Genomic DNA, 123,079 nt, shown 5'->3' with positions numbered 1-123,079 from the left:
AGACAAATGCCCGAAATCATAGGCGAATCGGTGCTTGTGCACGTGAGTGACAACCACACAGTGTGAATTATCAAAGATGCGATCAGAGAGAATCGCAGACGAGCATGAGTTATAAAAAAATTCACCCCCCTCACAGTTGTCATGAAGGGCAAAATTTGCCGTATAGACCAAAAACACAATTTGTTCCAGACTGTAAACATGTTTTTTTCTGCTGTAAAGTTGGGCATTTTAACATGGGGCTCAATGAGATTCAGCTCCCTTTTGGAGCCTACCCTAGCGGCCAGTCTGTGAATTGCAGTTTAAGTCACTTACATATTGGCTTCAAGAGAAACTGAGGGAGGTTGCCACTTGGTTCTCTCCCAGAAAAATTTTACTGGAGTAGATGCCATTTACATTAAGTACAAATATATCGCCTTGTCTACTAAACGTCTGGTTGGGCCAGACAAAATTACAAAAAACACAGAATCCTTTACAAGTGTAATAGTGTAGGGGTAAGACGCATGGCATCAAGTTTTGACGCAAATCAACCCGAGGTTCGAATCCGACTTTTGCCGAACTCGCTCAACTCCCTTTTCCCATCACATATCAGATCGCAAAGGCACTTTTTTTCAATAAAAAATGAAGAAAATATTAGAAAAGTGAAAATAAAGCGTCTAATGTGTTTAATAATAAATGTTTATCAGTTAAGGGTAGTAAACAGACTGAATTAGAGACGATAAAAGTGAGGGGTCCAATATCATTGGTCGTAAAAAGTGGGTGGGTCTTGTCCCAAGGTTCCGACGCCCATGCCGACGAGTCAAAATCCTGCCTTGTGAAATGTGTTCTGACTGAAAATTACATCGGCGATGACCTACAGCCAATGAGAGCGCAAGATACAGGGCAGCGGGATGTTCGGGGAGGAGTTATAGACCAGAATACCAGTATTTTAATAGATATATTTACAATTCTATCAAACAGTAACAAAGCACAAACATTTGCTTGACCAGCCGCAACAGCAGCACTTTGCAAAATTATTTATTTACCTCAAACTCTCTTTGCAGAACACAATCCTTGCTCCCTGTGTCTCCCCAACCATTTGCCATAATCGTTTTTCTTTTTCTCCTTTTCGCTGCAAATCAGCACACAGGATCGCAAGCTTTCTGCAGTCTATCATTTTTAATAACAATTCAAGTCTCGCGCGTGATCTCGCATTGTTTACTTGTGTTTGGTTGTGAAACGTAGTTTGCGAACTGGAGAAAGTTGTCGGCGATTCTTCCTATTGTAAAGACATGCAGTGTGAAACCTCCTGTCGCCGATCCATCGTGCAGTGTGAACACAGCAGCAACTGAATACTGGCACAGACAGTCATGCAGTGTGAAAAGAGCAGTGAACTCAGCATTTCGGCAGCCGTCTTTATCTGAGCTGGCAAACGGGAACACTGTTTGTGTAACATTAGCAACACATTATTAGCTGTTTGATAACATAGTCAAGTAAAAGGCTAATCATATTAATTACCGTTATGTGCCAGACGTTGTATATAGCAGCAATACCATTGTGCAGGGTTTACTACAGTACAGTTGAGCGAGTGGATCTCTGAGCTCATCTGAGTGAGTGGAGGCGGGGCTAATTAGCATATTCATGGTTCCGCAAATGAAGCATTCAAGCTTTTTTAAGGCATGAAGATTTTTTTTTCACAGGAAAAAAACGTTTAAATATGCACTTTTGTTGGGATTAGGGATCAAATTCTTGACTACAAGGTGACAAGAAATTCTTGAGAAGCAAATCAGCATATTACAATGAATTCTGAAGAATCATGTGACACTGAAGAATGGAGTAGCCAAATGATGCTGAAAATCTGCCATCACATAAGATACTTTTTAGAATAGAAAACAATTATTTTAAATAGTAATAATGTTTTTTTTTTTAAAAATGGTTTAACTGTTGTTGCTGAAATAAACTTATTTTAAAAACATTATAAATATGGGCCTACTAATGCATCACAATATCATACGGTTTCGAACGCGGCTTATCCAATCAGGATTGAGATTTAGATTTTGTCTCCATTTCCAAATGTTAGCCCCCAAAACCCCAGTCTTATTGACTTATATAGGTGCTGGATGTTGCTGAAACATCCAAATGAGATGTTTTCATGAATATGTATGAACGAAGAGAAATGCTCTTTAAATACTAATACAGCTGCCTGTACTTACAGACACGGGCAGATGGTGAACAGCGGCGCCCTGAAAAAAGCGCAATTGTTCTTTCAATGGGTCTCATTGTCTTTTATCCCCGTTGTGAGGCGACAGTGAGGGGTGAAACAAAAGACCTTGAACCCGAAGCACCTGCTCATGGACACGAGATTAAACCCAAGGCTGATTGTATTGGGATCCCAGGGGCGCGTCACGCCTGATCAAATGATGCGGCAAGCGTGAGGCCGTGAACGCGCACCAATAGAGCCAATGCACATGGAAATGAGTCCTAACGACTAATATGAGATTCCGCGAAGAAAAAAAAGGCAGCATGTAAGATTAAGGAACTAGCGTGGGGGGAGGGGAACATTTGAACAGGGCCAGATGGAGAGCCATGAATTAGAGATGAAAGAGGTTTTTTTAAATGGCGAAGATCATGGATTGAGAAAACGCTATATGTGATGTGCAACGCCTGATGTTAAAGTGGCACATTATCAAGTGTTGAGCCAAAATATCTGGCCCATTGCCTGAGACGAGAGTGACTGATGGTCTTCTGCATTCCCATCGGCTGAACTCAGAATTCCTTGTGTAACTTGCAAAATATCTTACTCATGTAATTCTTATTTAAAAACAGAAACTGGCTTTACACATTTAACATTTTTCTGACCAGGAGAAAAAAAGTTTGCTGGAGAGAAAATAAATGTATATATTTGGTCTAAACTAATAAATAAAATCTGATATTAATAAATATCTAGGCGTAACTAAAAATACTGCATTATGTTTAGAAATGTCCATGCCTAAAAATCTCAAACTCAATGATATTTCTTGGTTTTCCATGACTGCAGGAAAGCTGTAAAACAAGGTACATTTGCTTCTTTTTCCATGAATCCGAATGTCGAATTGTTGATTACCTATTTGCTTTATTGGATGTTTTCTATATATGTGGCCCTGGGCCACAAAACCAGTCATAATTCATAAGGGTCAATTTTTTTTTTAAATAAAAAAATAACTTGAAAATCTGGAATTTGTGGGTGCAAAAAAGTCTAAATATTGTGGAAAATCACATTTCAAGTTGTCCAAATGTCCTTAGCAATGCATAGTACTACGATAATTTTGACCCATACAATGTATTGTTGTCTATTGCCACAAATATACCGTGCGACTTATGACTGGTTTTGTAGTCCAGGGTCACATTTGTGCATTAACTTTCATTATGTTAGAAAAACTAAAAACAATGTTGGTCACAAAAAAACAAAACAAGGTACATATGTGTAACAAGGCCAAAAAACTTTTAACATGAGGTATCGGTTTTATCATGCAGACAAAAATCTAGGTGGATCGTTATCAATTTTACGTAATAAATTTCATAATCGACAATAAACACTGATAGATCTCTCTTAAATGCACATACAGCAATCATGTTTTACAGTTTTTTATTTAGACAACCCAAATAAAAGGCACATAAAACATTGCGCATGTTTACATAATTATTTCTGACAAACTTACATTAAAAAAAAATGTAGGAATGTTTTTCTTTCTGCTACTCAGAAAGCCTAGTCTTCATATATACAAAATTACCGTTGTTAATGTACTAATACAAAAGTTTTATAAAAGGTTATTTTGCTTTTCTTCGCTCACTTGTCTATCTGTACTCTAAGATCTTCCGAGCTAAACACTTCTGTACAAACATATACATTCAACCGCTTTCACAGGGGCTCCAAAAATCATCCAGTTCATCAACTGAATCAAAACAACATTAGACTCAATTCAAAAATCTTCACTTCATTGGATTTCATAATTGGTTTAAATTTGGCAAATAAAAGGCAATTATAATGCATCTACTAATGAAATGCATAAACGCTCATTCTGACTCTCCCACAAACTAAACTATGGAAACATGCTTTTGTTTGTTCTAGAGTGACGGGAGAATCAAACGGCTCACACACACACGCACACACACACACGGATCAGGGATTCATTGTGTCTGATCAGGATAAAGCATCCCCTTCCTGAGACTCAGTGCTGGGGTGGACGGCATCCATTCAGACACTCCAGATCATCACATCACAGGCTGTGGCGGGAAAACTACCCACAAAAATTGCATACAAGTCGAATAATTAGTGTTTTCACTACAGCAGTCTCTTCTCTCTGGCATCTGCTTCATCCACAGGAAGCATATCGAGGAAGTGGCCGACATAATGTACCTAAATTTCCATCACATTTGCGGCAGATCCGTGTAGTGAGTGGCAGCTCACTCTTCCTACTTACTCCGTTAAGTGTGTTCTCATCAACACAAAATTATAAAACTCTTTAGTCCGAACAGATCGGCATGTAACCACCCACCACAGTGTAGAAATTTCCAGAAGCAGTCTGTAAACATTCTTCATTATTTCAGACCGAAGACGTGCTTTTACGCTAAATGGTGCTTCTGGGCTTTAGCTATAGCAAAATACTACCAACCTACTGAGTCCAAACCACTGGAGAAGATTCAACATTAAATCACTGGAAGAAAAGAAAATGAGCAAGATGGTGCCACTGTCGAAATAACAGGTAAAATATACAAAAAAACAAAACTAAAACATTAAAAAACTAAATAAAACTCAAAACATAAACAAAAAGATCAAACAAATGAATCTAAAAACAAACAAAAAGCAAAATAAAACCTAAAACACAAAATACAGAAAAAAAGACCTATATTTACAAACAAACATGAATAATTCAAAATTCAATTTCCTGGAATTATTCATGTTAATTTCCTATTCTCAGCCTATTTCTTTTGCAGAACATTTTTTAAGAACAGGGATCTTGCAAAAAAATCATAAAAATACGAAAAACGAGGTTATAAAATACTTTTAACGACAAACTCAGGCAAATTAAAGGCCGTCAATGCTGGACTCCAACCTCTAGATGGCCCCGTTGTAAATGAGCTAGCTATCTACAGCTCATATACCCTGCCCCAAAGGGCGCACTTGGCCCTTATGCTCCTCCTCAGAATCCACACTTTGGTGAAGCAATGCTTCACAGACTTTTAAGCAGTGGTATGCTTGGAAGTCAGCACCTGTGTGCAAAGGGGGCGCTCTTGAGCTCAACCATAAAATGACAAATGGGACACCCTATGGTCTTGTGCTCAAACAAGCCCGCAGCGACCACATCAAGTGCGCAATTTTGGACAGGGCCATACTATAATGATATTTATATTTAGATAATACTGCCTCTTTAGACTAGGGATATGCGTTCAGTGCAAGACTCTCTCTTTCCTTCCTCCAAACGTTTCCTTTGTATGCAAAAGCTAACTGGCGACGTAAACAATAAGAAAAGGAAGCTGCCCTCCCCTCAGATAAACTAAAAAGTCGTAAACAGTGTCCTGCCGAACACTATTAATAAAGAAAACAAAAATTGTTCTCAACTGTACCTCTTCAAATTTTCTACACTTACGTACGCACTCACACCCTGGCGCAAAATCAAAATAATACAAAAAATATTTTAAAAATCCTCCCTCCCAATGGAAGCAAAAGTCTCTTTTTCAAATGAATTTTCTTAAATACTGATTAGCAGGTTACACCTCATCATTGAAGAACCCATCGGCACTCTGTTTATTAAAAAAAGTGTTTCGAAATGCACATCAATTATTGCATTTGTCCTTAAAAACATCCGTCGGGGTTTGAAGTGCTCAGAGGATCTTGCGTAATGCCCCGCTACCGAGCTGCTCACCTTGCGCGCGAAATGCAAACGTATCCAAAGGCCAGAGAGAGTTGGATCAACCCGTGCAAATCTTCCGCCAGAGTTGCCACAGGATGGGTTTGTTCACGCCACACAGGTGTCAGTCGCACAGAGGTCAGGGCAAAAAGGCTGGTCAGGGGGCCGGTTCTACCAGGGAGAAGACGGCAAGACTTGGGACAGGAAGGACATGCTGTCCATTGATCTCATGGCGATGTTGAGCGGGCCGCCGAGGTTCATGGGCATTGGTGTTGTGATGGCCACCGGGTGGGCGATGTTCATGGACGCTGAGGCTGGGATGTTGACGGAGGCGATGTTCACAGGGCCGGTGATGGTAACCGGGTGCTGCAGGCTGACGGGAGATGTGATATTGACCGTGTTGGTGGAGATGTTCATCTGGGCTGCTATGGTAACAGGGTTGCTGATGTTGCAACGGTTCATTGCAGTGGTGATGGGGGCTGAGGCCGTGACTGGCGTGGAGGAGGCAGAGTGGCAGACTTCAGTGTTGTCTGTGGAGCACAGAGAAAGAGACAGGAGAAGCGTTAACGCGTGTGTTGAGAGTTTGTGTGTATTCTGCTCCCAAACTCTCTGGGTGTCAAATGACCTAAATGAACCTGTAGACACGTGAGCATTTGTGATTGAACTTCCTGTTATCGTTTGGTAACAGCGGAGACAGAAGAGAGCAAACTGTTACTGTGTGTGTATCTGCTTTTCCACCTTCTTTTGTTTTGTTTCATTTTTACCTTTTCGGAGCCCTGAGTGGTTCCACTGCCAGTCTCCTATTTAGAAACAGACAAAGTGTTATGATGGGCAGGCAGCTGCCTGCAGTGATGCATTATGGGACTTTTAGCAACGCAGGGCTGCATTTATGCTCAGGGTGAATTCAGACATTAATATTTTATAATCCGAGATATTTGTTCATTATCATCATAAACAGATTCAAGGCTTTTTATCAAATTCAACAGAAAGAAACAGAAATTAAATTTTATGTGAATGTTGCAGGTTCAAAACAGGTTAAACTTTGACAGCATGTTGACATTTGCTCCTCAGATGTTGTAAGGGCATTACAAACAATTATTTGCGATTTTAAATGGTGTAAATAATAATATAATTAATATTATTTAATTAACATAATATAATAAATAATTAATATAACATTACATTTTTTAAACTGAGGCAAGATATCACTTATATAATATATAAATTAATATAATAATCTAAATCTAAATATCATATTCAAAAAATTGATTATAAAAAATATATATATTTATGTGTGTGTATGCGCATGCATGCATGCATGCATGTATGTGTTATATATATACATATACATATACATACATATATATATATATATATATATATATATATATATATATATGTATATGTATATGTATATGTATATGTATATGTATATGTATATACATATACATATACATATACATATACATATACATATACATATACATATATATATATATATATATATATATATATATATATGATGCACTATTATATTATATTATAATATATATAAATAATATAACTATATCAAGTTTTGTATCAATTATTAATATAATAATGTAATAAAAAATATTGTAGAAAAAAATAAATAAAAATAAATAAATAAAAAATAAATAAATAAATATAAATATATATATATATATATTCTGCATTATTTAATACTAAATTTTTTTATATTAAAAGAAATTTAAATATAAATATGTTTTTAATAGAATTACAAAATACTCACAGATGCTGTCAATAAAAGTTGTTAATTTGTTTTGAAACCTGAACAAATACTTTTGGCTATTAAAATATACAATTAAAAAAACATTATAATAAAATAAAATAAATGATTAAATTCACAATCAACAAGAATCACAGTCAACAATAAACAAAAAAAAAAAAGTTAATCACTTTCAAAGCAGACATAAATGTAAAAAAAAAAAAAAAAAACTAAACTACATGACAGAGATAGATCATGGAATGGGGATCAGCGGGTTAATTCATGAAAATATCCAAACAAACATATAAAGGCACCTAGTACCGCTAAATAGCACAACAGCTCTGAGACAAACAGACCACAAGTATGAATTTGAGGGAACTCCACTCATTAAATACTAATTAAAGTAAATGACAGTACACATTTCCATAGTACTGCTAACCGCTTTACATCCTTGCATTTGATTAAACCCTTGACCCTTTCCTGACCCTGTTGTCCTGAGAGAGGATCCGGTTCAGTCAGAGCAGTTTCTGCCTAAAGCAAAGCATTGGCCTCCTCCAATGCTATGCTTGACTAATTTAATCTCTGAGCACACAAATCAAATGCCATGACTAATGAAATATGATGGAATGCACAACTAAAGTTCAAACCAATTCACAGAAATAAACACAATATTACTGGGAAAGGGGTTCTGGCTAAAGAATCACAGCAGCCATGTTCAAGTATCATTCCAAACAGAAGTGCTCAAAAATAACTGCTTTAAAAATGGCCCTAATGCCCACTTTACAGAGACTTCACTCCCAAGATTCTTTGTGCTTCAGCAGAAGACCATTTTCCAAACCTGAACCATTCCTCCATCTTAGAAAAAGCTCTGGGCTTAAAAAGGGCCCTAGCCCCTAAAACACGTTCTCAAAACAAACTCAAAAGTTAAAGGCTGGGGATGGGACCAAGTAAAAAAGTTTTCAGAATAACTGAATTAAATATACTTTGGATGTTAAAAAAAATTTCTGGAGAAAAAAAAAAAGTAGGACAATGGGGTATAATTTATTGTAGGCACTATTGTAACAAATTGTTTTGTTGTCAATCTGGCTGGTTCTCAGAGAGGTTTTTAAAAAATCTCCCAACTTAGCAGGACAAAGTCACCTCTTATAAACTAGTCCATTCGAGTATGTGGAAGAGAGTTTGGGAGCTGAAGGGACAGCAAGGAGCTCGGAGAAGAGAAGAAAGGATGGAACAGTATTAATAGAAGGATGTTGGTGCTAGAACTACATGAGTCACCCAGAGAAGCTGGAAAGGTTTTCGTACAGACTACAGGCTGATTGGCTGTTGGGGCAGCCAATCATGTTGCACTTACCTTTGTTACAGGCATTGTTAAAGTTGCTCTGGCCGTGTGTTTTTAAGTGGCTGGTGATGTAGGCAGCGCTCAGCATCTTTCCGCACACGTTGCACGTGACTTTCCCCTCGTGCCGAATCATATGTGACCGAAGTCTGTCTTTGGTGGCAAAGGCTGATGTACAGGCCTATTACGGACATAAGACATGTAGATTTACATCATTTACAGACAAAATTCTTAAAGTTAATTAAAGTTTTCCTTTAATTACTTATTACTAATTATCCAAACTGACATACGCTATGAAGTCCCCTTTATGGAGTTTAAAGGGTTAGTTCACCTAAAAATGAAAATTCTGTTATTAATTACTCACCCTCATGTCATTCCAAACCCGTAAGACCTTCGTTCATCTTCGGAACACAAATTAAGATATTTTTGATGAAATCCGATCGCTCTCTGACCCCTCCATAGAGAGCTATTTAATTAACACTTTCAAGGCCCAGAAAGGTAGTTAAAATAGTCCATGTGACTCCAGTGATTCAACCTTAATTTTATGAAGCGTTGAGAATACTTTGTGCGCAAAAAATAAAACAAATATAACGACTTTATTCAACAATTTCTTCTCGTCTGTGTCAGTCTCCTACACAGTTTACGTTGGCCAGCTCCTGCATCAGCATCACACGCATGCGTCGTGCTGCTCACGTGAACAGAAGGACTGCACTGTATTTACTACGTCAACAGCGTAGGAGAATGACACAGACGTGAAGAAATTGTTGAATAAAGTAGTTATTTTTGTTCGTTTTTTTGCGCACAAAAAGTATTCTCGACACTTCATAAAATTAAGGTTGAATTAAAAATATCTTAATTAGGTTTGGAACGACATGAGGGTGATTAATAATGACTAATAATCATTTCATATTTGGGTGAACTAACCCTTTTAAGCATACCATCTTTGGGTACCAGCAACTAGAGGTGCTGTATTGTCATGAGGCGCAACTGCATAAATGGGATGAATGGGTTCTGGTTCTTACCGTTACTTGGCATTTGAAAGGTCTCTCTGAGGAATGAACATGCTTTACATGGCAGCTGAGATGGTCAGGCCTGAGAAGAGAGGGAAAAATTAAAAATGGCGAGGAAGAAAACACCCAGAGATAACAGCTTTTTGCCTTCAGGTGCTGTACTTTGCCTCTGAGAGAAAGTTTTGACGAGTGTCTCCAAGTTGCAGAATCATCAAGTGACATGACCTAGAAAACCTACTTGCAGACGTGGCTTACAGTAAACACTGGGCTACACCAGCACTACACAAACTGACGTTGCTTTTACACTAGAGGTTATGGTTTGAATGCAGGTTTGATTGCCTATAACAGGGGTGTCCAAACTCTGTCTTGAAGGGCCACTGTCCTGCAGAGTTTAGCTCCAACTTCCCTCAAAACACCTGCCTGCAAGTTTCTAGTATGCCTAGTAATTGCCTTGATTAGTTGATTCAGATGTATTTAATTGCGGTTGACGCTAAACTCTGCAGGACAGTGACCCTCCAGAAGAAGGACTGGACACCCCTGGTCTATAATGTTTGGTTTTTTGATTAGTGTGAATTCTGTGTAAACATGTGAACTGCAGTGCGACTTGCGAATTGTTGTGAATGCGATCTGAAAAATAAAAACTAATTTGTGGGGATACACTACAACTTGAGGTCAGGAAGATTTTTTTAAAAAGAAATAATTTTGTTCAGCAAGGACGCATTAACACAGAATTTTCCGTTATTTGTGAGAAAACGCTTCCGTGCCAAACACAGAATTTTCTGGGTTTCCGCGCTTTCACTGTTAGATGCTAGGGGGCGTTATAATGCATCTTCTGAATGAGTACAGAATCTTCTGATCAAAACAAGACGCAAAAAAACAAGCGATCATATAGAAGTAGATGCATATGTAAAATAACGTAATTATCAACATTAAACAGCATACAAATCAAAACTACCTAATGTAACTGAATGAAATGTAGAACCGGAACGAGCTACAGGACTGTGCAAGCATTAGGGGTGTTGATGGACTCGATCTACTCTATCTGTGTTTGATCATTATTCTGAATCAGATCTGGATGAAGTCTTTGACAAAAACGTGATTTTCTCAGCTTTTTGTACAAAATGTTGCTTTTTTTATGAAATGTACCCATATTTAAGTGTTGATAAAAAAGGAATGCATGAAGCCAGAATACAACTTTCTTTTGTTTGTTTAAAAGCAGAGGGTCTGTATAACAAAATAACAATATTCTATGGACCATTTTATTTTCATGAAAATGATCAAAAACCCTGGTGGTGGCTGTCAACTTGTTTGTTTTAAACGCTGGCGGGGAAAGAGTTAAAGGGTCATGAAACCCTAAAACACGTTTTGAGATGACAGATATGCTGTACATCAATGAAAACAAAGATCCGTAGTTATTTTTTTCTTCCGATTTATAAAGGCAAAGTTGAACCAACGTCACAAAGTGAGATATGCATTCATTTGGAGTGGTGATTGGCTGCCGTGGCTGGAGACTATTAGCCTGGATGCCAGACTAATTTAGCACCACCCATAACATTTGAGTTTGGGAAATTCAATCTGTACTTGATCCGTTGTGGAGCAACTATGCCCGAACAGGAGCTGTTCGGACCAATGAAATTGTCAGGGCGGGCTTTATACAATGATGGACAGATGATAAATAGTAACAAACATTCACGTCACCAAAGAGCGTTTGGGTTGAATTCGTCCTAATCCTAAACAGAGAACTTGTTCGTATATGCATTCACCTTTACTATTTCTCTAAAAAATTATGATCGTGTTGGTAAGTACTCCTCAAATTCCGTGTATCCTCAAATTCTTTTACAACACCGGCAAAGATCGTTTACACTCATCTTCTTCTTCTTCTACTTCTTCCAGCGTGCGTACAGTTGAGTTCTGTTGACAACTATGCGCGCCCCATAATCACAGCCCAATGGAGCAATATCAGAGATGCATTCTGACTAGAATTGAGTATGACAACATCAGGCTAGGAGACTGTTTACGTCATAATTTTCTGAGCTTTTCTCTGCATTATTCATAAGAATGAACTTATGTATTGCGATTTGATATTGCAATGTTATTTCTGTTTTTTTACACTAGACCATGGGGAAAAGTTGAATCATACACTTATACAGACTGTACATGACGTATAAGATAAGTCACATTTACTTTAGTTTAAATCTATTTGTGGCAGTCAATATTGATATTGTGACGGTCCAACAATATGGGAAGTGCTGGGTAATCTCACATCACTTCCTTGCGTCCGGTTGAAAAGGATATTACTTCACTTAATACTCATAGATAACAACAGAGTTCACCCTTTGTTGGAACAAAAGTGGTTAACTTCTGTCCACCTCATCTATAAGACTAAAATAAAGCAATTTAATTTGAATTCATATTGATTCTGGAATTAAACCAAAAAAATTGCAATAATCTGGAGAAGCGATTTTTTTCTCCCAGCCCTACTAATAATAATATCTCGATGATACTAAAATAACACTGCTTCTGATGTTTAGATTTAAAGTTTTTAGTCACCTCACAACTTGCACATTCATAATGAAAGCATTTTTTTGCAATCACACTTTTGGAACAAAATAACAATGAAAGCAGATTAACAGGGACATCCATTTGCGTTTACAAAACACACTAAATATGGACGTGACACAACCTGCCAGAGAGACTAGGACATTTTGTTTCAGGTGGTGTTCTCAGGAACAGCTAGAGCTCTAAAAACAGCTCTTTTCATCTCTGTGCTTTGACTTGTGTCAGTGCGTGATTAATAATCCGGGGATTAATTTCAGGGATAGTGAGGCCTCTCTGATGCTTTTCTGGATATTCAGAGACATTATAGATGAGACTCCCAAAGCCGCCGTGTGTCTGCGGCCCCTGAGTGACTCAAAGGAAACCCCAGCACTGATCCTCTAAGACAGAACAAACAGGAGGGAATAACAGAGGAATAAGAGCACCCCCTCCTCCTTCTGTTCACGCAGACCCTCGGCATGCTGGGCCCTACAAAGGAAGCCAGTCAGATCCATTCACAACAACTATAAATCAGCCAGCGGCAGCCAATAGGAACGAGACAAAATTAACATCATCAGAACAGCAGATGGTGGATTCAGCTCGAGCCTTGAACACATATTTCAACAGACAGTATTAAATGCACTGACATCATCAGAATCCACAAACAGCCTCATTTTACGTGGTATGGAAATTAGCTATTACTTTTAACATTTGATATGAATGTATACATTTAAGCATTTTTTGAAAGTGAAAATATAGTGTTATTTGTAGAGATTTGAATCAAAAAACGGTTCTCATTCAGAATCAGAAAACTAAAACCAATCATGTTTGGTTTCATTATAGATTATACTGAACTACTAAATCTACCATGGAAAATTATGCATTTTAGCTCAGCTCTGAGCTTGTAGGTCTAATTTAAATACTGGTTGAAATAATTCAAAAATATTTTTCTAAGAAAGCTATAGTGTGACCAGCAGCCCAATTCGCAAACAAATGACTAATGAGCTGGATCTTTTAAATGAATTGGAAAAAGACTCAAATTTGTTTCAAACCAAACCAGTTTATGGTTTAAATCAGCATATAAAAATGTAATTTATTCCTTTGATGGCAAAGTTGTTATATAGCAGTTGTTCTGCTTAATGCTTTAGTGGAAACCGAATTAGTTTGATGAACAGAAAGATATTTTAATTAGAAATCTATTTACTTTCACTTTTGATCAATTTAATGCATCCTTGCTGAATAAAAGTATTAATTTATTTTTAAAAAATCTTACAAGACCATTAACTTTTGATTATCAAAAAAGGGAGGGGCTTCCTCAAAAGAATCATTAAAGAACCCGAATTGTACATTGGAATCTGAACCAGAATAATTCAGTTCCTTATAATTCTGATCCCTAACTTCTACATCAAACACACTGATTAAATACTAGCAGATTTACAAGAAATCCAAAAGCCACACATACCTTGAGAAGCCCTTTCCGCACACAGAACAGACGTAGGGTTTGTGGACGCCTCCGTCGTGCGAGCGCACATGGTACGTCATGCGATCTTTCCTCTTAAAGCGCTGCTGGCATATAGGACACTCGAAAGGCTTTTCGTCCGAGTGCGACAGCTTGTGGCGGTTCAGATGGTAAACGTCCCGGAAGGCTTTCCCGCACATTTCACAGCCGTGGTTCTTTTTTACGGGCTTGGGTGGCTTTTTGGGAGCGCTGTGATGGGTCACATTGGACATGGACGACATGGACGACATGGACGTCGGAGACATGACAGTGGAAGCGGAGGACGTGGAAGTGGTCGCCGTGGAGAGGATGCCAGCGACGGTTGAGATGTAGGAAGGGTCACCCGTGGTCTCACGGGGCATGGTGGAGATGAGCGGGACCATGGTGGGCGCCGCCTGCGCCGTCTTCTTGGGCCTGGACACCATTTTGATGCCGGTGTGGCAGGACTCATGGCGGCGAAGGTGGTAGCTGTCACGGAAGGCCTTGTTGCAGTAGCCACAGATGAATGGCGTCTTGCTCTTGTGCTCTTTCTTGACCACGGGCATCGGACCGCCCCCTCCAGCATTCCCACCCCCTCCTCCCCCCGTTCCGCTGGCTACATTGTCCTTGAGAAGCTCGGCTGCACTGACAGGGGGCTTGTGGTCCAGCGGAATGGGCATCACAGGCTTCTGGTCCGGTGGCTCAGAGTTCAGCAGTGGCAGCAGGCTGTTTGGGGCCACCTGGTGCTGGTGGTGAAGGGCTTCATTAGCCTGCTGGAAAGAGAAGACAGAACCGGGGAAGGGAGGTTAAAGACTGTGATGTACTGCCCAAAAAATAAATACAAATTACAGCATTGGCCAAAATTATGGCGCTTGATAAAAATAAGTGCATAAAATACTAAATAAAATAAAAATAATGAGATAAAATAAATAAACATATGATTATTTTTTTATTGCCATATCAGCATATGTTGCTATTTTCATGGTAAGATCAATATATAAACAAAATTAACACAATTGCAGCAAAAAAAACTACAACAATTGATAACCATCTCACATAAATATAACAAACATTATGTAAGATTTTTCAATTCAATATTTGATAAAAAACTTAAGATTATTCCAGGTGAAACATTAAAAAAAAAAATCCATTAAAGAACTTTCTGTGTAAAAGTGTTGCCTAGTGGCATTCAAAGCAGTACATTCCAACAAAATATGTTAGACAAAAATTACATATTGATGGTATATCACCTTTCAATAAAAACAAATGAGTAAGTCTGAAATGACCAATTCGGCATCTTGAGTAAACGGTCTGATCATGTCTATTCTCAAAAATTAAATTTGCAAAAAACTTTTCATTTATGATTGGATTAACTTCATAAAACTTATTAACACAGCTATTAATAATCATATGATAAAACATAATAAAAATGTCATAAAATATAATAAAGAAAAAAAATGTCAGATAAACAAAGCAGATAGAGCAACTATTGACTACCATAGTAGGACAAAAAATACTATGGTATTCAATGGTTGCTCTATCTGCTTTGTTACAAACATTCTTCAAAATATCTTCTTTTGCGATCAGCAGAACAAAGAAACTCATACAGGTTTGGAACAACTTGAGGGTGAGTAAATGATGACAATTTTCATTTTTGGGTGAACTATCCCTTTAGTTCAATTAGGACATTTTAGTAGCTTTTTAATTGTGCCTTAGAAAGAAAATTCTGGTGTGCACCTTGAAACAAAACAAACATATATTTTAGTCTAAAGGCCTGTACACACCGGGACGAATAGCTTCAGAAGAGCCGATCTCATTGGTCGGCTAGTTTTTAACGCGCCGCGTCAAAATAAAAAAAACTAACCTGAGGCATTGTTTTTTTTAAATGACGCTTTTACGCCTGGCATTTTGCGCATCGGTGTGCACACTCACATTGGCACCCTTTGTTTAGTCACAAGGCGTTAAAAACGTTGGCGTTAAACGCGCGCGAAAACTCGTCTCGTCTCGCTCGTCTCGGTGTGAACAGGCCTTAAGACTAGCTTAAAGGGTTAGTTCACCCAAAATGAAAATTCTGTCATTAATTACTTACCTTAATGTCGTTCGACACACAAAAACTAATTCTCGTCGCTTCATAAAGTTATGAACTGTATTGAGATGGACTTTGTAACGACGTCTTTAGGACCTTTTATGGGTCTTGAGAGTGTAAAGTACATTGTGCCAATGGAGGCCTTTCTGAGCCATTGGATTTCAACTAAAATATCTTAATTTGTGTTCCGAAGATGAACGGAGGTCTTACGGGTGTCGAACGACATGAGGGTAACTAATTAATGACAGAATTTTCATTTTTGTGTGAACTAACCCTTTAAGCCTTGTTTGTGAAGCCAGAGGAAAGAATTTGACATGCTTTAAGTGAAGTCAGCCAGCAAACATGGCATAATTTTTAAATTAGAAATACATACATACATACCACACATACTAGGATACACAATATTACATAATAGGATACGCACACAACCACACACAACCACACACATCCACAATACAGATGCACAGATGTGAACGCTTAGTCTCACACACCGGTCTTCACATTTATTTTTCCTCAGATAAAAAAAAAAAAAGGTAATTCTCATGAGAATTTAACTCTGGGGCTTCAGTACGTTTGAACAGAGATGAAAAACTCGGATACAGATCATATAGCCTGAGCACATCCGGCACAGAGTTGCTGTGTGTGTGTGTGTTCTGTGTTCCCATTAGCACTTCCAGCAGCCTGTGGGGTGACTAACGATGAGCAGAAGTTCAGGAATGAACACACACGCTCACGTTACATACATACAAACACACACTGGACACGACAGCTGGCAGGAGGAAGAGACACTCCATTGAGAAACATCTCATTAAATCAAATGAGTCAAGTTTCCCCTCTTCAAACACAGAAATTCATGCTGGGCTAATGACTGGATTCAGAATTCCTGATTCAGAATGATTCACAGTGTTATCAAAAGTGTCATCTGGCCCCAAACTAATGACACAGATTACGCTGCAGTCGTGATAGAGCACATGCTGGCATGAACGCAGGGTACAGGACAGAGCCTGTGTGCTCTGATTAACTGAACTCAAAAACAACGTCGGGCCGCTGAGGAATCTAAATCTGTCCGGCGTAAACCGATCTGCCGAGATGCTCCCGGTTCATCATGTGACTGCTAAATTAACCGTAACGCAAGAGAGATGGAAGAGCGGGTCAGGAACAAACCAACTAAACCTGTGAATAAGATGACATGGACTTCACAGAGAAAACCAGAGACATACAGCACTTAAACAGCTCTGATTGACCGACAGGAATATGAAACATTTATATTTAGAAATTGATAAGTGGCTGATATTAGAAATCAAACTCGTTTTGCATGACTGAAAGTCCAGATCTCTATGCAGTTTTTAAACGACACCAAGCTTCATGTAAAGTGGAAAACTGCTTTTTAGAAAAAAATATTCTATTAATTTACAGCAGCACTATAATAAAGAAATTTTGCAAACGCTATTGTTCAAAAGTTTGGGGCCAGCACGATTTTGAAAACTTGCGGTAAATCCTGTCCAGCCAGCATCAGTCTGGTGTGCAACGTTGTTTTTTGAATGAGAAGAAATGGCAGAAGGCATTGACAGTGCTCGGGAGATTTTTTTAGCCTTCTAAAAGGACCAAATCTGAGGTGTGGTCATATTTTTTTTCTTTTACAAAAGTCCTGAGAGAAACTTAATTGAGGATGCTCACCCTGTCTGCAGAACATGCAGAAAGAAAGTCCTTAGTCATCAATAGGGGGAAACACTTCAAATCTGCTGAGTCGTCTTCATGACCATCACACACTGTTGTATAGCGAACGCAAGGCAAGTTAACTTTGACCTCAATACCAAAACTACGGCTGCGTCCGAAACCTGGAAAGTGCTGCCTTCGGAGGACACATTTCAAGGCAGGAAGGCACCAAGGCCAGTCCGACTCTAATGTTAGCTTCACTTCCTGTCTCCTGAGATACTTTCATCTGATCGATTTTTGAAGGCAGCATATTTGTATCCTTCGCTGCCTTTGATATCCCACAATCCTGTGCTTTCCATTCTGCGGGGGAGCAGGGGGAAAAAAAGATGGCGTCCGAAAGTTGCGTTTGCCGGTCAGTTTGTGTGTAAATGTACATTTTTTACCAACATTTTCCACTTCTGATGTCATTTATAGCGAGAAATTACTATAGTAATTCAATATTTGTTTAATTCTCACCAAAGCCCTCTATTTTGCTGTAGATCATTACACTGTTACACTGCCTAAGAAGTCTGTCCGAAATTTGTTTCGTTAGGTGCCTTCATGCACAAACGCTGCCTTACAAGCCATTGTCTGATAAGGCAGCGAGGCAACGAGTCAGCTGCCTAGGTTTTCGGATGCAGCCAACGTCTGGGAAATAATTGGACACAAAATGTTGTTTTGGTTTGAAATATTTTATCTCACTCACTTGAAATTAATGTGAAGCTTCAGCAAAGAAAAGTTTGCAGTAAGTGGCTTTGAGCCAAAGACGAACAAACAAGTTCAAATCACAGTCAACACTCATCTCATTTTAACAAAACCGTGATAATATTGACAATTTTGGTCACTATAATCGTGATATGAAATTTTCATACCGTCCCATCCCTAGTCTAAATCTGTGCATTTTGGCAAATATTACCCTTAAAGACGTATTAAAAACAACAAGGAATGCAATCCAGAGTAGTTTATAAACAAACAAATGATGAAATTATGACGTGCCATACTGATGTACTACACACTCAAAGTGCATACTTTCCCATTATGAGCAAATTATTTACTTTCACAGAGCAGAAGTATGTGAATTGGGATGCAGCCAACATGAACAACACACAGGGAAACCCACCTCGCAGGCCTGGAAACAGAGGTGGATGTTTGTTTGTTTACTGAGGCTTCTGGGAGGCTGGACACACTCCTTTAGTTCTCCCTTACACATACACACAGCAGCATGAGGGATTTGTTTACACGGCCCAGGGCAAAAGCTTACAGACACTTGCTGCTAACCTACATCACAACCACCTGCCCCAGCAGACACTGATCTCTGAGCCAAACGAGAGGGAAAAGAATACAGCAAATCACAAACACATAAATTGCCATGCCGGGACTTTGTGAACACCCAAACTAATCTATGAACAGTCCTAACGAACTGATTCGCTAAAATGATTCAGACTTTTCTACGCTACCACAGCCTGAGGCCCTTAAAAGACCCAATAAAGTGCGGCAAACGCCCTGTTCACCCACTATTGATGTTCAATGGAGCATCTAAAACAGGCACAGCCCCCAAGAACTAAGAAACAGCCCCAAACCAGCTCTGTTGAAAAAAACCCTCACTGACCGCACACAACTAATGAGCGAAAACCGTATGTAGATTTTAAACAGGAACAAAGTCAGCAAAAGGTCAAAGGTGACATTATTAGGGCTCGGCCCCTGAGGGCACGTCTTCCCCTGTCTTGATAAAACAACAAGGCCTGTCAGGCCAAGGAAACACACACATAGCCTGAGGGCATCAGGAAAGAGAATGGGTTGATTAGTCGTCCTACAAGCTAATTGATTAGTGAGGCAGACTAGTTAATTCATAAAAAAAAGTCATTGCCCAAATGCTAAAACCTGTGCAGAGATGATGTCTCAAATTTAAAAATCTTTATAATATTTCTGTGCAGAAGATATTTTGATATTTAGCATGTTTATTTGTTGAATATCTCTCTTTCAAAGCATTGCATGTTTTTGCATTTAGTACATGACATGTCCACGTCAAGTAAAATATGTTAAAAAAAACATCCGAATAATGTAATTATTTTGCCATGCTGTATGAATACCCCTAAGAAACTAATTTAATCACCCTTATGAAGCCTTTTGACATATCCGAGGTTCTTAGAAGCGGAAGTCATCATAGTCATACTTCTATGACTTCTGTAGAATGGAAACTACAACAAAATTTGTTTGCATTCCCATTTGCTCCAATAGCAAAAAGATAAAACATCCACAATAACATTTCTTTGACTTTACAAAAGAGGTAAAAAAGTAAAGAGTAGGGCTGCATGATGCATCAGAATTATCGAAATATGCATTAATACTCCAAAAGATTACAAAAAGTCCAAGTTTTAGGTTGCAGAGGGCAAGGACAGCAGAGAGTAGACTCGACACATCATGACAGTTACATACGTCTGACATGCTAAATGTTATTAAACACAATAAACAAAAAGTAATCTCGGACAGAGCGTGATCCCAAATTAATTTCTCTTCGGTAGCTTATATGGCCGAATACACACAAAATTGTGTCAAAATGCCCGTCTTGGTGAGTATTCATGTAAACACAGTCAGTTATGTCTTAAGTGGACTAAACAGTTGAGAAAGAAAGCACGCATGCAACAATATATTGGATCCATGCAGCTCTTAAAGTGACAGCAGCCTAATAAACCTGCTTCCGTCTGTGTACTTAATCATCATCAAGCAAACAACAAAAGACAAAGAGGAAATCACTCACTGCTCTTGACTGAATAACTTTTGTGGCTTTAATGGATGAATGCACTTTTTTGAGCTTCAAACTCAATGGTCCCCGTCATTGCCAATATAAAGCTTGGAAGTATCAGGATATTTATTAATATAACTTTGATTGTGTTCATCAGAAAGAAGAAAGTCACATACACCTAGGATGGCTTGAGGGTGAGTAAATCATGGAGTAAAGTGAACTACTCCTTTAAAATGACACTTAATCTGTATATAATGCTACAGTAATACACTGCTGTTCACTTTTAGAAGTTGAAGGGATGCTTTCCTTTCACAAAAATATTGTGAAACATGTATGTTGGTTATATAATTTTTAAATATATTTTAAATTGTTTGGGCCTAGTAGAGACTGATTGCAAAAATGTCAAAATTGCCATCCACCGTAGTGCAGTTTAGTGTAATTTAATGGCAAGGTAATATAATACAAAGTATAGTGTTATAAATGTACACAACATTTTATAAAAATGAAAAAATAGAGCTAGATTTAAGATAACAGTCCGTGAGTAGGATCCATTAGTCGATTTTAAAATTATTTCATTTTGCATGTGCTTAATCAGGAGAATGAGATGCTGTTGGTCTCTGCAGACACGGCGGAAAGAGGACACCTCAATTAAGATGCGTGCTTTCCTGCAATCACGAAGAGGGCAGGGTTAAATACCTGACCTCTCGCATTCAGCGTCATCCATCCATCTCGCAAGGCTGACCGCGACGCAGGCAGACGCAGGACAAGAAAAATGAACGCTTCTTTCTGCTCCTTATTTCATCTGCTCTATTGTGATGGACACAAATCGGAGCGGGGATGCCCTCACGGATCCGCAGGGGGTCTTTGTGCGGGAGTCTTCTCCGATTTGGTTCCTCTATTCATGAGGAGAACTGCATATCTCTACGCGCACACAAACACACACACACACACATGCGCGCGCACGCACACACACACACACACCTGCTCGCTCACTTCCTATAGCATCCCAGTCATCATTTTACTGGCTACGTCTGGGGATGCGAGTCTAGACTAGGCCGCTACGTGTGTGTGTGTGTGTGTGTGTGTGTGTGTGTGTGTGAACTTCACGAGTGTGTGACGCAGAATGACTGTAGCCCTGCTGCGTCTTCACGCCACTCTGACAATTTTGATACAAATCGGCTCTGAAGGCTGAGGTCAGTGTAACGTAAATAACAGAGAAAACGAGTTCAGCGAGAGAATAAGGAGTTTTGAAAAGCCAGCGGCTGCACAATGGAGATCCGCAACGGGCCAGGGCTGGATGCTGAAACACATGGTAATTCATTTTTGAGTAAAGCTTTCTTAAATTTGAATTTGAAAAGAAACAGCAAAGAAGAAAGGGTGATTAAACGGGGAAAAAAAACAGTACAAAAGGAACAGGGTGCTTGTGGGAAGGCAAACAGCTCATAACACCACACAACCCAGCTGTTTACAACTATTAGACCCTAAAGGACAAATCCCAATGCATAATCTCCCTGCAGTTCACACATTTTCACAGACACATGAAGGTTGCGTTTTACTGGGACTAGGGATGGGCAGTATGACCACAACCTTACATCATGCTATGAGTAATTATCACGCTGTATACATTAAAAAATGTCTGCTAGAAATTCAACCCCATAATATCGACTACATGACATAATCATAGCATATTGCTGTTTTGTATAATATTTTACATATTATGATGCAATATATTAAAATTTACAGGGTTGAATTTTTAAAATAACTATGATGTGTATATATATATATATATATATATATATATATATATATATATATATATATATATGCACACACATACATACACACACACACACACACACACATATATACACACACATATATACACACACATATATACACACACACACACACACGTATATTAAAGTAGTGCTGTCAAAACGATTAATCGCATGTAAAATAAGTTTATATGTGTGTGTACTGTGTGTAATTATATACAAGTATATATAAATACACAAACATGCATTTATATTTAAGAAAATTTTTATATTAATATATATACAATTTTATATATTTAAAAAACTTTATATAAAAAATAACAAATAAAATATATATATACAATTTTATATATTAATTGTATATAAATATATATACAGTATATACATGTAAATAATTAAATGTATACGTGCATATGTGTATTTATAAATAATTTTACACAACACAGTACACATGCATATATTATGAAAACACAAACTTTTATTTTGAATGTGATTAAATCGCAATTAATTGATTTGACAGCACTAATATTAAGTCAATAGACTATAAAAAATATATAAATCATTTTTATTAAAGGGGGAAAAATTTGTATAAATAATAATGGTAAATCTTTAGTTTAGGGACCAATTCTCACTATTACCTACTATAACTATTTGCTTATTAGCAATGCATATTACTAGAATATTGGCTGTTTATTAGTATTTATAAAGCACACATTAATGTTATCCTGCATGATCATATACTACATCCCTTTATCCAAATACCTAAATTTAACAACTACCTTACGAACTATTGATAAGCAGTAATTAGAAGTTTATTGAGGCAAAAGTTGTAGTTAATAGCTAAATGATAGTGAGAATTGCACCCTAATCTAAAGTGTGACCAGTATAATATGATTATTAGAGTTTTTTTTTTCAGATTTCGTTTTTTTTTGTATCGTAAGTGTGACATGCCAATACTGATTTTTACTGATTACGATTTTCTTTCTAAAGACCTATAATTGACAGCATATACAAACAATATATACATATACTTTACCTTAATGCAAAATTTTATTTTCGTAAAAAATAAAATAAGAACAGATAAACAAATTGCAAACAACAGCACAAATAAACGCAATATAATATTAAAGAGAGATATGAAATAAACACGGCTTTGAGGTTTTCAGGTGGGTCTAAAAGTAGGTTAGTATTCAGGTAAGAAATTCTACAAAAATTAAAGAAATTAGATTAGAATATAAATTATAATACTGGATAATCTTCATTGTGAAAATTAAACACAGATTAATGTTTACATGACAGACAGCTGCAGGTTTATTAGGCTGCTGTCAGAGTTTATGCACCGATCCAGTTTACTGTTGCACAACATGTGTTACCTTTCTCAACTATTTACGTTCCAAATCTGACTATACTTAAAGGGATAGTTAAATGAAAATTCTGTCATCATTTACTCACCCTCACGTTGTTTCAAACCTGTATGAGTTTCTTTGTTCTGCTGAACACAAAAGATGATATTTTGTAGAATGTTTGTAACCAAGCAGATAGAGCAACCATTTACTACCATAATAGGGAAAAAAATACTATGGTGGTCAATGGTTGCTCTATCTGCTTTGTTACAAACATTCTTCAAAATATCTTCTCAAGGGGACCCGTGGTGTATGTAGATAGAAAATAAGTGTTTACATCAATACATTATTGATTATATATAATATATATATATAGCATCCAAAATAAGTGTGTCCAATATATGTGTGTGCACTGTGTATAATTACGTATACAAACTCCATGTATATATTTAAGAAATATTTACATGTATATATTAAATAAATGAATGAATGAATTTATATATATATATATTAGTGCTGTCAGTTAAACGCGTTATTAACGACGTTAACGCAAACCTATTTTAACGGCGTCAATTTTTTTATCGCGAGATTAACGTTCTTTTTGGTCTAACAAACTTTGTAGTTTTTTCACATGCTGTTGCAGCAACTAGTAACGTTAGAAAAACTACAACACCACTCCGGATGTAGCTAGACCGGAAACAAAACATCAGGCACGCTGCGGCTGCCCACACTTGTTTGGGCCATTAAAAGAGTAGACGTGGATGGCAAGCGTGAGACGCCGAAATGAGAAACGTATTATGCCATGGTTTAACTCAGGGGTCTTCAACTAAAAGTGCTTGTCTTGAGCGCTGCTTTCTGCTCTGATGGTGCATTCACACCGGACGCGAATGAAGCGTTTTGCGCGAGTGATTTAAGTCAATGCAAAGACGCAAATAGACATTCTGCGGCGCGAATTAAGCGGCGTGCATGTCGCGTCATTCGCGTCCGGTGCACCTGCATGCTTGACCGCGCGTCTGGGTCTGAACGCAACAGTGAGCATTGCAACGTTAACTGTTTCATTAGCCTACGTCAAAAGGCTTCGCGGTCCGGATTTGGACCGGAGTCCGCTAGTTGGCGACCCCTGGTTTAACTGCACTATAGGCGGAGTCCTAGTTTACCTTGCATGTGCACTTTGTAATTTTATTTTGTATCACCCTGTTTTGATCCCTTAGAAAGGGCTGTTGAAGGGGCTGTTTGTGCAACAAAGTATTTTTTTCACCCTTTTATTGATGGACAGTGTTACATTGTGTGAGCGATTATTTGCTCCAAGTGTGAATGACTGCTTCAAGTGAGAATGTTGGTGTGAAATCGAACACTACAGTATGCCAATGTTGTTTTCAATAAAACAAACATTTGAACAAAGCAAGCCGATCCACTTTTCTATGTTGATAAGAGCATTAAAATAAGAAAAAATAATGGGACAAAAAGAAATCAAGGGACATTTAGAATAAATAAAAATGTGCGATTAATTGTGAGTTAACTATGGCATTAATGCGATTAATCGCGATTAAATATTTTAATCGTTTGACAGCACTAATATATATATATATATATATATAATTCATTTATTTAATATATACATGTAAATACTTACATGGAGTTTGTATACGTAATTATACACAGTGCAGACACATATTGGACACACTTATTTTGGATGCTGGATATATGTATTATATATATTGGATATATATATATAATACGTGTGTGATATCTATGTGAAACTTTTTTTGTACTGACGGCAAATTTATCATTCATCTTTTGATATTGAAGTCTATTGAAGGGTTAAAAGTGTGTGTGAGTGTGTGTATATACATATATATCATATACATGTGTATACTACACACACACACATTCCTTTTACCCTTCAATAAACTTCAACATCAAAAGATGAATGATAAATTTGCCATCAGTGCAAAAGCAGTTTCACATCATGTTTCATAATTAAAAACAGAAGACTGTAATACACTGTAAATATGAGCCACATTTAAAGTCTGATGCTGGTTTTTAAAACCATGCCTTTGATTAAATACTCATATGAACAATATAACAGATTGGCGAGTTGACACATTTAAACCATTTGACGCTATATAGCAGCATCATACCACCCAGCCCTAACTGTGACGCTGAATGAAACACATCCTGCCATTTGAGAGAGAGTCCCAGCAAACATTTCCACTCTGGTGAGTCGATGGAGAAACTGACTCCAAAAACATTGCTGGATGAGCAACACTCACATCCCAGATGGTCGGACGTCAGCACTTTCATTCATCATGAAAAGTTTATCTTCTGTACAAGTAAGAATTAAAGTCTAAAGCTATTCTGAACACCAAAGGCAAGGTGCTGACGGGGCCCGGAGATGATGGAGCAGGTCCGATGCACATTCTAGTCTGTGCTGTGTGTCTGATCTACAAATGTGAGTCACTCATGAGTCACAAACCAACATCAGCTCGGTGATAAAGGGATTACAGGAATTCTACTTTCTCTACGCCACACTAAGTTTTATGTGTCACAACGACTACAACCGATTAGTGAGGTCAAATAGTTTATCAACAGTCATGTTAAAGGCCAATCTCATGTTAATCTTGAGTACCTATAGAGTAGTATCGCATCCTCATATCTCCGAAGAGTGTTTAGTTTTATCATATTTATAAAAGACAGACACACTGTACCGATTTTTTCAGAAAACAGCCGAACTCGTGGAGGAGTGCAGTGGGCGGAGCTAAAGAGAGCATGTGCGCACACAATACATTCTTGGCATTATCCCTCCCTGGATAACCTTTTCTATTCAATATACGTTCGTGTTGTTTCATTATATGCACTAACATGCCAATTGCTAACAAAACACTACATTTGATGCAGTTTCACTCACCGCCTGCGGTTTTGACTCGTGACCGGGAACAAACAAACCCATTTGCAGAACTCGTTGATGGACGCACTTCCACATGCGCTCATACGGGAGAAATGCCCATACAAGCAATTCCGCTTCTTATGACGTCACACAGGCCCATACTAGGGTTGTGCCGATGGACGATGACATCACGATGGAGCGCCACCATCGTGATGCCACGCCCCCGTTGCGAGTGCGACACACACTAATCCGCTTCTATAGTATTAGTTAAACTAAAAACTTAGCAGGGATTGCTCTGTAAATTAAATTGAGAATGTAACTAATGCATATATGCTATTTTAAATACTGTAGTCTATGTCAGATATATATATAGCCAACATTTTGAAATCATTTGAGGCTGAAACATCCATAAGCATGCGTGTTTATTTGAGCACTTCCGTCAGTGAAACAACACAGCCTATAAAACATTTAAACGATTTTCAGTAAATATATAAGAATATAAGAAAATTAAATATTAGTTAGAAAAATATTTGATTCATACTATTTCCCCGCAAAGATGCGTCATATACCGCTCTGCGCTTTGAGAGGAATGTGGGACACGAGCTGGATAGACACCTTCTCGAATATCTTCATCTTCATGTTTTCTCCTGATGTCGCAAGGCAACACTGTTTGTAAAATGTCTGAAGAGCGGATTTTATCTTCCACAAGGTCAAGACATTTAGGCAATGTTTGATTATTCACTGGCAGAGAAAACGAAACTAAAATCACCGGCGTGTGTGTGAAATGCGCTATTCAAATAAACCAAACTTGACGCGCCTTACTAAGTTTAATAACAAGAACAAACTGTGTTAAATAAAATTTTAAGTAAAAAAGTTATACTTTCCCACAGTAAAGGATGTGAATAGTTATAATAGACTTAATTATAAGCAAACGAAAGGAAGAAACGTTTATAATCCCCTGCGAAAATGGGTGCGACGTGAGTGAAGATTTGGGAAAAGAAACGAGATGTCCATGTCCATTGGGATAAAATGGACTAGGCCTATTGTTAAAATTCCTATTTACCTAATTCCCCCCCCCCACAAAAAAGACGATATCATCGACCATCACGATGTTTTACTGTAAACATCGTCAACTGCCAATTTAGGGGACATCGCCCAACCCTAGCCCATACTCTGAGAAAACTTTCCAAAACTTGTTAGAATGCAGAAGGAGTGTATTTGGCACAGAAATACTGTCATACGCCCAACTAATTTTTTGAAATTTTGGCCATGTTTAGCATGAGAATCCCAACTTTTTAACAGTATAAATAAGTCAGAATGCATGAAACAGCATTAGATCCCCCCTTTCATTTAAAAAAAGGGCATCTTGAGACAGCTGAATGATTTGGTCTGTCACTAAACTCCCACTAAAGTGTTTCACCCTCAAACTAAAGTTTACTATCAGATCCGCTTCTGCAATCTCATGGCTAAACCTAGCCTAGAAATCTAATTTGCAGCCAGGGTAGTCTAGCAACTCTCGGTTGGCGTGCGAGCTGGAAAAACCAAACTCTGGTCAGGCCAATCACATCGTGTATAGAGTCGGTGGGTGGGCTTAACATAATGACAGCGGAGTTGACGTGGTTCCGCGTGCTACTCGTAAACAAAGAAGTTGGCGAACAGCGGTCTTTCGAACCGGCTTTGGAAGACTTGGAGTTAAGCTTTTCTTTGAGAAAAGAACAAAGAATGGCACTGAAGTCATTCTTAAGAAAGGAAGATGTGCTTGGAGTTTTGCCGACCGGATACGGCGAAAGTTTAATCTATCAACTAGCTCCGCTTCACCTTCTTCGTTGCTCTGGTTGGTTGTAGCGCTATCCTATTGCGTGCAGAGGGAATTTGAAAGACAACCGTTTATCCCGCCCCTCGGATTGAGCCCTGCCAAAGGTGAGCGAGTTCCCAGACTCAACATCTTGATGTGGGTCTGGCTTGTCAGGCTAGGCTAAACCTTGAAGTCACCATATTCACAGTGATGCTCTACCAAACACACAAGTCGTCCGACCAATCAGAGCGAAACAGCTGCCACAGGTTTTAGCATGATCTATATTAAATCACAACCTCTTTTCAATGAGAAGGGAGAAATAGACTTTGAAAGAAACAGGCTTTGCAAAACTGTGTGGTGGCATGTGTCACATCAGAAGGATTGAACTTGTCTAATCTCACTTTCCAAGTACTGACTGTGAAATGACTCAGTCGTGCAGCAAAACAGGATCCCAAACATCCTTAGCTTATGGAAACATGATATCTTAAATCAATATCAGGTTTATTGGAGCAAAGATTATTATATATCAAAAATGTTTACCAGGATCTTTTCAGAAGAGTCATTATATTAAAGCATGTTTCACACTTACATACATAAGGAATTATAAAGAAGACCTGCAGAACTAAACTCATCCACCAGGCAGCCCACATATGGCTCAACATGTGCTGAACACAAAGCATGTAATCAAACACACAACTCATTCACTGACAAGTTTCCCCTACAGTCATTTATAGAAGTAGAACATACAGTGATACAGTGAAACTATGATTTTCAACAATATCACACAGGAGAACCAGGTGCAATACCAGACAATGCATATTGTAAAAGGTATAATGAAAAGCAGAAAGTTAAACTAAAGCCTGGAGGATACAAGTGACTAAGAAAGCAACCCAACTGAACACCTCATAAAGTGAGTTTACATGTGAAAACTAGTCCTCAGCATCTGAGTCACCAGAGCAGCTCATTTTACTGTCTGATTTCTTACTGGCCCAATTTTGTATACATTGTCACTCACAACAAAATATTTTTTTACCAAATGAAATATTTAAAATAGTTTTATTTAAAAAATGAATAACATCTTGATTATAGATATCGGCATAACTTTTTAAAGTATTAATTTCTGTAACTTTTACAGAAAATGATAGAGAGAGAATTGATAATGGAGAGATGATGGACTGATCTAGAGAGGGAGAGTTAATGGAGAGATGGATGGAGGTAGAGACAGAGGAAAGAACAGAGAGTGACAGAAATAGGAGCAAACAAAGATCTATAAAGGAATGAATAGAGAGAGGGATGAACAGACAGAGAGACATATAGCGGGATGGATGGAGTAAAGACAGATAGAAGAGTACATGGGGCAGAAAGAGAGATAGACTAACAAACTGATTGATAGAAGGCTACATATAAAGAGATAAGAGGAGTAAACAGGGATGTGGTGTTAGATCTACAGAGATAGAGGGGTAAACACAGATTGAGTGTTACTACTACATCTATAGAGGGAGCGCAGCTGGGCGCCCGGGACTCATCTACTATTGTTTTGCTCCAACTGCTCTGTTTCAAATATCTCTGTTCGTAAAGCAGACTGGAGCAGGCAGACCGGCAGCATGAGTGAGCGTCGAGCGGACTGCGTGTGAGAGTGAATGTGCGTGTGTGCTTAAGAGAAAGAGTTTCTCACCTGGAATAAGAAAGAGCTCCAGCTCTGCTCCATCATCGCGTCTCACTCACAGAAACAAAGCGCTCAACATGGCAGAGCGAGACTTCCGCCACCCCGCGGACCGTACCACTCACGGGGCGGGGGAATGTATTTACAGACAGAATTATTCAATGAATAAAACTCCATTCAGTTCTACAGTATGGCAATATATAAACATATATATACATACTTTTTGGTAGAAGGCACTCGGTTCATGCTTTCGGGGGCGAATGTCAAGAAGTTCTGAATTTAGTGTTTTTTAGAACACCCCTGTTTTTCACCTCCAGCTCGATAAACTCTCGGGACGCTCCAAAAAACAGGATTGAAGTTGATGAATAGCGCGGAACTGTCGCGAGACTCGTCATAACTCACTGCGCGAGACTGGCTGCAGGATTTATCTGCATGTATACGATTGGACATGCTCTATCTGCATCTGTACATTTAATATACATTTTTGTACTTTTACTTTGGCTGTTTAATTATCTTAATGCGTAGTTTATCGGCCTAGTGTTTGTCGTGATTTTGATGAATCTAAGAGACTTAACTCTTTTGAAACTTTTCACTAAAAAGATTTGTTCATAGATTCGTTCAGTGTCTCTGGCTGTGTTCGAAATCGCCCCCTATATCCTCATTTACTATTCCCTACATTAGTCCACAAATATAGTCCACTTGAGTGAATGAAAACGAGTGAGCCGCTTTTGCATAGTTTGAGCTTGCTGTTTAATTAGTTGAAACTTAGAAAACTGGCAGCTCCAGTAGAAATGAAAACATTTAATTAAAAAAACTTAATTAAACAATTTAATAATAAATTAAAAAGTAATGTATAGCCCTACCTGTATGATATTACTCATACCCAACCGGACACTCTCTGCAGACGCAGGAATTAATTCGGTGCGACTATCACAGTTCATTATGGGTATTCTCTAGCCTTTGAGTGTACATCAGTTGAACACTCGTTATTTGGTGCATTGTGGGATTGAACGAGTCCACTCGATAACGTCCACTATGGTTTCGAACACCATTACAAATGGTTTTCCTCTCAAATAGTGCCCTATTTAAGGATATAAGTGGGTGATGTCAGACACAGCCCCTGTATGAGTTGGCGGCAAGTGAATAGGTGAACACAGCTAATGATTCATTGAATCATTCACTTAACTGAATTGTCCAAAACAAGACCCCCGGAGGATAAACTTTTTTTCGTTCAGTTAATTCATGAACGAGTGCTGTGTTCGAAATCGCCCCCTATACACTCGTTCACTATTCTCTACTCCACTAATATAGGCTTAGTTCACTTGAGGGAGTGAATGAAAACAAATGAGTGAATTCGGACACTGAGTGCGCCATATAGGGCAACCGCTTTTGTCGCTTGCTGTTTAATTATCATTTGAAACATAGATGCCTCATAAGCGGCCTTTTCAATGGACCGCTTAGCCGTCCACCATATTGGAGCGGTCTGTGAACAAACCAACACATTCTCACCTGTGAAAAGTTATCCCATTTCTTCAGGAATTTAAATCTCTGCGGTTTCACAACCAGAATTTTGTGGCATCGTTGATCCTTACTGTGAGTGACGACACACTGACCGTTGCAAGATGGCGGGTGTGCCGACATGTCTGGAGCGGTGGAATGTGGCATCTACGTATACATATCTATGGTGGAGCGTACATCAGTTGTACACTCGTTATTGCAGGCAGGGCAGTTTTTAGGCATAGGCGAACAAGGCGGTCGCCTAGGGCGCCATCAGCTGAAGGGGCGCCAATGAACGCAAATCAGGGGTGTTTGTAAATATGATTGCCGCCCCCACTGGTTCCCCTAACACTATCAGAGTACTGTCAATTACTGTCTAAATGTTGCATGTAAAGTTTGCATTTGGAGCACTCAACACCATTAGATCAAAGAGCTCGGTCAAAGCTTTGGCAAGGTAACGCTTTTTTTTAACCACACAATGAAGCTAAATTCAAAGGCCAATTAAAAAAACAGGAACAATAAAAAGTGCACAAATCTGTATTTTGTTAGGGCCATATTTGTGGCAGTCGAGAAATCACGCTGTGAAATGGGCAGATAGTGTAATATTGCTCGCTGTGTATTATAGAGGCAAGATGTAGGCTAACCACACTCACTTTAGCATTTCATGATATCATTATATTTAGACTCTATGAAGCTTTCTTCTCTTACTTGCACCTCCAAAAGGTGTGTGTTTTTGCGCTAATGCATTGTTAAAGGATCAGTGTGTAATTGTCCCATATAAAACTTCAACGGCCAATTTAAAAATAGTATAATAAAATGTGCTAATTCACAATATTTATTATCCTTTATTAAACCGCTTTGTCGAATTTAATGCATCTTTACGGATGGTGTTGAAAGCTGAATCGATTCATTGAGGGCTGCGTTCAGCCCCGACAAAACGTTGTAAAACGTTTTTTAAACGGAAACGGTGCTGCGTTGAACACCCTGTTCTGATGACACAAGAGTTGCAGCTACGGAAGCTGAGAAGGCCATTCTTTGTGTTCTTTTCGAGGAATTTTCGGAGCCTGATGAAATCGATATAAATACGTGTTTAATACTGCAAAATACATGCAATCACTGCCCTTGCCGTCCAGAATAAAAGACAACATCCCAATTTACTTGGACCCATTGTGTGAGCTGTCTCTTTAAAACCGCGTGGTTTATATACATGTTGCTGCTGATTGGGCTGACATTTTTGACACACCCACCAAACGAGATAAAACGCATCTCAAACCTGTTGCACACCGTTTCCAGGAAACATGACGTTCAACCGGAAACCATAGCAAAACGTTGCGCACCGGTTTGAGCTTTGAACGTGCCCCAGTTCTAAGGGAAGGGCAGCACACACAGGCACAATAGATTATTCAAAGAAATATTTATAAAATATATATATATTAATCTGAAAAATAGTATAGTCATTCGTTCACATTCACTCTGTTGTACAGGGTATAGCGTTGCGTTATTTAAAGGGGAAGTTCAAGCGTCAATGAGAAACAAAGACCGCACTGAATCAATATTTATTCTTGTTACTTTCATGTGACTGGAACAGCTTTTATACGTAGTTTCCAAATTATTTGTATATATTTGTTAATAAGGATTACAGTTCCAAAATGATATGTATGTATGTATTTGTTAATAAGGATTCAAATTAATACCAGTAATACCATGTTGCTTTTTAAGATTTGGCTGGGGGGTGCCAATAAGGATTTGGGTGCCAATAAGGATCAAAATGGCTAGAAACGGCCCTGATTGCAGTGCATTGTGGGATTGAATAAGTGCAATCAATAACATCCACTATGGTTTCTGACATCACTACAAATGGCTGTCCCCTCAAATATAGGGTATAGGGGGCGATTTAGGACACAGCCGAGATGTCCTAACTCAGTTAGTTCACAAACAAGATTCGCTTTCACTTAAAAGATTCATTCAAAACACCAAAACACCACTAGATATAAGTTGTATGCGTATTGTTTTACCTGATACAGGGGTTGTACAATGAAACTGAAACACTGACCAATATGGAGGTTTCACACCAGGGATGGGCAACTTTGGTCCTGGAGGGCTTGTCTTGCAGAGTTTAGATCCAACCCCAATCAAACAGACCTGAACTAGCTTATCAAGGTCAAGAAAGCTACAGTTAGATTTTTTATTTTCAGGGTTTCAGTCTCTGGTGGCCAATCTTCACTGATTTAACATTTCATCAGTAAGAGCAAAATGTGAAGGTTAAATTAGCAGAGCAATAGTAGAGCTGTACATAAAATATTGCAATCCACACATCATAATAGGAGACAAATAAGAGTTCAAAAGAGGACAAGTTGTTGGTGTGCGTCTCGCATGGCTCATCTGTGACCCAGTCTTTGTGGTAAATTGAGAGCTGTGGTATCCAGACTGCATCCAAACAGGAGTAACTGTCGACGCAAGAGGAAGCTGATTGAAAGGGATGTCCAGCAGGTACTAACCAGGATTATCTAAAAACATAAAAGCACAGCTGCCCAACTCACTGCAAAGTTAAATACGCATCTTGATTCTCCTGTTTCCACCAAAACATTTCGCCAGGAGCTCCAATAGCTCCAAAGTCTATATTCATGGTTGGGCTGCTATACTAGTGCTAATGCTAAATGTTGGTTTCAGTGGTGCCAACAGGGCAAATTTTGGGCTGTGGACAATGTGAAACATGTATTGTTCTCTGATGAGTCCACCACCTTCACTATCTTTCCCACATGGGAGTTACTGTGTGGAAAAGCCCCAAAGAGTCTTAACACCCAGACTGTTGTTGCCCAGAGTGAAGCATGGGGGTGGATCAGTGATGTTTAGGATGTGATATCATGGGCTTCCTTAGGCCCACCACTTGTTCTGGATGGGCACGTCACTTGCTAAGAACTACCAAACTATTCTGGAGGACCATGTGCACCCAATGGTTCAAATATTGTACCCTGAAGGGGGTTCTGTGTATCAGCATAATGCACCAATACACAAAGCAAGACTGATTTTATGAACATGAAAGTGGAGTTGAACATCTCCCATGGCCTGCACAGTCAACAGATCTGAATATTATTGAGCCACTTTTAGGTGTTTTGGAGAAGCGAGTCAGAAAACATTTTCCTCCACCAGCATAGTGACCTGGCCACTTGTCCAACCCCTGTATTAAAATCACCCAGCAGACACACAAAAATGATTTACTGAAGACTCAGAGACAGCTCGGTCTACTTTAGGATTGTTTTATAATGAAGAGTGACATACAGAACGAGTCCTGAACTGAATTAACCTAATAACCCGATTTATTATCAGCAGGGTTCCCTTCTAATAGGTCACAAAGAGATTAAAAGGCCAGGCTTTATAAGGATGTTTTTCCAGAAGCAGTTTAACAGTTATTTTTGTGTGGCTGTCAAACATTATCCCCTGTTTTCACAGACAAGGCTTAAGCCTAGTCCCGGACTAAAATGCATGTTTGAGCGGTTTTAACTGAAAGCAACTTGCACTGCCTTTGTTTTGTCTCCAGATGCACATCAGTAATGTTTTTTTTTTCATTACTTCTTCCAGGCACGTTTATAAAAGCTACTTAAATGTCCTGATTGAACTAAGGCCTAATCCTGGCTTAATCTAAGCCCTGTCTGTGAAACCAGGCTATGTTATAAATTAATTTAATTTAATTAGGATTTCAGTAAAGATTACAATCTATCAATCTATAATGTAGGCTACAATAAGTTATATATATAAAAAACATTAATTAAACAAATATTATATTACATGTTTTACTTTTAATAAAGTACACTTTTGCTGGTATTTTCTGTTTTGAAGGAAATGACTCTAGCTTTTACAGAAAGGATCTGTTATATTTTGGTTGTATCGGGATCATCTGATTTGTACAGTATGTTCAGTGAACATATGACATTGTCACGCTCTTGTCCAATTAAGAAGGTTAGATTCACAAGAAAAAGTAGATATTTCTTAAACATAACTCAGGTAGCTTCCAAACAGCACGAGACACGAAAAATACAGGACAACAACTGAAGCAAACTGAGGGACTTAAATACAAAGAGATAATGAACTAAATAAAGACAGCTATGCTCATTAAATGAATCCCCATGACAACAGATAATGACTGGAAACTAGAACAAAGGAAACACAGGAAACTGAGGAAATACAAACTAAAAGCCCATGAAAATAAAACGACCAACATAATTGTGACAGAAATGTGAACTGAATGTACCCCTCTTATAGGCATTTTAGTTTGAAAATCTTATTCTTCCATGATGACCCTAGTGGGAGGACCTTTTAAACTGCTTATGTTTGGCACAAAATTGTGTAATGACCTGAGGATTGAAGGAATAACAGTGAGGTCAGGTGTGAAGAAACTGGCAAAGTTGATTTAGACTCAAAAAACACTCTACAGTGTAGAGTCTACACTAAAAATGATCATGATTTTAACGGTAAAAAACTAAAAATGCAACAGTAAAAACCTGTTAAAGCCACAATATGTAATTTTCGCTGCCAGAGGTAGCATATTCGAACCAAAGGTGTAGCTTGATGACGACTTGATTTCGCTGAGCTTTTATTATGCCGCAGATGACTGCTTCTGCTTCTCCTGGTCCTGGTCATGTGTATGTGGGGTAACGGGGTAACGCAGAGCTGTTTTATCATATTAGATACATTATTTGGGTGAGTTGAAAGTTATGTTATAATGCTACTGTGTGCGTTCGCTCGGCGGCTACTTTGAGACACTTTGCACACTGCAGTAAGCTAGATCGATATTAGACATGGAAAAAATTTGACTAAATCAAGAAAACAATATACGTATATATGGTTGTTGGATATTGTAATCCAAAAATCTTACATATTGTGCCTTTAATTACATTTCTTCATATATACACTGAATAACTGTAATAGATCTAACCTTACATTTAATGTAATTTAACAGTTAAATATTGTTAAATTTAAGTGAAAAAAAAGAACAAGTCATTGAATAATTTACAGTTAAAAAGGTAAATTGACATTCTCGGATTTCCCTGCGTTACACTTCACATTTGATGTGTTTTTGTTTCTTCTTAGTTTGTTTTCTAATCATACATTAAAGTTTTATGTTACATCTAATGTTAAATGAATGTTTATTGCATTACTTGTCATGTGTGTTACCATGATGGTGTTTAGTATCTGTGTGAATTACACTAAAGTGCACTGTGCCTTTATATATTTTTTTGTGCTGTCAAATCAATTAATCGCGATTAATTGCATCCCAAATAGGTTTGTGTTTACACAATCTATGTATGTGTAATGTGTATAATTATTATGTACATTTGAGTGCACACACATACATGTATATATTTAAATTCATTTATCATTTATATAAATATAAATATTTTATATATAAATATATAAAAAAATTCTATATGCATGCATGTGTGTGTATTTATAATAATTATACACAGTAAACACACATATAAACACAAACTTTTATATGTGATTAATTGCGATTAATTGATTTGACAGCATTCATCATGTGACTTTCTCATCACCACCTGTTTGGTGGTTGTCAGTGCACTACAAAAGTACATTAATATAAGCTGGTATATTAACATTATATCAGGTAATGAAATGTGGGGTTTTACTGTACATTAAATTAAATCTGCCATATTTTATTTATGGTAAATTTCTGGCAACCCCAGCTGCCACTTTTTTTTACTGTAAATTTCACAGAATTGTTTTTACAGTGAGACTGGTGGCCATACTCTAATTATGATAAACATCACATAAGACTATATTATATTATATTATATTATATATAGTATATACTGATGCCAGACTCTTTCCAGGTTTGACTGTGGGGTTTTCATCACTCTTTTGGCTTTTCTATCAAAATACCACAGTGGAAATCATACACTGCATGAAAACACTGAAATCCGGCACTATCCGGGCATGGTATACTCCTGTGTAATTTGATGTTTACCGGATGTATGTGGGAAAAAGCGGATCAGAGTAACACGGAACAGTATATTTCCAGAAAAACCCGGAAACCTCACGTATGCGGACGTATACAGGAATCCGTGAAATTTCACGGACATATACAGCTGAAACACTGCTGGGTGTGCTAGGACTGAAGACTGTTAGGTGTGAAGAAGACCTTTCATATGTTAATGACTGACCCTTGTGCTGGCTGTTCTCAGAGGGAGGGGGGGCAGGGGAGGACTTCAGGATTGAGAATTATCTCTGGTCTACTGTAGGCTACAGCAAACAAGCTTTTTGCACAGAAAAAATAATTCTTAAGGCCCTGAAACACTAAACTGAACTAGCAATGACTAAAGCCGACTGTGGGGTTGGTTCACGTTGCCTGGGTCTGGGCCAAACCATCAGAATGGTGTGTCAGGGCCTTAAAACCACTGCATGAAAAGAGTCTCTTAATCAAATATTTTTTATAAAAACAGTACAAAATAAAAACCCTGTCTGAACATATACGTTCACAAAAAAATCTGAATATGTAATGAAATAAACAAAGAAATGTAATGGAATTAACAAAGGATAATTAACCAAACATTTTAGACTATCCCCAAACAATTTTTGCAAAGTTTTACAAATTGTAGGCAATAATAGAATTAAATAAAGAGGAGATGAAATGTGGAAAAAGAAAAAGTTTGTTTTAAAAACACCAAAAACTGATATGCTCAAAATAAAAATATGGAATAAAAAAGAGCAGGGATTCACTTGCTCAAGAAACACAGAAACACAAGCAGATCTTTCAGCTCTGCAACTGTTAACAAAAAGTGTCACTCTAAGATTCTTAACTTTAACACGCTGCAAAAGAGGGGCGTTTTGAGGTTTGACCAATAAGGTTACCAATAAAAAAAAGGCAACCAATAAAAATAATCCTAATTTTACAGAAAAAAACTTCAGTTTATTTACAGTATTTTCTTGTAATTTTGAATTATGTTTAAAACGATGTAAAATTACAAACAATATCTAAATAAACAACTTGACTGTTATTTTAAGGATTATATCATTAATGACAAACTACAGTAATTCTCATTTTTTTATACAGGAACATAACTGTATTATTTTTCTGTTTTCATAAATAACAAATTCATGCAAAATTACAAACAATATCTGTAAATTAACAACTGTAATACAATATTTAGCTCATTATATTAAAGATTTATGTTTATGTCCATACTAACAATTTAACATTATTCTTTGTCATTTTGAAGTAAATCTTATTAGTTTTATATTTACACTGTAAAAATAAAAACCTAAAAAAAACAGCAGCTACAGCTGCAAAACAAAAACCGTAAAATTAAAGTCAAATATCTTAAGTCAAATAAAGTTAAAAAACTTCACAGAAATTTACATTAAACGTTTTAGAGAAAACACTATTAGTTTACAGATTTTTCCTTATTTAAATTAAGATATTTTAATTTAATTTTCTGTTTTACAGTGAAGGTGTATTTTTACATTCAATTCTGGATACAAATATAACAAAATATATAGCAAACTAAATATCAAACAATAATTGTTTTTAAAGAGTACAAATCTGCACTGCTCTCCAGGTTGAAACTTCTGCCCACACCACAAAACACCATTTGACCAATTAATTAAATATAACAGCAAATAAAAATAAATATACACATTTTCTAACTGTTGTTTAAAACAAGTTTTTTCTATATTTGCAAGGCTATTTGCTGTCTTTCCGTGTTCTTTTGAGCGTGATTGGTCAATCTGAACGTCATCCAGAAATCTGGCCAATGACAGTGCGCGCCTTCAGTTTGAATTATACACCCGTTGCCGTTGATCGTGGCTCGCGGGGACGCGACGCGCTCGCGGGGACGCGACGCGATCGCGGCTTCTAATCTTCACGTCGGTCTATTAATGGCATTGCATGGACCATTTAAACATGTTAAAATCTTATTTTGGACGAATTTTGATGGTGGGATGTCGACTGAGAACGAAAAAACATGAATACGAACAGACTAAGTTTCCAATGGCGGACAGCAGACGGCAGAAGGTAACGTAAATCCCTTTATATTGTTTCTACGGCTCATCAAGATATAACGTTAGTGCATTAAAGTCATATGCTAATCGTGATTAACTTACATATTCTGTTTCTGTGTTTTGTTGTGTTGTAATATTGTTAAGATAGGGCTGGGTGTTATGGCGATCTGAACAAATTTTTGTCCCGCCAAAGCCTTATTTGATCAGTTATTGTGATTTATGATTGATGTAGTAGATGACTGCTGCGCTTGCGTTAACTGAGTGACAGAGAGAACGACCAGTGAGCTCCTCCCGCTCGCACTCTCTCTGTCTTCAAAATAAGCATTCTTAGCTTTCTAATGTTTCACATATTACGTTAATCAAAATCAAAAGGTCGGAAGACCGAATCCATGTTGCACGTGGCGCTATCAGACGTCTTCCTTTAATTACCGCTGGGTGTGAAATGCGCTCAAAAAACATTGACTGATTCTCTGACCAGCTGCATAAAGCATACTTTAAATAAACAGGAAACAAATCCTATCCGGTTATGTAGTGTTTTCTGTGTGTTGACAAATCTTTCGCGATGTTCTAAAGACGGGATTCACACACAACGCGTCTGCTAATGTCCGATTTGCCACCTAATGACTCCTTTGAACTGAATCATTTTAACGACTGGTTCGAACAACTGATCCGTCCAACACTGAACTCACGAATCAGTTTAATCATTTACTCAGAACAACACCTGAAATGAGAACACAAGTGTGCTTACCCACTTTAGCAAGAGTGGATAGTAAGAATTAGTTTTAATTATCAACAGTCTTTCAGCTTATTTATGTTCATAATGTGTAGTAAAATAAATCGCCTAAAATCATTTAGTTTAGACTGGAGTGAGGTGAACCCAGAACAAATTTGTTGTTAGCTAGCTGATTGTATATGGCAGAAAATTAGGCTATTTGTTCATTTTTTTAATATTGATATGATTACCAAAACAAACAATTATCAGTAAATAGTGTAAAAATGAGGGGAAAAAACAAACATCAAGGTATCAAAATAAGATAAGCAAAAGTTACAAACTTTCTTTGAATTTATTTCAAATTTATTGTCAGTTTTGTGCTTGCAGATCAAGTGGGTAGGGTATTTTTTTTTTTACTGTGTGTGTGTGTGTGTGTGTGTGTGTGTGTGTGTGTGTGTGTGTGTGTGTGTGTGTGTGTGTGTGTGTGTGTGTGTGTGTGTGTGTGTGTGTGTGTGTGTGTGTGTGTGTGTGTGTGTGTGTGTGTGTGTGTGTGTGTGTGTGTGTGTGTGTGTGTGGATGACCATGTCTGTCAGCCACCACCGAAGACCATTTTTGACCCAGGAAAAACCCTGAATATGTATTGTGAACAGCACTATACAAATACATTTTAATTGAATTGTTTTACTTACTTTTATTGGCATTAACTATATATTATTCATGATTTATTTGGCAGGTCGCAAGATGTATTTTATTTTGTGAGACTTTGCTGAGGAAGTATTCTTTGGCTCAGTCTGAAAAGGCCCAGAAAAGAAACACTATGAATAACATCACACAGAACCGTCAGAGAAAGAGACGGGTAAGTTAAGAAACCGGTTAAGCTTTTTCCCTCCAGAATGTTACTATACTCCTCTCTGAGTTTTAGTGGTTAATTTACTGTCATGTTTTGCAGTTGCTGGAGACCAGGTCCAGGGTTGCACAAACCAACACAGAACCTGTGGAAGACTGCAACTATAGACCTGATGAAGATGATGATGATGCTGTTGATGGAAGGCCAGTGTGGATGGTTTGGCTAGCTCAAACAACATTGTGTTAGAGTTGGTCACAATTATTTTATAATTATAATTTTAATATTCAATTGTTCCATTTTATATTTTCCTTATTCCTATGTTTATATACTTATACTTTTATTGGTTCCCATATATAGAACGTTTACATATATTTTATATACACTTTTTAATTTATAGATTTCTTTGTCTCGTTTTATATTGTATACTTTGTATGTTTGTTCCTTTTTAGATGTCCATGTTGCTTTTGATCTCCACGTTTTGTATTGTTGTTCCTTTTACGTCGCCTTCCTTTAGAAACATTTTGTTCACTTATCTTTTCCCCCATTCATTTGAATGTATGTTTATAATGCTCTTTGTTCTTTTTATTTGGTTATATTGTTTACTTGGAATATTTATGTGTATTTTATATACACTTTTTTTTGTCTTATAAATTTATTGTTCTCATTTTATATTGTTTAATTTGTATATTTATTCTTTTCCTTTTTATGTTCACTGTGTATTTTATTCCTTTACATCTGTCTTTTAAATGCATTTTGTTAATTTTTTTTCCCTTTTTGTTTCTTTACCAATTCAATTTAACGTATATTTATGTTCTTTGGACTGTTTATATTTTTACATTTGTTCCTTTACATTTTCATCCCTTTTAAATACATTTAGTTCACTTGTTTTTGTTTCACCATTGTTTTAATGTTCGTTTATAATGCTGTTAAGAATGTTTTTTTTTTATATATATATATATATATATACCTTTTTAATAAATATTTCAGACTTTCTCAAATTGTTTTGTGTGTATTTTTCTTTTGGGAGGGAGAGGGGATTATTTTTTATATATATATATTATATATTAATGAGCAAAATCTGCATAGCTGGCCTATAACCAATAAAGTCCCTATGCTACAAAACCTAGCCCACCCTTAGCCTTAGAAGTAACCAATAAAGTCACTTGACTGGGTTTTCAATGCATCCTGTCCTCCAATAGCAGTCTGGGTTTTGGGAGTGGTTTAAAAAAAAACAACCAATCCAGTTTGAGATGAAGGACCAATAGGGGGTGGAAGGCAAAGCTGTTTAGAGGTGTGAAAATGTCTCCTGGGAAAAACTTGATGGGATTATTTGCCATGGCAACAAATGGCTGTAGCATGGGAGTATACGGCCACAACATACATCCGATTTGGTACCATTTCGGATGAATACGGACATATACGGATCCATGGAATTTGACCTATCCGGCCAGTATACTCCTGGATTCTTCCGAATTTCAGCAGTGTATACAGGAGTATCCTGGTCCGGATACACCTTTTTTCATGCAGTGATATATGTGTGTGGGGTTTTCATTTTGGCTTTTCTATCAAAATACCACATACCGTAAATGGACCCCCCATTTTTTGTTTTATTGCAATTTATGCCACTAAATTCACTAACGATTTGTGCTTTCTAGATGTATTCAGGCTCCAAGACCCGAACAAGAGACGTTACATTAATATAAATTTAACATAAAATGCATAACAAATGTGCAAAAGATGGAGATTTTGTAGATTATTACATAAAAGGAGAATCATAAAAGCATGCAGAAGGAGGGATTAGTGCTGTCAGAGAGTTGGTCCAGATGAGGGCGCTATAGCCATGCAAACGAGTTGGAACCACACTATGCCATGGTTCAATATAGGAATAATGCAATACAATATTTCTACATAAATTCATGCAAGGGACAAGGGACAATAACTTGTATTAAATACATATCTTTTTTATGTTATTTACAATGTCAATAGTGTGCACTCTACTCTTGTATATGCATATTTATACATTTTATTATTTTTTTTATGGCTACTTAAAGACTATAGCCTATACGTATTAACCAAATATTAACCAATCGTATATTTCTTTAACTATTTGTTTAATTTGTATTTTATTTGTTGCCTTTTAAAGTGCGTGTACATCAGACAAATTAAACTTTTAACTTATTCTAAGCATCTCTCAAGCTAAAAGTCTCTTAGTCCCGCAGAAGGGGATCCGTTGATTTGTTCAACTCTTCTTGAAGGGATCGTATCCAGCCGGGCTCATTGAGCCGGGAGCGCGCTCAGATGGTGCGCGCGTCCCACTGACCGTCAAACTCTGTGCTAGACGCGTTTCCACAGGACCGGTGCTGCAGTTCATTGCGCACCGGGGATCGCCAGACTATTTCAGCACTGTTTCATCGGTAAGTATGTTTATCATTAGCGGCGTTTGTCTTTGGTTCACTGTACAGGTGACAGGTGAACAGTCTATTTGCTTTGATGCGGAATAAAGAGGCTTAGTAAAGCGCATTACGCGAACCAAAACATTCACCTTAAAGCCATGTGATGTGATTCACTTTATACAAAAAATTATATAAATGCTGGTATGAGTATGTGGTGTAAATACTGCATTAAGGGGTAATATATTAAAGGCACAAATAGATTTTAAAAGCCTCGTAGATTTACTTTCAGAACTGAATCAATGAGAGTTTTTTGCCGGTAGTTTATTAATAGAGCTGAATTCAACATTACACAATAGAAACGATTCTGCAGGCGAGGTCAAGTGATTTCGTACCATAAATATTGTTAGATAGTTTTGAGATTACAAAATAGAGTAATTCGAAGAGGAAGCGTTCAGGGGGAGATGAGATGAGGAGTTTCAGGAAGTGATTCATTTTACTCGTTTTGTTTGGATAATCGGGGAAACTGATCGATTTAAGATAATCACTAATTTATGGCTCTGTGTTTTATATCACGTTTATGTCATTGTTTTATAAATTGTATAACTCATGTCGATGATACAAGCTGTACTACTCTCTTACCGATTTTTGTACCTGTCAGGAAAGGTAAGAACAGCCAATGAGAGTGTGCGACGTCACACAGTGGTCTTCCGTCACATGTTCCCTTTTTTACTCTTTTGATTAATAAATTATGTGGGTTATTTTGTATTTAAATAACCACAAAAAATAACACTGTGACTGTAATATGTATGTATTACATTGTACTGTAGGCATATGTATATATATGTATATATATGTATATATACATACACATATATAATAGTATAATAATAGTTCAATTATTATTAACAACAACAACAACAAATATTATTATGATTATTATATATATTTAATTTATTTAAAGATGTTAAAATGTTAAAATTGATAGTTTCCCCAAAAATGCATAGTACCCCATGATTTACTCCCCCTCAAGCCATCCTATATGTATATGACATTCTTCTTTCAGACGAATACAATCGGCGTTATATAAAAAAATGTCCTGGCTCTTCCAAGCATTTTAATGGCAGTAAATGGCGGCCCAAAATTATAAGCCCATAAAAGTCCATTATAAAAGTAATTCACATGGCTCCGGGGGGTTAATAAAGGCCTTCTGAAGCAAATTGTTGGGTTTTTGTAAGAAAAATTTCCATATTTAACAAAAAATTTTAAATATCTAGCTTTCATTATAATGCTTGATAGCACTGCCATTATAATGCTTGGATTAGCCAGGAATTTTTTTTTATATAACTCTGATTGTATTCGTCTGAAAGAAGAATGTCATATACACCTAGGATGGCTTGGGTGAGTAAATTATGGGATATTTTTCATTTTTGGGTGAACTATACCGTTAATGTGCCTTTTAAACCACATGACTATTACAGTCACAACTCACTACTACAGGCTATTGCAAAAGGGAGGATGCCTTAAAATGTCTTCTGTTTGTCATTCTGTTGTTTTAGAGGAAGGCTTCACCTGTTGCTGAGGTGCCCTTGGTGCTGTGGAACTTGTGCTGGTCATGACTGAATGCCGTTATTGATCTGTATGGTGTGAAGAGACTGACATCTGGTAGATTCTACATTTAGGCCCAACCATGTTCAATTTGATCAAGAAAGATAAAGACAAGGAGAAGGATGGAACAAAAAAGGAGAAAAAGGAGAAGAAGGAGAAAAAAGAGCGAATGTCTCAAGCCGAGCTGAAGAGTCTAGAGGAAATGAGCGTGAGGAGAGGTTTCTTTAATCTTCATCGGAGCAGCTCTAAACGGGAGTCGAAAGGGAAACTGGAGATTTCCAGCCCCATTCCCATCACAGTGGTCCGAAACACAGAGCTCAGCCTGACAGAAGTGGACCTCAGGAAACTGTACACTCAGGGTACCATAACGCCCACTAGCTCTAGCGATGACATTAAGGTGGAGCAAGATGTCCGTCGGTCATCCGTCAAAGAACAGGTGGCCAAGATTGACTCCATGACGATGCAGAGCTCCCAGGTGGAACAGAAGCAGAACTCCCAGGTAGAACAAATCTTAAAGCGATTTTCTTTCTCACAGAAGAGCAAAGAGGAAAGCCCTGTAGGGTCGACTGCACCATCAGGCCAGAACTCCGCCATTCCCTCACCTCAGGTAGAGGTCAAGGTATTCAATCCATCGCCCCTACATATGCCCCACCAAACCAGCCCTGTGAAGAATGTCCAGGTCCCAGAGTTAGTGGACCGAACATTCCCTGCAGACTTGTGCTTGCCTGCTTTGGCGCCTCCTCAAGTTCCTGCGCCAAGGGAATTGGAACTCCAGCGCCGCAACACTGGAGACTTCGGCTTTTCCCTTCGTCGTATCACCATGGTGGACCAGCATCCCGATGGATCACCTTACCGTAAGGTGGTCCACTTTGCCGAGCCCGGCGTTGGGAATAAGGACCTGACTTTGGGGCTGGTGCCAGGTGATCGTCTGGTAGAGATCAATGGGAGGAACGTGGAAAGTAAAAACAGGGATGAGATCGTGGAGATGATCAAGCAGTCTGGAGACACGGTACGTCTGAAGGTGCAGCCCATCGTGGAATTGAGTGAGCTGAGCCGCTGCTGGCTGAGGAACACCAGAGGCCCATACTATGAGGTGAGAGACACAAGTTTGTAGCTTATAATAGTTGTGATGTGTTAAATCACACAATGACTTGCTCTAACACATTGAGCCAAGGAGCCATTGTGGAAGGCATGGGTTTGAGTCTAGTTTGCATTATGCTCTTCTTCTTCTTCACATAATTTTTTGTTGTCTCCCCACTATCCACTAGGCCAATAAAACCCAATGAAATTGTGTCAGTATAGTCTGATAAATAAAGTGTTTTTTTTTTAACTATAAGCGCAATTTAGATGGTATGTGTTTGAGGCTTGGACGTTTCTCAGGAAAACTGATACAGTTTGAAGGTATATACGGTGTTTCAGCAAATTTTCAGATGGAAGATCAGTTACAGCCTTGAGGTATTCTGTGAATTCAGAGCAATTTGAGTGTGTCTGTTGACATCTGAAAGACCGTTTTACAGAGAGCTGTTGATGATGTCAACAGTTTCAGTGCGACAGCTCGGGGGGGTTATAATAACCTGTCTCATGCATGGTTTGTCTTACCCATAATGCACTGTATATGTCTATTTGAGTCCCATCTGAGTGGAACAAAGAGCGAAATGTTAAATTAAGTTCCAAGAACGAGAGAGACTTTTATTTGTTTACTGATTTTTTTGTGATATTTTCCACTACATAACTAGAAAGCATTCCTGTAGCTCAAACAGTAGAGCATGAAACCAGCAACGCCAAGGTCATGGTAAGCCAAGGTCAAGTCAATGTAAGCATCTGACAAATGCATAAATGTAGATGGATTAGACAATATTCCTGAAGATATCTTCTGGAATGGCAAAGATCTTTGTTTCACTGTTTGCTACAGCATTAGAGACCTTTTTACTTTTGGCTTTGCTATATTCCCAAGTTGCTCTCTGACACATTTTCATCGCTGTATCCTGGCATAGCTGAGCGAACGGCCCCGTTTCAGAATGTGGCCCGGCAGCCCTTTTAGTAGATTTCAGTGTTATGTCGTAAAGCATTGATTTGGTCTTTTGATAACAGGATAGTGATCACTGAAAGTGAATATTTCTGTTAAGGTCAGGTGGTCTGGGTGAAAGCAGAAGTGATGTCAGCAGTAATCGTCTGTCATTGTGATTCCTCAAACATTTCAAAACATCAGCTGCCATCGTCTCAGACAATAAATGTCACAAGTTCAAAGTCATGTTGGAAGTCATGATTGTTACATTTCCCCAGTTATTAGATACTTGATATTTAAACATGTAAAAAACAAACCCTTGAGTGATATATACTGCATTCAGCTGCCTTAATATTTAGCATATACCCGATAAGGCATAACATTATAATTCCTAATATTGTGTTGGTCCCCCTTTTGCTGTCAAAACAGCCCTGACTAGTTGAGGCATGGAATCCACTAGACCCCTGATTCCCTGAATGTGTACTGTTTCCATGAAAGGGTGTACATGCTCTGCAACAATGCTTACGTAGGCGGTACGTGTCAAAGTAAAATCCACATCGATGGCAGGACCCAAGGTTTCCCAGCAGAATGTTGCCCAAAGCATCACACTGTCTCCGCCGGTTTGCCTTCTTCCCATAGTGCATCCTGGTGCCATGTGTTCCCCAGCCAGGTAAGCGACACACATGCATCCACGTGATGTAAAAGAAAACGTGATTCATCAGACCAGGCCACCTTCTTCCATTGCTCCGTGTTCCAGTTCTGATGCTCACATGCCCACTGTTGGTGCTTTCGGCGGTGGACAGGGTTCAGCATGGGCACCCTGACTGGTCTACAGCTATGCAGCCCCATACGCAACAACCTGAGATGCACTGTGTATTCTGACACCTTTCAATCAGAACCAGCATTAACTTCTTGAGCAATTTGAGCTACAGTAGCTCGTCTGTTTGATCGGACCACACGGGCCAGCCTTCGCTCCCCACGTGCATCAATGAGCCTTGGCCGCCCATGACCGTGTCACCGGTTCACTACTGTTCCTTCATGGAACACTTTTGATAGATACTGATAGATAAATGTATTTTAATGTATTTTTTTTTTGGGAAAGAAATATAACCACAAAATTTGTTTTAACATTATTTCCAATGTGACAGCAAATGTGTGTTGAATGAAATTCATCTTAACAAATGGAGAAAAAAATTACAAAAAACAAATACATAGTTTAGGCTGACGTCCAAAATCTGATATGTTAATTTGATCTGGCTCAGCACGAAACCAGAGCTCAGTGAAGAGATTAAAGTGCATTGAGTGATTTATTCGTGATGTAAAATAACGTGGGGGAGGTAAAAATATAGAATATTGTGTATCTGTACTGTAACGTTTGGCCTTTTGATGCGTAAGAGGTTTATCCTGGTGCAGCTGAGAGCATCTGGCCTGATCCTACAGGGCAGCTCTTCACACAAACAGCATTTCATCTAATGGTGTGAAAATAGGAAGAGACAGGTGTTTGAAGAGTACGTTTTGGTCAAGCTAATCAAATGATTGTGGCGTGGATCACATGAGTCAGCGATCACTCTTGCTAAACCTGTTGTTGTGTTTGAATAGGAGTGTGTGTGGTGAACTCAGCCCTTTATATGCTTTCTGCTAATGGATAACTAGAAAAATCTCAGTGTCAAAGTCTGAGTGTTATTTCAGAACACCATCAACAAGTATGTCAGACCATTAGGAAAATCTTATAGCCAACCCAATGTAAAAAAAAAGAAGAAAAAGAGAGGGGGAGTAAAACTTTATTAATAACTTTAATTAAAAACATTAACATGTACATCAATCAGGCAAAACATTATGAGTCCTTATATTGTGTTGGCCATTTTGCTGCCAAAACAGCCCTGACCCTGCCAGGCATGGACTCCACTAGACCCCTGAAGGTGTGCTGTGGTATCTGGCACCAAGATGTTAGCAACAGATCCTTTAAGTCCTGTAAGCTGCGAGGTGAGGCCTCCATGGATCAGACTTGTTTGCTCAGCACATCCCACAGATGCTCGATTGGATTGAGATCTGGGGAATTTGGAGGCCAAGTCCACACCTCAAACTCGTTGTTGTGCTCCTCAAACCGTTCCTGAACCATTATCCTGCTGAAAGAAGTCACAGCCACCAGGGAATACCGTTTCCATGAAAGGGTGTACATAGTCTGCAACAATGCTTAGGGTGGTAAGTGTCAAAGTAACCTCCACATGGATGGCAAAAAAAAGCCAGAGTTTCCAAGCAGAACTTTGTCCAAAGCATCACACTGCCTCCGCCGGCTTGCCTTCTTCCCATAGTGCATCCTGGTGCCATGTGTTCCCCAGGTAAGCGTCACATCAACGTGATGTAAAAGAAAACGTGATTCATCAGACCAGGCCAATTTCTTCCATTGCTCCGTGGTCCAGGTCTGATGCTCACGTGGCCACTGTTGGCGCTTTCGGTGGTGGACAGGGGTCAGCTGATCTGCGGCTATGCAGCCCCATACGCAACAAACTACGATGCACTGTGTATTCTGACACCTTTTCTTTTTTTTTTTATCAGAACCGGCATTAACTTCTTGAGCCTAGTTACCTACATGCATAGATATTTGTGCAGTAGATGCCTCAGGGCAAATTTGCCCCAAAAATACTGAAATATCGGAGTGTATCAGTCAGGCTGAGAATCTGGGGCATTCAAGTTCTCTTGACCAAGTTTTCTCCTAGTTCCTTTTACCAAATACTAATAACTCATAATATACAATTTTATAATAATGATACAAAATGCTTATCCTCATGCATGCCGTCTCAAATTAGGATGCTATCAGGGATGAAAGATGTCCGACCAGCTGCTGTAATGAACTGCACCCTTTGTAATAAAATGGCCTGTCTTACCCAACCTGTGGGGGGCAGGACTCAGGAGTCCCACCGGGTTTTTACTGGCCCACTTTAAGCCGAGTACAGAAAAAGATATGACACATTTGGGATTGGCCTAGAAGCGATTATTCTATATAAAGATTGTGATACAGAAATCTAGACTAGGAGAGCTACGTGGTGAAATGTGTTGCTTGTTGCATTTATATTGATGAAAAATATGTTAAAATGTAGATAATTGCACACACTTGTGTGCTGTATTTCAGTACTAAAAAGTTATTTCCACCTTCTTCTGACCACTTTTTATCCAGTTTAACCAGGTACTAAATGTGCTGAAATAGTTCTGATGCATTGTCATTCTCATTCTTTGCATTGCATACATTCCTTTCTATGCAAATTAGGATTTATATAATTTATTTACTAAAATTAGCTCTATTTGCCTGGTGCAGCTAACTTGAAAAAAGCAAAAGTGCATTGAGGGTCCACAAAGGGGTCATCGCAGACACCCTTCTGAACCCTAAAATGACAAATGGAACACCCTACGGTCTTAATGGACGCGCACACGGCAGTCATTGTAAGTCCACTAGACCGAAAGTGCATATGAAGTGCACCATTTGGGATAGGGCCTAAAGCCCAATTTATACTTCTGCGTTGGGTGTAGGGCCTAAGCCGTAGCCTACAACGTACCCTGACGTGTACCTCTCCAAAAATGTAACAACGCGTCAAAGCGATGTGATTGGTCTGCCAGAACCCCTCCCTCAGAGGTACACATGCTCTATCTGCATGTGTAACTGCACGGTGTTGCGGACAAGGATGCAGAAGTATAAATTAAAATCAACGTGTACCCCACAGAGTAGAGGCTACGCCAAAGGTCTGACGCAGAAGTATAAATCAGCCTTAAGCCTTAGGCTGAATGAATTGTAAACTTACTTCTCTACAGTAGAGGGCGCAACTCAAACCTTTCAGCTGTGCTGCCATTCTGGATTGCAGAAGAAAAAGGATGCAGGAGAACTAGAGATGGGCTGCGTCCCACTCCAAATTTTTATGCCCCTCACTCGTTAACTTTGCACGAGTTCCGACTACTGGTATGGCGATTAATTCTCAAAATAATTAATATATCATACACTTCGGTTAAGCGCCATCTGTTGGGATGTCACGATCAAGTTGAATTGTTGAGCTGCTTGAAGTGTACATCGGAGTAGACTCGCTTACTCTGTCAAAAATGAGGGGTGAGGGTCTGTCCATATAAACTTCCGTTGTCCACTTCACGAAGTGGAACGCACTTTAAAACGGAGGCGGGCATTCCCCCGAGATGAAGTGCTTAGGGAAGTTTGCGAGTGCGTGTCTAAAAGTGGAGTGGAACGCTGCCATTGTCTGATTATTGGGAGAGATGAGAGGCTGTGGCTCTACCATTGGAAAAAGTGTAACGGCCGACTTGAATCACGTGTGCCTTGATAACCAATCACATTACAGCCTTGATGACTTTGAATTTCATTCAGAGTTGTACAGTCATTCACTGTTTGCAGATACTATAGAAATTAATGAGAAGTGCTATTATGCAATTGTCAGTGACTTCTCTTCTAAAACAGGATTGTTTTTGGTGTAAACATGTTGAAGATTAGCCGATAGGCTGTAGATTCATTAAAAGAAAAGCCGCTTTCGCACAAATGCAGTTTATTTAACATATTGAAGGCTCTCCTCCATTGAATCCATTCAACAACAAAAAAAGGCCTCTGGTCTCCTTCCCTTTGTACGACATCATTTCGATATTTTTGGCTAACTTTGAGGCTTGTCTTAAAGCAGCTTTGGTTCAACACTCTTCCTTCAGCAATAAAAACAAAAAATTAAACCCAAATGTGATGTTTATCTAAAGTCATTTTTGCTAATCAGTATGGTTGAATTGGATCATTGAAGGTCAGCAGCAAAGACATAAATTGAGATTAAATAGTACATTTGTATTATCTGACATGTTTAATTATTGCAGGTTTGCGTAATATTCTGATAGTCTAAAAGAATGACCAGCATGTTTACACAGCGCACACACAACGCCTCTGCACTTACACCCGATTTCTCTCAGCATGGGGACAAAAGAGGCATCAGTCAATAAATTGATAAACAAAGTAACTTGCACAATTACTTATTTGAAAAAGAAACTCAGATATTTTGTAATCTGATTATGGAACTCATGTTAACTTGTAATGCGTTACCCCCAACACTGGAGATACTGTAACAATAGCAACACTGATATCAGTAGTCAATTCCCTCCATAACTGAAATGCTCAAGAAAGGCAGATACTCTTATGTCATGTAGCATGGGTGGCCTTTTGCTAATAGAATGTTTGGCATTTGTTCAGTCATAGTGCCTGTGAATGTGACAGGAAACCCTTGTGATTTTTTTTTGACAGGTTTGATTGTTTGTGCTGATAGTTACTAGATAGACAGGTTTTGGCTGCATTACTGTACTGAGAAGAACAACACTTAAACACACACTCTCACCTCACACCCTCTCCGGTCCACTTAGCTGAAGGATTGGTTTCTGAATGAATGAATGAATCAACACGCTCTTCTCAGCCTTTTGTGTGTGACTGCTTAATCTGTTGGGAAATCTGAACACACAAATGCTTTCAGGGCTTTTTTGACTTCATGAGCATGTTTTAAAAATGCATATGAAGGCAAAGTTTTTCCATGCTCTTTTTAAGTAAAAAAGACGTTTGCTAACCTAAAGCCACCCGCGCTTTATATATCGACTCCTAATCAGTAACTTGGCCTGTCCTGATGAACTATGCTGATACATTAAGGTTAGCCAATCATTACTTAGCTGATTTACATATACATGTAGTCTTAAAGTGTTAAAGGTTTTCGTTTATATTATGCTGGTTAAAATTTCATTACAGAAATGCAGTAGTAGCAACATATTTTTATTTTATTTTATTTGAAGTACTATTATGTATTTATGTAGGGGTAAACTTTTTAAATGATGAAATACAATTCAAAAACTTAGGAAATTAATACTTTTACTGAGCAAGGACACAATAAATTAATCAAAAGTGACAGTAAATACATTTACAACGCTATAAAATATCTCTATTTCAAATAAATGCTGTTCTTTTGAAAATTTCTGTCCATCAAAGAATTCTGAAAAAAATAATGTATCATGGTTTCTGCAAAAACTTCAACAGTGATCATACTAAGAAATGATTCTTGAGCATCAAATCAGCATATTATTTTATTTTATTTTAAAATTGTGCATTATAAAGACACCAACAGTCGATCAGTCTAACAGTTAATTATATTATCTGCATGGCTATGTCAGTCAGTGTTTGCATTGCTATTCTAAATAACCACCATTGAGTTTTGCAAACACTGTCCTGTATTTTTGTTTTTTGGCTCAATGGTTCTCTTTTTTCATCTGCTCTGAGAGGGTTCAACAGCCTGTGGACTATTAATGTCCTCTGACTGCTCTGAAACAATCTGTCTGTGAATGGCTTCATTAACTAGTATCAGATTAGATTATGTAATAGATTAACTTGGCTGCACATCAGGCACTGAATACAGGAAGTGTCTTTCGTCTGTCATCAGTGTCTGTGCTGTCCCTCCGTCCTCTCTGTCAAATCTCTCTTTATGTCTCCACTTTGTTTCCTGGCCGATGACCCAGAAGTCTTTCTTGAGCTGTCAGTGTCGCCCCAGTGCTGTCGTGAGATTGAGAGGGCCTTAATAGTGACGCTGGTCATTGGACAGACTTGGCCGTCCACAGGGGTCCAGGAAGTGGCTTTAGTCTGGATAATTATCCTGGTTTGGACCACTGGGTCATTGTGACGACCAGCTGTGTTTTTTGGGCTGATTTGCACTGGTATTTGGCAGTAGGATTGTGTGAAGCTGTCCAGTATTCAAGCTCTAGCTGTGAGCATTTTGGCACAAGGATGATTCCAGCTCTGCCAGTTTACCAGTCCGTTACATGTGACTTGGTTAATGGGGGGTGTAGTAAATCTCGTTTGTACGGGAAGAAGGAGGCGGGAACCGGCGAACAATCAAAAATGTTTAATCAAAATAAAGACAAAATAAAATGGCGGCGGCAGCCCCTCGCGGTCGACTGCCGCCTACATACAAACACAAATGAAAATAAAAAGCTGCAGCCCCTCACGGACGACTGCAGCGTGCACATAACAAAACGTAAATAAAACTCAACATAAAATCCAGGCCTGGTCCTCTCTCGTCCCTCACTGTTGTCGCTCCTCCTTTATAGTCCCTCACTCCTCCGCAAGGGCCGAGATCGCTGCGGCGCGCAGCTGGCGCTCATCCTCCCTGATGAGCGCCGCCTCGTCCCGCCCTCACGGTCCCTCGGCCTCGCTGCCCGCCACAGGGGGTTAACGGCAGTTACTTACCTGCCGGTTTTTCACGCCCTCAGGATCCGGCACAATGCATAGAATCAAAACAGATCCCTTTTTTTACATTCTTAAAGGATTAGTTCACTTTAAACTGAAAATTACTCCATGATTTACTCACCCTCAAGACATCCTAGGTGTGTATGACATTCTTCTTTCTGATGAACACAGAGTCATGTTAATAAATATCCTGATGTTTCCAAGCTTTATAATGGCATTGAACGGGGCTCACGAGTTTGAAGCTCAAAAAAGTGGCAGAAGGTAGATATTTTACTTTATAAAGTTTTAAATATGGATATTTTTCTTACAAAAACCCATCAATTTGCATCAGAATGCCTTTATTAACCCCCTGGAGCAGTGTGGATTACTTTTATAATAGAATGATATTCAGCCCCGTTTACTGCCATTATAAAGCTTGGAGGGTCAGGATATTTATTAATATAACTCTGACTGTGTTAATCAGAAAGAAGAATGTCATACACCTTGGCTGTCTTGAGGGTGAGTAAATCATGGGGTAATTTTCATTTTAAAGTGAACTAATCCTTTAAAGTCGGCATGACACGAAAGTTGCAATTCTTCCCCACTGTGACATATATCCAAGTGAAACAGCTTCTCGAACAAGAAAACATGTAGGGTGGAACTTGATTTAGTCCATCGGGAATTGACTGGATGATCGGATCATTGTTGTTTGCTATTGGTCGATCTCATGTGAGTGACAGGTTGTCCTGCCCTTGCGCTAGTAAACACTTCAGAAGATCAAAGAATATAATCAGAGAACATAAATGTTATGGAAATCACAGTGCAGAGATGCAGCAAGACCAGACATGCTGCTGTTATCTGTCCGCGGGGCCCGTGTCCTCAGGATGTTTCTGAATGAGAAAAACATCTGTTTTTTGCAACTTTGTGCAATATTTTATGAGTTTGTGGAGCATGTGTTTAAATCAGCCTGTAGCTTGGCCCGTAGAAGAATGTAGGTGAGCGCGGGGCACAACCTAATGCGGGGTTAGTTTTAACACGCATGGTTTAAAACTTTCCACACATGCCAGGATGATAAAACTTAGTGTATTTACTAGTTGCCATATCAACATTATTTAAAAAATTGCGGCACAATTAAAAAAATCTTTGGAAGATATTACTGAACATTTATTTAACCATAGCGAAAGTAAATTTCTTTCTTAAGTTTATTTTTCATTTCTGTTTTTTGTGTTTATTTAAAAAAAGACAAATTTGATATTATTTTAATCTTATATCTGTTATTTAACAGTTTAGATTGTTCTTTAATGCTGATCTAATCAGCAGAAGACACGAGCCGCAGATGTGCTGATGGGGTGCGTTGTAACACTGCGTTACAATAAGCCCATATTAGAACTATTATATTCAATACTTTTATGAATTATTTTTAGTAACCATGAGAAAAGGGTGAATAATAACTGAGAGTCAATGTTCAGAAAGTTTTTAACTATACTGGATAGCTGTATTTAGCGATGTGTTTATTGTTAAACTTAATTATTTAAACTTAATTATTAAAAAATGCCATTATTTTATTTTAAAAAGTTAATAATTGTATTTTATTGCCAAAATACTTTAGTTTGTCATGGATATTTTTTTGATTATATCAGATAACATTTTAAGCTGTCATTTGGTCATGTTACAATGTACCCCACCTATGGGGCATGTTGTCACATTTCACTTCCATTCTTTCGGGGTAAATCAAGAAAAAAGTATACACTGTATTAATGAAACAAACCCACATAGTTGTACTAGACGTGTGAAATTAATATGGGAAAAAAAATAATGTTCTCAACCCCAAGTGGATTTACACAAACTGAGAAAAACCGTTAGGTTGTGCCCCATTCTCCCCTATCCACCTCCTTTTGTATCGTCAACCTGTGTGTTTTCCGGTTTTTATTTGTACACTAGAGACTTATTTTCAATGGCAACTGAATGATATGACGTATTGAACATATTTTAAATATGTAATTTACTTTAACTAAGATCTATGGCTTGGATTCCCCTCAGTGATCAAATTATGCTATGCTAATCTTTTCTATACTAGTTATGCTTTAATCCTAGATTTGATCAAATCCTTCATGTATAGTCTATATATTATGTATAAAAATAAAGCATATATGTATTTAAATGCAGATGAAACGCACAGTTTTCTGCTCCATTAGCACTTGGTATTAACAAACATTGGATTAGCTAGAAGAGCTAAGAATAATCAGGCTTTGAAGGAAGGAGGTGCTACGTTTGCTAACCATAGCAACGAATAGGCGTCTAGGTGGGGCTTAAAAAGTATTTAGACCTCCCACTATATGACATTGTGTACTTGTTCGACGACCCTCCTAAACAACACACTTCATCATACTAGTAATGTAAGTTTTGATGTGTGGATGTGTTAGTGCATATGTGTGATGCCATTTAGTCCCACCCCCTGTTTATATCTCTAATCAGTTTCTTAAGAAATGAAAGAGTGTTTGATAAAGTTAACATCAGTCTTTCATTGTGTCCATTTCAAAGCATTGAAGTCCTGAACGCAGAAGAATTGCTTTCAGTGAAAAGAATTTCACTGATTCATCAGGAGTTTGTAGAAAGACCACACAGAGACAAGGGATCCATCTGCACGGGGGAGCTAATCAGATTAAGGAGCCCACCGCGTCCTCCATAGACAACTCCAGCCTGTTTGTGTCCTGTTTGGTAGTGCTGATATGATACAATATGACAGGCCTGGACTGGTCTACAACCCCATCAGAATATAAGGCCTCATGGTGGGTTTGTATTTGTGTGGTAGTCAGTAATCAATAGTATGCGTGTTAAATTTTATGCATGTTAATGCAGAATCATTTAATCAGAATTGATTAATTTTGTTGCACCACAACCAATCAGCAATCCCCCTGTTCCCAACCCTGGCCAATCACAGAGGCTCATTGCAGCTCTATAAAGTTAATCTGATACATTTTTACCAGAATTAACAATTACTTTTATTGTTTACTTTTGAGCTTAAGTGTTTTTAATCACAGTGAATCAGTTGCGCTTGCTAATGAAAATAGATCTGCACATTTTCTGAAGCAAAACTAGTCGAAAGTTATCACAAACAATGCTAGGATGTTTTGGGTGATTGCTAAAATGTCGCTAAGGTGTTTCTTAGCATGTTGCTGTGATTTTTCTTTTTGGGGTATTTTGGGTGGTTGCTTACTGGCTCAAGTAAGAAAAGCTCAGTAGCGACATTCTGGTATCTAGATAGGATGGGACAGTGTTGGATGAATTACACAGGAAAGCTTATAATATTAGGGTTGGGGGTTTATTTAAAATACTAACACATTTCACAGAACTGGTTTAGATTAAGCCAGGATTAGGCCTTAGTTCAACTACAACATAGAAGTAGCTTTTATAAACGTGCCTTAGAAAAAAACGTTACTGGTGTGCATCTGGAGACCAGAGGTGTAAAAAGTACTCAAAAATGTTACTCAAGTGAAAGTACAAGTACTGAGTGAAAATTTTACTCAATTAAAAGTAAAAGTATCTGGCCAGAATCATACTTGAGTAAAAGTAAAAAAGTACAACATTAAAATTGTACTTGAGTATTAAAAAAGTAAAAGTAACAGCGGGAATGAAAACTAGAGATGATTTTTGTTTAAGCTTTAATCTATAAAAACATTAAGTGAATGAACCACATAGGCTACAAGGTTTTATCCTGCTTTAGAACTGTTTGTATTTAATCAAACTATAAGACTACTACCTCATGCCAGTATGCAACATGGTACTCAAAGTTGTAAAACCTCGGTTTTAACTTAAGCCGGATTTATAATAGTCCTTTACGTTAGTTTCTTGTCAGACTGTACGAACATGATCCCCGCTGTAAGTCATGTCACACATTAATGTCAGACTGTACGATAGTCAAGGCGCTTTAAAAACGGACGCACGCAAAAAAACTTCTGACACTGCCAGAATTTCGTCTCAGGTCAAATTTGATCGCAACGGTCATTAAATCGGCTGTCGGTGAGCATGTCAAACTAACGATCAAAGACCAAACTAACGATCAAAGGAATCTTTTAAGATTTGCAAAATTTGTCTCAGACGGCCAAATCGGGGCCAAAATCGCAAAGTGTGCACCCATGGCTTTAAGCAGAAACTGATTTTCAAAATTGTGAGTGTCAAGCCTATAGCTCTTTTGGGGCTGAAAAGCAATCTTGCAGTGCTGAAAAGCCTCTCACTCTAATTTCCAGGTCAAGGTTCTGTGCATTGTGATAATTGATGCGACATGACTTCACTTCCAAAAGACCAATGAACATGTCTGACCAATTTCATGGAATGTGAAAACGAATCTCATTGGCAGAATAAATAACATTTAAATTAAACTGGGCACAAGCGCAATTCAATTGGTTTGGTAATAGCAAGGGAAAATAGAATGAAGTGATCTCCAAAAAAGAAGTACTTGACGGTAAATAAAATTGTAAGGAGTAAAAAGTACTTTTTTTCCTTAAAAAATGTAATTAAGTACAAGTAAAAGTATTGATTTTTAATTGTACTCAAGTGAAGTAAAAATCCCAGAAAATAATACTAATAGTACAGTAATCAAGTAAAATAACTCAAGTACTTTACACCTCTGCTGGAGACAAAACAATGGCACCGACATATTTTAAGATATGTCAGCGCAGTGCAAGTTGTTTTCAGTTAAAACAGCTCAATAATGCATTTTATTCTGGGATTAGACTTGAGCCTTGTCCGTGAAACCAGGGATAAAGCCTGGTTTCACAGACAGGGCTTAGATTAACCAGGATTAGGTCTTTGTTAAATTAGGACACTTAAGTAGCTTTTATAAATGTTATTTAGAAGAAAAAACAAACATTACTGGTGTGAATCTTGAGACAAAACAATGGCACTGACATATTTTAAGATACCTCAGTACAAGCTTTCAGTTAAAACGGCTCAAACATGCATTTTAGTCTGGGATAAATCTTAAAGGGATAGTTCACCCCCCAAATTTTTTTTTGTCATAATTCACTCACCCTCTAGTTGTTCCAAACCTGAATACGTTTCTTTCTTCTGTTGAACAGAAAATAAGATATTTTGAAGAATGTTGGTAATCAAACAGTTGATGGTAGCCATGGACTTCCTCAGTACCCCCAGTCAGGCACTCCCTGATCAGTCAGGGCACTGATCAGGGAGTGCCCTGACTACTGAACAAGGGAGCTGAGAGAGACGCACCCAATGGCTACCGTCAACTGTTTGATTACCAACATTCTTTAAAATAGCTTCTTTTGTGTTCAACAGAAGAAAGAAACTCATAGAGGTTTGGAACAACTTGAGGTTGAGTAAATGATGACAAAATGTTCATTCTTGGGTGAACCATCCCTTTAAGCCTTATCTGTGAAACCAGGTGTAACTCTAATTAAGTCAGGCTAAAAGAAATGAACTCATCAAGAATTGTGCACAACTCCTCCCTCTAGTGGATCTGTGAGGAACAGCAGCATTTTGTTTAGTCACACATGCTGTTGCCCCCTTGTGGTGGGATTTAAACATTCATCAAAAGAGTTGTCTCTGTTGATGAAGTTTGTGAATTGAATTTTGGCTGGATTTTCTGAAAGGACAGTTAAGCTGTTTGAATCCAGTTTGTTATGTGTGCGTTTATGTGTGTGTCGTCAGGGGGTACTGGGGTCTACATGGTTATTAATATCCTCTGTATCCTGCAACAGCTGTTATCCCCCCTCCCGAGCCTGAACTCCGGCTTGACGTCTCTGTCGTAACGTCCTGTCCCACGTTGAGCTCCGCTCAAGACGTCTGCCCATGGATGCCTACCTGACCAACTGGTAAACATAACAGAGGGAATCTGATGTGTCTGCTTTGTGGTTGACAGGTATAAGAATCAGGGTTTAAAGCTTGCGGGACAGCTGTGTGTGTGTTTGTGTGTGTGCCGGTCATGTCACATTGTGGCCTCTTCACATGTGCTCTATTTATAGTGACTGTTCTTGTCTGTCATGAAAGCTCCTGTTGCCTTAAACTGCACTTTCACTTTCAAACCGGTTGTTTTTGTATTACAAATGTGCTCTTCCCCAGCATGTTTTTTTTTTTTTTTTTTTTATCAACGAGAAGCTTGATTCACATGGACTTGATTTAGATCTTTGTTTGTCCATCTGTCATAATTTACTCACCCTCATGTTCTAAATAATAATAGTCACATGATTGAGTCTAGACATGAGCCGTTTGTCATTTTGGAGATTGACAGCCCCAGTCATCATTCACATTTATTATATTGAAAGGAGTGACTAAGATATTATAAAAAAAATCACGCATTGAAAGCCCAACAAGTTTTGAATATCATGAGAACTCAGCAATGGGAAGCTTCATCGTTGATCTCTTGCCTTGTTGTTTGACTAACCGAGTGTCATCCTGTAAGCCTAATGATGCTTCTTCTTTTTCTTTACTCCATCTAACAGAATTGATGTTCATCCTTTTTTTCTTCCCTTGTAGCTGTTCATTCTTCCTATTCACCGCAGGGTCCTAGTACCCCCAAAACTTCAACCGAGAAGACTGCCTCCAATTTCCCGATCCTGTATTCTGCCTCACCAAAAAAAAAGCCTTCCTTTCCTCCCCTTTCCTTTCCTCTCCTCTCCTCTGTCTGTTTCTCCATGGCCTTCTCATCTCGTTTCTCATTTTGGGAGAAAAAGGGAAGTAGAGTTTTATTCTGTTTGCTAATTTATTGTCCGTACATGTATCATTTTTTTTAATTTATTGCCCGCTCAAGACCGGTGAAATAGAACTATTTTAGACAATAGAGTTTAGACGATTTTTCTCCAGAGTAAGATATAGGATTGTTTGATCTATACTGTGGGACTGCAAAAATTATGAAATGGGAGAAAAAAATATATTTCAGTGCTTTTACATTCACTGGCAAAATGTTGGTGTTCACCCAAGAAACTTTGCATTCGCTTGCAAATCTTTTTCGTTCTCTCTCTCCCAAACGTGTTGTGCTGCCCCAAGAAACTTTGCATTTGCTCAAATCATTTGCATTCTTTGGCAAAAGTATTGCATTCCCTAAGAAACTTGTGAACGCTTGCAAAAGCCTTAAAACCATCTCATATTATTTACATCACAAAAGTCTTGCAAATCAATGCTAAAGTTTTAAGAGGTAACACAAAAGTATTTTTCCTGCTTATTTTTCACGGTTTGTAATTATTATTGTAATATGACTCAATTTATTTTAAATACTTAAACGGGATCTCTCTAAACTTCGAAGGCCACCACAACATGTCTTTTTGAGTTAAGTTGTTGTAGTGGAAAAGGAATTATACATTGTACCTTTAAGGTTTCTTCTTTGTCCATATTCAGTAACTTTCTAGTTAGGTGCATGTATTTGAAAATTTGGCTGTAGTAAAGGGTTCGTAAAGTAAAGGCAGACATTAAAATTCATTGTTATAGAGGGATTTCTCTGTAAGAATGTCTGACCTCACCTTCACCTCTAAGAGAATCCCCATTGCCTAAAATGTAGAACGAGAGAATAGAGAGATAGCATCCAGTACAATGTCTCAGGTCTGAGTGCCTGATCTTTAATACTGTCTTCATCTGCCTCCCTTCAGGTGAAAGATGAAAATGTCCCAGGTGCAAAAGCCTCGAGTGTAAGTGTATGAGCAGCGTCGTCATTACAGCATGACTCGGATTTAAGATGGGTGTCTGTTCTGAGATCAGATGAGATCACATTTCCCAGCACTTTGCATTTGTTATTGTGGCTATGGTTCACTCTAAATCACATTCTGTGTGTTTACTTCACATATATCATCAGGAGGTGCTAAAGATGGGGTTTGTTTGGAAAAATGGTGGTCTTTTTCCTGTTGGCTTCCAGCCTTACGCTTTGTCTATAATTACCGTATGAAAGCAGTTCATCTGTTTCTTCTCTTTATTCAGATGCTCAAATATGAACGGTAGTAGGAGTTGAGATAATTATTGCAGGAGGAGGTGAGAGTTTGGAACTGTACTGCTGCTGTACTCCAGTGGGTGGAGTTTGCTGACATCACACCCTGCCCTTTTTGCCCTCCAATCACTGTTGTAGTAGGAGGGGCAGCTTGAGGAAGAAAGAGAGGGAAGGAGCATGAGAAGGATGCTGAGCTAAGGATGTGTGTGTGTGCGTCTGAAGCAAATGTATGAGAGGTTTGCAAGTCATCATGGAGGTGCACAGCTGGAAGAGCACCAGCATCATCACCTTCAGGATAGACATGAAGGTCTGTCACCACATAAGAGCTCGTTATTAGTGTCTTATAACTAAATGTGCACTTTAAACTGTCATGTGATTGTGAGGTCTCTGCAATACTCCAGGTTCTGAGTTGTGTATAGTGTGCAAAAGAGACTACAAAAAGCCTGTGCGGTTGATCCTGTAGAGTTGTGTTTCAGGGCTGAAAGCCAGCGTTGCACTGCAGTGACCTTAATTATGGGGTTTGTCTGTTAACCTGCCTCACTGTGCTGAGAAAAGAACTGCAAAGTGCCTGGCCATGTGGAAAAGAGCAAACAAAGTGTTTTTCAGATTAACTTTCAATACTGCTTGGGCTGGAGAGTGTGATGACCCTCTGATATTCAGAACGGCACCCATCTGTCATCTTTCGGGAAGTTCAGGAAACTCCAAAAGGTTGTTGCTTGTTGAATTTTACTGAAGCTACTGGAAATAGTACTGTTGTAGGTTACGAGGGATGTGAACTTTTAACTTTAATCCTTGCTGCTAGAGGTTGTTTTTCATAGGTGTTTACTTTGTGGTGACCTGTACATGTGTGTTTTGGGTTGTGTGAACAGCCGGACAGTGAGAACAGCATGAGTCAGTCTCAGACGGAGGTAAGTGGCCCACCCGAGCGTCACCGAGGTGAACCATCAACAGCTGTGAATCCAGAGCGGCCACTGACTGTAGACCAGAGAAGCAGTGGCTCCATGAATGGACGTCATGGCAGCGTGGAGTCGGACATGTCGGCGAGGAGAGGAGTGAACCCGGCGCACAAAGCAGGGTCAGAGGAAAAGCCATCGACAGCCACTTCTGTTCCCAAAACAAGCCGTCCCCTGCAAGCCGGCAGCTCTGTGGATGGAGATGCCCTCTCCGTTGGATTGACCAGCCTAATGGGCCGTGCAAGGACTAAAGAGCATCGATCCCGCTCAAGAGCTGCCGAACACAAAGAAAACCAGGAGGAAAGCAAAGAAAGGATTGGGGAAAGTGAGACGCCCTCAGAGGAACCCCAACCATCCGCCCCTGCAACCAGTCCATCTCCTAAAGCTGACCCTCTTGCCCCTCCCGTTGGCTTTTTACCTCCTAAGATGAATCCTCTTAGCCTTCTTGCTGGATTTATTCCAGCTGCCAAACCCAACCCATTGGCTCCACCTGCTGGTTTCATCCCAGCTTCTAAACCAAATCCTTCCACTCAACTTACACCCAAACCTGATCCTCTAGCACCACCGGCAGGATTCATCCCAGCTCCTAAATCAAACCCTTCCACTCAAACTATGCCCAAACCTGATCCTCTGGCACCTCCAGTGGGATTTGTTCCTATCCCAAAGCGAGACCCATTTGCCCCGGTGGCAGGATTTATCCCCAAGCCCAAAGTTGACCCATTAGCACCCCCCGCAGGCTTTATTCCTGTGCCACGGACTGCTGCTGTGCGAAAGCTGGAGGTACAGACTGCATGTGTTTCTGAATGCTTTTGCAATGCATGTAATTGCTCAGCAAGCCAATGCAAAAGCTCACTGCAAAACTAATATCTCGCCAAAATGCTTTTTTTTCACTCTTGTGTGAAGACTTTGACTGCTGTCTCACTTTAACGCTCTGAAGTGGATTGCAGCTATAACTTTGAAGTCAGCTGATGCCGGCAAGAATTCGGCATGGCAAATGATGATGCTGGAAGGAACTTTTTGTGCTTTTTTTCTAAAGCACACCATCTCTTTGAACCCCCCACTGGCTTTAACAGCAAGTTGATAGGTAGAAATCCTATGGAAATATTAAAAACTTTGTTGGCTGTATAACAGGCGTAAGCTATTTATCAGACTAACATTGCATTGGCGCTGATCATGTCAGTCGCAGAGTTGTAATTCCGGATTGTGGTGGTTCCCATCTTGCTCGTTTTTGGCATGATTGTAGACCGTCTGCTTGTATACAAGCACACTGATTAGTGCTGTGTCTGTGAAGGCGAAAGGAGTGTCAAAAACGTCTGCAGCTCCTGCTGAAAAACTTCCATCTCAGATTTCTTCCGTCGCCAATCAACAGGTGTGTGTCCCGCAACTGCCAAGATGATTGTGTAATACAATGGTGTTCATCAGTGAGAGTTGTTGTTGTTTATGTCTCACTGTTGATATTCAGATTTGACTGCTGTTAACAATTGTTTAGTTACGCTATTGTGTCAGACTTGGTCTTGCAGTGAACTTGGTATGAGCAGGCCTTTAGGTTTCAATGTTGGTATAACTTTATTGAATCTAAAGCAGATTAAAATGACAGGTGGTTTGGTAATAATCACCTTGCTAAGGACCTCTCAGACACTTCACTGATCCTATTTGATTCCATCTGTAGGGGTCTCCAATGATGCCCACCCCAGAGAATCACAAACATCTGGAGCAGAACTTTACAGCAAAATCACCTCCTGTAACCGCTGCCATTCTTTCTTTCTTTTGTGTTTTTACAGTTCTTATATGAAGTGTTTTATTACGACCTGTTGATTTCTCTTCAGTTCACAATAATATGGGGGTTTGACTAATGTTCAAGTAAAAATTGAAGTCGCATTATTACCTGCCTCTTTCCCTGTTGTTTATTTATCTTTTGAGGATTTGTGTCTTTATGAATTTTGATCTCTTGGTTTTCCCGGCCCTTTGCAGACCAAGGCAGCTGAGGACCCTGTGGCTATCCTGCAGGCTGCACATGAAGCTGCCTGTCTGTCTAAGGTCTGGCCACTGCATTGCCTGTGTGAAATTCTGTGAAATGTGTAGAGCTTGGTAGAGTCTCATAGTGCCATTAGAGGAAGCTCATCACCGCAGAGCTCCTGGTTGAACTGAAGCATGTTTCCCATTTATATTTTACTTAGCTGTATGTGTGTTGATGTATGCAGTTTCTGTGTGTTATAGATTTCTTTGTGGTGTGTGAAGCAAACTTTTCTCTGAATTTTATTTCTCTGGTCGTAATGTGTGGAGTTTGACCTAGTCCAGCTCCACCGGGTGTGGTTGGGCCGTCTTGCTCCGCCCATTATGTCAAGCCCTGCCCATTGGCTCTGCATTGAGCAGCCTCTCTATAGACTTTGAATGTGTTTGTCTCCCTAGTATGCACATCTCCAGCAGTTTTGTTGTGTACAGATGCTTCACTTTTTATATATATATTTAATTTATATTTAATCTCAGATATTTGCTTGCAGTGTTCACTTCTAAAGTCAAAACTATTCATTCTTAAACAGATTGAAAAGCTGAACTGAATCACAATCAATCCATCAGTGTTACTGATCACTTGTAGGGTTCACTCTCTGTGACTGGTGTGCGTTTGTGTGCGTTCTGACTATCTCTCTCGCTCTCCACTGCAGGTGAAGACGGAGGAACAGCTTGCTGCCGAGAAGGCCTGGTACAACACTGAGAAAGTCTGGCTTGTCCATAAAGATGGCTTTTCTTTGGGTTAGTGAAGTCATAGTGTTCATTAAACACTCCTATTTTGATCGTAATCCTCAACTGTCCTGTAACAAATGTTCATTTTGTCTGTATAGCTACACAGCTCAAGACTGAGATGGGCTCTCTCCCAGAGGGGAAAGTGAAGGTCAGACTGGAGCATGATGGGACATTACTGGAAGTGGACGAGGATGATGTGGAGAAGGTGGGCGGAGTCACTAACCACATGGATGTAACCCATGGAAAACCCAATTAACCTGTTTAAATACTATCTATCTATCTATCTATCTATCTATCTATCTATCTATCTATCTATCTATCTATCTATCTATCTATCTATCTATCTATCTATCTATCTATCTATCTATCTATCTATCTATCTATCTATCTATCTATCTATCTATCTATCTATCTATCTATCTATCTATCTATCTATCTATCTATCTATCTATCTATCTATCTATCTATCTATCTATCTATCTATCTATCTATCTATCTATCTATCTATCTATCTATCTATCTATCTATCTATCTATCTATCATTAGGCGAATCCTCTATCATATGATCGAGTGGAGGATCTCTCGTCTCTTCTGTACCTCAATGAGTCCAGCATCCTTCACACCTTGCGTCAGCGCTATGGTGGAAACCTCATTCACAGCTATGCTGGGACAAACCTGCTGGTGATCAATCCCCTCAGCTCCCCTGCCATGTACTCCGAGAAGGTATGAACTTCACAAAAAGTCATAGTCACCTCAGAGTTATGGTCAAAAGAGATGGAGTGGCATGGTCTCTTTATATCAGGTGATGCAGATGTTTAAGGGCTGCCGGAGGGAGGAAACAGCCCCTCACATCTTCGCTGTTGCTCAGTCGGCATATCATCAGCTGCTGACAACACGTCAGGATCAGACCATCGCGCTACTGGGCAGGAGCGGCAGCGGAAAGACCACCAACTGCCAGCACCTGCTGCAGTACCTGGTCACCATCGCAGCCGGCAGTGGAAAGGTGTACTCGGGTGAGGAAGAAGATTAGGACCTCAAAATGCATTCAAAATTGTCTTGTTAAACATTGCTAGTGTGAATATGAAGCTGCATGGCCTGTTTTTTTTTTTTTGCTATTTGAATTGTTTGTGCTTCTTGTAACTTGGAGCCTTAAACCATGGAAGCTTGTTTCCACCATGGAATAAAAAATATAAAATATAAATATAAAAAAGGTATTTTAGACTTAGGGCTCTATCCTTCACCCGGCGCAATGCGACGCCAGGCACGACGCAAGTGTTTTTGCTAGTTTCAGCCCAACGCAGTTATCATTTTCATGTCCTGTGCCACGTTGTTTAAATAGCAAATGCACTCGCGCCCATCTGTTCGCCCATGAAAACGAGGTGTGTTCAGGCGCATTGTTGTTGTGTTGCTATTTTGAGGCAACTGAAAACGACTGCGCCATTGACCAACTGAAACCTGGTCAAAAGTCAATAGCGCAGTATTTTTTGTGTTATTTAAATGGCGCGTTAGTAATATGCGCCTATAGGCGGGTACACAACGCAACACTCTGCTTGTTACACACACAGCAGCACACAAACATTTTTAAATATTAAAATTAAAAGGATTCCTCTCTGGAGAAGCGTTCAGTCTTTCCGCTCACAAATGGCGCCATGTAAATGGCGAATCCGCCATGGTGCCAGCGCAACTGGCTTTTAAAGGGAATGGGAGATGAGACTCTGATTGGTTAATTGCACGTTACACCCAAATCACACCCATGACGCATTAAGAGACTAGGTACAACCCATTATTAACTGTTCCCTCCTTACAGCTGAGAAATGGCAGGCGGTCTATTCGGTTCTAGAGGCTTTTGGAAACTGCAGTACATCTATGAATGGGAACGCCAGCCGCTTCTCACACATAGTCTCTCTTGACTTCGACCAGGCAGGACAGGTGGCCTCTGCATCCGTTCAGGTAAGGTACAGCGAGAGGATGATTATTCATATTTCACTGGGGGATTTATCTTTGATTTGCTTTACTTTATGTCTCACAAACAGACCATGCTGCTGGAAAAGTTCAGAGTGACTAGGCGACCAGAAGCAGAATCAAGCTTTAATGTGTTTTACTATCTGATGGCTGGAGCAGATGCATCTCTAAAGTGAGTGAGAGACTATAATTATAAAGCAAAAAGCATGCATACTAAGTGCATACTTATTGCATAAATCAATCCAGCCGTCTTTAACATGCCATATTCTGCAGTAGTGTGCAAACTGAGATTCATCCAAAGCAGAAGCATGTGCAGATTAAAGTTGATCAACTAATGGAACATTGTGCCTTTCAGGACTGAACTTCATTTCAATCACTTTGCTGAGAACAGCACGTTTGGGCTCCTCCCTCACTCAAAGGTAAGAAATGCCACACATGCGATCATAAGGTAGACCTAGACACACACTTTATCTCTTTTATCTGTACACATTGTATCATATGTCATCTTTTCTGTAGCCCGAGGACAAGCAGAAAGCCACTCAGCAGTTCACTAAGCTGCAGGCTGCCATGAAAGTGCTGGGCATCTCTGCTGAAGAACAGAAAACAGTGTGGCTGATTTTAGGGGCCATATACCATCTCGGTGCCGCTGGGGCCACCAAAGGTAAAGCTACCAGCTCCTCCAGTGCCTAAACCAATAGTAATATCTAAATGCATGAGAACACTGTAGAATAAAGCATGCCTGATTGCACCCAGTGTATTTTTACATCTGTCCACTAAGAGTCAGCAGAGTCATTTCATTCATGTGACTGAGGAAATCTTTAGACTTGTGTGTGCACGCCTGATGTCTACAAAACATTTGTCAGTCATCATCAGTGTTTAATACTGTTTCATTGTGTACAACAGTTGTTGTGTTTGTGTTTTATTCGTTGTAACCATGTGTTTTATTGCATATTGATGTTGCATGCTGTTCCCGTCATAACACAGAAACAGATGCAGGTAAATGCAAGTCTCTCTCTCTCTCCATTTCTTTTTTTTTTAGACTGAAGGCAGGTGGTTTTATTATTTTTATTTTATTTATTTAGCATCTTAATAGAACTGTGCTTATCTTTCATCTGCCTATTTGCTTGTTTCTGCTCTCTAATGTCGAATGCTGGAAAATGTTTGTTCTCTTTGATCATCAATCCAGGAGATGAAAGTTTCTCCTTGTTCTTTGGACATTTGACCAAAGAGCTTTCACTGTAGCTGGAAAATCTATTGTAGTTCAGCATAATGTGACGGATGCTTTGTGGTAACAGTTTTTCTTTTTCATATGTGGCTTTCTGACCCCTCAGCGGGCCGAAAGCAGTTTGCCAGACATGAGTGGGCACAAAAAGCAGCGTATCTTCTGGGCTGCACGCTGGAAGAGTTGTCATCCGGCATCTTTAAACCCCAGGGAAAGAACACCCTGCCCCGCTCAACAAGCGTCCGGCAGAGTACGGATGATACAGACAGCTCGGGTATCTTTTTTTGGTTAACATTCTTAAATATGTCATAAATGCTTCCCTATTTTATGTTTAAAAAGAGTTTTTGTGTGCGTTTTAGTGTCTAAAGCAACAGCAGCTGAATGTTTGGAGTCCATGGCATCTGGTTTATACTCTGAGCTTTTCACGCTCATCATCTCTCTTATTAACAGGTAATCAGTGATTACAGTGCAGTATGAACTGATTTAGTAGGGTAAGAGATGCATTCAGATGTCTTTTTCTACTTTTCAGAGCGCTGAAGTCCAGTCAGCATTCTCTCTGTTCTCTGCTGATTGTGGACACACCAGGGTTCCAGAACCCTCGTCAAGTGAAGAACCAGCGCGGTGCCACGTTTGAGGAGCTTTGCCATAATTACGCTCAGGAACGTCTACAAATGCTTTTTCAGGAGCGGACATTCGTAAAGGAACTGGAGCGTTACAAAGAGGTGTGCAAAAACACATAATTCTGAGCCTATATCTCCAAGTCAACTTCTTATAAAAGCTCTACATTTATATGGATGTTCATATACTACAACTTAAATTTACATTTTTGATTTTTTTTATCTACAAATTTATTTTTTATTTATTTATTTGCCATTTGCCTGTAATGCCAGTGAAGCAGTGTACTACTACTATGACAGTTTAAAGGGATAGTTCACCCAAAAATGAAAATTCTGTCATTAATTACTCTCGCTCATGTCGTTCCAAACCCATAAGACCTTCATTCATCTTCAGAACACAAATTAAAAGTTTACAAATATTTTGATGAAATCCGAGAGCTCTCTGACCCCTCCATAGACAGCAATTTAATTAACACTTTCATGGCCCAGGAAGATCGTAAAACATCATTAAAATAGTCCATGTGACTCCAGTGGTTTGACATTAATATTATGAAGCGACGGGGATACTTTTTGTGCGCAAAAACAAACAAAAATGACAACTTTGTTCAACAATTTCCATCTAGCCTGTGTCAGTCTCCTACACTGTTTAAGATAATACAAGTTTTTATACACAACAGGACAGCATTTATTTGATCAAAAATACAGAACAAAAATTTTAATTGTGAAATATGAATAGAATTTAAACTTTCTATTTGAATATGTTTTAAAATGTAATTTATTCCTGTGATGCCAAGGCTGGATTTTCAGCACCATTACTCCAGTCTTCAGTGTCACATGATCCTGCAGAAATCATTATAATATGCTGATTTGCTGCTCAAGAAACATTTCTTCTTCATCTTATTATTACTATAATCAGTGTTGAAAACAGTTGTGCTGATTAATATTTTTGTTGAAGGATTTTTTTTTCAGGATTCTTTGATGCATAGAAAGTTCAGAAGAACAGCACTTTTTTGTAACATTATAAATGTCTTTACTGTCACTTTGATAAATTTGATGTATCCTTGATGAATAAAAGCACAAATTTCTTTAACAAAAAATCGTACTGATGATCCCAGACTTTTGAACAGTAGTGTATATTGATTTCTCAGGGCCACTTTTTGCCATGTCTATTTAATGTTTTATATATCTTCCAGAGTAATATAATGTATTTTTCATTATTTTCATTTTTCAACACAAACATTGGCATAATTATTTGCACTTGAATTAGTTTCATTAATTTGGATGTCATATAATTAAAGCAAAGCTTTATATATCAGTGTCCATCCAAACAAATGAACTGTCTCTTTGTTTCCATAGGAAAACATTGAGATCACACTGGATGACCTGGAGCCCAGCCCTTCTCGCTCAGTGGCTGTGATGGATCAGTCCTCCAGTCAGGCCCTGGTGAGACGCACTTGAACTGCCATGGCCGATTATTTACCTGATGTTTAAAGTTTGTGTGATTTATATTAAAAAAGAGCTCTGTGGATAATAATTATTTTATGTTACTTCCATCTCTGCGTTTGTGTTTAATCAAAATCACTTGAAATCACTTGAATTTGAAGATTGAAACTGGAAATGACAGACTGGAAACGACAGACAATTCAATCCTATATTAAAAGTAATGGTTTGGCTATGGTCATGGTGATATACTGCAGTCTTTTTTTAACAGTGTTTATAAGTACAAGAACACAAGAGCTTAATGAGAGCGATCTGAGGGAAAAATGGGTGTATTATTTTTACGACTGTGGTGTTTTGACTGTGTATATTCATGTTTGTGTTTCAGGTACGTACTCTGTCCCGTACAGATGAGGCCAGAGGTCTGTTTTGGCTGATGGAGGAGGAGGTTTTGCAGCCGGGAGGGTCAGAGGAAACACTCCTGCAACGACTCTTCAGTTACTACGGCCCTGCAGAGGGAGAGAGCACAGGTCACACACACAAACACGCGCAAACACAAACTCACACACTTGCATTCTGCCCTGGACCAATTTATGTATTTTTTTTCTGCAGGTCACACAGTGGTGCTTAAAAGTGAAAATGCTCATCACTTCCTGCTCGGCCACAGTCATGGGACAGATTGGGTGGAATATGACACACGTGGTTGGCTGAACCTAGCCAGGTTAAATCCCACCCCCCAGAACGCAGCCAATCTGCTGCAGAACTCCCAGAAGTAAGAGCTGCCTTCAACCTTAAGTCAAAAAATTATTATTAAATTTAAAATATTATTAAAATTAAATTATTACTATTCAATTATTCAATTATTATGCTTTTTTATTTTATCTTTCTTTTTTGTGTAATATAGTTCATGTAAACTATCAGCAAAGTTACAAAGCACAAAGTCCACGACAAAGGGCCTCCACGACTCCATCAGAAAGCACTGATGCCTTGTTTGTATTCCTGCCATTATTTCCATGACTTACCTGTGTCACCTTGTAACACATTTGCATAATCCCCGCCTGATATCGATTTCCATTCTGAAATCGGATACTTAAGGTCAGGAATCGGATACTTTTTATAAAATAAAAAATTTGATTCCTGTTATCGATTCCTTTGTGTGCATTTTAATATGACTTTAAACCATTCAAGTGCAAGAGGACCCGCGCACTGTTTTCTGTGCTGCGCACACATCCATAACGTGCGCATAGAAAAAGTGATTTTAATGGGATTTTAAACCATTCAAGCGCAAGAAGACTCGCACACTGTTTTCTGCGCTGCGCACATCCAAAGAGTACTCACAGAAAGCCGCCTCTTATACTAAATAGTATGTGAAACTTGATCTGAGTTCTTTTCTGTGTCTTTTTGCACTTGAATGGATAAATACACACAAAAATGTCAGTCGGTTATGTCTTAAGTGAGCGAAAACCGAGTTCAATGCATATTGGATCCATACAGCTCTAAAACACAAAGTATACTTCACTTTATTATGCATACGCGAGGGTCAGCGTTCAGTGCGCGTGATGCGAATTTCATCATCAGAAGAGTATCATTTAATTTTTTTGCAGTATTTACATGGGTTGTAACTTGTGGCAAGAGATTGCTCAAAATGCATGTGCATGCGTCGAATGCCTGTGTACACGTAAGAGTCAAAAGAAGTCCAAAGACAGTGGAACTAAAGAACCTTTTGCTGTGTACTCACGATTTGGACCATGAGCCAAATTTGTTTGTACCATGAGTCGGGATTCAAAATCGGTCACCTAAAGCGTAACCATTCATTGAAGCGCTGCCCACGAGGCCATCGACTCTGACCGGAAAGTGGCTTTTAAGGAAACCAAAACTAAAACAGAGCATTCAGACAGAGGTTGAAAACAAGTGCTGCAACAATGTAAATTATAAACATATTTGAAAATTAAATCATGTTATGAACAAAACAAAACAAAATTATGAACATGTAAATGAGTATAATAGGGGCCCTTTCAAATATGTTTTTCATTCAAGAACAAACTCTTTCCTACAGAAAAAGCATCAGCGGGATGTTTGTGGGCCGCTCCAGCAGTGCTGCTGTTCTGACCGGCTCAATCGCCGGACTTGAGGGCGTCTCTCGGCTCGCCATGCGTCGGGCCACCAGCATGAGGAAGACCTTCACCACAGGCATGGCGGCAGTCAAGAAGAAATCTCTCTGCCTTCAGATTAAACTCCAAGTGGTGAGTTGTCAAGAGGGCTAATGTTTCCCATCAGTTCCAAGAAATGGCTAAAATTACACATTATATATTCCTCTTTCGATCAGGATGCACTGTTGGACACCGTCCGCAGATCCAGGGTTCACTTTGTCCATTGTTTGTTACCCCGAGCGGAAGTTCTGAGGGCCGCAGGATCCTCAGAGGAGAGTTGCGACCCTGGACTCATGCAGATGGATGTGGCTTTGCTCAGGGCCCAGATCCGTGGCTTCAAACTGCTGGACAGTTTGAGGATTTACAGACAAGGTGAGAAGAGAGATTGAAAGATCCAATCAAATAGATAAAATCAAGTCCTCTCTGTTATTTCCTGCTGAATATCCGCATGCTTTGTGCAGGTTACCCTGACCACATGGTCTTCTCTGAGTTCAGAAGACGTTTTGACGTTTTGGCCCCTCACCTGACCAAGAAACTGGGCCGGAACTACATTGTGAAGGATGAGAAACGAGTGAGTAGCTATTTGAGAGAATAATGAGCATGGAAATAATAGTACAAAAGCTTTACAAATTACCAAAATGAAGTTTTGAGCTCCTCTCGCTCTTGTGTTTCGTGAGTACGACACAGAAATGAACTGGGTAATCAGGGTTATTGTGACAGCTTAATCAAGAAACCCCAGCTGGGTCTCTGACTTGAATCAATACACAGAGCAGACAGGAAAAATGTAGTAATTGCTCTGGGCTTTAGTGCTTACTAAATGCCCAAATGTACTGTAATTATCAGCTAGAAAAATGTCTCCGTCCAGGGGCCTCCTAATCTCGCTTTGGCCCTGTGATTAGCCGAGGGGAAAGGAGAGTTTTATACAAAACCTTTGCACTGTGGCCCTGGGCTTGTAAAGGACAGACAGGGTCCAGAATTAACATTTGCCAAATGCAAATGCAAATGGGCTTTGCAAAGTAAAAAAATATTCATGAGATGAAAGGAAATTTCATTAGGAAATGCAGCATAATTTAAAAATGACAACCTGAATCTCACTGATGCAAATGACATTGGAAAACATAGTGGAAACATTGTAATATAACAAATAATTGCAAATAATTACAATATCAATTGTGAGATATTAAATTATATTGTTGGATTTAAAATCACAATAATGAGATATAAAACAGAAATTATGAGAAATGAATTGACAATTATGAGATATAGTCGCAATTGTGATAATGACATGTTGCAATTGTGAAATAGTCATTTTGGGAAATATAAAGTCATATTGTGATACATGACGTCATATTGGAGGATATAACATTCAGATTTTGAAATCTAGTCACTTTTGTGAGAAATCAAGTCGCAAGTGTGAGAAAAAAAGTCATATTGTGAGATATAACATCGTATATATTAGGATAAACGCAATTGTGAGAGTCATATTGTGAAACATGAAATCATACTGTGAGATATAAAGTTTATTTTTTTACTCAGAAGGCAGAAACAAACATGTGTTCTTGACTTGTAAAGACTGAACGGCTAAATAATCACATTGTCATGGGGACTAAATATATATTTTTTGCAAAATACAGTTTAAAGGGTTAGTTCACCCAAAAATGAAAATTAGCCCATGATTTACTCACCCTCAAGTCATCCTAGGTGTTTATGACATTCTTCTTTCAGACGATAAAATCGGAGTTAGCTATATTACAAAAGTCCTGGCTAATCCAAGCTTTATAATAGTAATTATTTTTGAAGTCCATAAAAAAATGAATCTGTCCGTCAAATTACATGCTCCACATGGCTCCGCGAGGTTAATAAAGGCCTTCTGAAGCGAATCGATGCGTTTGTGTAAGAAAAATATCCATATATAAAACTTTATAAAGTAAAGTTTCGGCCGATCGCCTTCCATATTAAATTTATGGAAAAAGTGCCTCTGTCGTTCAAAAGGCTTCCGTTATCAGGTACGCTCGTCAGACGTCGCATACGCATCTTGAATTGCGATAAGGCACTTTCAACACTTTTCCACGTAAGGTGATCGGCTGGAACTTTACTTTATAAAGTTTTAAATAAGGATATTTTTCGCATCGAAGCATCAATTCGCTTCAGAAGGCCTTTATTAACCCCCCAGAGCCATGTGGAGCACATTACTTGACGGACAGATGCAATTTTTATGGACTTCAAAAACAGAGCAACAATTACTGCTATTATAAAGCTTGGAAGAGCCCAGGACTTTTGTAATATAACTCTGATTTTATTTGTCTGAAAAAAGAATGTCATATACACCTAGGATGACTCAAGGGTGAGTAAATCATGGGCTAATTTTCATTTTTGGGTAAACTATCCGTTTAATGCCCAGTCTGAAAAATGAATTGCTGGTAAATTGACAGGTGTAGCATAAGGAAATTTTAGACACCAAGCACCTGCTTTTAGAGTAAAAAGAGTACAGAAAGATGCCCGACCTCTTTTTATAACACAACAGAGAAGGTCAGTGGTGTTTTCAGGTCTCGGAGAAAATAGAAACGATGCAAAATTGGAGATCTAGAGAGACACAACGAGAAAGAAAAAGACAGGGGGAGGTAGAACCGTGTCTCAGAGGAGAGTTTTTTTGTGGACCAATGCAAACAATGGCCCTTTAGTTGTCAGGGGCCAGCACCCCCTTTAGTGCTGTAATCTAGATGGGCCCTTTCAGATAGATCGAATTCTCAAGACCTTTCCGCATGAGAGAGACAGTGTCAGTGTCACGGTGAGGGCTGATGGTCGTCTGGACAGTTTGGGGACTGTATGGCAGAGAATAACCAGTGAGAGTCCTGTAGGCCTACAACGGGGTCAGCAGTTTTTTTGGTAATGTACACTGTGTGAACTAGACATGACAGTGTGTGTGTCGTTGCAGGCAGTAGAGGAGCTTTTGGAGTCACTGGAATTGGAGAAGAGCAGCTATCACATGGGTCTGAGCAGGGTGAGTACACGCACACACACATTTCGGTTCAATTTATCACTTTAGAAGCATCAAAGGATGCAGGTAAGTCAAATTTTGAATCATAAGCGGCAGGTGATATTACGAGTGTGCGTTTTTCGTCCGTTACTGCTTGGTCCGCTGGCTGGATGCAAGAAACTCTCATCTCAGCATGAGCTGCTTTATTTGTTTGTGTCTTTCCTAGTTCTTCATGCCGTCCTAATCAGTGTGAACAGACGCTGGCGCTCAACAGTTTAATCCCATCAGCTGGAAAATCATGACAAGCCAAAAAGACCCCTGAAAAAAATGGTGGCGTGTGTAAACAAGCCCCGCCTGGCGCGTTCCCAGAAGAATGGAGATTTATTGGACCGTATTATAAGTTGGAATAGTTAGTCATTATTTTGTGGCAGCTGCAATTGGCGTAAAGGTTTGCGAAGGCTGAACTGAGCTCAGAAATAGATTACAATGTCAGGGGCCCTTCACGAAGGATTCGAGCAACAACACAAACTGATTTACAACTCTTCCAATATCTCCTGTCAGTTCTGCTTGACTTGTGCTGTTACGATTACTGGCAATGAAAAATAAACCAAATAGGCGTTAAATGGACATTGATTTACTTTTCGTACGATTTGCGGTTCGTTCAGATTGTTGTGGTCAGATGTTGACACAGAAGTAGTTGCATGAGTGTAATCACGATTAGTGATTTTTTTTTTCTCCTTTCAGACCCTCAGGCCTTGTTTATATGTTGTTAAACATCAATCTCAGATTAGATGCTTACACCTGGCATTAACATGCTTCTCTGAATGTCTTATGATCAAATTTTTATCTCATCTCATGACTAAATGCATCAGATCAGACAGATGTTTTAAAAATGACATTCTGTCATCATTTACTTACCATCATGTTGTTCCTTCTCCTGGACACAAAAGACGATATTTTGAAGAATGTTGGCAAGCAAACGGTTTCGTTTCCCATTGATTTTTATTTGTGTTTATTTGTGTAGTCAATGGGTACCGAAACCCATGCTTACCAACAGTCTTCAAAATATCTTCTTTTGTGTTCAACAGAATAAAGTCATATAGGTTTAGAACATGAGGGTGAGTAAATGATGGCAGAATTAAACATTTTCAGTGTACTACCCCTTTAAATATATTAAATATAAAAATAATTAAATATTGATAATTAAATATTAATTTATTTGAATAAGTAAACAAAAACAGAAGTGTATAAAAAAGCCACCTCTCTCTTGCTGTTAAAGAAATGTATCCATATTATTTTTCATATTAAATTGTGGTCACACTTTAGAATAGGGTCCAATTCTCACTATTAACTAACTATTAACTACGAATTTTGCCTTTGCTTATTAATAGTTAATAAGGTAGTTGTTACATTTAGGAATTGGGTAGGATTAGGAAGGTAGAATAATGTCATGCAGAATAAGGCATTAATATGTTCTTTATAAGTACTAATAAACAGCCAATATCCTAGTAATATGCATGCTAATAAGCAACTTGTTAATAGTGAGAATTGGCCCTAAATTAAAGTGTAACCTACATTTTTTTTCAGTTTAAATTCTAATTGATCCTCTAAGACATAATTAATTACAAAAAACATCAATGTGCTTATGAATCTTCATTACAGATAAAAGCATCTGTTTAAAAATATGAGTTTATGCACATCTAGGAACATTTTAGGAACATCATTATAAGCATTTTCAACAGGCTGCCTTTGCTGTTGTCACAATTATGTTGTGTGTGTGTGTGTGTTAGGTGTTCTTCAGGGCTGGAACAGTGGCTAAATTAGAGGGGCAGAGGGATGAACACACCAGACAGAACATCACGCTGTTCCAGGCCGCTTGCAGGGGCTTTCTGTCTCGACAGGCGTTCAAAAAGAGGAAGGTAAATTCAATTTTCCGTTTTGCTTCAGTCCTGTGCTGAAATTGCACTGTCAATCAATCAGAATCTCAACACTGAACTGTGGTAGAAAGTATTTTAACACTGAAAAAATTACACACTTCAGCTTTAAGTGCTCTCCTGTTTAGTTACTCTAGAATTATTAGAATCATTATCATGCCATCAAGATTTTAATTTAATACTGATCACAACATAACATGCAGTCAGGCCTCTGAACAAAATCCTCTTAACGCTTTATAAAGTGCATTTTATTCATTCCAATCAAATTTACAGTTTTGGTTTGCTGGTCTTTGGTGCTTTTTCAAAAATGACAGTCATACTGTGTCTGTGGCTTTTATGTTTGTGTTTGCAAAGGAACATTAATCATTTCATGCCACGCTGTCATGTCATTCACAGATGGAGATCTGTATCATCAGCCTGTTTGTTCTGAGCCCACATAATGCAGAAATGAATGAATAGTTCCGTCAAAATTAATATTCCGTCATCATTTACTCATCCACATGTCATTCACACTCTATTTTATATAATGAAAACTAATGAAGACCAGGGCTGTCAAGCTCGGAAATAAAAAGGCACAAAAGATTTGACTTATGATGACTTATGTGCAATAATATAATATAAATAACAGAAGTAAATGAATAATTTTTTGCGTGAACGATTCCCTCTCTAAAAACCCCTCTCTATCTCTCAGATCCAGGATTTGGCCATCCGTTGCGTCCAGAAGAACATTAAGAAGAATCATGGCGTGAAGGACTGGCCTTGGTGGAAGCTCATCACCACTGTACGGCCTCTAGTAGAGGTTCAGCTCACCGAAGAACAGATTCGAGGAAAAGACGTGAGTCTTTCCACATCACTCTTTATTTCATGTCCCGGTTTGCTCAATATGTAAAGCTTCTTTCAACTTACAGTAGAGTGCAAAGGTTTGTCTGTGTGTGTGGATGCATTTGCCTTAAAGATGACATGATCTGACGGCTTTTGTTGCATCAGAATTGAGCTGAGATATCTCTTTGAGCTCAGATTGAGATGATGGCTTAAGGAATCAAAGCATTTGAAACATTGCCGTCTGGCGCTTTCTGAACTCACCTGAAGTCAGAAAGCTCTTGCCTGATCAAAAGAGCATCAGATCATACAATATTAGCTCAACTAATCTCAGGCCAAAGATTGTTTTGTTCTTATATAAATATTCAATATTTTTTTGTGCTTGAGATTTTGCTGGTATTTTGACTCGTAGGAGGAGATCATGCATCTGAAGTTGAAGCTGGAGAAGGTGGAAAAGGAAAGAAGCGAGCTTCGGCTGACCTCGGACCGTTTGGAGAGCAGAGTAAGATATGCTAGCATCTTATTTGACTTCAACAAGCAAAGCAGTGCCTCATTTTACTGTCCCGTTTTGAGAAATCCTGAGGGAAATCGAGAAAGCAAAGGATGTTATTTTTAATGTTAGGTAGCCTGAGTGTCCCCACAAGGATGGACAATAAAGTAGTAAGTGATGTCTTAATGAAAATGTAAAAATGCAGGAAGCTTTCTGTGACTATTAGGTTTACGTTGAGGAGACATGAGTAGAAGTCAATGGAAATGAAATGGAATGGAAACCAATGCATATGTGTGTTTATGTAGATCACGGAGTTGACGGCAGAGCTTTCAGATGAGAGGAATTCTGCGGAGTCTACATCCCAGCTGCTGGAGACGGAGACAAGCGAGAGATTGCGTCTGGAGAAGGACATGAAGGATATGCAGGTACATGAACTCCATGTTTCAGTAGGACCGATGCTACTAAGTAAACTGTAAATTCAAAACTAAAATAGTGTAGTTTTTCCAATAATGAGCTTTTTTCAGTGATATAATTTACAAAACACTACATCTACACAACATTTATATTGCATGTGCAGTTTTTCTTCCGATAATCAAAGTATAGGGAAGACTTATTCATATCAGTTAATTGTTTTATTCATACTAATATGAATTTGGATTTAAATCATTGAAAAATAAAATAAAATAAATAGTACAACCTTTTTTCCCCTTTTTTAAACATTTATTTCCCCTATTAAAAAGGTTATTAAGGCTATTTTAATGGTTTCGAATTTTGTTTTGGAGGTCTCTTACAACATATTTACATATAAATGCTTGTTTCCGCCACAGAATAGAACATTTTAAAAGATAATTCTGTTTTTTTTCCCTCAGAATTGCTAGATATGAACTCACAATTGCGAGTTGTAAAGTCAGAATTGCGTGTTTAAAAAGCATATTTTTTTCCCCTCAAAATTGGACTTTATAACTCACAATTGCGACTTTATATCACGCAATTCTGACTTTACTTCTCACAACTGTGACTTTATATCACGCAATTCTGACTTTATTTTGCGCAATTGCGACTTTATATCATGCAATTCTAACTTTATTTTTCACAATTCTGACTTTATAATGCGCAATTCTGACTATATTTCTCACAACTGCAAGTTTATATTTTGCAATTCTGACTTTATATCACGCAATTCAGACTGTATTTCTCATAACTGCGAATTTATATCTCGCAATTCTGACTTTATAACTCTCCATTCTGTTTTTTCTCGCAATTGCGACTTTATATCACCCAATTCTGACTTTATTTCTCGCAATTCTGACTTTATTTCTCGCAATTGCGAGTTTATATCTCGCAATTCTGACTTGATAACACGCAATTGCGACTTTACATCATGCAGTTCTGACTTTATAACTCACGATTTTGAATTTATTTCCCGCAATTGTGAGTCTATATCTCGTAATTCGGACTTTATAAAGTCAGAATTGTGAGAAAAAAGTTGCAATTACCTTTTTTATTTTTTATTCTGTGGCATAAACAAGCTTTCATATTTACATGCATAAAAGGTAAATAAATAAAAAAAACACTTTTTTTCTCATAATCTACATTGCACATCATTTCTCAGAGTCTGGTCTAGTGTAGCTTTAATTTAGTTAAACTGCTTTAAATTATGAGTAGTTTGTGTCATGGATTGACTGGAAGTTGTGGTGAAAGACTGTTGGAGAGATATTATAGGTGATAAACTTTCTTTTATAATCTGAGGAGCTTGTGGTAGGAGTGTATTTTGTGAGTGAGCCACTGTAGAACACACCTGTTCTTGTCTTTTTCTGAAACTCAGGTGAAGTTTGACACTGTGAAGAAACAGATGGAGTCCATGGAGATGGAAATCATGGAGGCTAGACTCCTCCGAGCATCAGAACTCAACGGCGAGATGGACAACGATGGCGATGATGATTCTGGTAAAAAAACAAAAACAACAATCTAGATTACCAATCAGATAGTAGCTGAATCTGATTACGTAAATGTTTTATAAGAACTTCAGTTTTTTGGAGAAGTATGAATGGTTTCCTTGGCTGCTGGGACAGAAAGAGGGCACAGAACACCCCCCCCCCCCTCCCTCCCCCATCTCAACACAACTCAGGAAAAATCTTTCTGTCTCTGTGTGTTTGTTCACATCAGGAGGTGAATGGAGGTTAAAATATGAACGTGCCATCCGAGACACAGAATTCACAAAGAAAAAACTCCAGCAGGATATGGATGACAAGCTAGAGACAGAACAACAGAACAAGAGACACCTGGAGAGAAAAGTTAGTATAGCACAATAAATACACACGCGCACAGTGCACACACACTAAGCTTGCCAAGTAGACTATACACACAATGTAAAATGTATCTGAATTCAAACTCTGCTACAAGAAATTCCTTCTGACGAACCAGTAAAACTTTAGAATCTTTAGACTTTTATAAACTTCAGTTTCCTGTCTCGATCTTTGTGCAGTTAACAGACTTACAGGCTGACCAGGAGGAGTCCCAACGATCTGTCCAGCAGCTGAAGAAGAAATGCCAGCGGCTGGCAGCTGAACTGCAAGACACCAAACTGCACCTGGAAAATCAAGAGGGACGCAATCATGAGCTGGAGAGAAAACAGAGGAAGTAAGAGTCAATCACACACACACACACACACACACACACACACACACACACGCACACACACACACACACACACACGTTTGATGGAGACTTTCCATAGACGTAATGATTCATATATTGTAGAAACTGTATATTCTGTTCCCTAAGACTACTTCTAAACACAACCCTCACAGAAAAATGTCTGCATTTTTATGTTAAAAAAACATTTTCCTCATGGGGACCACGTTCTTTTCCCACAAGGTCAAATATTTCTGGTATTGTCATCCTTGTGGGGACATTTTGTATGCTTGACCAGAACCACACACACGCACAGAAATTTCAGTCTGTTTTCAGTCTCCTGCCTGGTCACCTGCTGGGGTGTGATTACAGAGATTTCTGTTTGATTATTGTTTACTCTATGGTTGTTTTTGGTCATTTGTTTGCTGTTTTATTGGATGGGCTGTTTATAATTTGAAACTTTGAGCTGTAGTTTTTGTTTCTTTGTTTACCATTTGATTGATTTAACAGTTAATTTACTTTCTGATTAGTTTGGCTGTTCATTTAATGTTTGGGCTAATAGTTTACTTTTCGTTTAATCATACAGTTTGTTTAATCAAAAATTAAGCAATTTATGTTAAACATTTGATTGATTAAGCCGATTGTTTGGGCTCTTTCCTGTTTGATTGTTTGCTTACTGTCTGATTACTGTCATCTTTTGTTTGTCGTTTAGTAGGGCTGCACAATATATCGAAATTATTGAAATATCGCAAATGTACATATCGCGATATGCATATCGCAACGGCACGCAATATCTGAATGATTTTAATAGGCTACTTCAACATTGTGAAAAGTGTATGTTTTAGGTCGACGCATATAGCAGAGAATAGACTGGGCACACGACTGTGACTTGCTTGATGTTAAAAAGAGTTATTAAACGCAATAACTTGCGGAAAAAAAACTCCTTGCAGTTTCGCGCTGTCTGCTGTCTGACACACACACTGAAACGTGCGCACAAGCCGCCTCTCTGAAAGTGTGTGTTCCCTTCAGTTCTGTTTCGTGTCTTGTTACACACTCGAACTGTCAAATACACACACAGTTATGTCAAAATGGCTGTCTTGACGAGTATTCAAGTAAACACAGTCGGTTATGCTTTAAGTTAACAATATCAGTTAGGGAAAGAAAATGAATGTGTGTCCATAGGATCCGTGCATTAGGTCTTAAAGTGACAGCCTGCTAAATACAGTAAACCTGCCGCTGTCTGTCAAACAACAAAAGAAAAAGATCAAATCACTGTGCTCTTGGCTGAATAATTTGTAGCTTTATTATGCATCAGTGTATCATATTTAATTCATGTGAAGACTACTGTTTTTAGTTCTTATTTTTAATAACAAAGATAAATTAAAATAACAAAAATAATCGTCCACCCCTAGTTCAGGTGTCTTTGTTTACCTGGATGTTCTTGATGTTAAGTTTTAGGTTGATTTAACTATATATTACCAAGAGTTTTTGGTATTTAAAGATTGGCATTACATGTTTTCTTTGTTTACATTGATGTTAAAATTCTAATTTTTAATTCAAAATTAATTTTTGCTAAAACACTGCTGGACACTGAAGTTGTAGCGATGCTTTCTTTTCCCAGAAAGAATGTGAAATATTTTTCAAAATATAATTTAAATAGATTTTACACACTTAAAGCAATATCGTATCGCATATCGAATATCGCATTATTTAACAAGGTATTGCATATCGCATTTTTCTTCAATATCGCACATCCCTATAGTTTAAAGTTAGTTATTTAAGCTGTTTTTCTTACTTGTATAATGTCTGAACACTCATTTGTTCGTTGTTTTCTTAAAATCTCAATTTTGTTTGTTTTATCACTGTTGTTTAGTCGTTTAAGCTGTTGGTTTACTGTCTGATTGCTGTTTTTTGTTTGTGTATTGTTAGACTGCTATGGTGTTTTATATTTGGCAGATGTTTCTCATAACTAAATGTTAAAGGGATAGTTCACCCAAAAATGAAAACTATCCCTTGGTTTACTCACCCTCAAGCCATCCTAGATGTATATGACATTCTTCTTTGAGACGAATACAATCAGTTATATTTAAAAACGCCCTGGCTGAATGTCATTTCTGAAGCGAAGCAATGCGTTTGTGTAAGAAAAATATTCATATTTAACACGTTTAAAGTAAAATAACTAGCTTCCACCAGACCGCCTTCCATATCCAACTTAAGAAAAAAGCCTAACTGACAAGACATCGGACGCTACAAGAGGCATTACACTTTCTTCGTAAGTTGAATACGGAAGGCGGTCTGGCGGAAGGTAGATATTTACTTTAAACATTTTTAAATATGGAGATTTTTCTTACAAAAATGCATTGATTCACTTCAGAAGGCCTTTATTAAGCCCCGGGAACCATGTGGATTACTTTTATAATGGATGGATGTACTGTTTTGGGCTTCAAATGCCATTCACTGCCATTATAATGCTTGGATTAGCCAGGACATTTTTTAATATAACTCCGATTGTATTCGTCTGAAAGAAGAAAGTCTTATACACCTAGTATGGCTTGAGGGTGAGGAAATCATGGGGTGATTAACATTTTTGGGTGAACTATCCCTTTTACAGATCAGACTTAGAGCTGGAACTTAACCTTAACATGCATGATGATTTATGAGTAACCTTGGTGCATAGACATCATTTTGCTCAGAACTTTCAACATCTGAAGAATTGGAAAAGGAAAAAGAGGCTCAGATTACTCCCATCTAAAAATCCACAAGATCAGAAGCACAAGAGGAAATATTTGCTCTGGTGCCTACCGGCTGAAGCTCGGTTTGATAGTTTATGCCCATTGTAGATATGAGCAGACTATCATGTTTTTGAACTGTGGTTGAAATTGCTCAATACTTGTCTATCTTCTGAATGTTCTGGCAGGTTTGATGTGGAGAAGAACCAGGTTCAAGAGGAACTACAGAAGGAGAGGAACCAGCGGGAGAAACTGGCCCGAGAAAAAGACATGCTGGTGGGCGAGATGTTTACAATCAGACAACAGCTACAGGTGGGACCTAAGATCGAAAAACGTGTGTCGCTTTCTTGTGTCCTTAAGCAAGACACTTAACTTTAGGTTTATGTAATGATTCTATGGCAAGTTGCTTTGGATAAAAGCATCAGCTAATGACACATGTTTAATTTTAAAAATAGGAGAAGGACACAGAGCTGTGTACAGTCAGTGTGAAGGTAGAGCAGCTGGAATCCGAGCTCCAGGATCTCTCCTCTCAGGAGTCGAAAGACGAGGCTTCACTTTCAAAGGTTAAGAAGCAACTGCGTGACCTGGAAGCAAAGGTCAAAGATCAAGAGGAGGAGCTTGATGAACAGGCTGGAACCATTCAGATGCTGGAGCAGGTACAAGCTAAAAATTGCCAATTTAAAGGATTAGTTTACTTCAAAATGAAAATTTCCTGATAATTTACTCATCCCCATCTCATCCAAGATTGTTAATGTCTTTCTTTCTTCAGTCAAAAAGAAATTAATTTTTTTGAGAAAAACATTCCAGGATTTTTCTCCACATAATGGTTTTACATGGCAACCAATGAGTTGAAGGTCCAAATCAATGCAGTTTCAAAGGGCTTCAAAGGGCTTCAGAGGGTTCTGCGCGATCCCAGACGAGGAATAGGGTCTTATCTAGTGAAACCATCTGTCATTTTCAAAAAAACATTTATAAACTTTTTAACCTCAAATACCTTCAACCTGTTGGTTGCAATTAAAATACATCACGTGGAGAAAAATCCTGGAATGTTTTCCTCAAAAAAACGTCATTTCTTTTCGACTGAAGAAAGAAAGACATGAATATCTTGGATGAGATGGGGGTGAGTAAATTATCAGGAAATTAATGCTTTAAAGGTGGATAGCGACTCTGAATTGCGTCTTGTTCAGCACCAGTATTGTTACTGTTAATTATTTCGTTATTCATTTCGTTAATTGAAATAAAGTAAAATATAAATAATAGATTAAAATCTTAAACAATCTTAAATCTTAAATGCAGAATTTCTGAAGTGTAACTTGGAAGCAGTTTTGCAGAGGATAATATGAAGTTAACCTCATCTAATCTGTGTGTGTATGTGTGATTTAGGCTAAACTCCGTTTGGAAATGGAGATGGAGAGATTGAGACAAACACACTCTAAAGATCTAGACAGTAAAGATGAGGAGGTGGAGGAGATTAGACTGTCCTGCAGTAAGAAGGTGAACCATACAGGATCTGAACACTCTATCATGGGTTCAACTCTCACAATTTGAGATCTCCATGTTTCCTAATGGCTCTTTTGCAATGTGTGTGTGTGTGTGTGTGTTTGTGCAGCTGAAGCAGATGGAAGTGCAGTTAGAGGAGGAATATGACGATAAACAGAGAGTTCTGAGAGAAAAGAGAGACCTGGAGTCCAAACTTATGACGGCGCAGGAACAGGTGCAGTACTAACACAACACAAATATTGCAGACAGCATACAACACTACACTCAACAAACCATAACATAGTATTACGCTACATAACAGGTTGGCCAGAAGGATGTAGAGACAGAGAAACGTCTCAGGAAGGACCTGAAGCGCACAAAAGTTCTTCTAGCTGATGCTCAGATTATGCTGGACCACCTGAAGAGTAACGTGCCCAGTAAGAGAGAGATCGCCACACTCAAAAATAAGGTAGAATCACAATCAGAGCTATAGAAATTACAATGTATGTCCTTCACTGGATGGATAGATCGAATAGGACTAATTTCTTCATGTGAGCATATGAATCTGTATGTTGTATCTGGTTTAGTTGGAGGAGTCCGAGTTTGCCTGCGCAGCCGCAGTTAAAGCACGCAAGTCCATGGAGCTGGAAATTGAAGACCTTCATATCCAGATGGATGACATCACCAAAGCCAAGATGTCTGTGAGTTCAATCCTGGTTTATCTGGAAATAGTTAATTGTTCATAAACAGGGCAAGGTTTCGTCGTTTAATCATACGTTTCTTCTGTTTACTCATATAGTAAACAATTTATTGTTTGACCCGTCATGATTGTTTGTTTACTATTTGTTTTTGGTTTTGTCATTTAGGTTACGTTCTGTCAGTCCAAATCTGATTTGTGTGCATATCTGATTGAAAACCGATCAGATTTAGCAAGTAGGAACAGCAAAAAAATCACATGAAATGTGATTTTTACAAATCCGTGTATATCTACATTATGTGATTTGAAATCCTATTGAAATCACATTTCTGGAAATCTGTTTCAATGTCAGACATTGTTATAGGAAACAGGCTGAAAGTCGCTGCAGAAACAAGGTTGTGAAACAAGTGTTGCAAGTGCCGGACGAGCAGAAAATACAAAATACACAGAGAGAGATAACAGAGACATGTTTTGAAACCGACGGAGAAGACAGCTTGGAATAGCTTCCTACATCTGTCGCTGCCTGAGACCAGAGGCGGACAGTAGTATTTTTACTTTCTACTCAAATACATTTTTCAAATAAATGTATTATTTGGAAAACTTTTACTTCACAAGCATAGTATTGTACTTTTTACTACACTACGTTTCATATTGAATATCATTTAATACTTAATTACATAAATATGGTAGTACTTTCTTACTTTTAATTTAAAAAAAAAATACTAAAAGTAATTTAAAGGTTTACTTGAGTACAAGTAAGAAAGTACTAAATGTATTTTATGTAAATTAAGTATTAAAGGTAAAAAAAAAAACATTTTATTTATGAAACGTAGTGCATTAAAAAGTATGACATTATGTTTTGGAATGTAGTGAAGTAAAAGTTTTCCAAAGAAAAACAGTGATAAAGTACATATACTTGAAAAATGTACTTGAGTAGAAAGTAAAAATACTTCACTACTGCCCGACTCTGCTGCAGTAGTTGGCTATACATTGTCATGTTGTAAATAAGACAACAGCTGTATTGCAAACCCCTCTATGTTGCGGTTTTTGTTGTTTTTGCAGTATGCCGACCAGCGCAACTTCATTACCTTAGAAACCAATGCAGATATTTCAGAAAATGAATGAGCGGTATGGACACAAAACCGATGTGAACAGTTGCGATACAGAATGTGGACGTCAATTATATTAGATCAGATTCCAATCAGATACACAAATAATCGGATTTGGACTGACAGTGTGAACGTAGCCTTAGTTGTGTAAGCTGTTTGTTTACTTTCTGATTGTTTGGGCTGTTCGTTTGCTGATTGGGGTTGTTTTGGTTATTTGTTTACTGATTGATTTTGTTAGCTTTTTTGTTCATTGTCATTTTGTTCAGTTCATTGTTCATAAACAGTACAAGATCTTAATATACAACATTTATCACCAACCACATTTTCAGAAGTTTCATTTAGTTCATCCAGTTATTAAGCAGTTAAAGGGGCTATATATCGAATTCAGAAACCCTTGTTATTAGCAACATGGTTGGCCGGTAAGTGAACTGCAGCCAGCAACTTACTGTTCATGCTCGCACTCGTGCTAGAGACTGAACGTGATATAAGGCCCCTATATACTTGCGGCAAAGTTCTTTTTCGTTATTTGCTTAGCAATAAAAAGAAGTTGGAAATACCTTTGCAGTGATATACTGTTATCGAACATCCAGACACCGTCCACGATGCTGAGAGCAATATTTAGATGATTATGTCCTGTATATGCTGTGCTCTTTCATCAATAACAAAATAAACACGCAATAAAAATAACAGCGGTGAGAAAACAACAGCAGTTAAGAAAGCATCTAATCATAGCGATGTGGATGTTTGCATAAGCTCTGCAACAATCATGTGGATAGATGAGGTAATTCAAATTACAGTTATGATAGTTTGATTATAAAGTATGTTTGAGAGACTATAGACTATATAGATCTGGCTATGTAAATTAATCCCTTTTCTTAGCATGACAAATTGACTTTACAGAACAGAATAGTCCTATCGGCATTATCTTAAACATTAAGCATTCATTTCATGTCTCATTGAACTGAAGAGAGGCTCTCAGGAGCATGTAACGTCACATCCTTTTGATTTTCCTTGCGAAACTGACCCAAGGCATTCACATAATAATCAGTCTATAGGCTAACCCTAACCCAACCTAGGAAGTTGGGGATGGTCTTGTTTTTTAAGTTTCATTACAAGCTGTTTACACACTAGTTATACAAAAAGCGATTAATACCTGAAAATGCTTACATATATCCCCTTGAACTATGTAATATTGATTGATTAGTCATTATAGACAACAAATTAATCACCGTTTCTTTATTTAGGAAATTTATAGGGGAGAGAGACTTTTGTCAGGCAATATGTTTGTTTTGAGCAATAGACCCTTTTCCAGGTTTCTCAGAGTGGAAGTCATCATAGTTGGGTTAAATATTATAGCTGTGAATGAGAGAATACATTAAATATTTTTTTGTGTGCCCATTTGCTCAAATAGTGATTTCAAAAAGAGGGAAAAAATAGAATGAGATTGATAACGGCAGTCAAAAGAGAGAAATATGTACATTTTTACCATCACTCCCATAGACGCTGTATTAGAGACACCCCCATAGCAGCGGTAACTTGTTTTTTGTAATTTGATGCAAAAGTAATAAAATACAAAGTATTAATGTTATAAATGTACATAAAAAAACAAATGAAAATATAAAAAACGTTGCAGGATTTGCGCTATTGATGACCGTTAAAACATGTCATCACAGTCTGTGAAAAGGGACTATATGTCATCTTTTGAATTGAATAGAGCAGAATAAATGTGTCACTCAAACTGCTGGTAGAGAGAAATACAGAGCATGTAGTCATTTTCCTGCTCAGGGTAATGGAAAAAACATTTAGAAAAAAAAATCATTCCAGTGGACAAAACTTTAAACCTCTAATAAGAATCATGGGGTCTTAACCAAGCACAACATGATATGAAGCGTTAAATCCTATCTCCTCCATGTTAATCTGAGTTTTTGTCCTAACAGACTGTGACTGTGACAGGCAACAAGACATTTTTACAGTTGCTCTGGCCCCGCCCACCGTATCTCATTGATCCAAATTCTGCTCCACATGTAATTTGAAACATCAAATATGTTCTGATTGGCTGTGATTTTGTCACTTCACATTTCACCTTGCTGAGGACAGAAAAAAGGGTGTAGATGAAATGAAAATCAGTCTAGCTTTACTCTTCTCTGATTACTCTTTCTGAATCTTTCTGCATTTGCTAGCACTCACTTCCTCCCTCATCACACCACAGGCTCTTTCAAGAACCCAAAAACATGTTACTCAGAATGAAATGGCTCAGTTGGGCTGTGCATTTGATTTTTTTATGAAGAGGAGATGATGTCAAATAGTAGAGTTTAAGGGTATAATCTCCTCGTCACTGCCTTAACCAGACATATGCAATTACTGTGTGTAATGACAGTGTTTTAGTCCCACTCTTGTTCTTATTCTAAAATGGCAAAAGCATAGTTGTTAAAACGTTGCAGTGCTGCTATGGCTGTATTTCAGGAAGTGTTCTGTTATTAAAAATAATATTTTGGGGGTCAAAAAGATCATTCTGAAGGTTCAAAGAGAGCATGGGGGAAACCCTTAAAAAAATGCAACTATTAGATATAGCTTTTAAAAGGAATGAAAAAAACATAATTTGTTGTTGATGTCAAATACTGTGCATCCAATCAAATTCTCCTGTATTTTTGGTATGGTCTTTATCTGTCACATGGTGAACGCTGTCAATTCAATAAATAAATAAAACTATTCAATGTACTCATCCAACCCTGTCTGTTCTGTCTAACTCAGTTGGAGGAGCAGATAAGTCGTTTGCAGAGAGAGAAGAATGACCTACAGTCTCGCTTTGAGGAGGATCAGGAGGACATGAACGAACTTATGAAGAAACACAAAGCTGCAGTGGCTCAGGTGAACTCACATCCTGTTCATATACAATATATTGCCAAATGTATTGGGACAACCCTCCAAATCATTGAAAACAGGTGTTCCAATCACTTCCATTGCCACAGGTGTATAAAATCAAGTCCCTAGGCATGTAGACTGCTTTTACAAACATTTGTGAAAGAATGGGTTGCTCTCAGGAGAGGTTGCCACCTGTGCAATAAATACGTTCATGCAATTTCCTCACTACTAAATATTCCATGGTCAACTGTCAGTGGTATTATAACAAAATGGAAGCAATTGGGAACTACAGCAACTCGTAAGTCTACGTAAAATCACAGAGCGGGGTCAGCGCATGCTGAGGTCAGCAAAAGTCGGCCACTTTCTGCAAAGTCAATAGCTACAGACCTCCAAACTTCGTGTGGCTTTCAGATTAGCTCAAGAACAGTGTAAAGAGAGCTTCATGGAATGGGTTTCCATGGCCGAGCTGGTGCAGTTGTGTAAAGCATGCCGCCACTGGACTCTAGAGCAGTGGAGACGTGTTCTCTGGAGTGACGAATCCCGCTTCTCTGTCTAGCAATCTGATGGACGAGTCTGGGTTTGACAGTTGCCAGGAGAACGGTACTTGCCTGACTGCATTGTGCCAAGCGTAAAGTAAAGGAACTCTTAATGCTTCAGCATACCAAGACATTTGGGACAATTGCATGCTCCCAATCTTTGTGGGAACAGTTTGGGGTTGGCCCCTTCCTGTTCCAACATGGCTGCGCACCAGTGCACAATGCAAAAAATATATCAAGGTTACCACAAAAATATTAAGCATAACAACTGTTTTCAAAATTGATAATAATTGGAAATGATATCTGAGCATCAAATCAGCATATTAGAATGATTTCTGAAGGATTATATGACACTGAAGACTGGAGTAATGGTGGTGAAAATTTTATTTTTCCCAGGAATAAATTACAATATTTGAAATCTAGAAAACATTTATTTTAAATTGTAGTAATAAATTACTGTAAAACAAATATTACTGCTTTTACAGTATATTTAATAATAAATGCAACCTTGGAGAACATGAACATATAAGAATATCCTGTAAATTTCAAAGCTGAAAACTTCCTTGTTAGTCAAAGAAAAGCTTTCATTGACACCAGGCCCAGAAAATGATCAATCTCAGAATATGTCGACCACTGACGTAATAGGATGCACCGCCTCAAGCCCGCCCACCGACTCGTGGAGCTAAACGGGTCACGCTACCGAGCAATAAACATGACGGTTCCAGCTCACGTGCGTATGACGTTGCGTGTTTGTTCGCTTCATTTCAGCACGGAATCGATTGTAAACAAGATACAGGTCGAGACTGGATTTGCAGACATATTGAGATTAAAACACAATGGTATAATTAATATCAACATTATACCAGCTATTAAAATAAGAGACTTCGATATATATCAACATTATATCAGCCATTAAAAACATTTAAGATGCTATAGCACAGATTAAGAGTTAAAATTAACTTGTTGCGTTACATATGTATGTGTGTTTAGTCTACAAGAGATCTGGCACAAATCAGTGACCTGCAGACCCAGGTGGAGGAGGCCATGAAGGAAAAACAAGAGATCCAGGATAAGGTACCAAAAAAAAAAAATTCCCCGGATACACTAAAAAAGCAGATGCTCTCATTCTTTTTTGGCAGACATAGTTGTTGTGCCCAAACAACGTGACCTCAGTGTGTTTTTATTCTTTTCGGCAGCTTCACTCTCTGCAGTCACAACTTGAATTTCAGGAACAGTCTATGGTGGAGAAATCACTGGTCAGCCGTCAGGAAGCCAAAATCCGTGAACTGGAGACCAAACTAGAATATGAGAGGACCCAGACCAAACGTCTGGAGGTGAGTCATGTGTGCGGTTCATATTGCATGACAAAAATGCACTGAACCAGGGCTGTAGTTCTAGTTGCACTTTATTTTTAGTTCATTTTATTATTAGTTTAAGTTTTCATTCAATGACAGAGCAGAACAAATTATTCCATGTGTAATTCTCTAGCTAAAACAACATCCACAGCACACATGCAAATAAACAACGGCATCAGTGGCCACAATTCATTTACAGTTAATTTATTTTAATGAGCTCTTAACTTTGGCTTCGCCATCTGTCCATGTACGACCTCCAGTCTCTTGTAACACGGCTGAAGGAGAACCTGGAGAAGATGACTGAGGAACGAGACCAGCGTATTACCAGCGAAAATCGGGAGAAGGATCAAAACAAGCGCATGCAGCGGCAGATCCGGGACATAAAAGAGGAGATGACTGAATTGTCTAAGAAAGAAACAGAAGCCAGCCGCAAAAAACACGAGCTGGTGAGTTCCAGAGCCCCCCTGCTGAATGTAGATTCCCTTGCTATAGCAACTATAACAAAGAGAAACAATGCCACCTTTTATGAAAATTGACATAGTTCTTGCATAGTAACCATAGCTTAACTATGGCTTTTGTAGTAAGGCCACAGGTAAAACCATGGAAGACTCCTCATTACTATAAAATGGTGTCTATAAAACACACGATGGTTACTGTTGTAAAACCGTGGTCATTTTTCCTAACTTTGATTGGTTGGACCTTTAACAGGAAATGGATATTGAAAGTCTGGAAGCAGCCAATCAGAGCTTACAATCAGATCTGAAGTTGGCCTTTAAGCGGATTGGGGACCTGCAGGCCGCTATGGAAGATGAAATGGAGACGGATGATGATGAAGACCTCATCAACAGGTATGAGGAGTATTCTGTCAGTACCACTGTTCCCATGGCAACATTTCTCTGAAGTTGATCAGGATGACCCCTGTATGTTACTATCATTGACATGCACTTTTCTCAGTTCTTTTGCTTTTCTTTTTCTTCTTTTGTTTCCTATCTCCAATTTTTTGTTAATGGATCAACAGTTTACTCATTTTCCCTTTTCTCCTTTATTTTCCTCCATTTTTATTGTTGGCAGTTTACAAGACATGGTGACAAAGTATCAGAAAAGAAAGAACAAAACGTGAGGATACTAAATGAGTTTGTAATTATATTAACTGTAAGAGCATGTGAAAATGCTGTTGTATTAATCTGCGGTATAACAAACCATATGAAGTCATACATGGCAAGTATTTTATTTCAGCAGAAATTGAATCATCAGACCAATAAGTCATTTGATAATACAGCAGTATTTTCCTGTCTTCATGAGCATGTGCTGTACATGTTTAACACTATCATTATTGCTCATCTGATTTTACTCATAACACCAGCCATCTTTTTATCAGAGCCCTCAGAGTCATGAAAAACATCGAAATATCAATATATACACCAATCAGGCATAACATTAAAACCACCTTCCTATTTGGTTGGTCCCCAAAGCATCACACTGCCTCCGCCAGCTTGCCTTCTTCCCATAGTGCATCCTGGTGCCATGTGTTTCCTGGGTAAGCGACGCACACGCACCCGGCCATCCACGTGATGTAAAAGAAAACGTGATTCATCAGACCAGGCCACCTTCTTCCATTGCTCTGTGGTCCAGTTCTGATGCTCACATGCCAGTGTTCGCGCTTTGGCTATGCAGGCTCATACGCAACAAACTGCAATGCACTGTGTATTCTGACACCTTTCTATCAGAACCAACATTAACTCCTTGAGCAATTTGAGCTACAGTAGCTCGTCTGTTTGATCGGACCATACAGGCCAGCCTTCGCTCCCCACGTGCCGCCCATGACCCTGTCGCTGGTTCACAACTGTTCCTTCTTTGGACCACTTTTGATAGATACTGACCACTGCAAACCGGGAACACCTCACAAGAGCTGCAGTTTTGGAGATGCTCTGACCCAGTCGTCTAGCCATCACAATTTGGCCCTTGTCAAACTCACTCAAATCCTTACGCTTGTCCATTTTTCCTGCTTCTAACACATCAACTTTGAGGACAGAATGTTCACTTGCTGCCTAATATATCCCACCCACTAACAGGAGCCGTGATGAAGAGATAATCAGTGTTATTCACTTCAGTGTTTTCAAAATGTTATGCCTGATCTGTGTATTTAAAAATTGTGATTTCTAGATTTATTTAGAATTTCTAGAAATGTAGATGATTTATTTCATAAATTAATCTTTACAAAAATATAATATTTTTTTTATAGTGAATATTATTTTTTTTCTAAATATTGTATGCTCAGCTCTGAAATATTCAATAATAATCAGCTAGAAATTGTTCTTTGTGAGTGCAATCTTTATAAAATATTTAAATAATAATTATCCAATTGGGAAAGGCATTTAAAAAGTCAGGGAAATAGGTAATTTGTCAAAAGATGTGGGAATCTATATATACTGAAAAACACAAAGAAACTTGTTAAATGAATCCCACTGAATCTAAATGAATGCATTTTGAAGTTTCCACTTCCGGAGCGAAATGATTCAGCATACATTTTCCCAGGCGCTCTATGAATTCCTAGTGCATCTTGCTACTTAACTGTGTTTAGCACATTGTGATGTGTTTATGTGTGTTGTTGTGCACTAACTGCTTGGATTTGGGATGGGGGGGGGGGGTCCGCTGCATTCGGTTGATTTGCTGTAATTGGGTGGAACTGCAATATGCAACCAATAGAAGCAGATTGTCACAGTCGATTAACATCAGAATGTGAGCTGTGTGTGTGCTTAAGCTTTAAATTGTGTGTGACAGTAAGTTGAATTTTTGCACAAACAGCTGCAGCCTAAATCCACTGCACTCATGGCATCCCTGATTGTGTGTTTGTGATATTTTTAAACATATTTATGATTGTATAAGCTTTTGTGTATATTCTTAAAAGTAGAGTCTGATATGATCAAATTAAATGTAAAGGCTCATGGAAGTGATATGACATGAGATCTGTGAACCCAGTGTCACAACAGAGAGAATGCAGTAAGAGATCTGACTTCAAAGTACGATCTGAATGGTTTTTCTTTCTCTACCAAAAATAGAAGTTATTGTAGGATGGATTGAAATTCTCTTCTCCCAGATTTATTTTATTGAAAGCACTTGTTGTGGCACTAACAACTAACTGAAGTATTATAACCTTCTTGTCTTGATCAGCTGAAATTACCTTTATGTCAGTTACATATCTGATTGAGCTTCTCTTGTTGGCAGTGGAGATGAATCAGATTTGGACTCTGAGGTGGAGGACCGCGTGGATGGGGTGAAGTCATTGCTCTCCAAAAGCAAAGGATCAACTAAGACGCTTTCTGATGAGGGCACCCAGAAGACAACCAGGTCAGTATGGAAACCCTTTAGTCGCATTTAGTTTCATTTCAAGGCCTCAGAGTTGGAGAAATTAAACCACATTTAATGATGTTAGGGAACTAGTGATTAAATGATTAGTTTGCTGAAAATGATATTTTGATGAGTTGATCATTTGAAACCTTTAAAGACCCCATAACACAAATAATTTTGTGATTTTTAGTGTGCTAAAAGTTCTCTATAAGCTAGTGAACCCCTGTCAAGTTATACAAAATACATTTTAGCAGACATGCATATTTAATTTACAGACTTTCATTTATTAGTAGTGAGAAATTCTCCATAAGTGCATGTAAAGTGTCTTCATTGGTTTCATCCATGGTAAAATCTGGCACTAACTAATGTAAAAACAGTGGACTATTTTAAGAACAAGCTTTTCAATATACCCCACACCAACTTCTTGTTTCAAAAGGAACTGTCAACGCAGAAAATAACCATTTTTCAAACTATTCATGTGGTCTTTAAGACTTGTTTTATGGTGTAAATATTATAACATATTTCCATAACTTCAGTCAGGAGTGAGCAATAATCATTTAAACTTTCATGCAGTTTTCATGACAAGAGATCCTAGAATTTTTTTGTCCAAAAATGTGCAAACATGGAGAGATATTGATGTATTTTTGTTTGGTTACATCACTTTCGTTATCTATTCTTTAATGCACTCTAAATTAAAGGGGTGGTAAACCACGATAATGTTGCTGCTTGAGCATAAACAACATCTGCAAAGTTACAACGTTCAAAGTTTAAAGCAAAGGGAGATATTTGCTTTTAAAGAAATCAGTTTCTAAGAACTACAGCAAACGGCCAGTAGGCGACTACACACATTCCTCCAGGGTTGGTGACATCAACAGGCTCAATATTTACATAAACCCCTCCTCCGAGAATATTAAATAAGGGGGGGTGAGGCCATTTTGTATCGCGGCGCTGTTGTGGTATAAGTTAGTTAGGCTGGAGTGTTGTTGCCGCGATGCCGAGGAAACGCTGTTATTTTCATCCGGATTGCAGGTCTGGGGCACTTGCTCTGTTCAGCCTTCATAGGGACAGGGGTGCGTTGCAGAGCGTTTAACATACAACATGTTATATGCACGTGTGTTTGAGTCAGCGGGGAATCAGGCACGCGCAGGGCTCCCTGCAGCACATCCACGGAGGGAAACATCCATCCGTCTTCGCGATTTCAATGCCAGATTTGCACAACGTCAGCTGCGTGAAAAAAACACTGCCGGTGCGTGGATGCACGACGCGCGCGCTGCACATTTCACAGAGGACAACACAAACTTCCACAAACTTCGCGAGTTCAATACAGGATATGCACAACGGCTTGTCCTGAAAGCTGGATTTACAAACAGAAGCTGTTTACGGGCCACAACCTGTAAGTCTGATTTATTTTTCATCGATGTGTTTTCCTGTAATAGGTTGTAGCAAGGAAGTAAACAGATGACAACGCTGTTCTGCAAACCAGTCTGTTAAATGCTCATTCATACTTAACGTTATCCGACGAACACCTAACGTTACAAACACTAACGTTAAAATCTCAACAGCGAACCTGGCATTAGTGTAAATGATTCTTTGATTAGAGCTTTTATGTATTGTTTATCTACAGGCTTGCTAAACATGGTTCTGTGTGTGATTTGGCTAACTTACTAGTTAAAGCCAGTGCTTAGTGTTCGTTTTGGGTTAACGTTAGTTCTTGCGACAGATATTTGGCTATAATCGTTCTAAAAATACAAAAGTTAAAGTGTCATTCAGTAGCGATCATTATAGATCCGCAGTCTTTACTCTCGAGGACTGAGCAGGTTCTGCTCGATCATCTTCACTCAAATGTTCTGGGTCTGATTCGAGCTCGTATGGTTTTATTGATGCCGTTGTTTCTAATACTGAACAGCCTCCGGTAAAGGGCGTGACGTTTCCGACATACGTGCACTAGGCGGTTAGCGAATCACAACACACTGGGCCAGCTAACCAATCTGAGCCCACTGCGTATTTTTGAGGGACTGGCTTCATACAACCCGGAAAGCATCAGACCGTTTTACAAGGAGGGACAGAGCAGTGTAGAATAAAGGTCAAATATATGAAAAATAAGGCAATTTTTTTTAAAACGAAGCATGAACACATGTTACAGTGCACCCCACAAACACAATCAAGCCTTCAAAAGAATGTGTTTTACCACCCCTTTAATATGTACTATAATATCATGGTTTACACTTTATTTCAAGTGTGTAAATATACAACGAAATACTAAGTAATAGTATTTAACTGCATGTACTTTCTATATAATTAGGGTTAAGGTTTGGTTTAGGGTTAGTCACGTGTAACTATGCATAATTGACTGTTATTACTATAGTAAGTACATGTAAAATGTCTAACAGGGCCACTGTAAAATAAAGTGTTGCCTTATCATGTTTGTTAGTTTTATGACCAGAATGATTTATGTGTTTCTCAAAGTTTTCTGTGAAGAGCTGATTGAACAATCATTCAAAGAATATAGGCGGCTTTTGTAGCTAAATTTACAGGATAAGAACCTTGGGGGCACTGCTGATGTGGTTTACCAGAAAACCAGCCAAGACTTGCATATGTCCTCTCCATCTGTGAGAAGTGCTAATAAGCTCAAGACAGCATTTGATGGTGTTAGATTCATGGCTGTCTCACCAGGAGCTGTTGTTACTGTTCTGTTCCTCAGTAGTATTAGTATGGAACTGTTACGTAACTGCCATTAGGAGTTTAATCCTTTTAAGTTTATTCCTGGGGTTGGTGTAAAATATGATCCTAAATTACCTCTCAAATCTCTTTCGTTCTTTGAATTCATGTTTATCTCTGTCACGGCTATCATCCTGTTTCATTCATTGATCATCTGCAATTCTGCCGCTTTTAATTTGTTTTCTGTCCGTCTCAGACACCCCAATGCTGCTAATGCTGATGTGAAAGATATAAAAGAAGTGAAAGAGGGAAAAGAGGGGAAGGAGGAAGTAAGAAAAGAGTCAGATGAGAGCCGTCCCGTGTCTGTAATGAGCTCGCTCAGCTACAGGAAACGCTCCCATCAGAAGGATGAGAGTTCCCTCTTCAGTGCCCTTCGGGAGCAACCGGAACTGCCTGACCGGTTGTCATTACGCAAAGCTAAAAGCAAATCTGCCGACAGGCCTCAAACTGGTGATGACCTGGATGACCGGGGTTCAGTGATCTCCCAGGCTTACTCAGAGGCTGCCAGCAGGGCTAGGAAAGGCCTAGACCGTCGCTGGACCAAGAGCAGTCCAGAATTTGACAAGGAGTCCATGGTGTCCTCAGTGGCCCCCAGTCGAGCTTCCACCCGCCGTGGGATGGACCAAGATGATGATGCTCTGTCTGGTGTGAGCAGCTTCAGCTTAAGACGTAGCTCTTCTTGGATGGATGACAGCCGCAGCGATTACGGACCAACGAGTACCAGTCTGATGCAAAGATCTAGAAGTCGCAGTCCTGGGAGCACTAGCATCGGCTCTCGAATCTCTCTGGCCCACAGTACCCGACTTAGTGAGTTCGGAGTTCGTTTGAATAATGATGATGTTGATGACGATGATGATATTGACTCTGTGAGTGTGGCCGCATACAGTCCACGCTCTGTGGGCCGTAGTCTGTCTACTCCTGCCCAACTACGCTCCTCTGAGAACCCACTTGACACCTCTGATGTCAAACCTGTGAGCCACCGCAACTACCTGGACCCCGATCTAGAAAAAGCCATCAATGAAGTCCTGAGCTTCAAGCCAATCAAATTCAAACGTCGTAGCTTAGAAGACTCGGATGAAGATGAAGAGGAGAAAGGTGGTGCAGGAGAAGAAGAAGACAGGAAGAGCATCAAGAGTTTGCTGCAAGACAAGGACGATGAAGGTCTGGGCCACAGCGGTTCCAGTTTGAGACGCTCCACTTCAGGTTCTGCTGTAGATTCTGGACGTTCTGGAAGCTCATTAAGTTCCTTCAGCTCCAAGAGCAGCAAGAAAAAGAGCAAGAAGAAGAGCAGGCGCTCTGAGTCCGACAGCTCCTCCAATGAGGGTCACACTCGGCGGCGTTCCAGACAGAAAGAAAAGAGAGGATCCAGAAGCTCAAGGAAGAAAGAATCTGGATCGTCCAAATCAGAATCCGAGTCTGAATCATCATCATCATCATCATCCTCAGGCTCTGCATCAACCGTTTCGTATCGCAGCTCAAACAGTGTGAAGAGGACCCCAGTTAAGAAAACCTCCGATGGGGATCCAGAAAGTGATGAAGAACGACCCCCCAGCAAAAAAGAAGTGAAGAAACAGAAGAAGAAGATTGACAACCTTGTAATGAAATATCGCTACAAGCCTGACAGTGATTAAGGATCATTATCAGGTGACTCTGAGTGGGTCAAACTAAGAATTGATGATCTCAAGAAGCTTCTCTCCAAACGCATGAGGAGTTCTGCTGTGACTCTAACCAGTCTCTAACCAGTGTTAAAACTGTAATAATCTCAGTCAAAGAAATGAAATCTAATGATCTCTGTGCTGCTGGATGGAAAAGCATGCCCTGACATTGAAGTTTAAGCATGGTTTTGGGGTTAGAACAATGCCACAGCCGGATTCAAAGTGTGCACACTTGTAGTAGAGTACTAACAAACGAATGCTTGCCTTGATTTCGCCAAGTAGGACATGTTCCCTGTTGGTTCTAGAACAGCGTGCTATCAATCAAGTCTTTGTGGTAGGGATTTTAGAGCTTTCAGAACCTTCTGAACCTTATTATTATATACCATTTAATTTTAGGGGTAATGGGATATGTTGGGTTCTTTATAGGAAAAGATAAGTAAAGGGATAGGGTTGGGACTTTTTGTTGGTTTGACTGGATTTTTGTTCCAGAGTCAACAAAAGATGTTCCAGGAAAATGTAGCAAGCCACAATTCAAGTACACTAAGATTTAGAGATATTGCAAGAGTTTTGGGAACTACTGTAGATGTGCGTTTGTGACCAGTCAAGGACATTCACTCAAGACCTTTGTCCTGCTATCAATCTGTGCATGGCATTGAGCACATTTGACCTCTCACAAGTAACAGGTCTGCACTAAATGTGTGGCTGTAACCTTCTCTTTAACTTCTGCTTATTTCATGTTTCTAATTTTTTTTTGTTGTCTTTTTCTCCTCCAGCCCCACTCTCTACAGACCGCACTCAGTGCAACACGATGAAGACAACGCTGGACCAGAGGAAGATACTACACAAACTGGAAGAACTACCCTTAAAAACAGCAATGGTGACAGCCCACCTTCAGAAAGCGCTGCCTAGATCTGATCTACCGCTCACATGCACTGAAAATGCCTCTTTTTACCTCTCATCTACCCTAGTACTAGCTCACTTCTGCAAGTTCATCACCGCTGGTCTCCATATATACCATGTGTTTTACAGTATTTTCTCTGCAGCTGTATGGCACATGTATTTATTTAGATCTCACGTCTCCATCAACAACCACTCAAAGAAAATGAAGTAATATATTGCGAAAAAGAATGAGAATCTATCTAATGTGTTTATTTTTTATGGTTAGAGTGACTGCTTCATGACATATTTTGCCTTGAATTTGCTTGAGTGAACTGTTTAGCACAGCTTTACTGTAGTTTGCAGTTAATGAAATTGGGTGTTTATCTTTCTCTCCTTTGTTTCTTTATGAGCTGATGAGCTTCTGTTAACCAGATTAAGTAAATTTAGCACTGGTTTTCTTAATGGCAGCGTTTGAGTTTATTTTCACATGGGGTACATCATGTTTGGGCCTTAAATGACATTTATACCCCTTAAGTTAATATAATAATTTAGTACTATATAATTTAACTCTGCCAAAATTGATTATTGATGGGAGTCTAATAATTTCTGACATTATGTCTGTGGGTATGTGTGGTGTGTGCATGTGAAGTGTGTGTGTGTGTGTGTGTGTCCTCCCATTTTTCTATGCATTAAATAAGTTAAATAAATACTTTTATTATGAAAATACTTGCAAACAAGAGACTTTTTGTCTGTGCAGTGGTGTATGCAGTAAAAGCAAAATGATATATAAGAGCAATATATATGAAAGAAAGAGTTTTGCATTTGTTTTATTGTAAATAAAAGATGTTGGTCCGTTTTTATGGTTGTGAACTTGATTTCTGAAAGATGACATTAAAAAGTGAGACCCCGTGATTCAGTCAATTCTTGCCATCCTAATCATCCCCATATACAGATTGGCTTCATCACTCTGTCTCCTCTCCACCAATCAGCTGGTGTGTGGTGGGCGTTCTGGCGCAATATGGCTGCCGTTGCATCATCCAGGTGGATGCTACACATTGGTGGTGGTTGAGGAGATTCCCCCTTCTATATGTAAAGCGCTTTGAGTGCCTAGAAAAGCGCTATATAAATGTAACAAATTATTATTATTAATTATTCTTTGTGTGATATGCAACAGACAGTTAATGACCGGACTACAGACAGTTTGCATGCCAGCTGAGGTGGAGATAAAGGTTTAGCTGGCTACTTTTAGCAGGTGGCCCCTGCTGGTAGATGTCCATATTTAACAGTATATTTTTTTGGAAAATTATATTATATTATATTAATTACATTACATTATTATCAGTAATCACATTTTTGGAGGACTCTTAATTTTGAGGGGGTTTCCTTGACTGCCGCAAGCAGTTCTAATATGATTGATCAATCATAGGGCAATTACAGCTCATGTGAATGTTTTTTTTTTTTTTTTAGATTTGGCTGCTCAAGATGGCAGTATCAATGTTGTATACTTTCCAAGCAACTGTTCTCCTGGTATGTCACATTTCGTTGATCAAATCCTATCCAAAATTGCCATACAAGCTAATAAAATAGCAAAGAGCATCATAACTCCTTTTATCACAAACTGCCGGAAATATTTACATCTTGAAAAAGGCAATCCTGAATCCTGGCATATACAGAAAGTATAACAATGGGTCTAATTCACTTATAATTGTGTCAATAATTGCACTGATGTTGGACGAGAAGATCTGGCTCGCAGTCTCCGCTCTAATTTCTCTCAAAGGTGTTCTATCGGGTTGAGGTCATGCCAGTCAAGTTCCTCCACACCAAACTTGCTCATCGATGTCTTTATGGACCTTGCTTTGGGCACTGGTGTGCAGTCATGTTGGAACAGGATGGGGTCATCTCCCCATCTGTTCCCACAAAGTTGGGAGCATGAGATTTTCCAAAATATCTTGTTATGCTGAAGCATTACGAGTTCCTTTCACTGGAATTAAGTGGCAAAGCACAACCCCTGAAAAACAACTCCACACCATAAACCCCCTTCTTTAACTTTACACTTGGCACAATGCAGTGTGGCAAGTACTCTTTTCTTGGCAACTGCCAAACCCAGACTTGTCCATCGGATTGCCAGACAGAGAAGCGGGATTCGTCACTCCAGAAAACACATCTCCACTGCTGTAGAGTCCAGTGACGGCGTGCTTTACACCATTGCATCCAACGCTTTGCATTGCACTTGGTGATGTAAGGCTTGGATGCAGCAGCTCGGCCATGGAAACCCATTCCATGAAGCTCTCTAAGCACTGTTCTTGAGCTATTCTGAAGGCAACATGAAGTTTGGAGGTCTGTAGCTAGTGACTCTGCAGAAAGTTGGCGACTTCTGCGCACTGTGCCTCAGCATGCGCTGAGATTTTTAGTGGCCTACCACTTCGGGCTGTTGACCCCAATTTCTTCCACATTTGCTATAATACATATAACAGTTGAACGTGGAATATTTAGTAGTGAGGAAATTTCACGATTGGATTTATTGCACAGGTGGCAACACCTATCACGGTGCTTGAATTCACTGAGCTCCTGAGAATGACCCATTCTTTCACAAATATTTGTAGAAGTCTGCATGCTGCATGCCTAGGTGCTTGGTTGATTGGATCTGAATTCAATGATTTGGAGGGGTGTCCCAATACTTTTGGCAATATTGTGTGTGTGTGTGTGTGTGTGTGTGTGTGTGTGTGTGTGTGTGTGTGTGTGTGTGTGTGTGTGTGTGTGTGTGTGTGTGTGTGTGTGTGTGTGTGTGTGTGTGTGTGTGTGTGTGTGTGTGTGTGTGTGTGTGTGTGTGTGTGTGTTTGTGTGTTTGTGTATGTACACTCTAAAAATGCTAGGTTGTCTCAAACCATCTTTGGGTCAAAAATGGACAAACCTTACCATTGTTTTAAAAATTTAAACCAGCGGTTGGGTTTGTCCATTTGACCTAAACATGGGTTGAAACAACCCAGCAATTTTTAAAGAGCAGGTTTGGCTATACTTGTGAAGTAATTTTTATAATGAAATATTATGACAACCGACTATTGAGGACATGGGTTAAAATCAGCCAAAATATGTTTTTATTTAAATCTAGTGTTTTGCTAATGTTTCTGTGATGGGTTTAGGGGTAAGGGTTAGGGCGATAGAAAATAAAATTAACCTGATAAAAAATCAATGGAAGTCTATACAATGTCCTCACTACATTAGTGAAACAAATATGTGTGTCTGTGTATGTAACATTGTAAATAAATTGTAATTCATGTAAAGTTATCCCCAATCACCCTTATGAAAACTTGTGAAAATACCCTTATGAAATGGTGGGCTACTATTTTGTATTAAGAAAATGTATCTTTTTTTCTGAGGTTTAAAAGAACATCTGTCTGGCAGAGTAGAAGGAACTCAGTGTGCAAACACAAGAATAGCATTTAATCCCTGGAGTCTCCAGGGGGCCCTTGGATAAACAGCGTGGTGGGAACGCACTGGAGAGGCATGCTGGGATTTCCCTCTGCTTTGTGTTTGGGCTCTTTCACATTATCTGTCGTCTCTGTTCTGATCCCTGTTCACTGATATGCTCTTCAGTGGAAAAGTTATACCTGCAGGACACTACAGTTAAAAGTCTTTGCTTTGGTATCAAAGAAATGTTCTAGCTGGAAGAAGCTTATGGAGCACTGATTTCATCTGTCAGAGGAAGTTCTAGATGCATACTGCTCTAGAAGAGTGCTGTTGTCACTCTGTGTAGACTTATATGACATTGATGTGAGGTGCATGATTTGTTTTGCCTGCTTTATTCTGGTTCCTATAGTTTTTTCCAAGTGAAATGTTGGACAATGATTTGGTTTGATCTTGCTTGTTTTTGTTTTAGTTTTTTCTTCTTCCTATACCTTTTTAGTAATTGTAAAATAATGCACATTTTAAATTCCAATGTAACAAATATTAGTCAGACCTTCGTTTCTTAATTTGACAAGCTTATCACATCAAAGAGATACCATTAGATTGGAGGACGAGCTAAAGGCCATTAAACGAGAACAGTAGGCCTAACTATAACCATAAAGTTTTAGCAAAATTGTTAACGAAGTCCACATCACAACTATACTAAATTGCCAAAAGTTTTGTGATGCCTGCCTTTACATAAACATGAACTTTAATGTCATCCCATTCTTAATCCGTAGGGTTTAATATGGAGTTGGCCCATCCTTTGCAGCTAAAACAGCTTCAACTCTTCTGGGAAGGCTTTCCACAAGTTTTAGGAGTGTGTTTATTGGACTTTTTGACCATTCTTCTAGAAGCGCATTTGTGAAGTCAGGCACTGATGTTGGAAGAGAAGGCCTGGCTTGCAGTCTCCGCTCTAATTCATCCCAAAGGTGTTCTATTGGGTTGAGTTTAGACTCTGTGCAGGCCAGTCATGTTCTTTACACCAAACTGGCTCATCCATGTCTTTATGGACCTTGCTTTGTGCACTTGTGCGTAATCATGTTGGAAAAGGAAGGGGCCATCCCCAAAATGTCTTGGTATGCTGAAGCATTAAGAGTTCCTTTCACTGGAACTAAGTGGCCAAGCCCAACCCTTGAAAACAACCCCACATCATACTCCCCTCCACCAAACTTTACACATGGCACAATGCAGTCAGGCAAGTACCGTTCTCCTGGCAACCACCAAACCCAGACTCGTCCATTGGATTACCAGACAGAGAAGCGTGATTGGTCACTCCAGAGAACACGTCTCCACTGCTCTAGAGTCCAGTGCGGTGTGCTTTACACCACTGCATCCGACGCTTTGCATTGAACTTAGTGACGTAAGGCTTGGATACAGCTGCTCGGCCACAAAAACACATTCCATGAAGCTCTCTACGCACTGTTCTTAAGTTCTTAAATATCTTCTTTTGTATTCAGCAGAAGAAAGAAATTCATACAAGTTTGGAACAACTTGAGGGTGAACAATGATGACAGAATTTTCATTTTTGAGTGAACTATCTCTTTAACTGTTGTATAATGAGTATTTTGTTGTTCTGACAGATGCTGGATTGTTTCATAGATCTCTTAATATCACATATAAAATTCCCAAGTCTCAGCGAGTTTAAATTTCTACTAGAATCCCGTGATTTAACACCTGTCTGTTGCTCTCTGCTGATCACAGCAATCCCGAAGCTAATTTACATACCCTCTCTGGGTTGAGGATGGATTTCTTCCGCTTTAGCTAATGGTCTTTTAATGTGTCCATTGTCAGACAAAGTCAATATAAATTTATTTTATTATTCCCCTAATAAATACACTCTGATCTTCTCGCTGTGTAGTTCCCCTTTGGAGCCCAGTTGAAGTGCAGGGAATGTGTGTTGTCTGTTGACTGATGTTCCCATTGAGAGGAACGTGAGAACATCAGGAATCATGATACAAGCAGCTAATCGTTTTTTAACAGCTTGCTTTGTTTACAACTGCAGGGTTGGGAGACATAAACTTTGCAATATGTGAAAGAATTATTCTTAACTAAAAATACATTTTTATTATTAATGTATTAATGGTCTCTGCAGTGTTGAGATCATTATAGAGATCCCCCCAAAGACATATGCTTCAGAACTTTAAACTGCATAAAAGCGCAAATTAATTAGCCATTTAATTCCAAAGTTCATTAGCAGAGCAGATGGAATGAATTCTGTAGGGTATATAGACAAATGATCCATCCATAGATTACCAGGCTGTTTTAGCACCAGTCTTCAGAAATTCTCCACTATAATAAATTCAAACACTGAAGATTTAAGTGAGTCAGTGAGACGATTATCGGTCACCCTTGGCAACACTATATATCAATGTGGTCACCTGGTATGACACTACTTTCATGTCTTGTCTATCACACCACAAATCATGCTTTTGTGTAGTATTATAGCAAACGACTTTGCAAAGAATGACTGAGATAACCAGGCTAAAGATAAACGGGGTAATGAGATACAGGTGTAAACAATGAGTGATGATGAGTCCGGGCAAAGGATTATGGGTAATGTAATGATAGTCCGGGATGGAGGTAATCAGGGGCACTCTCACTGGTGAATCGTGACAACAAAATAGAATTGACTTTTTTTTTATTCTTGCCTGAACTAACTTTTTCATGTAGAAATTACATTAGTTTTTTCTGTAGTATTTACTTCAGCACAGAATCATTTTTATCAGTGCAGTCTTGCATCTAAGTTATAGATTGTAGTGAAAATTATGACTTCAGAATAATATTACTGTTGTTGTTGTATTCGTCTTGTACGCTCATTGTTTTGTAGATTGCAATAAAAAAAATTCTTAGTGAATGTTTTAAGATTACAAAAATAAGATTCCATGTGTTTATTTATTTATTTAGAAATGTCCATGGACCCTTTTTACAGACTGTGATGACAAGTTTATTGTTTTATTGTACATTTATAACACTACTTTGTTATATTACATAGGCATTCAATTTCAGAAAGCTGCTCTGTGAGTGTTTCTTATTGCTGATGGAGTGGCAAATTTGACATCTTTATCTCTTCTGTCCACAGTAATCAATATCTATTTTTTCCCCCCTCTTTTGGAAAGTCATAGAAATTCTATCATGGATTTTTTCTTTTGCTATAGAGTGCAACAGTCGGGTTACGGAAGTAAAAACTACATTAATTTTCTCCATAGGGCAAATGATTTTCAAAGATATCTTGTAAACCTTTAAAGACAGCCCTGCTGTGAGCTACACCATTGTTAATTGATGATATTTGTGTCTATAACTCTTCAGCCAGCATTAATTCAACTTTTTAAAATAATTGTGTTAAACATCAGAATTCATGGTGAAAAACGACACTACCCGTGATGCTCTACATAAAATTCCACCAATCAGAGAGTCGAAAAAATCTAAATGTGCCAAAATAGCTCTTTAGCTCTGCCCACTCCCATGAACACTGAATGACTTAATCTCCCTACACTCTCAAAATACTTAAAGGAACACAACAACTTTTTGGGCCTTTAGCTTATTCACCGTATCCCCCAGAGTTAGATAAGTCCATCCCCCAGTCTTTATCCTAAGCTAGGCTAGCGGTGGATGCTTCAGAGAGAGTTATGGCACGGACAGAGATGAGAATGGTATGTATGGACTTATCTTATCTGGGGGATATGGTGAATAAGATAAAGTCCCAAAAAGTTGGCGTGTTCCTTTAAATGTTTGTATATACACACACACACACACACACACACACACACACACACACACACACACACACACACACACACACACACACACACACACACACACACACACACACACACACACACACACACACACACACACACACACACACACACACACACACACACACACACACACATATATATATATATATATACACTCACCTAAAGGATTATTAGGAACACCATACTAATACTGTGTTTGACCCCCTTTCGCCTTCAGAACTGCCTTAATTCTACGTGGCATTGATTCAACAAGGTGCTGAAAGCATTCTTTAGAAATGTTGGCCCATATTAATAGGATAGCATCTTGCAGTTGATGGAGATTTGTGGGATGCACATCCAGGGCACGAAGCTCCCGTTCCACCACATCCCAAAGATGCTCTATTGGGTTGAGATCTGGTGACTGTGGGGGCCATTTTTTTTAGTACAATGAACTCATTGTCATGTTCAAGAAACCAATTTGAAATGATTGGAGCTTTGTGACATGGTGCATTATCCTGCTGGAAGTAGCCATCAGAGGATGGGTACATGGTGGTCATAAAGGGATGGACATGGTCAGAAATAATGCTCAGGTAGGCCGTGGCATTTAAACGATGCCCAATTAGCACTAAGGGGCCTAAAGTGTGCCAAGAAAACATCCGCCACACCATTACACCACCACCACCAGCCTGCACACAGGTAACAAGGCATGATGGATCCATGTTCTCCTTCTCTTTACGCCAAATTCTGACTCTACCATCTGAATGTCTCAACAGAAATCGAGACTCATCAGACCAGGCAACTTTTTTCCAGTCTTCAACTGTCCAATTTTGGTGAGCTTGTGCAAATTGTAGCCTCTTTTTCCTATTTGTAGTGGAGATGAGTGGTGCCCGGTGGGGTCTTCGGCTGTTGTAGCCCATCCGCCTCAAGGTTGTGCGTGTTGTGGCTTCACAAATGCTTTGCTGATTACCTCGGTTGTAACGAGTGGTTATTTCAGTCAAAGTTGCTCTTCTATCAGCTTGAATCAGTCGGCCCATTCTCCTCTGACCTCTAGCATCAACAAGGCATTTTCGCCCACAGGACTGCCACATACTGGATGTTTTTCCCTTTTCACACCATTCTTTGTAAACCCTAGAAATGGTTGTGCATGAAAATCCCAGTAACTGAGCAGATTGTGAAATACTCCGGCCCGTCTGGCACCAACAACCATGCCACGCTCAAAATTGCTTACATCACCTTTCCCATTCTGACATTCAGTTTGGAGTTCAGGAGATTGTCTTGACCAGGACCACACCCCTAAATGCATTGAAGCAACTGCTATGTGATTGGTTGATTAGATAATTGCATTAATGAGAAATTGAACAGGTGTTCCTAATAATCCTTTAGGTGAGTGTGTATATATATATATATATATAAATATATTAGTGGTGGGCATAGATTATTTTTTTTAATCTAGATTAATCTCACTGTAATCTTGGAATTCATCTAGATTAAAATGGTTCATTTGAATTCTGCCGAAGGCATTCAGAATATGTGTACTAGTAAGTAATCGTTTGTCTTTTTGTGGTTTGAATAATAAATAACTTCTGTCCCTTTAAGACCTGACGCACGCATGGATCCCACTGTTCCTGTGAGCTGGTTACGACTGTGTTTACGTTAAAACTCACTAAGATGGGCATTGAGACATTTTTGAGTGTATTTGACCATTAATAAGCTGGAAATAGGAGCTAATTTTTGCACTTGTATGTCAGAGGCGGCTTTATTACGGTATGTGTGTGTGTGCGCTTCAGATGCGAGCGCGAAATCTGCGGGAATTAGTAGAATTAACGCTATGTGCAACCCCGTGCGAAATTCAGACCGGTCACACCAATACTAACACGCAGTCATGAGGAAAAATCCAGCAGAACACGTTCGACATGTTCAGAGGGTTAAACGGACTGAATGAGAGGAGGCGGGTGCGTGTCAACTAGCTGTCAGCCAGAGACGGAGAGGAGAGCGCAGCTGATATCGATACTGTAGAAAATTAGTATTGTATCGTTTCAGATATTTCAGTATCGATAAATAGCAAAATATCAATATTATTGACAACACTAGTAGGCATACACACAGGTTCGAAGACTCATTCTTCTCTTGCAATTCGGCTAGGTATACATCCGCGCTAAAATATCAAGGTGAAAGTCATCATAGCTTGCGTAGTATAGACCCAGCTCCCAACCCAACTTTGAGAATATATTTAAAAGAGTAGTTTTATAATTCTTCATAATTTTTTATTCGATTTTGCTTTCCCTCATTAAAGCTGTTAAATACACAATCTTGTACCTTTGTGTTTTTGTCTGATTTTTAAATACTTTTTGCTTCAAACCACAGTTTGTAGCTGTAATTCACAGCGTAGCTGATTGTGGCTTGATTCATGGGTTAAATGCTTTAACAAAGACTTTTTTAAAATCCCTATGGGAAAAAAACAACAATGGAAAAAGTACTTCTGGAACCAGCGCCGCTGAAACAAGTGGGCGCCACCCTATTAGAGCCATAGAAGTTTACCCAACTATGACAACTTCTGCTTCTGCAAACCCTGGAAATGTAAAAAGGGTCCATTATCAGGTTGTGTTTCAGTTAGGATTCCATTAGTGAGCAAGGCTGCTCACAATGTTTTGAAACTGAAGCTGCTAGGCAATTTGTGTTACATCTAAATGTATACGTTCACTAACTGTCACAGCTCCATAGATCTGACAGGAACACAGAAACATTGATGTGTTCTTTGTGTCTGTCGCAATGTTACTGTAGATCTACCGTGTAGAACACAGAGACAATAAACCTTGACTCTCTGCAACCTGATCAAACTGCTGACAAAATGCATCAGCCAGGTCCAGTCCAACCCTGCAGGCCAGCTGCCAACCCCTTCCTATAAAGATCAGCTAATGAAAAAGCTGTTAAGATGGTTCCAGACATATTCTTAAATAATAAAACCTGGAGCTTAAATGAAACATTTATAGCCCTTTTCAACAGAATTTCCTCCAGTCCAGCAATCCTGCAGTGTAATACTGTGGGTGTGAGATTTCTGACGGTGTGGAGGTCAGCAGCAGTTTAATAGAGCATGATTCTCTCTTCGTAAGTAAATTATCAGTGCTTTGCCATAAATCACTGGAATAAATCAGTCAGGGACCCCAGAGATTAATTTCACTAATGCACATCTACACAGTCAGAATGACCTCTGACCTTTATACGGCATAGAGACAGAGTGTATTTAGGCCACGCCCACACCGGACAATCCGACACTCTCCATTGACTTTGCATTGCCTAAGGCTACCTCCTTGTCATTTCAGACTTATAACAAAAAACAGAACAATGTCTAAAAGCTGCTATGTGACAAAGTGTACAGAAAACAAGCTAAAAAACACAGAAATACGTTTTTATAAGCTGTCGACCCAAAAAAAAGAGCATTTAAGGAGACAAAAGTGAATAAAGGCAATAAAACGTGAAGCTTCAGCAGGAGGAATGGGTACATTTAGGGATCCTGACACTCAGTATGCCTCAGTGTAAACATGTGTCACTGTTAAGTCAAATATCCAAATGTCAGTTTTAAATATTATATTTCCTGAAAACTGCTGTTTTCACAGCAACAAATTTCTGTTGGTCTGGTTGGGCGTTTTCCCTGTTTTGAGTACAGGCACGGGCTGCACACAATCCCGTGCGCTGTCGCGTTTCCCCCTGAGTGCTTCAGCACAGAGCATTTCCTCACAAAAAGAGCTTCACGGGTGACGTGCCGTCTTTTTCAAGATGTCTTACCACCCGTGCGTTTCTGGATGCGGTCGTTCCCTGTCCCCTGCTGACGGTCACAATCGCTGTCTCACGTGTTTGGGCACACAGCACACTGAGGCGGCGTTTGTGGATAGTTCGTGTTCCCACTGCGGGAACATGACTATCTCGGAGCTAAGATCTAGACTCTCCTACCTCCGGGCTGGGGGAGTCCCCTTACCCATCCCACGAACTAGGTCTACCCCTAACCCGGGTGGACCTGCTTCTTTGGATGGCCAGGGTGATCTGAGGATTACGTTTAGGGCAAACCCGCCGAGCGATCCTCCGCAGGCCCCTAATCCCTCAGCTCCGCAGCCGGTAGAGCCTCCGAGAAAACCCGCTGGACCCTCCCACGGGAGACCAGTGGTGACTTTTGGAGCTCCAGCGGACGAACAGATGTCGATCGCTGCATCGGAGGGGGAGTTTCAGTCCTCGGGGGATGAAGGGTCAGTCGTACTGCCTCCCTCTGGGAGAGTGGCAACGGCTGCCCCGGACCCTGAGATGGCTGCTATGCTTGCCCGGGCCGCCGAAAGGGTTGGGCTCGAGTGGAACCCTCCACCGTGTCCCGAACCCTCTAGGTTGGACGATTGGTTCCTCGGGGTGGGTCGCGCTGGTTCTCAGCATCCCGCCCCGACACCTTTCTTCCCGGAGGTGCATGAGGAGCTCACGAGGTCATATAGGTAAATATCGGTTCCTGGACTCCCCCATCTCGTCAGCTGGGTTATTCGGCGACGCGGTCGAGAGCTTCGCCCAACAGTTCTCGGCCGCCCAGAAGCAGACGGAGGCGATAAAGCACATCCTGCTCCGGCGGCCCGCTGCTGCCTCCACCCCGCCGACGGCGGCAGTGCCTCCAACTACTCGTCGCCGAGGACGTCCACCCGCCGCCGCCTCCGCCCCCGCCAAGGCACCGCAGCAGCCTTCCACCAGCCGACGCCGTGGGGCCGGCCGTGGGAAGGATGTCCAGCCCGCTCAGGCCGCTGCCAAGCCAGGTGGCAAGCGTCGTCGCAAGCGACCCTGAGACGGGCCGCCCAGAGATGGAGGAAACTGCTCTGAGGGAGATGGCTGCAGCACCACTCCTTCCCCCGGAGGAGGGCTGGGGGAAAATCTTTTGTTTTTCTGTTCCGCCGCTGGTCCCAGTGCCAGCGGCACCCAAAACATCAATAAAAGAGCAGTTTCCAATATCTCTGAGTGCCAAGAAAGCGCGCTTGGCGGTGGTCGACGCTCCCATGCCTCGCCACCCTCAAGTACCTCTCCCTTCGCCAGCAGGGGACGCCGGCTGTCGGGGCGCACACAAGCGGCCTCCCCACACTCGCACGTCCCCTCCGCGGATGCAGGTAAGTGTTGCACAGCACACTCAGATCCCGCTCCAGGCCGCTCCCATGCCGTCCGAGCCGGATCCCTGCGTTCCGCCTCGCTGCCCCGCTGCGGGTACGTCTATGGTGCCGATGATCCCCCTTGCTCGGAGTCTGGGAGCCTGGCTAGCGCTTCCCAGCCCGTCTCGGTGGCTCATCCGTACCATCAGACTCGGCTATGCGATTCAGTTCGCCCGGCGTCCCCCCAAGTTCAGGGGCGTTCACTTCACGACTGTAGTGGAGGCGAACGCCCCTGTGCTCAGGGCGGAGATCGCTGTCCTACTGGCGAAGGACGCGATAGAGCCGGTCCCTCAAGCCGATATGAGGTCCGGGTTCTACAGCCCGTACTTCATTGTACCCAAGAAAGGCGGCGGGTTACGACCGATCTTGGACCTGCGATTTCTGAACCGGTCCCTTCACAGGCTGCTGTTCACGATGTTAACGCAGAAGCGCATCTTCAGGTGCATCCGTCCCCGAGATTGGTTTGCAGCGATCGACCTGAAGGACGCGTACTTTCATGTCTCGATTCTCCCTCGACACCGGCCCTTTTTGCGCTTCGCGTTCGAGGGACGGGCATATCAGTACCGCGTCTTACCCTTCGGCCTGTCCCTGTCGCCCCGCGTCTTTACGAAGGTTGCGGAGGCGGCCATTGCTCCCATGAGAGAGCATGGTGTTCGCATCCTCAACTATCTCGACGACTGGCTGATTCTTGCCCAGTCGCGAGAGCAGTTGTGTGAACACAGGGACAAGGTGCTCAGTCACCTCAGCCAGTTGGGACTTCGGGTCAACTGGGAGAAGAGCAAACTCTGTCCCACACAGAGGATCTCTTTTCTCGGTATGGAGATAGACTCGGTCGCCATGACAGCGTGCCTCACCGAGGAGCGCGTCCAGTCAGTGTTGAACTGCTTGAATTCGTTCAAAGGCAGGACAGCGGTACCACTGAAACATTTTCAGAGGCTCCTGGGGCATATGGCATCCGCAGCCGCAGTAACGCCGCTCGGATTGCTTCATATGAGACCGCTTCAACGCTGGCTACACGATCGAGTCCCGAGATGGGCGTGGTACAGCGGTTCCCTCCGCGTCCAAGTGACTCCGAGGTGCCGCCAAACCTTCGGCCCGTGGTCGGACCCTCTGTTTCTCCGGGCGGGAGTCCCCCTAGAACAAGTGTCCAGGCACTCCGTTGTCTCCACGGATGCCTCATCCACGGGTTGGGGTGCCACGTACAACGGGCTTGCAGTTTCGGGTCTGTGGACGGGGCCTCAACTGCAATGGCATATCAATTGCCTCGAGTTGTTAGCAGTTCGTCTTGCACTCAGCCGCTTCAAAGTGCCGCTCAGAGAAAAGCACGTTCTGGTCCGGACGGACAACACTGCAGCCGTAGCGTACATCAACAAACAGGGTGGTCTACGCTCCCGTCGCATGTCGCAACTCGCCGGCCATCTCCTCTTATGGAGTCAGAAGCATCTGAGGTCGCTTCGTGCCGTTCACATTCCGGGCCTGCTCAATCGTGCGGCCAACGAGCTGTCACGTCAGCAGGTGCTTCCGGGAGAATGGCGACTCCATCCCCAGGCGGTCCAGCTAATCTGGAGTCGTTTCGGGGCCGCACAGTTAGACCTGTTTGCCTCCCCAGAGACGACCCACTGTCAGTGGTTTTATTCCTTGACCGAGGGGACCCTCGGGTCGGATGCCCTGGCCCACAGCTGGCCCCGGGAAGAACGCAAGTATGCGTTTCCCCCAGTGAGCCTTCTTGCGCAGACACTGTGCAAAGTCAGGGAGGACGAGGAGCTGTTGGTCGCTCTGTTTTGGCCCAACCGGACTTGGTTCCCGGAACTAGTGCTCCTTGCGACAGCACCTCCCTGGCCCATTCCTCTGAGGCTGGACCTCCTGACTCAGAGACGGGGCACCCTATGGCACCCGCATCCGGACCTCTGGAAACTCCATGTTTGGTCCCTGGACGGGACGCGGAGGTTCTAGGTGACCTACCGCAAGCGGAAGTTGACACCATCACTTCCGCTAGAGCCCCCTCTACGAGGCGCCTCTATGCGTTGAAGTGGAACCTGTTCGTCGATTGGTGCTCTTCTCGCCGAGAAGACCCCCGAAGATGTTCGATCGAATCTGTGCTTACCTTTCTACAGGATGGGTTGGAGCGAAGGCTGTCTCCCTCCACCCTCAAAGTCTATGTCGCCGCTATCGCCGCTAATCATGAGCTCGTAGATGCAAAATCTCTAGGTAAGCACGATCTGATCGTCAGGTTCCTTAGGGGAGCGAGGAGATTAAATCCGCCTCGTCCTCCCTCCATACCCTCTTGGGACTTAAATCTGGTGCTAACTGCACTACAGAGAGAACCTTTTGAGCCTCTGCAGTCAGCTGAGTTGAAAGTTCTGTCGTTAAAGACAATACTCCTGACTGCGTTGGCCTCCATCAAGAGGGTAGGGGACCTGCAGGCATTTTCGGTCGACGAATCGTGCCTGGAATTCGGGCCCGGTAACTCTCATGTGATCATGAGACCCCGGCCTGGATATGTGCCCAAGGTTCCCACTACTCCCTTCCGGGACCAAGTGGTGAGCCTGCAAGCGCTGCCTTCGGAGGAGGCAGACCTAGCCCTAGCTTTTCTCTGTCCCGTCCGTGCTCTCCGGACTTACGTGGACAGAACGCAAAGCTTCAGGACCTCAGAGCAGCTCTCCGTCTGTTACGGAGGACAGCAGAAGGGAAAGGCTGTCTCCAAGCAGAGGATGGCCCACTGGATAGTGGATGCCATCGTCTTGGCTTATCAGTCCCAAGACGTGCCCTGCCCGCTCGGGTTAAGAGCCCACTCCACTAGGGGTGTTGCCTCTTCCTGGGCGCTGGCTCGTGGCGCCTCACTGACAGATATTTGTAGAGCTGCGGGCTGGGCGACACCTAACACGTTCGCTAGATTCTATAGCCTCCGTGTAGAGCCGGTTTCTTCCTGTGTGCTCACTTCCCATAGTCAGTAACACCGAAGTGCCCGTTCTGGTGTCGGCTTGCTGCGCCATTCCCTCCCCTATGGTAGACGGATGCATGCGCTTATTTTGCTCCAGTCGAGTTCCCCGGAACGGCGAACCCTGTTGAGTCCTCCGCAACCCGCGGCAGTCGGACGTGGCGGAGCGTTCGACGCCAGGTCTAACACTCGCATGCATTGGTGGAACTTGTGTTAGGCTGGGTTCCATAAGTAGTGACCCCCACGGCGGTCCCATTTGTGTATTCTTCCATGGTACGGCTCCCTACGGCGAGCCCGTGTCTTTCCCTCGGCAGAGTGTCCTCTGCCGTCCCAGGTACGTGTTGTCTCCCTGCTAATTGGCCGGGGCCACCCCTGGGACTTCCGTATGTTGTGCTGCCCACGGCCAGCCCATACGTGCATTCTCCACATGGTAACTCCCTCTGGGCATGATGTGGCTTCCGCAGCTGCCTTCACAGGCATGCTTTCCCAGCGTTATCCAATACAGTCAGCTGAGTGGGTCTTGCGGAACAGCAGCTTTGACTCTCCCTGCGTGAACTTTCCCGCCCGCATCAGATCGGGGTCTGTGGGGCTCATCGCTGGGCGCTGGAAGTGGTAGTAACTATGGCGTTTTCCATAGGGGATCCCAATTCGTCGGTAGGTCCGACGTACGTCGAACGTGACCGACTGAATGGGAACGTCTCGGTTACGTATGGTAACCCTCGTTCCCTGAAGGAGGGAACGGAGACGTACGTCCCGTCGCCACAGTTGCTGTACCATCACTGCAGGTTGAGCCACTACGTTTGGCTCCCCAGTGAAAAACAGCGTGCATTCGCTCTCGCTTCCTGTTTATACCCGCGGCGCGGGGCGGAGCGCGAGATGCAAATCTCGCACGCCAATTGTTCATTGGCCGGTTCTAGATAGCTCGAAGCTGATAGGGGCTCCCAGAAGTGATCCCAATTCGTCGGTACGTCTCCGTTCCCTCCTTCAGGGAACGAGGGTTACCATACGTAACCGAGACGTTTTGTTTAGCTTGTTTGCTGTACACTTTGTCACATATCCGCTTTTAGACATTGTTCTGTTTTTTGTTATAAGTCCGAAATGACAAGGGGGCAGCCTCACGCAATGCAAAGTCAATGGAGAGCGTTGGATTGTTGGATTATTTTCTGGTGGACTTCTTGTTTCAAATTTTCCACATTCATTTGTCTCCATAAGCATTTATAAAAGATGCCATTGAATCAGTTTTATGAAACTATTGACTATTAATCATTAGCTTTATATATAAAATGCCATTTATTTGAGGTTTGCAAAATATTCAAGTATCTTAAGTTGCCTGAATGGGAGACATAATTGCATAATTCGTAATGCTATTTAGGAGTAGGCACTAACTACTAAGATCTTGTACCACAATGCAGAATGGTTTAGAATCAAAGAACATTGTGGAACAACCTTTAATGCTTTATATGTTATCTCTAACAGTCAATGAGAAAATGAATGTGATTTTAATTTCCCAACTCCACTATTGCACTCTAAGTTGGGGCTCAGTGTAGTGACTGTAGTGATTAAAAGAAGGTTTGTTGTGTTTGATCAGATATCTGTGCACTCTACACTTTTGTGTGTGAGTCGCTGTACAACCAGGATGACAATAGAAAATGAATAATGCTGGATCAAACAGCAGACAGTGATATAATCAATGAGCTCGAGGACTCTTTGTTATTGCTGTGATATTTGCTGATTGTTTGGTTGTGCAACCTTGTGCAACATTTCAAACTTACACACAGCTGTCACAGAAGATGTTGAGAAACACGCACTCGAGAGTTGTGATGTGAACTGATGTTTATATAGTCTAACCTCTGGGTTCACAGACAAGGCTTAAGCCTAGTCTCAGACTAAAATGCATTATTGAGGTGTTTTATACGAAGCCTCATATGTTTTATATATCCGCACATGACATGCAGGAAAAAAACTAGCAGGCTAAATCGTGCGCAAGATTTGTTCTTTCGTTCCCTCTATTTATAAATTGTGCGCAAGATTTTTAAAAAGAGGGAACAAATTAGTAAATTGTGTGGACGGTTTAGCAAGTTGAGAGAACGAAGTAGTAAATCGTCCGCAAAATTTAGCAAATAGAGGGAACTAAATAGTAAATTGTGAACATTATTTATGAATCGAGGGAACAAATTAGTAAATTGTGTGCATGATTTACTTGTTTTTTCTTGCACGTCATGTGTATGGAGCCGTTGTATTAACTGAAAGCATTTTGCACTGAGATATCTTAAACTACACTATATTGCCAAAAGTACTGGGACACCCCTCCAATTTATTGAATTCAGGTGTTCATTCTACAAACATGTGTGAAAGAATGGTTCGCTCTCAGGAGCTCAGTGAATTCAAGCGTGGTACCGTGATTGGTTGCCACCTGTGCAGTAAGTCCATTCGTGAAAATGTCCTCACTACTAAATATTCCATGGTCAACTGTTATTGGTATTATAACAAATGTGGAAACAATTGGGAACAACAGCAACTCAACCACGAAGTGGTAGGCCATGTAAAATCACAGAGCGGGGCCAGCACATGCTGAGGTATAGAAGTCGCCAACTTTCTGCAGAGTCAATAGTTACAGACTTTTGTGTGGCTCTCAGATTAGCTCAAGAAATGTGCGTAGAGAGCTTCATGGAATGGGTTTCCATGGCCAAGTAGCTGCATCTAAGCTTTACATTGCCAAGTGTAATGCAAAGCATTGGATGCTGTGGTGTAAAGCACGCCGCCACTGGACTCTTGAGCAGTGGAGACGTGTTCTCTGGAGTGAAGAATCACGCTTCTCTGTCTGGCAATCCGATGGATGAGTCTGGGTTTGGTGGTTGCCAGGAGAACGGTACTGGCCTGACTGCATTGTGCCAAGTGTAAAGTTTGGTGGAGGGGGGATTGTGGTGTGGGGTTGTTTTTCAGGGCTTGGGCTTGGCCCCTTAGTTCCAGTGAAAGAAATTCTTAATGCTTTAGCATAGCAAGATATTTCTCCCAACTTTGTGGGAACAGTTTGGGGATGGCCCCTTCCTGTTCCAACATGTCTGCGCACCAGTGCACAAAGCAAGGTCCATAAAGATATGGATGAGCGAGTTTGGTGTGGAGGAACTTGACTAGCCTGCACACTGAGTCCTGACCTCAACCCGATAGAACACCTTTGGGATGAATTAGAGCAGAGACTGCGAGTCAGGCCTTCTCGTCCAACATCAGTGCCTGACCTCAGAAATGCACTTTAGAAGAATGGTCAAAAATTCACATAAACACACTCCTAAACCTTGTGGAAAGCATTCTCTGAAGAGTTGAAGCTGTATAGCTGCAAAGGGTGGGCCAAATCCCTTTTAAAGCCTACGGATGTGCATGTTGAGGCAGACGTCTCAAAACCATAGCCAATGTCAGTGCCATTGCGGATAGTTCACCCAAAAACTTTAATTACCCCATGATTTGCTCACCTTCAAGCCATCCAAGGTGTATATGACTTTCTTCTTTCAGACGAATAGAATCGAAGTTATATTAAAAAATGTCCTGGCTAATCCAAGCTTTATAATAGCAGACCAAAATTGGAAGCCAAAAAAAGTGTATCCATCTATTATAAAAGTAATCCACATGGCTCCGGGGGTTAATAAAGGCCTTCTGAAGTGAATTGATGCATTTGTGTAAGAAAAATATCCATATTTAACACGCTATAAAATTAAATATCTAGATTCCGCCAGACCGCATTCCGTATTCAACTTACAAATAAATACAAATATTATCTAAAAAAATATTACTGACCCCAAACTTTTGAACGGTGGCGTAAATATTCCATGTTTTCTTCCAATTAATACTGTGTGTGGTAATAAAAGCCATTCAAATTTGTTTAAAATAGTTATAGATGTAGCATAACCACAGGAAACTGCCATCACTGCTTGAAATGTCATTTCAACTACCCATTTTCTGGCAAAATGACTTATTAGCAGTCTGAGCTTCGGTCCCAGCCTCATGAATATTAATATTACCACCCCAACATTCAAACAGAGTAATGTTTGTTCTTGCCTGATGAATAATTTACTTGGGCTTAGAAGTGGTCACAGGTGTGCGAGAGTGTTCTCAAATGTGAAAGAGAAACTTTTTTTTTTTTAAATCACGATTTAAACCTGAGGGTCAGACTGTACCCGTTTCCTCCTGAGGTGAAATCCTTTGTGTAAAAGCATAAAACTCGGTTATATAATCTCATGCTGATACAATCTCAGCAGCCATTCTACAACCCCACCCCCCGGCTCAGAACATGATGTACAATGTCATGAAAGTATAGAAGGAAGGTTCAAGTATGCTTAATCTCAGATGTGTGGCTTTTTTGATGATTTGTTGAAAGAAACTGAATAAAAGGCTGCATGGATTGTATGGGTCATGTTACATATTGTGGAGTCCGATTATGGAAGGCGGTCTGTATGGTCTGTGGTCTGTGGTACTGCACACTAGGTCTCAGTCATCTCTGTCATCGCTCACATGGATATACAGTATGAAGGTCACAGGAACCGTGGGGTGGCTGTGAGTAGGTGGAGGAAACCATAGGTTGTACGTGATATTGGAGAAACCTTGGAAAGATATCTTTTCATTCTTTCAAATCACATGATCTCATTCATGTTATTGCAGCTATTATGAAAAAAGCAATTTCAGAAACATCAGCTGCTATTGAGATGAATGGCGATGCTAACAGATACCACTCAGGTTTTATAGACATCCTCACCGCATACAGTCAACGCAGGGTGCTTGGGTACGAAAGACATTGTTTCTGCTCATGTTGACAGAATGACTTCATCAGTACAGGCAGAGCTGTCCAGTCCTGAGTGGAAATGTTTTCAGGGAGAAAGGCTCATTTAGCAGAACAGAGGGAGGCCGTGACATCAGCAGACTGAGACAAAAATATCTGGCAGCTGTGAAAAGCTTGGTGCCTGAATCACACTTTTCACAGCAGTTTTCAAACCCTCAGGCAGATGCACATATAATCAAGTAGGTCTACCTTTAGGAAGTGAATTGCACCTTTCATAATCGTAATACGAATCTTAAAGTGACATTAAAACAATACAGATTACATCATTAAGAAATGCCTCAATCTCACATATTAAACTAATAGAAAAACAAAAATTATTAAATTATTAAAATTGTTTACAATATCTATATTTATTGTTTAATTACATATTGATGCATTCATATATAATATTTTATTTAAAGGAACACTCCACTTTTTGTTGAAAATAGTCTAATTTTACAAGTCCCCTAGAGTTAAATAGTTGAGTTTTACCGTTTTTTTTAATTCATTCAGCCGATCTTTGTATCTGGCGGTAGCACTTTTAGCATGGCTTAGCATACATCATTGATTCTGATCAGTCCATTAGCATCTCATTCAAAAAATGACCAAAGACACTTTCAATATTTTTCCTATTTAAAACTTGACTCTTCTACAGTTACATCGTGTGCTAAGACCAACTGAAAATGAAAAGTTGCGATTTTCTACACCTATGGCTAGGAACTACTTTCTCATTCCTGCGTAATAGTCGCGGATTTTCGCGGCCGTACCATGGCTGCAGCGGCGCAATGATTCGTTGGTATTCTGTGAAACATGGTGGTAGTATACACCTTCGACTTACTATCACAGCACTTTACAACACACAGAACCATGGCTAATCACACAGGTAAATCCACAACACAATTTGTCGTCTGCAAGCCTGAAACTTTCTCTGCAACTACATGAACTTAGTGCCCGTCACATTGAAAGTTACCTAGCTGGGGGCTAATTTCAGGCGCTGTAATATCATTTTGGTGCTGCAGCCATGGTACGGCTGCGAAGATCCGTGACTATTACGCAGGAATGAGAAAGTAGTTCCTAGCCATATAGGTGTAGAAAATCGCAACTTTTCATTTTCAGTTGATCTTAGCACACGATGTAACTGTAGAAGAGTCAAGTTTTAAATAGGAAAAATATTGAAAGTGCCTTTGGTCATTTTTTGAATGAGATGCTAATGGACTGATCAGAATCAATGATGTATGCTAAGCTATGCTAAAAGTGCTACCGCCAGATACAAAGATCGGCTGAATGGATTCAAAAACGGTAAAACTCAACTTTTTAAAGGGGCTATATGCAACTTTTTCCCCAAAATAAACGTAACAATAGCCTTTTTATCTTACCATTTATGACTCAAACATCTCCTGATGAGCATACTGACACCTTGTCCGCTCACAGTGGGTGCACCTATAAGCCTGTATCCTATTTTTCCTATTTTCTGGCGGGTAGGTTTCTCCCGCGC

At 39.7% G+C, this 123,079-nt stretch overlaps 2 protein-coding genes across 5 annotated transcripts; one reads left to right on the top strand and one right to left on the bottom strand.

Annotated features, from left to right (window-relative positions):
* Positions 1 to 3,585: 3,585 nt before the first annotated feature.
* On the bottom strand, positions 3,586 to 30,029 carry vezf1a (vascular endothelial zinc finger 1a). 2 transcript variants are annotated; one of them, XM_079804827.1, is made up of 6 exons: positions 29,969 to 30,024; positions 13,955 to 14,742; positions 9,970 to 10,039; positions 8,963 to 9,128; positions 6,629 to 6,664; positions 3,586 to 6,394 (listed from the first exon to the last, which is right to left on the bottom strand). In XM_079804827.1, exons 1-6 carry the CDS (start codon positions 30,002 to 30,004, stop codon positions 6,036 to 6,038), a joined length of 1,455 nt encoding a protein of 484 aa, XP_079660953.1. In that variant the 5' UTR covers positions 30,005 to 30,024; the 3' UTR covers positions 3,586 to 6,035. The 2 variants fall into 2 exon arrangements, with proteins under 2 accessions (XP_079660953.1, XP_079660954.1); XM_079804828.1 differs by lacking the exon at positions 6,629 to 6,664 and having other exon boundaries at positions 29,969 to 30,029.
* Positions 30,030 to 43,245: 13,216 nt separating this feature from the next.
* On the top strand, positions 43,246 to 102,346 carry myo18aa (myosin XVIIIAa). 3 transcript variants are annotated; one of them, XM_079804595.1, is made up of 45 exons: positions 61,876 to 61,893; positions 63,056 to 63,919; positions 64,431 to 64,508; positions 64,809 to 64,880; positions 65,111 to 65,176; positions 65,803 to 65,890; positions 65,980 to 66,086; positions 66,428 to 66,604; positions 66,684 to 66,894; positions 67,689 to 67,831; positions 67,915 to 68,015; positions 68,199 to 68,262; positions 68,360 to 68,504; positions 69,175 to 69,339; positions 69,425 to 69,515; positions 69,595 to 69,787; positions 71,039 to 71,125; positions 71,508 to 71,649; positions 71,732 to 71,891; positions 73,176 to 73,362; positions 73,446 to 73,641; positions 73,731 to 73,840; positions 76,205 to 76,270; positions 78,037 to 78,165; positions 78,872 to 79,015; positions 79,412 to 79,501; positions 79,795 to 79,914; positions 81,315 to 81,435; positions 81,656 to 81,783; positions 81,975 to 82,129; positions 85,041 to 85,164; positions 85,308 to 85,508; positions 86,236 to 86,346; positions 86,462 to 86,566; positions 86,654 to 86,800; positions 86,919 to 87,032; positions 90,889 to 91,005; positions 92,526 to 92,609; positions 92,732 to 92,869; positions 93,151 to 93,336; positions 93,599 to 93,738; positions 93,962 to 94,006; positions 96,116 to 96,238; positions 99,153 to 100,600; positions 101,385 to 102,346. In XM_079804595.1, exons 2-44 carry the CDS (start codon positions 63,074 to 63,076, stop codon positions 100,585 to 100,587), a joined length of 7,452 nt encoding a protein of 2,483 aa, XP_079660721.1. In that variant the 5' UTR covers positions 61,876 to 61,893; positions 63,056 to 63,073; the 3' UTR covers positions 100,588 to 100,600; positions 101,385 to 102,346. The 3 variants fall into 3 exon arrangements, with proteins under 3 accessions (XP_079660720.1, XP_079660721.1, XP_079660719.1); XM_079804593.1 differs by lacking the exon at positions 61,876 to 61,893 and having other exon boundaries at positions 62,933 to 63,919; XM_079804594.1 differs by lacking the exons at positions 61,876 to 61,893; positions 63,056 to 63,919; positions 64,431 to 64,508; ... (1 more) ...; positions 93,962 to 94,006; positions 99,153 to 100,600 and adding exons at positions 43,246 to 43,442; positions 44,978 to 46,119 and having other exon boundaries at positions 68,360 to 68,516.
* Positions 102,347 to 123,079: the final 20,733 nt, after the last annotated feature.

This window comes from Gobio gobio (assembly GCF_949357685.1).
Source record: "Gobio gobio genome assembly, chromosome: 22".
Classification (NCBI taxonomy): domain Eukaryota; kingdom Metazoa; phylum Chordata; class Actinopteri; order Cypriniformes; family Gobionidae; genus Gobio; species Gobio gobio.
Note: the sequence above shows the minus strand (reverse complement) of the source record. Positions and strands in the feature narration are given on the sequence as shown.

Excerpts from the sequence above, each read along its gene's own strand:
- vezf1a (XM_079804827.1), bottom strand. The coding sequence starts at position 30,004 with ATGATGGAGCAGAGCTGGAGCTCTTTCTTATTCCAG. Across the intron at positions 6,665-8,962 it reads TAACAATGCCTGTAACAAAG|GAGACTGGCAGTGGAACCAC; the intron begins GTAAGTGCAACA and ends GTTTCTAAATAG. Across the intron at positions 6,395-6,628 it reads CCACTCAGGGCTCCGAAAAG|ACAACACTGAAGTCTGCCAC; the intron begins GTAAAAATGAAA and ends TGTGCTCCACAG.
- myo18aa (XM_079804595.1), top strand. The coding sequence starts at position 63,074 with ATGAGTCAGTCTCAGACGGAGGTAAGTGGCCCACCCGAGCGTCACCGA. Across the intron at positions 68,505-69,174 it reads TGCCGCTGGGGCCACCAAAG|CGGGCCGAAAGCAGTTTGCC; the intron begins GTAAAGCTACCA and ends CTGACCCCTCAG. Across the intron at positions 73,841-76,204 it reads TTGTGAAGGATGAGAAACGA|GCAGTAGAGGAGCTTTTGGA; the intron begins GTGAGTAGCTAT and ends GTGTCGTTGCAG.